This window comes from Hypanus sabinus, chromosome 17, assembly GCF_030144855.1.
Source record: "Hypanus sabinus isolate sHypSab1 chromosome 17, sHypSab1.hap1, whole genome shotgun sequence".
NCBI classification, from domain to species: domain Eukaryota; kingdom Metazoa; phylum Chordata; class Chondrichthyes; order Myliobatiformes; family Dasyatidae; genus Hypanus; species Hypanus sabinus.
Genome location: NC_082722.1, coordinates 20,444,622 through 20,588,800, shown reverse-complemented (window position 1 = coordinate 20,588,800; position 144,179 = coordinate 20,444,622). Strand labels below are relative to the sequence as shown.

At 42.1% G+C, this 144,179-nt stretch overlaps 2 protein-coding genes across 2 annotated transcripts; one reads left to right on the top strand and one right to left on the bottom strand.

The window, feature by feature from the left end:
• Positions 1-12,863: 12,863 nt before the first annotated feature.
• mt2 (metallothionein 2) lies at positions 12,864-14,113 on the bottom strand. The gene is made up of 3 exons (XM_059992634.1): positions 13,974-14,113; positions 13,815-13,880; positions 12,864-13,040 (listed from the first exon to the last, which is right to left on the bottom strand). Exons 1-3 carry the CDS (start codon positions 14,002-14,004, stop codon positions 12,949-12,951), a joined length of 189 nt encoding a protein of 62 aa, XP_059848617.1. The 5' UTR covers positions 14,005-14,113; the 3' UTR covers positions 12,864-12,948.
• A 16,289-nt stretch (positions 14,114-30,402) lies between these two features.
• On the top strand, positions 30,403-90,536 carry LOC132407122 (programmed cell death 1 ligand 1-like). The gene is made up of 7 exons (XM_059993417.1): positions 30,403-30,520; positions 60,199-60,330; positions 82,976-83,281; positions 85,903-86,196; positions 87,848-87,946; positions 88,545-88,588; positions 90,429-90,536. Exons 2-7 carry the CDS (start codon positions 60,267-60,269, stop codon positions 90,534-90,536), a joined length of 915 nt encoding a protein of 304 aa, XP_059849400.1. The 5' UTR covers positions 30,403-30,520; positions 60,199-60,266.
• The last annotated feature ends 53,643 nt before the right edge of the window (positions 90,537-144,179 follow it).

Sequence of the window (144,179 nt, the reverse complement as noted above, 5' to 3'; positions counted from 1 at the left end):
CTGGACAGCTTGAAAGACTAGCTTTCTACCTTAGCGCTGCCCACTGGCTTTGAAAGCCTCATCACTCTGCTCTTCCATATTGACAAGAACCCCATGGAGTTAGAGAGAGCTCCTTAATCCCTCTACACACGCACGCACACACACGCACACACACACACACACACACACACACACACACACACACACACACACACACACACACACACACACACACACACACACACACACACACACACACACACACACACACACACAGTTGGTGGGGAACCAACCTGTGCACTAACTGATCAGCAGCTGATCGCCCATACATCAGATGCCCTCGGTGCGTGGGAAACAGCACCAGCAGTTAGAGGTGATCGGCCTTCTATCTGGTAATCTTTCCCCAGCACCACAGCCTGACTCAGTCTGTCTGTCCTTGCCCATGCCCCAGCAGCTCTACACACACCGGAGGCTCTGATGGATTCCGGCGCAGAAGACAACTTTCTGGACCGGTCTCCCTACCAAGCCTATCTTTCTCCCTTTATGTGTCATGGCCATTGATGAATGTCCCTTGAGGTCTGGGGTGGTCAGAGAGGACACACGGCCTGTGCACTATAGAGTACTGCAAGTCTATCCAATTCCTCCTTCTCGACTCACCCACCACTCCTCTCATGTTGGGTTACCCCAACTCTCCAATCATAACCCCATTTTGCCTGGTCATCTGGTTCACTACTGAGTTGGGAATCCATGTGCCAGACAACTTCAGCTGACTTCACCCCGTAAGTCCAAGGAGATGGAAGAAACCCTTGATCTCACCGAACTCCCATAGGAATAACACAACCAAGCCATCACTTTCAGTAAAGGGGAAGCCAGTACCCTGTCACCCCAGACCACATGACTGCATGATTGACGTCCTCCTAGGAACTACCCCTCCCCGAGGTCATCTGTTCCCTCTCTCCCCTCTGGGACTCAAGCCATCCCTGAAGTGCTACAGAATGGCTTCACTCAGCCATCCCAGTCTCCAGTGGTGCAGGATTTTTCTCCATCAAAAAAAAAAAAAAATCGGGCGTTCTATCCCAAAATTGAGTACCGTTGTCTCAACGAAATCACCGTTAAGAACAGCTACCCACTCCCCTTGATGTATTTGAAATACAACAGAGGCCCAGATTTTCAACAAACTGGATCTACGAAATACCTACAACTTAATCACCATCCAGTGGGGGAATAAGTGGAGCAGCATGTTCATAACACTATGAATACTTGGTGATGCTGTTCAGGCTTTTGAATGGTCCAGCTGTTTTCCAAGCCTTCATTAATGAAATCTTCCGAGACATGCTACAGAAGGCTGTGTTCACCTACCTTGACAACATTCTCATCCTCTCCAGGGACCCCCAAGACCAAGTCTGTCTCTTCCGTTCAGTCCTTCAGCATCTGCTCAAAAACCTACTCTACTGCAAATCCCAGTTCTGGGATTTCCAGTTCCACACCCAAGTCATTTTCTTCCTAGGTTACGACCTTTCACCCGAAGGCAAAGAGAAAATGTGCGCCATTGTTAAATGGACCCGGCCGCACTCCCTCAAACAGCTACAGTACTTCCTGAGCTTCTTCAACTTCTACTGCCATTTCATCAGAACCTACAGTATTCCTCACACCTCCCTCACCAAATCACCTACCTGACAGACGACCTGTTCTACTGCCATGGACAAGCCTTTGAAGGACCTCAAGAGATTCTGCACATCTGTTCCCAATCTCTGCCATCTCAACCCCTCTGGACCTTTCGTGGTAGAGCTGGACTCACCAGGTGTGAGCGCCGGAATCATCCTCTCCCAGAAAGGACCCAACGGTAAGGGACACATTTGTGCCTTCTTCTTTTGCAAGTTCAAACCTACACAGCACCACTATGGAGTAGGAGACAGGAGGCTACTCACCATAAAATGGGTCTTGGAAGAATGGAGACATTGACTGATGGGAAACACCAACCTCTTCCTGATCTAGACTGGCCACCAGAACCTCAAATCCATACAACAGACCTAGCAACTCAATCAACATCGGGCTTGGTGGGCCCTCTTCTTTGAGAAATTCAATGCCCCAGCTCCTACTGACTGGGCTCTAAGAATGCTAAGGTGGATACCCTGTCATGACAATTTGACCCAGCTGAAACAGATCATCCCTCAGCCCCTCATTCCATACTTGCCAGAATTGTCTGAGATCTTGAGAACTGCCAGGTCCTGCAGCTCTGGCCAATACACCTGACAACCGCCTATACAGGTCGGCAGATGTACTCACCCATCTTTGGCCATCCAGGCACATGACTGTCTCTGAACTTACTGCAATGCCAGTTCTGCTGCCTGACCATGATCGCAAAAGTATCTCAGTTTGCCTCTGCCTGTTGTCAATGTGTTTAGTCCAATTCCTCCAAGCAGTGGCTCTGCAGGCTCTACCAATCCCTCGATACCCATGTCCCACATCACCATGGATTCATCACAAGATTGCCACCGTCGGATGGGACCACAGTGATCATGGAAGTGGTGGACTGGTTCCCTAAGGCAGTCCACTTTATTGCCTTCTCCAAATTTCTGTCAGCTGCTGAGATGGTGGACCTGGTTCTCCAGCATGTCGTTCACCTTCACGGTTTCCCTCAGGACATTGTGCCAGACTAGGACCCACAAATTGTCTCCCACTTCGAGCCGGCCTTCTGCTCCCTCTTTGTCAAGTCAACTTTTATTGTCATTTCGACCACAACTGCTATGTACAGTACATAGTAAAAATGAGACAGTTTTTCTGCACCTCAGTGAGATTGTCCTCTGTCTATCATCTGCAGACCGACGCTCAGTCAGAAGGAGCAGTCAGGGAAGATTCTGCGATGCTTCACCGCTTCTGACTCTTTCACATGGAAGAAATCACTGCTGTGGGCTGAACTATCGAATCAAGCGGGGGCGGGTTATCACAGGGGAGAAGTAAGGTGAAGGGTCTGCTATGGTCACATTGAACAGGTGAAGTTCCCTACTCCTGCCTTTATTTATGATGCTCTTATTCAGTCCTGTCCTCATTTACCCAGTTATGGCCAAGCATCGCCTTTAGTTCCCTTTATTGCATAACTGCTCAGTTACTTCTGGTGTTGCTGCCAATTAACTGGACTCAGAACACATGCACACTTATTCTTCAATCGTACTTTATTTTACCTGTGCACAAGGAGAACAGCATGGGCCCTGCCATCACACTGTTCTGAAAACAGGACAAGAAAATGCTATTCTTATATAAAATTGGCTTATCAGTTACAAATATTGCCCACCTGGTAAACTGAATATATTTGAATTCCTTACTTGCAAAGATCAATTGCTATTCACAACAGAGGTGTTATAAGTCAGTAGAAGCTACAAGATGGCAACCACTGATACTTTGCAAATTGTCTTAGTTATTGGGTGTGTTTGTTATCCTTCTGTTATATTCTTATTTTGTCAATCTCCATCACGCTCTACTGTGTAGAGAAAAGTTATGTTCTTCAAGGATGTTTCTAGAAAAAGGTTTCTCTTTTGTTTGCACACCGCCCCTGGATATTCTTGCCTGGACATTGTCTTTTACCCTTGCCTTACTGTAACATCGACACTGGTTTCCCACCTCCCCACCCCATGTCCCATATTTTACCCCTTGACGTTTATTTTCGCTACATGCCACCCTCATCTGCAGTACTTGTTAAGAATTACTGATACTGATACTGATAAAGAAGTTACATTTAATGATCTGGATGTTGATTATTTATTCTCTAACCCTAAATACCTTTGAGAAGATACAAAGAAGCTATAGATGCCAGTGATCTGAAGCATAAAAAAAAGACAGCAACATTAAAAAAGATCAAGCCACATCTATGGAGTAAGAATGTGTAAACATTTCAGGTTGAAGCACCTGATCTTTCTGACAGAAGGCTCTCTGAACAGCAACAGGACAATTCCAAACGAGGTTGGAGGCGGAATCGGATGCACGTCAGTTCTGGGAAGGTTTGCAGGCCATTACTTCCTACAGAACAAAACACCAGTGCAGTGCAGTGATGTTTCACACCCTGATGAGCTCAATGCCCTTTATGCTCGCTTTGAAAGGGAGGTTAAAACTACAGCTGTGAGGATCTTTGTGTCACCCAGTGACCCTGTGATCTCTGTCTCAGAGGCTGAAGTCAGGCTATCATTCAAAAGGGTGAACCCTTATAAGGTGGCAGAACCTGGTAAGGCCTGTGCCAACAGCCAGCAACCTGTGCCAACAGCCGGCAGGGGTGTTCAAAGATATTATCAATTAATCGTTGCTACAGTTGGAAGTTCCCACCTGCTTCAAAAGGGCAGTAATTAAACCAGTTGCCAAGAAGAGCGGGGAGATCTGCCTTAATGACTATCCTCCTGTAGCAGTCACATCTACAGTGGTGAGGTGCTTTGAGGAGTTGTTTATGGCTAGAAATAACTCCTGTCTCAGCAAGGTCCTGGACCCACTTCCATTTGCCTATCACCACAATAGGTCTATGTTGGATGTGATCTCATTGGCTCTTCATGCGGCCTTGAATCACCTGGACAATACTAATACCCACGTCAGGATGCAGGACCTAATACAACACCTAATACAACCATTCCTGCCCTTCTGATCGAAAAGCTCCAAAATCTGGGCCTCAATACCTCCCTCTGTTACTGGATCATCAACTTCCTAACTTGAAGACCACAAATTGTGATGATCGGAAATGGCATCTCCACCTCGCTGACAATCAGGGATGTTTGCTTAGCCCACATTCTACACCCATGACTGTGTGGCTAGCACAGCTCAAATGCCACCTACATATTTGTTGATGACACAACTATTATTGCCAGAATTTCAAATGGTGACGAGAGGGCATACGGGAGTGAGATGTTTCAGCTATTTAAGTGATGTCACAGCAACAACCTTGCACTAAATGTCAGTAAGACCTATGAAATGATTATAAACTTCAGGGAGGGTAAGATGAGGGAACACACACTGCTCCTCATAGAGGGATCAGAAGTGGAAAGAGTGAGCAATTTCAAGTTTCTAGGTGTCAGTATCTCTGAGGATCTGTCCTAGGCCCAGCCTATCGATGCAGCTACAAGGAATACACGGCAATGGCTATATTTCATTAGGGGTTTGAGGAGATATGGCAAGAAATCAAAGACTCTTGCAAATTTCTGCACATTTATCCTGGAGAGCATTCTAACTGGCTACATCATTGTCTGCAAAGGGGTTGGGTGTGGGGCTACTGCACACGAATGAAATAAATTGCAGAGTTGCAAACTTAGTCAGCTCCACCATGGGCAACTGACTCTGTTGTATCGAGGACTTCTTCAAGGAGTGATGTCTCAGAAAGGCAGAGCCCATCATGAGGGACCCCCATCACCCAGGACAGGCCTTCTTCAAATTGCTATCATCAGGAAGGAGGTACAGAAGCCTAAAGGCACACACTCAGCGATTCAGGAACAGCTTCTTCCCCTCTGCCATCCCATACCCAAATGGACATTGATCCCATTAACACTACTTTTCTACTTATTGATTTTGCACTGATTTAATTTAACTTGTTTATATATACACACACTTACGGTAATACACATTTTTTCTATTACTATATATTGCAATGTTCTGCTGCCTCAAAGACAACAAATTTCACAACAAAATCTGCGAGATAAACCTGATTCTGATTCTGAAAGAAAGTCAGTTTGAAGTTGCAAAGAGGATAATGGCAGAGGGGATAAAATAATCTCTCTGGCCAGTTGAGGCCTAGGTAGGTGTGCTGATAAGCTGATGAGAAAGTCGTCCAGTTGATGGGTTACTGAAGGAATGAGAGATGTAAAACAAAGCAACATGGAGAAGCGAAGTCATGCAGGTCAGAGATTAGGAATTGCCCAGTAGGTCAGGCAGTGTCAGTGGAGGGAGAAGATCTGAGTCAATATGACAGCAATGTAACACACAGCAGAACTGGTCATTTCTGCAGAAAGTGAGCTCCCTAAAACTGAATATTCAATATTAAGCCTGGAGGGCATAACACTCCCCGTCATTGAGGACATCTTCAACAGGCAGTCCCTCAAAAAGTGGCATCCATCATTGGAGATTCTCACTATGTGGATATGCTCCCTTCTCATTATTACCATCAACATGGCGGTCCAGGAGCCTGAAGACCCATGCTCTGGGTCTCTGAACAATCTGGACATCGGAAGCTTGGCAGGAGGGAATTTCACACAGATCCACTGCCTAAGTAGAAAAGGGGAACAATGGGTTGCAACCGCATAATAGATCTTTCACCAGTGACCAATCCACGTTTGAGATTGATTAGCAAGAGCAAGTTAAAGGAAGGCAGGGCCATCGTCTGAGTGGACAGAGTCAGAGTGGTGATCTTGAGGCCTTAGCTCTTCGCGGCTTCAGCAAAGAGAGGCTTCAGTCAGAGAAACAATGAAAAGGAAAGAGCTAGGTTAAGTTTTTTTCCCTTCCCTTCTTTTTATATGTTCAGCTAGGACGGTAGCAACGCCAGGCAGGATAGTGCAAAGCTCCTCTTGTGATGTGGGGAGGCAGGGAGACCTCCAGTGTCCCTTACAACTACAACTGTGAGAAGTTCATCCGGCTGCAGCTTCTGATAATCCATCTTAAGGATATAGAACTGGAATTGAATGAACTCTGTATCTTTTACAGAGACTGAAGAGGTGCTTGGACATAGAGAGAAGTAGTTACACCCAAGGTACGGGAAACAGGAAATTGGGTGACAGTCAGGAAGGGGAAAGGGTTAAGGAGCCAGTGCCGAGTACCTGTGAGGCCATCCCACTCAGCAAGAGGAACATCGCTATCGATACTGTTAGGCGGGTGGGGTTGACCTAACAAAGGAAAGTCACAGTAGTCAAGTCTCTGGCACTGGGTCTAGCTCTGTGACTTAGAAGGGAAAGGGGGAGAAGAGACCCGGTCTGGCGAAAGGGAATTCATTAGTTACGGGAACAGACAGGAGGTTCTGTGGGTGTGAATAAGATTCACGAATGATATATTGCCTCACAGATGCCAGGGCCTGTGAAATCTCGGACTCAGTCCGCAGCAATCTTAAGTGGGAGGGCGAACAGCCAGAGGTCGTGGCCCATGTTCGTACCAATGACATGGGTAGTAGGAGTGACAAGGTTCTGCATAGGGAGTTCTAGGAGTTAGGTGCTAAGTTAAAGGACAGGACCTCCAGGGTTGTCATCTCAGATTGCAACCAGAAATAGGAAGACCATACAATCTAACACGTGGCTAAGGATTTGGTGTAGGAGGGAGGGTGTCAGAATTTTGGATCACTGGGCTCTCTTCCAGGAAAGTAGTACCCGTACTGAAGAAATGGTTTGCACCTGAACTGCAAGGGGAATATGCTTGCGGGAAGGTTTGCTAGTGCTGCTGGGAAAGGTTTAAACTAGAATTCCGGGGGATAGGAACCAGAGTCAGAACAGATGGTGGAGTCCGATGTTGGTAAGACCTCAGACAAAGTCAGGAATCAAAAGGTTGAACCCAGTGTGACTAATATCCTAAGTTGCATATATTTCAATGCAAGATGTATTGTAGGAAAGGCAGATGAGCTCAGGCCGTGGATTAACACCATAAATTATGATGCTATAAACATTAGTGGGGCCTGGATGCAGGAGGGGCAGGGCTAGCAGCTTAATATTCTGGAATTCTGTTGTTTTAGATGTGACCGAGATGGAGGGATTAAAGGAGGAGAGGTGTCGTTATTCGGCAGGGAAAATGTCACTGCAGTGCTCAGTCATGACAGACTGGAGAACTTGTCTTATGAGGCATTATAGGTGGAGCTGACGAATATTAAACGTATGACCACATTAATGGGGCTATATTATTAAGCACTCAATAGTCCACGAGATTTAGAGGAACATATTTATAGAGAGATCGCAGACTGTTGCAAAATCCATAAGGTTGTGACAGTAGGTGATTTTAACTTCCCACTTACTGACTGGAAATCCCAAACTGCTAAAGGACTAGATGACATAGTGTTTATCAGATGAAGATCAGGAAAGTTTCCTTCATCAGTATGTTGAAGTCCCGACAAGAGAGCATGCAATACTGGATCTGCTATCAGGGAATGAGACAGGGCAGGTGATGGAGGATTTTTGGTAGGGAGCACTTGGCATCCAGTGACCATAAAGCTGTATCTTTCAAAGTAAATATGGAAAGAGATAGGTCTGGCCAACTGCTTGAGAATCTAAATTGGCGAATCTAAATTTGATGGATCAGAAATGAGCTGGCAAGTATGGAATGGGACCAGCTGTTTTCTGGCAATGGTGTACTTGGTCTTCAAAGGTGAAATTTTGAAAACACAAAGCTTGTATGTGCCTGTCAGAATAAAAGGTAAAGATAACAAGTGAAGAGATTGTTGGTTTTCAAGTGATATTGACGCCCAGGCAAAGAGTGAAAAGCAGATGCTTGGCAGGTGTAGGCAAGATCGTAACAAATTAAACAGAAATTGCACTGCAGATGCTGTGGTCAAATCAACACATACAAAAGTCGGATGAACTCAGTAGTTCGAGCAGCATCGGTTGAAATGAGCAGTCAACGTTTTGGGCTGAGACCCTTCATCAGAACTGATGAAGGAGTGGGCAGGGGCCCTATAAAGGAGGTGGGGGGAGGGTGGAAAACCAATCAGAGGAAAGATCAAGGGGTGGGGGAGTGGAAGCAGGGAGGGGATAGGCCGGAGAGGTGAAGAAGGAATGTAAGGGGAAAGCACTATGGGTAATAGAGGAAGGCAGAATCACGAGAGAGGTGATAGGCAGCTAGAAGAGGAGACAGAGAGAAAGTAGGATGGTGTAAGGGAGAGGGAGGGAATTAACGGAAATTGAAGAATTCAATGTTCATACCAAGGAGCTGCCCGACCTGCTGAGATATCCAGCTTTTGAACGGAACAAATTAAATGCTTATGGACTACAGAAAATATAAGGCAACACTTAAGAAAGAAACCAGGAAGGTTAACAGAAGGCATGAAGTTGCTGCAGCAGACAAGGTGAAGGAGAATCCCAAGGGATTCTACAGATACAGTAAGTGCAAAAGGATTGCGAGGGGCGAAATGGGTCCCCTCGAAGACCAGAATGGAAATCCTTGTGTAATGCTAAAACAGATGGGGGAGATCTTAAATGTGTTCCTTTCAACAGTATTTACTTGGAAGATGGATATATTGTCCTTAGAAGTGAGGCAAAGCAGCATCAAATACATGGAAAAAGAAAAGAAAATCTGCAGATTCTGGAAATCCAAGCAACATACGCAAAATCCTGGAGGAACTCAGCAGGCCAGGCAGCATCGATGGAAAAGGATACAGTCGTTGTTTTGGGCCGAGACCCTTCATCAAAACTGGAGGGGGAAAAAAAAAAGATGACTGAGCGGTAGAAGGTTGGGAGAGGGGAGAAAGAAACACAAGGTGATAGGTGAAACGGAGAGGGGAGAGGAGTGAGGTAGAGTGGTGGGAAGTTGATTGGTGAAAGAGATACAGGGCTGGTGAAGCGGGAATCTGATAGGAGACGACAGAAGACCATGGAAGATAGAAAAGGGGGAGGAACAACAGAGATTGGGGTGATGGGCAGGAAAGGAGATAAAGTGAGAGAGGGAAAGGGGAATAGAGAATGGTGAAGGGGTGGGGGAGAGGTGGTGGTATTACAGGATGCTGGAGAAATCGATGTTCAGGCCATCAGGTTGGAGGGTAACCAAATATAATTTAAGGTATTGCTCCTCCAGCCAGTGTGTGGCCTCATCACAATACTGAAGGAGGCCATGGGCTTACATTTCAGGAGTGGGAATAGGAAGTGGAATTAAAATGGGTGGCCAGCGGGAGATCCTGTTCTTTCTGGCGGATGGAGCATAGGTGCTTGGCAAAGTGGTCTTCCAATCTACCTCGGGTCTCACCGATGTGCAGGAAGCCACACCGGGAGTACCAAACACGGTAAATAACAACAACAAGCTCACAGGTGAATTGTCACCTCACCCATAAGCACTGTTTGAGGCACTGAATGGTAGTGAGGGAGGAGGTGTAGGGGTAGTTGTAGCACTTGTTCTGCTTGCAAGGGTGTCCCAGAAGGGTGATCAGTGGGGAGGGACGAATGGACAAGGGAGTAGCATAGGGAGCGATCCCTGAGAAAGCAGAAAGTTGGAGGAGGGAAACATGTGTTTGGTGGTGGGATCCCGTTGGAGATGGCAGAAGATACAGAGTGTTATGTGCTCGACGCAGAGGCTGTTGGGGTGGTAAGAGAGACCAAGAGGAACCCTATCCCTGGCATGCTGGTGGGAGGATGGGTTGAGGGCAGACGTGCATGAAATGGAAGAGATGCATTTGAGGGCAGCATTGATGGTAGACCTTGTACAGATTACAGAGGAAGCGATATTTGCTACCCTGAGGCAAATCAGGGTGGATAAATCCCCAGGGCCTGACAAGGTGTTCCCTCAGCCCCTACTGGATTTAAATGCAGGAATTCTGGGGCCCTAGCAGGGATATTTGAAACATTTAGTGACAGATAAGGTATCAGAGGATTGGAGGATAGCCAATGTTGTTCAGCTTTTTAAAAAGGACTTTAAACAGGAACCAGGAAACTATAGGCCGGTGAGCATGACATCAGTTGTAGGGAAGTCATTGATAAGTACTCTAGGTGACCGGATATGGACTGATTAATGATAGTTAGCATGTCTTCGTGCGTGGTAGGTCATGTCTAACCCAAGCTTAGAGTTTTTCAAGGAAGTTACCTGGAGAGTGGTGAAAGGCAAGGCACGTTGTCTACATGGGCTTTAGTAAGACATTGGACAAGGTCCCGCATGGGAGGCTGGCCAAGAAGGTTCAGTCGCTTGGCATTCAGAATGAGGTAGGAAATTAGATTAGGCATTGACTTTGTGGGAGAAGCCAGAGACTGGTAGTAAAGGGTGGTCTCTCTGACTGGAAATCTGTGACTAGTGGTGTGCTGCAGGGATCGGTGCTGGGTTCTTTGTTATTTGTCATCTATATCATTGATCTTGATGATAATGAGGTAAACTGGATCAGTGAATTGTGGATGACACCAAGTTTGGGGGTGCAGTGGACAGCAATGAGGACTATCATGGCTTGCAGAGGTATCTGCATCAGCTGAAAAATGGGCTAAAATGGCAGATGGAATTTAATACAGACAATGGTAGGTTTTGCAGTTCAGTAGGACCAACCAGGTTAGCTCATACACAGTGAACAGACGGGAACTGAGGAGTGTGGTAGAACAAAGGGATCTGGGAATACAGACCCATAATTCACTGACAGCGTCATCACAGGTAGATCGGGTCATAAAGAAAGCTTTTGGCACATTGGTCTTTATAAATCAATGTATTGAGTACAGGAGATGGGATGTAATGTTGAAGTTGTATAAGACGTTGGTGAAGCCTAATTTGGAGAATTGTGTGCAGTTTTGGTCTCCTACCTACAGGAAAGGTGTAAACAAGTTTGAAAGAGTACAGAGAAAATTTACAAGGATGTTAGCCAGGTCTGGAGGACCTGAGTTATAGGGAAAGATTGAACAGGGTAGTACTATATTCTTTAGAACGTAGACAATTGAGAAGAGATCTAATAGAGGTATACAATATTATGAGGGCTATAAATAGGGTAGATGTAAGCAGACTTTTTCTACTGAGGTTCGGTGGGACTCCAACCAGAGGATATGGATTAAGGGTAAATGATGAGAAGTTTAAGGGGAACATGAGGGGAAACTTCTTCACTCAGAAGGATGTAGGAGTGTGAAATGAGCTGCAATTTTAATTGTTCGGAGAAGTTTAGATAGCTACGTGGATAGTAGAGGTATGAAAGGCTATGGTCCGGGTGAAGGACAATGGGAATGGCCATTTACAGCATGGACTAGATGGGCCAAATGGCCGTTTCTGTGCTGTATACTTTTCTATGGTTCTGTGACTTTCCTTTGAATTTTAAAGTTATGTAAAATACTTTGTAATTTAACTCAGCTAGGACGAAGAACCAGTAACACATTTCCAAGTTAGCAAGATGTGCTACTTGAAGGAGAGACTGCGAAAGGAGTTTCTCCCTTCCTGGCGGTGGAGGTCACAGATTGTTCGGGAGCTGTCAAGGTACAGGAGGTGAGAAACGACAGAGCGTTTTGCAGGCGGCATGTTCTGCGGACGCTGCTGAGATTAAAGCGTCGGGTGCGGCTCTTGGAAACACCATGATCTGCCACCTCAATCATTGCTTGCCTGGCAGCACCGGAGAAGCGTTGTTTCTCGAGTGAAGGTGTGCAGGACGAAGTCACCAGCTTTAGGGTGAACAGCACTCGGCGGATTGATTTCAAAATAACAAAATGCTTGTAAAACTACTTCTGAGCCAGAACAAAATCAAAACTTGCTTTTAACTCTTTGGACAACACACACAAAATGCTGGTGGAACACAGCAGGCCAGGCAGCATCTATAGGGAGAAGCACAGTCGACGTTTCGGGCCAAGACCCTTCGTCAGGACTCTTTAACTCTTTGGAAAGCATTGATCGAACTTTTGAAAAATGAGTTTGCAGTGTGAAACTTCACAGACTATAGGGCCCAGTGGAGCAATACCTTTACTGCCATACTGACACAGCTCCGTAAATTCATTCCAGTATTCTCCCCTTTGATTGTTCCGCCGCTGTACATTACAATCTTTCACACAAGTTGTGATTTTAATTATCTCTGTCACGTTACAGGGTTTCTGGCTGGTAAAATGTTATCCCGGCCCGTCTGCCCGAGAGTTCTGTGAGTTTCCTGTTTAAACGTGTCGTGACCCTGCTGCTCTCATTCCCCGAGAAACAAAAACAAAATCCCGATGTATTTTTCTATAGTATTTTAATCAGATACAGTTCAATGCATCCAGAACAAAGTACAAAAGAGAAATTATTAACATTCTTGATTATAACCCCCCCCCCCCCCCAGTGAATAATCATACAAAAGTCCACGTTACAAAGCAAGGCGTGTTGGCTGGTCCCGGGTGACGAGCTTCACTGACAGCAGCTGCACTTGTCCCCTTCTCCTTTGCACACGCAGCCCTGGGCGCACTTGCTGCAGCCGACTGGGCAACAGGCGCAGCAGCCTAGACGAAAGAAAGCCGGGGACGAGTTTAGCTTGCAACATCCTACCGACACGGACTCCTGGTCCAGTACAGGTTGCAGGCTCTAACGTTACATTACTAACAAGCAGTTGCCATGGTGGGCGGGGGGAGGGTTCGGAGTCAGCTCGCAAGAAAACAGGGTTAATTCGCCACACATGGCAGTGTTACTGTGGGGAAAAGTATTAGCTGGACAAGGGGAATGTGAAAAAGAAATAAATGGCACTGCAGGAAGCCCTCCAGCAACCGGGTTCCAACATGACCTCAGGTGCTGCCCGTGTGGGGTTTGCAGGTTCTCCCTGCGAGAACTCCGCTGGGGTTCCTCGGGTTGCTCTGGGCTCCTCTCACAGCCCAAAAGAAGCGGGTTAGGAGGTTAGCGGTAAACACAAGATATTCTGCAGATGCTGGAAGTCCAGAGCAACACATATAAAAGGCTGACGGCACCCAGCAGGTCAGGCGGCATCTATTTAGAGGGGCTTTTCGGGCCAAGACCCGTCACCAAGTGGTTAAGTGGCCGCAGCATTTTGTCCAGAAGTAAAACAAAGCAGGGAAGCGGCGAAAGAATCGGGTGGCAGTTAACAGCACACGAGCTTGACAATGTTTTGGAGGTACGGGGGAATAAGGGCTTGGAATAATACTCTGATAGCAGACGGTTTGGACCCGGTGAGCCAAACGGTCGTTATACGTAATAAAAAAAAACTTGTCCTTCCTCCCCCCCATAAAGTTGTTAAAGCCGGTCTCTAAATTCCGTAAACTCACTCTTCTTACACGAGGTGCACTTGCAGTTCTGACACTTGCAGTTGTCTCCGCAGCTACAAGAACCGCCTGTTCAATTATAAGGAAAACAGAATTACTGAAAAGTTCCGTTGGACATTACAAGTAGGGTCCGAGCCCCGTTCGTCAGTTCCCACAACTTACTCTGGAAGCACGTGCACGGGGTGTCAGACATCCTTAATGCTTTCCTCCTTCTTCTCCGCTTCTCAGGTAGTTCGCTTCTATTCGCACCGAGTTGCTGAATGTGCTGACGGTCGGGGGCACCATACTTATAGAGCAGCGAACGGGATCGAGTGCAGACGGGAGCGGAGTGGGGCGGTGCGCAAGTCTTCGGCGCTGAGTGCAAATCAGGGCAGGGTGCCAAGGACAGACTGTATCGTGTTTTCCCGGGGCGGATTGATTACAGTACTGGGTAACGGGAACACACGCTAATTCTCACACAGTGACCCCCTCCCCGTCCCGCAGCCACTATAGCTGTCGATAGCGGGGTTTCAGTAAAGATAAACACACCACACGGACAGTATCGTCTTGCCAGCTCAGCAACTGATCCGTGATTAGACAAGAGGTGACGGGAGACGGAAATTTTCCACTTGCTCTAAATATCCCGACAAAAAGTGTTGGAAACTCTCGACAGCGTCCGTGGACTGCTGCGGACTCTAATATTACTTTAATAACTTGTACGTTAATGTATATATTATGTATAGTAAAGTGTTGGGCGGGTAATCGTGGCTCATTAAAAACCAGGTAGCTGCCCCGAGGGCATCTCTATACCGCAGGGAAACTCCTCAAATGCCCCATATTAGTGTTAATGGTATACACCTGTATAGCGTTAAAAATGCGCGAAATTAGTCAAATGACATCAACGCCTCGCGTATATATCGTATCAGATATATATTGTGAATAAAGCAGAGCTATGAAAAACAGCTAGACGAGCAGCGGGGCCAAGGTTCAGGAGGCGGTCCAATCTGCACACGGTGTTGTATACACTGCGAGCAGAAGTCGACATATCAGGCTATGCGCAAACAGAAACTCCCTTTCAACACGGCCGCGGATTTTCACACCGCCCGGTTACATAGCTTGTGACTCATCTGCCTTCGCCGCCGGGGAGCAGTGCTTTTGAACACGGCGTGTCGGACTCGAACAGCAGGCAGCGTCAGCATTTCGCAACTGAAGGGGAACGCTACGTGCAGAATTGTGAATGAAATGAGTGCAAATGGTTTGCAAATGGCTTCAGGTCACGAGACAAGCACGGGGGGAGGGGGGTGCGGAGACAGGGATTTGTGAAAATTTATTTTGCCGATCTGCAATTCTTAACACTGTCCCTCGCGGGAAACAGTCAAAAGATTGAAAAACCTACTGAATGTCTGAATCGCAAATAGATACTATTGAATCAGTTAGGTCAGGATGTAAGAATGAATGGAGGGAGAAAGCGGGATAGGGACAGAGAGAGAGGATTGATAAATATATGGTACGTATGTATGTAACAGAGAGATTAATAAAAGATGATCAGTCCTCCCTAACATGTTGACACTCTTCCGTACGTTGTTCAACAGGTCGCCCCACTTTTACCCAGTGAATTATTTCATTCAGTCCAGAAAAGAAAGAAATGTGAACGGGAGTTGCCCACCCCACCCCACCCCACCCCACCCCCAGTGCCCGCTCTGCCATTTGTCAAAACCATGGCTGTGTTCTACCTCGAGGGAGTGGACCACTGCGTGGAGTTCTTCCGCTACTGGAGGGAGGTGGACGAGGAAGCCCCTTAACTATTGTAGTCGGGTATCACCCCAAGAGACCATATGTGTAACAATCGTGCAACTAGTTTTAAGCAGTGTAACAGAACACTACGTGATGCATTGACTATGAAGGGAAGAGTGAAAGGCATCACACGGTTTCTTCTTATATTATTTTTATTATGAATAAAATTTAATTTTAATATAATATAAAACATTATTTTCCTGTTCGATCCCCACATCCCTTGATTTTACAACAATCAATAGATCCAGCAATCAGAACATTTCGATGTCCTGAGGCAATAACAGTAACATCGCGTTTTAATCATTTTAAAACCACACCATTATTTCACAGAGACACAAGACTGCTGATGCTGTAAAACTGGAGTCATGCGAAATTACTGGAGGAACTTCGTGGGTCAGGCAACGTCCATGGACTGCCGACGTTTTGAGTCGAGACCTTCATCAGAAGTGGAAAGAGGGGAGATAGCTGTGATACGATAATAAGCTGGGAGGTAGTAGGAGTAAGTGACAAAGGACTGAAGATGGTGTCTGTTAGGAAAAGACAGTTTGCAATAAAGGGAAGGAGGTGAGGTGGGGAAGCGGAGGAAGGAATGTGTGAGTGATGGACGGATCGGGAAGGCAGGGGAGGAGAAAGAGAAGGAGTGATGAAATCGGTGTTGTGATTATACTTTGGGGTACGACAAAACGAAAACATGACACAATTTTCCAGCTGAGTGAATGTTTGTGATTTTCCGACTGTGAGTGAGTGGCTCTGGTCTGGCTTTCAGGCAGCGATTATAGTGTCACCTGCTGGTCGAAGCCCCATATTACATGATCAAAAATAAATTATCAACTGAAAATATAGAATCGTACAGGCCGGAAACAGGCCCTTTCACCACAGTGTATACCTATACTAATCCCAATCGCCCACATTAGGGCTCGACCCCTCTATGCCGTTTCGAGTCCAAAATCCTTTTAAATATAGCAAACGTCATCTGCCTCCAGCACGTTGCCGACACCATCTTTTGTGTAAGGAAAACTTACTGCTCAAAACTCCTTTAACACCCCCCCCCCACCATTAAAACTTGTTCCCTCCTGTTCCGCGGGCCAAAACGCCTTGTTAAAGAGAGAGGTCAAACATGAACCGCCAGACTGGATCAAGCTGACAGTAACTCAAATAACCACACGTTACAACAGTATTGTGCTAAAGAGCACCTCTGAACGAACAACACCGAGAACTTTGAAGTGGATGGGCTACAGCAACAGAAGATCAGCAGAACACTAAGTGCACTTTGTTAGATAGAGGAGGCACCTAATAAAGGGAGTGACCTTTATGTATTTTGTTCTCTACGTAAGCTTCATGCGAGCAAGGAATTTCCTTGCACCCGGGTGTATTTGACAATATACTATCGATTTTTTCTCAGTTCCTGTGCTGTATCTTTTTGGATTCTTCTGAGCAGGTTTCCAAAGCAGAGTATGGCTGAGTATGCATTTAAGCATGGAACTTCAGGTAAACATAACCTTTATTTGTGGCAAAATTACAAACGTGATGCAAACAATGCAACAGGATTTAATAACGATATAACGCCTTCAGATAACAGATCTCATGCCATACTTTTGATGAATGTTCTGCTGCTTACTGAACATTTTTAAGCTCACTGAGCAATAATCGCGTTCTGGACTCGAGTGTCCCAGGACAAAGGTTACTATCTATCCTGTCCATGCGCCTCAATATAAACCTTGTCCATAAGAAAAATGCCAAAAATAAACGGTTCAATGCAGTCGAATACTTTACATTCATAGTCAATGTTTTCTGTCCTGTTCTATTACCGTACATCAACAGCATTTCTGCACCTCGTGTGGGTGGTAAACTTCAATAATTCATCACCCAACCAATCAATAGGTTCAATAGGTACATTTAATGTCAGAGATGTACGGTCAATGCTTTTCATACTGTTCGAACACTGCTGCAGCTCAAGGTTTTTATATAAATACTGCAGCAATTGAAGGGCGAAGAACCCTACACTGTGGTCCTTCCTCATCGAACCCTTGCGGTGGCTGCACCAAGCTCCTGTGCACCCCTCACTACGCAACCCTGGCAGCCTGGGATGTGCCAGGAGGCAGCATTCTTCCACGGCCATCTCGATGAGCTGGTAGACCAAGTTCCGGGCGCGGCCGAAGAGCGTCTTTCACCAAGTTGATCTGCCAGCCGCACCCGATGTTTGTCTTCGTGTGCGTCCCCGGGCACAGCCCGCGGATCGGGGTCCTCTGCCACGCAGCTGCTCGGGACAAAACGCGACACAAGTCCGTTCATCCTCCTCCACAAACCCACTGCGTGCGAAGAGGAGAGTTACTGCGTCTTCCCACTATCTGTTCTCGCACCATTCGTACACGTAAAAGCTCAGGTCACAGCCGCAGTTCTTGCCAGGAGTTTAAACCATTGCACTAGCCAGTATCTCATCTCCTCCCCTCCCCTTCCTCCTCCTCCAGAGGAGGCCCGTCTCCAAAGAGGAGGCGGGTGCGCGCAGTGGCTGCTGGGAGTTCCAGCCGGCCAATCGGAGTGGGCGAAGGCGCCTCGCCGTCCACTGAGAGGGCGGCGCGCAGTGGCTGCTGGAATTTCCAGCCGGCCAATCGGAGTTGGCGAAGGCGCCTCGCCGTCCACTGAGAGGGCGGCGCGCAGTGGCTGCTGGGTCTGCGCGGGGTTGTGCTGCTGGATCGAGGAGTCGCCTGGTGCCGAGGTAACCATAGCTGCCGTGTTACTTGTGGGACCGGCCGGGCCGGTGGCGGGGGAGAGTCGGGTCCGGTCCGGCCGGTGGCGGGGGAGACTCGGGTCCGGTCGGGCCGGTGGCGGGGGAGAGTCGGGTCCTGCCGGGCCGGTGGCGGGGGAGCGTCGGGTCCGGTCCGGCCGGGCCGGTGCCGGGGGAGAGTCGGGTCCGGTCCGGCCGGTGGCGGGGGAGAGTCGGGTCCGGTCCGGCCGGTGGCGGGGGAGAGTCCGGTCCGGCCGTGTCGGTGGCGGGGGAGTGTCGGGTCCGACCGTGCAGGTGGAGGGAGTGTCGCTGGTACACTCGCTAGAAAATGGGAAAACAGATGTAAAGATTATAACGAAACGGGGGAATATTTAAAGCCATATTCGAGTACAGAAGGATCTCTTAACAGTATTAAAACCGAGTTAGTAAAAGTAAAAGATTAATTCCGTTGAATAGTTCATATATGGAATATCTGATGGATATGGCTTAACATTTTCTACGATATATTATTACGTGATGCATCTCAAGTGTGCCTAAAATTCACTAATTCCTGTTGGTTTTTGCTGTCTGGTGCCGTGTTTAAGAACAAGGAAAATAGTGGTAATGATGATTGACAAATGCATGAGCAGATGACTGCTGAAATCGGTGTATTGTCATATGCAATGAGAGAAAGTGGAAAGCTTGTCTTATAAGTAACACACACACAATGCTTGAGGAACTCAGCAGACCAGGCAGTCGCTTGAAACAGCGACTGTAAGTCCTGCCGAAGGGTTTTGGCCTGAAATGTCGACTGTACTCTTTTCCTGGATGCTGCCTGGCTCCAGGATTTTGTGTGTGTTGCTCAGATTTCCAGTATCTGCAGGTTTTCTCTTGTTCAATCTTGTCTTGCATCTTTATCATTCTGATAAAGTCCTTACATCGTGCATTGAGGTCGAGCAAGATAAAGTAATAATGCAGAATATAGTGAACAGTTACAGAGGAAGTGTGGTTCAGGTAAATAAAGTGCAAGGTCATAAGATCGATTGTGAGTTCGAGTCCATCATATTTTACTGGGGAAAATTTCATAGTCTTGTACCTGGGGTAGAAGGTCCTTGAGATTGTTGGTACGAGCTTTTAGACTTTTGCATCTTGGGCCCAAAGAAGAGAGAATGTTCATGGTGGAAGTGGTCTCCCTGCTTCAGTCTGTTACGTACCCCGTAACTGTGTCACTTACCAGCAAAGATAGAGAGGTCCGTTGAAGTCTGATGGTACTATTTTTAACAGTATTTATTGATAAAAATACAAAAAAATAATATCAATGCAAACATACAGATAATATTTCATCAATACTCAATTTAAAAGCGCGGGTATAACAATAATCAATAAGAAATAGCTCTATCGTTGTCTAGGGGGTAATGTATTGTCCGATGGAAATATAAAAGTCACTTTAGTTCATTCCAGCTACAGCTTTTTGGTTGGAGAGAGAGACAGGAGGTTTAGAACTTGCCCGGTTTTCCGTTTTATGAGGTTGATCCTTCCAAATGGTGTCAGTGGTGATCTCTTCCTTAGCTAAGCTGCCTTCTGTGGTAGGACCCCAATCCCGGGGCAACGGGAAAGGACACATGTGGGCCCTCCACCGGCTATTGCTATTAAACGCTGTCACAGAACTCCTAACGTTTCTCCTGGTGCGTGTGCCTGAAGGGCTGTTCCCACAGGCCCTCTTTTATCCCCACTCACGGGGTCTCAGGTGTCAATCAGGGTGGAATGATGCCATCCCCCAACCAGCCCACTTTGCCTTAGGGCTTCCACGAAGCACAGTATTTTAATACACAATTCTGTCTCCAAGAGACAATGGCCGTTTCCCATAGCTTTATATCGCCGGGTGGGGCCAAGACATTCCAAACGCCTCTCTCTCATTTCCTGGGTCTCCTGACCCAAATCAATAGCGATCCTGCGATTTTCAAAAAGGAGGGGGCCACGGGCGTATGAAGTCTAAGATCCACTCATCTTTTAAGAAGGCAATGATAATCTCGGTGCCGAAGAAAAGAAAAGTGGCATGCTTGAATGACTATCGACATGTGGCTCTGACATCAATTGCTATGAAGTGCTTCGAGCGAATGGTCAACCTCGAGGCTTTGCAATTCGCCTACCGGAGCAACAGGTTAGCGGCAGATGTCATCTCTCTGGCACTACATTCCTCCTTAGAACACCTGGAGAATAAAGACACATATGTAAGGCTCCTTTTCATTGACTACATTTCTGCCTTTAATACCATCATTTCAAATAAACTGATTCCTAAGCTCCAGAACCTGGGTCTTAGCACACAGATCTGCAGCTAGATCTTCAGCTTCCTCACAGATAGGACCCAGGCTGTATAAATAGCTCTCCTCTACGATCAGTTTGAGCACTTGTGCCCCACAAGGCTGTGTACTCATCCCCCTACTGTACTCACTGTACACCCATGATTGTGTAGCCAAGTTTCCATCAAACTCAATATATAAGTTTGCTGATGACACCACAATTGTAGGCCGTATCTCGGGTCATGATGAGTTTGAGTACAGAGAGGAAATTAAGAACCTGGTAGCAAGGTACGAAGACAATAACCTATCCCTCAACGTCAGCAAGACGAAGGAATTGGTTGTTGACTTCAGAAGGAGGAGCGGACTGCATGACCCCATCTACATCGGTGGTGTGCAGGTGGAACAGGTCAAAAGCTTTAAGTTCCTCGGAGTCAATATCACAAATGACCTGACTTGGTCTAACCAAGCAGAGTCCACTGCCAAGAAGACCCACCAGCGCCTTTACTTCCTGAGAAAGCTGAAGAAATTTGGCCTGTCCCTTAAAACCCTCACTATTTTTTATAGATGCACCGTAGAAAGCATTCTTCTAGGGTGCATCACAACCTGGTATGGAAGTTGTCCTGTCCAAGACCGGAAGAAGCTGCAGAAGATCGTGAACACAGCCCAGCACATCAGACAAACCAATCTTCTGTTCTTGGACTCACTTTGCACCGCACGTTGTCAGAGCAGTGCTGCCAGGATAATCAAGGACACAATCTACCCAGCCAACACACAAATTTTGTCCTTCTTCCCTCTGGGAGCTGGTTCAGGAGGTTGAAGACTCGTACAGTCAGATTTGGGAACAGTTTCTTTCCAACTGTTATAAGACTGCTGAATGGATCCGGATCTGGGCCGTACTTTCCAAGTATCTGGACCTGTCTCTTGGTTTTATTTTTGTACTACCTTACTTTCTGTTTTCTACTTTTTATTTATGATTTATTATAATTTAAATTTTTATTATATTTACTATCGATTTGTACTCCAGTGAGCACAAAGCACTGAATTAAATATCGCTTTGATGATTGTATGCTCTAGTATCAATTGTTTGGCAACAATAAAGTCATAAAGTACTGAGATGCTTTACTGAGGCAGCAAGACGTACAGAGTTCCTACGTACAGAGGCTGGTCTCCATGACACGCTGAGCTATTTGCACACTCACTCACTTGAGAAAACAGAAAACCTACAGCACAATACAGGCCCTTTGGCTGTGCCCACAAATTACCTAGGGTTACCCATAGCCCTCTATTTTTCTAAACTTAATATACCTGTCCATCAGTCTCACAAAAGTCCTTATAATATCTGTCTCCAGCACCATCTCCAGCAGCCCATTCCACGTACTCACCACTCTCTGAGTTTTACCCCGACATCTTCTCTGTACCTTCTTCCAAGCACCTTAAAACTGTGCTGTCTTGTGTTAGCTATTGCAGCCCTGGGGAAAAAGCCTCTGACTATCCACACAATCATCGCCTCTCATCATCTTATACACCTCTATCAGGTCACCTTTCTAAGCTCCATGTATCCAACCAGAAGTCTCTTAAAAGACCCTATCGTTTCTCCCTCCACCTCTGCCACTGGCAGCCCATTCCACACACACACACCATTCTGCGTTTTAAAAAAAAAAGATAAATCTTACTCCTGGCATCTCTTCTGTACCTACTTCCAAGCACCTTAAAAATATGCCCTTTCGTGTTAGCTATTTCAGCCCTGGGAAAAAGGAATAGTGCTACTGATATCTACTGTAAGCTCACTGACTCTCACAGCTATCTGGACTATTCCTCTTCCCACCCTATCTCTTGCAAAAATGCCATCCCCTTCTCGCAATTCCTCCATCTCCACCACATCTGCTCTCAGGATGACGCTTTTCATTCCAGGACGAAGGAGGTGTCTTCCTTTTTTAAACAAAGGGGCTTCCCTTCTTCCACCATCAACTCTGTGCTCAAACGCATCTCTCCCATTTCCCGTGATGGGGTAAGCGAAGTTCAGTAAAGTTATCCTCTCTGGTTCCAAAGCCTGATGGTTAAGGGGCAATAGCTGTTTCTGAAACCTGGTGTTGTGGGTTCTGAGGCTCCTGTAGCTTCCTCCTGATGGCAGTAGTTATAAGAGAACATGGCCTGGATGATAAATGATGCTTTCCTATATCAGTGCTCCATGTAGGTGTACTCAATGGTGTGGAGGGCTTTACCCATGATGAACTTGTGGAAGTTGAATTTGGATAAAATCACTCAGAGACCGTATAAGTACAAGCACTTTCTTTATTTAAGGGGCTTACTCAGTCACTCAAACATGAACAATCTGTAACTGTTTCTGCCTAATCCACCAACTAACTCACAGTTCCCCTTACAAATGGATATATTCATTCAGATACTCCCCACACCTACCAAGCTGGAGTCAGACTTCTCTATTGCTTGACCGTACTGAGAGACAAATTACAGAATAGGCATAATAGCCTAATACACAAAAAAGACTGGAGCTGTCCTATCTCTATGCATGACTGCACAAGAAGATAAGCAACCTGAAACCCGAGCTAGCTACCTTCGAAAAGAAATATTGCTCAGCATTGAATAACAAAATTAGCACATCTGTTGAACACCAGCGGTTTCTTGCAGAAAAACAGGCTGCTATTTAGTGAAGTGTTAACCCTTTTACATACTTTATCAAACTGGCCTGTATCTTCTCATTTTGTAGGCTTTCTGTTCATTCCAGATTGTAACGCAACCACACTTGAAGCTTATTGATTAGTTTTGAGGTGATGATAGTATTGAATACCAAGCTGTAGTCAATGAAGAGCATCCTGATATAAGCATCTTCGCTCTGGATGTTCCAGGGTTGAGTGAAGAGCCAATGAAATGGTATCTGCTGTTAATGTGTTGAAATGGTAAACAAATTGGAATGGATCCAAGTCACTTCTCAGGCAGGAGTTAATATGTATCTCCACCAGCCTTTCAAAGCATTTCATCATAGTGGATGCAGGTGCTACTGAGACGACAGTCACTGAAGTAGTTTGCCACGCTGTTTTTAGACAACACGGGTATAAGTGATGCCTGCATGAAGTAGATGGGTATTTCAGACTGCTGAAGCAAGGGATTTAAGATATTGGTAAATTCTCCAGCCAGTTAGTCAGCACAGGTCTTTAGTATTTGGCCAGGTATGCCATCTGGACTGGATGCTTTCCACTGGTTCACCCTCATGAAGGATATTTTCACATTGGCCTCCTGTTCCTGGACATTTAATACGGTGCAAACTGGACAGTAGCCTTGGACATGGCATCATTCAGAAACCCACTCACACATATATGTACCTAAACAATAACAATCACCATCCACCTCCCAATGTGGAGTGGTTCTTTCTGCTTTGATTAACTATTTCGGACCCAGAGAGTTTCTCTAAGGAAATAAGATCATTATGCATGACCTTCCTACAGAATGGCTACAAGGTCAAGGAAATCAATCAGGCCCTTAAAAGGGCTGATGGAAAAACCAGGAAACCTAACAAAAAGGAAGAAACTATCGCTACTTATATTTCCACGGTTTCTGAAAGGATTGACAAGTTCCTGAAGATATACTGGATTAATATCATCCACAAACCCGTAAGGGAGCTTAAGTCCCAGCTTGCTTATGCGGGTCAAAATGACTTGGCACTCACATTGGCTGATATTTACAGGATTCCCTGTGAATGCGGAGCAGCATATATTGGCCAGACGGACACATGGTGGAAACCCGCATCAAGGAGCACAGGAAGTGTATCCATTTGGGTTACCTAGAGAAAGTGTTAGTAACAGAACACTGCATTCACAATGGCCATAGGATTGACTTTGGCACAAAACTACTGTGCTGTGCCGATGGCTTTTGGGGCCACCTGGTGATGGACGCTAGTGAAATAAAACTAGAGAAAAAGAATTTTAACAAAAATGAAGGTCTCACTGTAAGTAAGAACTGGAGTTCAATTATAAACAAGATGGAAGAGTGGAAACATGGTTGGATGAAAACTAGCCAATCAGGAGGCATGGACTATGGGGCTATAAATACCACCGAACTAGACATACCCATGCATCATCTCTGAAGAAGGTGGCAGAGTTTGTAATTAAAATGTCTGTTACAATTGATAACTGTGCCCGGCTGGAAGCCGAGAAGAGTTTATTCATCATATATGCGGGGAAAGCATGAGATCCTTTTAAAAATGTTTTCAGTTCAGCTGCACAAAATGTATCCGGGATCACAAATTTAGCTGACGTTTTGTCCAAATTCTGCAAATCAGAAGATTATTTGAATGTCTTCCATTTCAGTTGATTTTATATTCAAGCAGATAATTGAGAGAACTTCATTTCTATTGTTTTTGTTTGTGTATGCAACTTGGCATTACATTAGGTCCTTCAAGGATTATAATTGTTATAGAAGAGGCTACAATAAGAGAAGAAATAAAATAATTTTTGTGAAACATTAATTGGATGACATAAGAATATCTTGTGTCTGTACTCTAAAAAACCACTGATCTCCATCTGTTTTAAAGACTACACACTTGTTCCCAATAGATTGGAATATGCATATGTATATCAACTTGTTTCTTAATGATTGAACTTACCTATTCTTACAAAGAAACTGTGCCATCCAAGTTGAGATGAATTTCGCTTGAGTTGATGTGGAGTTGGTAAAATAGGTTGGTGAAGAACAGGAAATTTGAGGGGAGAGAGAAGCATAAGTTGGAAGCTGAAGAAAGGAATCGAGAGTGGACTTGAAGAGTTAAGGAGTAGCATAAGATTTACAGACAGGTTTAGAATTCAAGAGGTTTTTTTAATTTTTCTAATTTAGAAAAAAAATGAATAGAATCTTAAGTACCAAAGTGAAACAATAAGATGATAAGAGGGAGATAAACTGAAATGGGGAAAATTGGCAATTTCTTGTGAAGTTCACAGTTAATCTGTGTAGGGCAGAACACTGAAATTTGGTCATGATCAAGTCCTATTCATGTTTCACTTTCAACCACCAAGCTGTCCTTAAGGTATCTTTTCATTAAAGGCCATACATGGTATTTGGGGTCAGGAAGTCCACGTGGTTTTACTTTTCTTTTCAGAGCATCGTGTTATTGTGATCATTGTTTCATCTGATGTTAAATATAGAACTAAATTTTAACCTAGAATGACATTGGCTTGACTGGTGTAGTTGCATATTGGGGAGAGTTATATAATTTAATGATTGTCATTTTGCCTTTGTGTTTTGCAATAAACTCCGGACCAGTGGTTCCCAACCTGGGCTCCATGAACCCTTTCTTAATGGTATTGGCCTTTGGCATAAAACAGGTTGGTAACCCCTGATCTAGATCAAAATATCCTACAAATAAATGTAATAATGCTTTGTTATTGCATCATATGAAATATTTTTAAGTATTTTGACTCCTGTGGTGAGGCATAGATGAATATTTAATTCCTTTTAGTTATATACAGTGAACTGGTCTGAAATACAACTTATTTAAACAAATGTGACAGTAAAACTAGTTTTTAACACTGTTTTTCCAAGACTGACCCAGGGTATAGCATTTGTTGAGTTTGTACAACTGAGGATGTTGTCTCATCAAGTAGTAATATCAAGTCACTTTCATTAGTTTGATTAACTGAATCTCCTGAGTGATTTAGTTCTGCCTTTCTGTAAGGTGACATTTATCTCAGTCATTAATGTACATTAAAAAGAGCTGTTGGAGTAAATGCAACTTTCGATAGACTGTAGGAGCCTCTCCTGATAAAAGCAGGATTATTTGTGGAATTTGGTGGATGGTTATATCAAATTGATATTCACTTCCGAAAATGTGGTAGGTAAGTGTGATTGTTGAATGGGAATAAACCCTGGTAATTCTGTCTATGAACGATATTAGTATATTGTAGAATATATAAGCTGCAGTGATCCTTCTTGCATTCAGTGCATTACACAAAGAACAGCAGCTGCATACTTGGATGTTGGAACTTGACAAATGAAGGTTGATGTTGGTTTTCAACCTTTTAGGATATAGGCCTATTGTTGGCAGTTTATTTAGGCATTTACCCAGTTAAGTAATTTTAAGTGATTTCCATGTGTGTCTAGTCACACACAAATCCTGGATTTGTGAATCAGCCTTGGTAAGCCCAAACATACTCGGATTGTCTAGAATTTGTTCCTAGTTTAGGATGTAAGATTTAATTGTTTCAGTGGTATTCTGGGGCAATGGAGTAACAAGATAACTTGAAATATTTTAGATTTTAATGAAAGTCATTTATTTACAAATGTTTTGCTTCATTTAAATTATTTTAATTTTTTTTGAAGGTTAGCATCAATAAAAAAGCAAAATATTTCTCAGCTTTTGCATCTGGCAAACCAGTAACTGGGGTTTGTTGACTGTCAAAGCATTCAAAGACAGTTTCTCCACTGTGCTGCCAATTTCCCTTCAAATGTTCACTCTACATTACTGGATCCTTTGGTAAAGCTATAAATTCTCCACATTTGGATATGGTAAATGAGAGGGCAAGGAGGTTATAGATGTGGATTCAAGAAGGGAAGGGGGATAGGAAGACAGGGCAACAGATTAAGTAATTATTCTGCTTAATATTCTTATTTATTTCTACCCCTTTCAACTGTCTGAAATCTTCAGATCAGTCCTCGGTCCTGGGCAGGGCATTTTTGACTTACCCTTTCAGACCAGCCAAGGTCTTTAGTAGTTCCAACTACTGAATAGACCTAGTACTAAGATAATATGTGCCCACCATAGCCATCTACTGTACCCATTAGATTTGTTCTGTTTTCTTCACTCTAACTTGTTATAAGTTCTGAGTCTCTTTTTTCTTTAAGTTGGTGTATAAATGCAGACTTTTCTGTATAGTTTTCCTATAAAGGAATTGTACGGAATGTTTGACTTTGATCTCTTTCTGCAGACCCTGTGGAATATTTACCATGGACATGGAGAGGTTTGGAGAGCTACTGCAGCAGGCTGAGCAGCTTGCTGCAGAAACTGAAGGGATGTCGGAGCTTCCACACGTAGAAAGAAACCTGCAGGAGATTCAGCAGGCAGGGGAGGTCTTGCGTTCTAGGACTCTGACTCGCACATCGCAGGAAACAGCAGATGTTCAGGCGTGAGTTTAAGTGCTATATTATATTTTGAATATCACGCTTAATTGTACTATTTAACATGTTTTTGTATAACATATTATACCATAATGCAAAACCATATATTACTCTTACTTATTTGTGATACAAATTGAACTGACACATTCAATCTCCACTCTTGCACTTAATTAGCATGGCTATTTCTATAAAGTGTAACATCCATCTTTTGTGGTGCTGTTGTAAGCCAGCTGTATCCATCTTTGAGGACAGCACGTTTGAACATTTTCATAAATATTTCATTAATTTTGGGCTAAAGTGTCATCTGCCTTGATTATAAAGTGTAAATATTAAGTGAACACCATTGTTGATTAATGTTTAATTTGAGGAGAAATTTGAAGATTGATATTAAGTGCTGGAAGTAGACTCCAGTATTGTCTTCTTTCTCTTTCAGATCAATCTATATCAGTAACAAAGTATGATGATTTGAAGAAATTACATTGTTATGGAATTGTGCTTTAAATTGGGAGAAAGTCTTCAAATATGGCTAGGGGAAGAAGCACTTTCCCATCCTAACACTTGTCCTAATGCTGTGATACCTCCTGCCTGATGGTAGAAGGCCAAAGAGATTGTGGGATGGATGGGAGGGATCATTGACAATGCCAAGGACCCTGCCTACACTGTGGTCCTGACTAATATCACTAACGGATGGAAGAGAGATGATCCTCAGCAGTTCTCGTAATGTTTTGTAGGGACTTGTGTTCAGATGTCTTGCAATTCCCATACCAGATGGCGATGCAGCTGGTCAGGGCAGTTGATAGTGCTCCTGTAAAAATGTGATGAAAATCAGGAGGGGAGGGTGCATGAGGGAGTGGGGGGTGAAGACTCAATTGCTCAAGAAGTGGAGACACTGCTGTGCTTTCTTGACCAAAGAGATGTTGAGGGTGAGGGAACAGGTGTGATCGTCCATTATGGGCATTCACAGAAGCTTCGTGCTCCTCATTCACTTTGTGGTGGTACTTGCAGCATGCATCTTTCTAATGTCCACAGCCATCTCTTTGGTCTTGTCGATTTTGAGACTCTCGTTATTGTCCTCACACCATTCTACCGGCTACTCAACCTCCTTTTTGTACGCTGCCTTGTCATAGTTGATGAGGTCAATCACTATTGTATCATCAGCAAACTTAATTCAGTTTGAACTGGATCTAAATATGCACTTGTGCATCAGCAGTGTGAAGAACAGTCGGTTGAGCATGCAGCCCTGAAGGGCTCAGTGTGATGGAGCTAGAGATGTTTCTGCCAACACTGACTGATTAGTACCGTTCTGTCAAGAAGTCCAGGATTCATTTACAGCGAGAGGTGTTGAGACCCAATGAGGACAATTTACCTGCTAGCTTCTGAGAGTGATCATAGTAAAAGCTGAGCTGAAGTCAATAATCAGCATCCTGACATGCGAGGCACTATTTAACAGGTGGGACAGGGTGGACTGAAGTGTAGGAGTTATGGCATTATCACTGATTTGGGCAATACGTGAACAGGAAAGGATCCAAAGTAGCAGATGGGATTTAATGCAGTCCATAACCAGCCACTCAAAGGACTTCATTATTTTTAAAGTCATTGCTACTGGATGGTAGTCATTGAGGAAGGTTTTTGTCACCCTCTTGGGCACCGGGATGATGGTGGCTGCTTGAAGCCTGAAGGGACAGTGTACTCTTCCTAAGAGAAGTTGGAGATGGCTGTTAGGACCTCAGTTAGCTGGGCGGCACAGTCCACCAGCACCCTACCAGGAATATTATCAGGCCTCGTTGCTCTACATGGGTTGATCCTGGCTAGGGTTTTCTTCGCTGGCATATCATTCCATGCATCAAACATTCAGCATATCAGGGAGAGAAGTATCAGTGTTGTCACACAGGGTGGACTTGTAGTCTGTTGTGGACTGAATGCCCTGCTGCATGCACCATAGAATGGGTGTATCTTCTCTATTATTAAACCTGTTTTGCCTTCCAAATGGCGTAGAATAAAACAGCTGAGCTATGCCATCCCCCAATCGAAAGGCAGGATCCCGATCACCTAGCTATCTGCGAGCCTCTTTGGTTTCTGATTTTCCCTCTGATACTGTAGATGTGTTTAATAATGGTGACACCCTCAATGCTCTTCTCTATGTAGCCAGTCACAGATCTCTCATATTCACCAATGTTAATGTGATGGTCGTAGGTAGCGGCCTCCCTGTATAATATAATAGCCCAATTGTGAAACAAATAGCTGAATGCCTGCTTTCAATTTTAAATGTATTAAATGATGGGTTTAATTGTGTCTGCATCTTATAACTTCTAGGTACTCTGATTTTCATAGATTGATTATACTGGGGTGTTCTTATTTTGAAATGGCAAACATTGCCTAGGATCTCGTCAGTGTTGCTTCAGATGTTGTCCAGAAGCATATAGGAGACATCTTCATTTAGCTGCTTTTGCACATACAGTTAATGAAAATCTTATATTCTTCATATTTGTCATGCCAAAACTATCATCCTGTATTATTTGATTTTCAGTGGTGTATTGTCCGCTGTTCATTCTCCTTGTGTGTTTAGTAATTAAAGGTGTTTCTCACTAAAGGATATTTTTATTTTGGTCAGGCCCCATAGCTGTTGTTGATTGTTGATATAGAGCTTGCAAATGATCAATTTGTTTTTAATTTCTTCCCTCTTTTGAAAAAGGTCGATTCTGCTAGGGACTAAAGGGTTGGACATATCTCATATTTCTCAGCGACTGGAAAGCCTGAGTGCAGCTACTACCTTTGAACCTCTAGAGCCAGTCAAAGATACGGATATACAGGTAAATGGATGTCTACTGATGTGCCTGTATGTGCTAAATCTACTGATTTAAATGCATGGAGAATTAAATCAAGAGTCTCTTCAAGATGTCAATAATTTGTTTTTTTCCAGTTAACCCCATTAACCCATCAAATATAATATTTTTCGAAAAATATTTGAAGTGAAAAGAGGGACAAGAATGGGGAGAAGAAGTGGAAATAAAAAAAGCGACACTGCGGAGCCTACGTCCAAGAGCAGTGCAGCGAGCAGCTCTCCTACCCGACCGCGTGCTAGTGAGGTGGCTGCTGGGCCTTGTTCAGACAAAGCGGTGAATATCTTCGAAATCCTGAAAGAAATAATGGAGGTCCAGAAAGATATAAAACAGCAGCTCCGTGATATTAAGGCAGAGCTCACCAGCGTTAATCAAAAAATAGCAGTGGCAGAGACTCGCATTGAGCAGGTCGAAGTTGCGTTCAAAACATGGAACGGATACTGAGCAAGACAATAAAAATAATACATCACCAAGAAGGTAAACTGCTTGACCTGGAGGGAAGATCACAGCGGAAAAATATCAGAATCTACAAAGTTCCCGAAGGAGCGGAGGGCTCGTCTATGACGGAGTGTGTCAGAAAGTTACTGTGGGAAGCGCAGGATCTTCGCCCAGCTATGGAGCTGGAAGTTGAAAGAGCACACCGCGCGTTAGTCGCAAAACACAGGATAGAAAGCCACGCTCAATTATAATTAAGTTCCTTTGGTACAGCACCAAGGCGGAGGTTCTACGAAGGGCCTGGGGTAAGAAGGGAGTGTTTTCAGAGGATAAATTAATATATATCGACCAAGATTACCCGCCCCCCCCACGGTCCTCCAGAAACGCAAAGAATACTCTGAAGTAAAGCGAGTATTAAAGCAAAATAAGATTAGATTTCAAACTCCGTACCCTGCTAAACTTCGTGTTTTATGACAACGGGACGCAGTTGTACCAGACAGTGGAAGAGGAGACTACAGACATGAAGGCCAAAGGGCTGCCCGTCAGCATGACCAAAATGAAAGAAAGAAAGTCTGGCTGAGGAATTGTCCCTCTCAGCTTGGGAAATAGTGTGAGAAACAAGAAGGCGGAAGACGGGAGGAGGCCGAGAGAAACATATCAGGAAGAGACCTGGAGTTTCCCAAAGACAGTCCTCACCCCCTTCAGAATAGCCATAAGGTTTGGCTAACTTTAAAAATGTTGAGAAGCTAAACAGAAGCAAAAGTAGATGGTGATATACCTATCTCGAGAAATACTTATTATAATGTGGATTTTATATTGCTTAGTTGTTATTCTTTATTTGCTCACTTACTCCTTTTTCCGCACCAAAATGAGAATATATATAAACTGGAAAATCTTTTCTGTATAATGGATTTGTTCATTGACTTTTATGAATACTGCAATGAGGGTCCTCAACTCACAAGTTGGAGGGGTTATCCCCCACAGCTAGACATTTCCTCTAGCTCAACGCAGAATCATTTACTAGAGACCTCAGCCTTGGAATCACACGTTTGTTGCCATTTTTGTTATTATTTGAGTTTCTTGGTTCTTATTTGTTCAGGGAGTTGATCGATTAAGTTTTATTCTAATTTCAATGATACATTGACAGATAAATACAGATGGCTAAGGACAAGGTAAAATTCATTTCTTTTAATGTAAATGGGCTATTAAATCCAATCAAACGTAAGAGAATTTTATCCAAAATGAAAAAAGAACAAACCCATGTGGTATATTTACAGGAAACTCATTTAAGTGATAATGAGCATAAAAAAACTTGTTTTTCTCCTCATGTAAATCAGGACATAGGAGAGGAGTTGCTATTCTTATCTCAAGTAAGCTAAATTTTGAAAAAAATATTCGAAATGGGAGATAAAGAAGGGAGATATATTCTGGTAAGAGGGAAATATGGACGGCAATTCAGTTACTCTATTGAATATATACACACCCCTGGGAAGTGATATTGGTTTCTTTCAGAAAATTACTGGTATTATGATAACAGAAACAGAAGGTCTCCTGATGTGTGAGGGAGACTTAAATTTACAATTTCAACCAAACTTAGGTTTTTCTATTGGAAGAGTCTATGAAACAAAATCTTTACATAAGAAAGTTAATACACTTTTTGAGGATATTGGTTTAATTGATATATGGAGGGACTTTTTCCCTGACAGAAGGGATTACACTCATTATTCTGCTCCACATTCTATATATACAAGAATAGACTATTTCATATCATTTGGAAAAGACAAAGACAAAATAAACACCTGTGGAATTGGGACAATAGATGTAAGTGACGATGCACCTACATATTTATCTGTTGATTTTTGACCTACAACCAAAGAATACTATTTGGTAACTAAACTCAAGTCTACTCAATGATCCCTACTTTAAGGAACAAACTAAAAAAAGTAATTGGTCTCTACTTAGAATTTAATGATAACAGAGAGGTTTCACCTCCAATTTTATGGGATACTCTGAAGGCGGTCTTTAGAGTGAAAATTATAGCAATATCTTCATATAAGAAATAAAAAGGAATAAAACATTAGAGGAATTGCAAAATAGGCTGCAGGAACTAGAGAAAAAAACAAATTGAATTTGGCACAGGATACATTAGGGGAAATTAAAAGAATTAGGAATAAAATAAATAGTTTGGCTACGCAAGAAATCAGGAAAAACTTAATGTTTCTGAAACAGAGACATTATGAAAGTGGATCGAAATATATGAAAATACTGGTGTGGGAACTGAAAGACAGATAGCAGAAAATACAATTCATAGAATTAGGGACCCAAGAACGAAAATGATAAAAGTAAGGTAAGTGAAATTCAAGAAGCTTTTGAAGTGTTTTACAAAACGCTATATTCCAAAGTTCCAGTGGGAAGCATAACCGAAATTGACACCTTCTTGAATTCTCTAGAGTGACCCACTTGAAGCGAAGAACAAAATAGAAGGATGACTGCTGACCTAACTGAAGTTGAATTAAAAGCTGCGATTAGTAGGCTTTAATTAAACAAGTCACCGGGATCAGATGGGTAGGCAGCAGAGTGCTACAAAGAATTTAAAAATGAGTTAATTCCTGTTTTATTCCCTACACTGAATTGGGCTCTAAAAGAGGCACAAATGCCACCCAGTTGGAAGGAAGCGATAATCTCAGCTATACCGAAAGAAGGCATGGATAAAAAGGAATGCAGGTCATTTAGACCAATATCGGTTCTTATTGTAGATTATGGGTTATTTACCTCCATCATGGCCAAATGATTAGAGACGTTTCTACCCATACTGATATGTAATGATCTGACAGGTTTTATACGACAATGCCAGACTCAAGGCAATATACGAAGGACACTTCACATTATGGATCATAGACATAAAAATAAAATCGAAGCGATAGTGATGTGTGGACGCTGATAAAGCTTTTGATTCGGTTAATTGGAATTTTCTTTACAGAGCTTTACATAGATTTGGTTTCCAAGACACAATTATTAAAACTATACAGACACTATATGACAATCCTACTGCTAGGATTAAAATCAATGGGTATTTATCAAATAGTCTTACCATAGAAAGGGGCATGAGACAGGGTTGTGCATGGTCACCACTACTCTTTGCGTTATATCTGGAACCATTAGCTCAATAGAAACATAGAAAATAGATGCAAGAGTAGGCCATTCGGCCCTTCGAACCTGCACAGACATTCAGTATGATCATGGCTGATCATCCAACTCAGAACCCTATTCCTGCTTTCTGCCCATACCCCCTGATCACTTCAGCTACAAGGGGCTTATCGAACTTCCTCTTAAATATAGCCAATGAACCGACCTCAACTGTTTCCTGTGGTAGAGAATTCCACAGATTCACCACACTCTGTGTGGAGAAGTTTTTCCTTATCTCGGTCCTAAAAGTCTTCACTTTTATCCTTAAACTCTGCCCCCTCGTTCTGGACTTCCCCAACATCAGAAACAATCTTCCTGCATCTAGCCTGTCCAATCCCTGTAGAATTTTATAGGTTTCAATAAGATCCCCCCTCAATCTTCTAAAGTCCAGTGAGCATAAGCCTGGACCAGGGGTTGGCAACCTTTACCATTGAAAGAGCCATTTGGACCTGTTTCGCACAGAAAAGAAAACACTGGGAGCCACAAAACCCGTTTGACGTTTTAAATGAAATAACACTGCATACAACGCTTTTTTTTGCCTTTATGCTATGTATAAACAAACTATAATGTGTCGCATTTATGAAATCGATGGACTCCTGCAGAGGAAACGAAATTACATTTCTGCATGCAACAAAAACATTTTGAACTCCGAAAAAAAAAACGTGGGTTGAAGGTTACTTTTAAGTAAAATACTCAATGTCTGTTTGAGTCCTCCTTGTTTTTATGAAAAACGCCAAACTTAAATTGTCCGCCAGCTGTCAACCTGAAAGGTAAAAGGGCTATGCCACTGAACAATGAAAAAATATGAATATGCGTAAAATAATAGGCAATTAAAATATTTATCATAATTGGTTAATGGGATTTCTGCTCCTTGACCTCAGTGCACAGTGTCTGCACATCAGGGCTGTATGACGTCACCTTCATCTTTACACAGGATCGCAAGCTGTCATCTGTGAGGCGTGCGTGATGTTTGTTTTTAATAAAGTTCATGTTGGAGAACACCTGCTCACATACATATGTGGATCCAAAGATCGACAGGACTCCAAGCTCATACTTTTTAATGTTTACATAAGTGTCGGGGATAGCATTCCATGTTTCGAACTCAAGTTTGACCAATTTGGGGAGGTTTTCAATATCACTCTATTTATGATTCTGAGCAAGAACGGCCTTCTGACGGGCAACATCTTCAAGGTCTGCTGTCAAGCGTCTAAACTTGGACACCCATATGTCTTTGTCGGCTATGTCGGCCAGTTCCATCTCAAGATCAGGTTGACTCACACCTGCCAATGCCGTCGTATTCAGTAGGGATGGATCGATGCGTAGGGGAGTGACCGGGAAGGATAATGTGTTTTTTTCTTCTCTGAACTCACAGAAGCTTTTCCCAAACGATGCTTGCATTGCGATGATTGCAGAATGTAATACTCCGAATTTATCATGTCGTGAGCTTGTTTGAACTCTCTCAAATTGGGTAAGTGAGTCAATGTGCCTTTCTGTAAATCTCTGGCAAGCACTGTGAACTTGCGCTCGAATGCCAAAACATCCTCCAACATGTGCAGAACTGTGCGTCCTTTCCCCTGAAGAGCTGTGTTCAGCGTGTTCAGGTGCGCTGTCATGTCTACCATGAAGTGTAGCTTTTCCAGCCACTCTGGCTGTTCCAGCTCAGGAAAGGTGAGCACTTTGCTGCCCAGGAAAGTTTTAATTTCTTGTGTAGCAGGAGATCAGAATATGCGCTTTCCAGCTCGTCCAGTAACAAACGGAATTGACGGTGATTTGAACTTTTTGCCATTATTTTATTGACAATCTGAATGACAACATCCATTACTTCTTGACAACATCCATTACTTCTGTGCATTCCGGAGGAAAAGTGTGAGCGCACTGTGCCTCTTGGTGCAAGATGCAGTGAAAAGTCAGCAGTTTTCTGTCCAGCGACTTCTGCGGTAAAGCCACAAATCCCTTATGCGCTCCTGTCATACTTGGTGCCCCATCAGTAGCTACTGACACCAGGTGGGTGGTCTTTATTCCTTTGGCTCTTAAACAATTCAAGACAGCCTCACAGATGTCCTCCCCCTGTGTTTGGCCTTTTAGAGGTATCAACTCAAACATTTCTTCCTGCAGAGTTTACATACCGGCAGAACAGCGCTATTTGTTCAATATCACCTTTGTCTTTAGACTCGTCACAGGCAATCGAGTAGGTCACAGCTGAATTGATGTCTTTAATTTGCTGTCTTGGGATGTCTTCTGCCATTTTTATGGTTTGTCTTTGACAGTCTTTGCAGAGAGGGGCATATCCCAGATTTTCTGCACAATTTCAGTCTTGTTTTTAGAGTCCGTGAATAGATGTTCTGAAATCTTAATGAAAGATTTTTTAATATATTTACCATCTGTAAACTGCTTCCCGTGCCTGACTATTTCCTGAGCGGCAACAGAACTAGCATATGTAGTTGATTTTCCAGACTTCATCCATTTCTTGAAATGATTTTTGCTCAGATCAATCTTCCACATCAGTTCCAAAACAGCTTTTTTCTCTCATCTCCATCCGGATATTTTTGAGCAAAGGCTGCGTGTTTATTCTAGAAATGTCTTGTGACATTTGACTTTTTGTTGTTTGCTAGTTTCTCATTGCATATTAGGCATACCGGTAAACCAGTCTCGTCAGCAGTGAAAGCTAATGTATCTGCCCACGTATCATTAAACGTTCTGTTTTCTTCAGTCACTTTTCTTTTTTTAGAATTCTCCACAGTTAGCCTACCTTGGATCGAAAAATTAAAAAAATTCGCGCACTGGCGGGTGTCAGAGATTGGCAGCGGTGACGTATGTTAATAGCGACAAAAAACACGTTTCATTTAGATTGTACAAGATCACCATAATCTTCAAATTTAGAATTACATTTCAAAAACTAACAAACTAACATAAAATACATTTTAATTAAATATTCATCATTTGTCTTCCAAAGCCACAGGGAGCCGCAGCACAAAGATGAAAGAGAGCGCATGCGGCTCCGGAGCCGCGGGTTGCCGACCCCTGGCCTAGGCGATCCAGTCTTTCTTCATATGAAAGTCCTGCCACCCCAGGAATGAATCTGCTGAACCTTCTCTGTACTCCCTCTATGGCAAGAATGTCTTTCCTCAGATTAGGGAACCAAAACTGCACACAATAGTCTAGGTCAGGGGTCAGCAACCTTTACCACTGAAAGAGCCACTTGGACCCGTTTCCCACAGAAAAGAAAACACTGGGAGCCGCAAAACCCGTTTGACATTTAAAATGAAATAACACTGCATACAACGTTTTGTTTTGCCTTTATGCTATGTATAAATAAACTATAATGTGTTGCATTTATGAAATTGATGAACTCCTGCAGAGAAAACGAAATTACATTTCTGCATGCAACAAAAACATTTTGAACTCCGAAAAAAAGACGTTGGGTTGAAGGTTACTTTTAAGTAAAATACTCAACGTCTATTTGAGTCCTTCTTGTATTTATGAAAAACGCCAAACTTAAATTTGCCGCCAGCAGCAAACCAAAAATAACGTCAGCCAGCTGTCAACCTGAAAAATAAAAGGACTATTTCACTGAACAATGAAAACATATGAATATACGTAAAATAATACGCAATTAAAATATTTATCATACTTCTTCAGGTTGACTCACACCTGACAATGCAGTCGTATTCAGTAGGGATGGATCGATGCTTAGGGGAGTGACCGGGAAGGATAATGTGTTTTTCTCCTCTCTGAACTCACAGAAGCGTTTCCCAAACGATGTTTGCATTGCGATGATTGCAGAATGTAAATACTCCGAATTTATCATGTCGTGACATTGTTTGAACTCTCTCAAATTGGGGAAGTGAGACAATGTGCCTTTCTGTAAATCTCTGGCAAGCAACGTCAACTTGCGCTCGAATGCAAAACATCCTCCAACATGTGCAGGGCTGTACGTCCTTACCCCGTTGAAGAGCTGTGTTCAGGTGCGCTGTCATGTCTACCATGAAGTGTAGCTTTTCCAGCCACTCTGGCTGTTCCAGCTCAGGAAAGTTGAGCCCTTTGCTGCCCAGGAAAGTTTTCACTTCTTCCAGACGCGCGACAAAGCGTTTCAGCACCTCCCCTCTGGACAGCCAGCGATAAAAACACGTTGTAGCGGTTGCTACACGCAGTCAGTAAACTGCAGTCAAAGATAGCTTTATTCGAACTAAACAGCCTTGCTTTTAAGCCTCCCTCAACCCGCCCCCCATGGGCGCGGATGCTGCAAAAGACACGTACTCACAAACCCCCGTAGGCTATCTCCCTTAGCCTGAACGCTGGCTAATTGTGAGCCGGTTCGGATGTGTCAGGAAATGGGTCGCCACAACGTCTTATTTAGATTGTACAAGATCACCATAATCTTCAAATTTAGATTTACATTTCAAAAACTAACAAACTAACATAAAATACATATTAATTAAACACTGACCATGTAACGGTGTGCTACACGCAGCGCTAAAATTACGACACGGAGTCGGTAACTGCAGTCGAAGGAAAAAAACTTTATTCGAAATCTTCAGCCTCACTTTTAAGCCTCCCTCAACCTGCCCCCCCCCCCCCCATGGCGCAGAGGCTCCAAAGCTCTGTGCTCGCAAACCCCCGTAGGCTATCTTATTGTGAGTCGGTTCGGATGTGCCAGGAAAAGGGTCGCCACAACCAATTATTTCCCAAAGCAACAGGGAGCCGCAGCACAGACGTAAAAGAGCCACATGTGGCTCCGGAGCTGCGGGTTGCCGACCCCCGGTCTAGGTGCAGTCTCACCAAGGCCTTGTACAACTGCAGTAGAACCTCCCTGCTGCTGTTCTCAAATCCTTTTGCTATGAATGCCAACATACCATTTGCCTTTTTCACTGCCTGCTGTTCCTGCATGCCCACCTTCAATGATCGATGTACAATGACACTCAGGTCTTGTTGCACCTCCCCTTTTCCTAATCAGCCACCGTTCAGTTAAAAATCTGTTTTCCTGTATTTTCAACCAAAGTGGATAATCTCACATTTATCCACATTAAATTGCATCTGCCATGTATTTGTCCACTCACCTAACCTATCCAAGTCACCCTGCATCCTCTTAACATCCTCCTCACAGCTAACACCGCCGCCCAGCTTCGTGTCATCCGCAAACTTGGAGATGCTGCATTTAATTCCCTCGTCGAAATCATTAATATATATTGTAAACAGCTGGGGTCCCAGCACTGAGCCTTGCGTTACCCCACTAGTCACTGCCTGCCATTCTGAAAAGGTCCCGTTTACTCCCACTCTTTGCTTCCTGTCTACCAACCAATTCTCTATCCTCATCATTGCCATACCCCCAATACTGCGTGCTTTAAGTTTGCACACTAATCTCCTGTGTGGGTCCTTGTCAAAAGCCTTTAAAAATTCTACATATACCACATCCACTGGCTCTCGTCTATCCACTCTACTAGTTACATCCTCAAAAAACTCTATAAGATTCGTCAGACATGATTTTCCTTTCACAAATCCATGCTGACTTTGTCCTATGATTTCACCTCTTTCCAAATGTGCTGTTATCCCATCTTTGATAACCGTCTCTACCATTTTCCCCACCACCGATGTCAGACTAACCGGTCTATAATTCCCTTCGGTTTTCCTCTCTCTCCTTTTTTAAAATGTGGGGTTACATTAGCCACCCTCCAATCCTCAGGAACTAATCCAGAATCTAAGGAGTTTTGAAAAATTATCACTAATGAATCTACTATTTCTTGGGCTTCTTCCTTAAGCATTCTGGGGTGCAGACCATCTGACCCTGGGGATTTATCTGCCTTTAATCCCTTCAATTTACCTAACACCACTTCCTTACTAACATGTATTTCCCTCAGTTCTTCCATCTCACTAGACCCTTGGTCCCCTACTTTTTCCCGAAGATTGTTTATGTCCTCCTTAGTGAAGACATCAGACAATATGAAGATATCCGGGAAATTACTATTAAAGGGACAGCATAAATTGGCTTGTGTGGATGACATTTTGATCTATCTAGGGCAACCAATATACTCTTTACCTAAATTGATGCAATCCTTTGAACAATATGGTCAATTATCAGGATACAAGATCAACATAGATAAAACTCAATTACTTTCATATTACAATAGCCCCCCAAGAGAAATTGAAAGTGGATATCCCTGGGCATGGCACACAGAGTCTTTCAAATATTTGGGCATCATTATGCCAAAAGATTTGGCAAAATTTTCAGCCTCTATGTAAAAAAAATAAGGAAGATGTGGCAAGATGGAGCCTGATTCCTATATTTCAGTCTCAGTTCAAGGATTCAGTCTATTAAAATGAATATGCTGCCCAGACTCTTATATCTCTTTCAGACCCAACCGAAAGAGATTCATCAAAATCAATTCAATGAATGGAATGAGATGCTATCAAGGTATATTTGCCAGGGTAAAAGGCCTAGAGTTCGTCTCAAAACTTTGCAATTAGCAAAGGAAAGGGGGGGATGGGGCTTGCCTTCTCTTAGAGTTTATTATTTTGCAGCACATTTGAGAGCTGTGATATGTTGGTGCAACCCAACATATGACGCTGAATGGAAAAACATTGTGGAGTTCTTACTTCCCATTCCCATACAAACAATTTTAGCTGATAACAACCTGCAAAGGTACGTAAATATTATTGCTAACCCATGGGTGAAATTGACTCTTAAAATTTGAAAAACTACTACAAAAGACTATAATTTAGAGGGAGATATTGCAATTCTTAAATGGTGTGCATATGACTCTGATTTTACACCAAATAAATTGGATGCTAGTTTTAAGTACTGGATAGCTAAAGGAATAACAGTTCTTTGCAACATAAAGATAGAAGGATCTCTTTTCAGTTTTGAAATGCTTAAAGAGAAACACTTATTAGAAAAAACTAGATTTTTATCAGTATTTACAGATGCAACAATATGTTAATAAGAAGCTTAAAAATGTAACCAAGGCAAATACAAGCTTGATAGAGCTCTTTAAAAAATCATATAATTCAGATAATGGTAGTAGAATCATTTCAAGCATGTATAAGGGGTTGTCAAATCTTAAAACATATTCGACTTCATACATTAAAACAAAATGGGAGAAGGAAGGAGGGATAATTATATATGAGGAAGAATGGACAACAATATGGAGATATCAATGGAAGTGTACCAATTCACAGAAATGGAGGGAGTTTGGATGGAAAAACTTGATAAGATATTATATTACACCCCTCAGAAATCCCATTATGATAGTAACCTCCCTGTTTGCTGGATAAATTGTAGAAATCAAAATGCAAATCAATATCATATTTTTTGGGACTGCCCTGTTATCAAAAACTATTCAAGGGGGATACACAATGCCCTACAAGTCATCTTTAAATGTGAAATACCCTTGGAGAGTAAGACCATATATTTTGGATATATACCTCAAGAATGGTTCAAAAGAGAAAAATATTTAATGAATATACTGCTGGTAGCTAGTAAAAAGACTCTTACTAGGAAATGGTTCTCACAGGAGAGCCCAACTTTAAATACATGGATGGAAATTACAATGGACATTTACGAAATGGAGAAGATAACAGCATCTGTTAATCATAAGCTGGAATAATTAAATTCATACTGGGAAAAATTATTTAAGTACATAATGTCACATAGGCCTGATTTTATTCTCACAAAACAATGAATCTGTTGTAAAAAAAAAAGATCACTCCCTACTTGTATATAGTTCTTTCCTTTTGCTTTTTTTTCCTTTTCACTTTTTTCTATAAGTGTATACCCCAGATAAATACTTTGTGGAGATTTTGTGATATATATGATTATATGATGTATATGTACAATGTCTGAAATACATCTTTTGGAAATGTTTGACGAACTTCAATTAAAAAATTACAAAAAAAAGTCAATAATTTGTTCCTACTCAAGTATTAACATTTTATTTTATTCAGTGGATTCTGGTTAGTTAAGACACATAAGTACCAGTACATTTTGGCCCATTTAAGTGGCTGTTCCAATTAGCTGAAGCATCATGGAAATAGCTAAAAAGGTGCAAAAATTTGAACAATTTAACTAACTAACTAACAATTTATAATGTCTATAAAAAGTATTCACCCCACCCCCACCTAAGTTTTCATGTTTTATTGTTTTGCAGCATTGAATCACAATAGATTTAATTTGGGTTTTGTTTTGACACTGATCAACAGAAAAAAACTTCTTTGTATCAAAGTGAAAACAGATCTTTCTAAAGTGATCTGAATTAATTACAAATATAAAGCACAATAATTATTAAATAAGTATTCATCCCCTTTAATATACACTCCAAATCATCACTGGTGCAGATAATTGGTTTTAGAAGTCACATAAGTTGTTAAATAAAGTTGACCCATGTGCAGTCAAAGTGTTTCAATTGATTGTAGTAATAATACACCTGTATCTGGAAGGTCCAACTGCTGGTGAGTCAGTATCCTGGCAATAACTACAACACAAAGACAAGCAACTCTGCGGAAAGGTTACTGAAAATCTCAGGTCAGGTGATGGATAGAAGAAAATTTGTAAGTCAATAAATGCCCCTTGGAGTACAGTTAAGTCAAAAATGAAGAAATGGAAAGAATATGGCACAGCTGTAAATCTGACTAGAGCAGGCAGTCCTCAAAAACTGAGTGGCCGTGCAAGAAGGGGACAAGTGAGGGAGGCCTCCAAGAAACCTATGAAAACTCTGGAGGAGTTATAAGTTCAGTGGCTGAGATGGGAGAGACTGTGAATGCAATAACTGTTGGCCGGGTGCTTCACCAGTCGAAGTTTTATTGGGCAGTGGCAAATAGAAAGTGACTGTTGGGGGGTGGGGGGGGGAATGGAAAGCGCACATGAACTCTTGGCCAGAATTTGCCAGAAGGCATGTGGAAGGCTGAAGTCAGCTGGACGAGGATTCTGTGGTCTGATGAAACCAAAATTGAGCTTTTTGGCCATCATTCTAAACGCTATGATTGGCTTACACTGCACGTCATCAAAAACACACCAAGTCTAGTGTGATTCATGGTAGTGGCTGCATCATGCTGTGGGGATGCTTCACTGCAGCAGGCCCTGGAAGGTTTGATAAGGTAGAGAGTAAAATAAATGCAACAAAATACAAGGAAATCCCGGAGGATAACCTGATGCAGTCTGCAAGAGAACTGCGACTTGGAGGAAGATAAGTTTTCCAGCAGGACAATGACCCCAAATATAAAGCTAAAGCTAAACAGGAATGGCTTAAAAACAACAAAGGTAATGGAATTACCAAGTCAGCGTCCAGACCTCAATCCATTTGAGAATTTGTAGCTGGACTTAATAAGGGCTGTTCACTCATGATCCCGATGCAACCTGACAGAGATTGAGCAGTATTTTTTTTTAAAGAAGGATGGGGAAAAATTAGTGTCCAGATGTGCAAAGCTGATAGAGTCCTATCCACATAGACTCAAGGCTGTAATTGCTGCTAAAGATGCATCTACGAAATACTGATTTGAAGTGGTAACATGCAGTCAATTATTTTGTGTTCAATAATCACAGTAAATTTAGACCAATTTGTAGAAAGGTTTTCACTTTGACAGGAAAGAGTCTTTTCTGTTAATCAGTGTCAAAAAAGCCAAATTAAATCCACTGTGATTCGATGGTGTAAAACAATAAAACATGAAACTTAGAAGGGGATGAATACTTTTTATAGTCACTGTGTATTTTAATAAAATACAAAACAAATTAGGATACTACCAAATCTACTGTACTGGTTCCTAATAGTTATCAGATCCGTCAGACCTTCATTTTCATTGTAACATTTAAGTTAATTGTCGATACAGTGTAGCAGTAGGCAGGTAGTGCAGGAGTCCCCTGGGGCCATCTCCCTCCTAAACAGATTTACTGTTTATGCATACGTGGCTTGAAAAATGGTGCAAGGGGGAGTGATTCAAATTTCTGGCGCATTGGAACCAGTTCTGGGGGAGATGGGACCGGTATAAACAGGACGGTCTGCACCTGGGCTGGACTGGAACCAATGCCCTAGGGGAAGCGTTTGCTACTGCTGATCAGTAGGCATTAAACTAATGTGGCAGGGGGATGAGAACAAGTGCAGAGAGACAGAGGCGTGTAAAATGAGGCTTGAAGCAAAAAGTAGTAAGGTGAAAAGTAAAAGTGGCAGGCAGGCAAATCCAGGGCAAAAAGCAAAAAGAGCCACTTTTCAACATAATTGTATAAGGGCTAAGAGTGTTGTAAAAACAAGCCTGAAGACTGTGTGTGTCAATACGAGGAGCATTCGTAACAAGGTGGATGAATTGAAGGTGCAGATAGTTATTAATGAATATGATATAGTTGGGATCACAGAGACATTGCTCCAGGGTGACCAAGGATGGGAGCTCAACGTCCAGGGATATTCAATATTCAAGAGGGATAGACGGGAAAGAAAAGGAGGTGGGGTAGCATTGCTGATTAGAGAGGAGATTCACGCAATAGAAAGGAAGGACATTAGCCTGGAGGATGCGGAATCGATATGGGTAGAGCTGCATAACACTAAGGGGCAGAAAACACTGGTAGGAGTTGTGCACAGGCCTGCTAATAGTAGTAGTGAGTTTGGGAATGGCATTAAACAGGAAATTAGAAATGCGTGCAATAAAGGAACAGTAGTTATAATGGGTGACTTCAATCTACATGTAGACTGGGTGAACCAAATTGGTAAGGGTGCTGAGGAAGAGGATTTCTTGGAATGTATGCAGAATGCTTTTCTGAACCAACATCTCGAGGAACCAACTAGAGAGCAGGCCATTCTAGATTAGGTATTTAGCAATGAGGAAAGGTTAGTTAGCAATCTTGTCGTGCGAGGCCCCTTGGGTAAGAGTGATCATAATATGGTGGAATTCTTCATTAAGATAAAGAATGACATAGTTAATTCAGAAACAAAGGTTCCGAACTTAAAGGAGAGTAACTTTGAAGGCATGAAACATGAATTAGCTAAAATAGACTGGCAAATGATACTTAAAGGGTTGACTGTGGATATGGAGTGGCAAGGATTAAAAGATCGCATGGTTGAACTAAAACAATTGTTCATCCCAATTTGGCAAAATAATAAATCAGGGAAGGTAGTGCACCCGTGGCTGACAAGGGAAATTAGGGAAATTATCAAGTCCAAAGAAGAAACATATAAATTAGCAAAAAAAAAAAAAACAGCACACCTGAGGAGTGGGAGTAATTCAGAGACCAGCAGAGGAGGACAAAGGGCTTAATTAGGAAAGGGAAAAAGATTATGAGAGAAAGCTGGCAGGGAACATAAAAACTGACTGTAAAAGCTTTTATAGATACGTGACAAGAAAAAGATTGGTCAAGACAAATGTAGGTCTTTTACAGTCAGATACAGGTGAATTGATCATAGGGAACAAAGACATGCCAGACCAATTGAATAGCTACTTTGGTTCTGTCTTCACTAAGGAGGACATAAATAATCTCCCGGAAATAGTAAGGGACCGAGGGTCTAGTGAGATGGAGGAACTGAGTGAAATACATGTTAGTAGGGAAGTGGTGTTAGGTAAATTGAAAGGTTTAAAAGCAGATAAATACCCAGGGCCAGATGCATCCCAGAGTGCTTAAGGAAGTAGCCCAAGAAATAGTGGATACATTAGTGATAATTTTCCAAAACTCCTTTGATTCTGGATTAGTTCCTGAGGATTAGAGGGTGGCTAATGTAACCCTACTTTTTTAAAAAAGGAGAGCGAGAGAAACCGGGGAGTTATAGACCAGTTAGTCTGACACCGGTGGTGGGGAAAATGCTAGAGTCGGTTATCAAAGATGTGGTAACGGCACATTTGGAAAGAGGTGAAATCATCGGACAAAGCCAGCATGGATTTGTGAAAGGAAAATCATGTCTGATGAACCTTATAGAATTTTTTGAAGATGTAACTAGTAGAGTGGATAAGGGACAGTTAGTGGATGTGGTATATTTAGATTTTCAAAAGGCTTTTGACAAGGTCCCAGACAGGAGATTAGTGTGCAAACTTAAAGCACACGGTATTGGGGGTATGGTATTGATGTGGATAGAGAATTGGTTGGCAGACAGGAAGCAAAGAGTGCGAGTAAAGGGGACCTCTTTAGAATGGCAGGCAGTGAATAGAGTGGTATAGCAAGGCTCAGTGCTGGGACCTCCGTTTGTTTACAATACATATTAATAATTTAGACAAGGGAATTAAATGCACATCTCCAAGTTTGCCGATGACACGAAGCTGGGCGGCGGTGTTAGCTGTGAGGAGATGCTAAGAGGATGCATGGTGACTTGGATAGGTTAGTTGAGTGGGCAAATTCAAGGCAGATGCAATTTAATGTGGATAAATGTGAGGTTATCTGCTTTGGTTGCAAGAACAGGAAAACAGGTTATTATCTGAACGGTGGTGGATTAGGAAAAGGGGAGATGCAACGAGACCTGGGTGTCATTGTTCACCAGTCATTGAAGGTGGGCATGCAGGTACAACAGGCGGTGAAAAAGGCAAATGCTATGTTGGCATTCATAGCAAAATGATCTGAGTACAGGAGCAGGGAGGTTCTACTGCAGTTGTACAAGGCCTTGGTGAGACTACACCTAGAATATTGTGTGCAGATTTGGTCCCCTAATCTAAGGAAAGACATTCTTGCCTTAGAGGGAGTGCAGAGTAGGTTCACCAGATTGATTCTGGGATGGCAGGACTTTCCTATGAAGAATGACTGGATCGTCTAGGCTTATACTCACTGGAATTAAGATGATTGAGGGGGGGATCTTATTGAAACGTATAAAATTCTAAAGGGATTGGACAGGCTAGATGCAGGAAGATTGTTCCAGATTTTGGGGAAGTCCAGAACGAGGTGTCACAATTTAAGGATAAAGGGGGAGCCTTTTATGACCGAGATGAGGAAAATCTTCTTCACACAGAGAGTGGTGAACCTGTGGAATTCTCTGCCACAGGAAACTGTTGAGGCCAGTTCATTGGCTATTTTTAAGAGGAAGTTAGATATGGCTTTTGTGGCTAATGGGATGAGGGGTAATGGAGAGAAAACAGGTACAGTTTTCTGAGTTGGATGATCAGCCATGATCATACTGAATGGCGGTGCAGGTTTGAAGGGGCGAACGGCCTGCTTCTGCACCTATTTTCTATGTTTCTATGTTTCTATGATACCTTCAAATTCTCCGTAGTTCCTAACACTTTGAAGTTATGAAATTGTTTCATTATCACTCTTGGCTGTTTTTACATGTCCAAGGGTGAATGCTTGAACTTGTGGTGAAAAAACAGTTCTGAATTGTCTTCTGCTTATATCAGTGACAAAAATCAATGCTTTTTGAACATAAGCACATGCAACAAATGCTGCTTCTAAAAACTGTTTGCTGTACAACTGCACATGACTGATACTTCTTGGAATCGGCTTAGCAAGTCTTCTGTCCAAATTAAGTGGCATATGTCCTAAATAAAGGAACGGAATTCAGCCAGTTTTCTTGATTAGTTTTTGTTCTTTAAGAGTCATCCCAAATAAGCAGCTGGCCTAATTAACTGGAATCCATTGTACTTCCTTTTGAACTTTAATGATTGGCTTTGATTTGAAACTTTTGGAAGGATATCAGCTTTATTGATTTCAGTTGGCTGCATGTTAACTTGTAACTAATCTCTGCTCTTGGGTAGCCTGAGAACTATTGAATTCCGGATTTGATTTTGGAGAAACATGTTTAGTGATTTGAGTTTTGCATGCTTTTTTATAATGGCAATTTATGATTAATCAGTTCTGTGACAGAACTAAATTTGATTTTTTTAAACAGCAAAGGAAATTTCCATTTTTTTATTTCAATTAAATTTTTTGTTTGTTTATATGATATAAATATTCCTGATTGCTCTTAATTGACCATTCCTAATTCATTTTGAAGCAGAGACGAGCTATCTTCTGCTGCACTGTCTCCCAGAGATGGTACTTGTCAGTCCTGTTAGGTACAGTAGATAAGACCATAATATTGGAACTAGTAATGATGAAGTGAAGTTGTGTGACTTGCAGGGGGAACTGTGCCTAGTGATGTTGCTATGCATCTGCTGACTTATTGTTCTGTGTGATAGAGTTGAGGGTTTGGGAAGTGGTTTTGAGGAAATTCTGAAGATCCGCTGTATTAAACCTTGGAATAGAATAGACTGCAGCTTTTGGTGGTGAAAAGAAGTGGCAGGGTTGAGCATCAAGTGTCAATCATACCAATTATAGGATGTTAACTTGACTGGATAATCAACCACCTGTATTCATCAAGGGACGTAGAGTATTTTCCTACATTCCTTTCACTTCCTTCATGCCTGCCTGCAGTATTGATGTAGTTACTTCAATTAAGGTTTTAGTTAAGTTTATGAATAAGTTTACCCCCCGCAATGCCATTGAATATCAAGGGATATTATTTTAATTCTCTCATATTAGTGACTGATATTGCTAGTCACTGCAAGCCTTAATGTTCTCTCTGTATGTAGCCAGAAATTGCTTTAATAATCAGTTAATTACAAATGGAGTTGATTTTATTTTTGGTTGTCATTTAAAAATCTCTGTAAATTTTATAATGTTAGGAAAGCCCTTGAGGAAACAGCTGAATAGAGTTGGGGTTAGGGCTTTGAGGGACTACTGCCTAGATCTGAGGTTAATTGTATATAATGACATATTGACTTAGTGTATCTTTTGTGTTAATCTTCAATAATAATAAAAAGATTTAAAAATGAAGGTTAATTGACAACAGTCACATTTGACCCTCTTAACCAGTGGAGTACATTCAATTTATTTGAATTAAGAACTCCTAATGTCACAGTTAGAGAGGTGCTCCATATAGGAGTGATGTGCTATGGCACAGTGAGTAACGCTGCTGTGTTACAGCTCTAGTGGGCCAGGTTCAGTCTTGACCTCCAGTGTTGCTGCGTGGTATTTACATATCCTTCCTATGAATCAGTAATTTACCTTTGGTTGCTGTGGTTCCCTCAAGTCCAATGGACATGCAGGTTCGTGGGTTATTTGGCCAATAAATTGATCTTGTGATGAGTGGAAGCATCTAGGATGAATTGATGGGTATGAGGCAAGAGTAAAATGAGATTAGTAGAAGTGAGGTGTTAATGGACTTGGTGGGCCAAAAGGTCTGTTTCTGAGTCTGATAGTTTTGTCAGCTGAGGTTTACTTGTGTGTGTTTGACTTGATGCCTTGAAACTTTACAATGACTCTAAATTGCTGCCTGGATCAGAGGGCGTTTCCTTTGTGGAGAGGTTGGATGGCCTTGGGTTGTCTTCTCTAGAGCGGTAGAGGGGAGACCTGATAGAAGTTTGTAAACTTGAGTTGTACAGCTGGATGGTCAATATCTTTTTCCAAGAGAGATGGGTGCCAGGCACGCGCTGCTTGCAGTGATAGTGGATGCAAATACAATAGAGATGTTTTAAAGGCTTTTTATTCGGCATATGAATCTATAGAGTGTAGAGAAATGTGGGCAATATGTAGGCAGAAGGGATTTGCATTATTATTATTATTATTATTATTATTATTATTATTATTATTATTATTATTATTAGTAGTAGTAGTAGTAGTATTATTATTTACTTTATTGCCGCCAAACAATTGATACTAGAGCATAAATTCATCACAGTGATATTTGATTCTGTGCTTCGCGCTCCCTGGAGTACAAATCAATAGTAAATATAATAAAATTTAAATTATAAATCATAATAAAAAATAGAAAAGGGAAAGTAAGGTAGTGCAAAAAGAAACTGAGAGACAGGTCTGGATATTTGGAAGGTAAGACCCAGATCAGGGTCGGGATCCGTTCAGCAGTCTAATCACATTTGGAAAGAAGCGGTTCCCAAATCTGATGGTACGAGTCTGCATGCTCCTGAACATTCTTCCGGAGGGAAGAGGGACTAAAAGTGTGTTGGCTGGGTGGGTCGTGTCCTTGATTATCCTGGCAGCACTGCTCCGACAGCATGCTGTGTAAAGTGAGTCCAAGGACGGGAGATTGGTTTAATTATGTGTGTCATTGATTCAACATAGTGTTAAGTTGAAGGATCTGTTCCTATGCTGTACTGTTCTATAAGATGGGTATTCAGCCAGTGACATCTGTGGTAATTCTTGGATTTGTTTCTCTAGCCCATTTTTAACCATTTTTAACCTATTTTTCCCAAATAGTTATCTATCCCCCCCCCCCCCTTGAAAGTTATTATAGATTATTCTCATTTCCATTCATTTGAATGTTTTTACCTGGCATACCTTTTGTCATAATCTGAGAAGAGAGATGATCACTTTTTTTAATCTCAATAACAGATTCTGCAAATAATATACACAGGTATAAATAATATTCAGACATATTGCAGGTGGATAAATGGCACGTGTAATTTTGCCATGCAAGTGCAAGGAAATGCTCAGATCAGAGGAAAATCAAAAATTTCCTTTTGATGTTCATTATTGCCTGGAAATATAGCTGAGCCAGTCACATAAATATTGTGACCAAAAGAGTAGTATCAGTTGCTAGATATTATGTCATGAACAAATTGCTGCTAGAATTCACATTTTCTATCAAACGCACATTTGGAGTATGTTGGATACTCTTCACTTGGCTCCATCAATACACAAAACTTAGCTCCACTGAGTACAAACTGGCCTTGAATCGTTTCTTCCATATCTTGTCCACAGTATGTGCGCTGTCAAAAAAAAAAAAAAATGCACTGGAGCCCCTCACTAAGACTCCTTTGTCAGGACCTTCCAAACTGTGTATCACTTAAAAGTTAGCATGTTCCCCTACAAGTCTTAGACCATATTGATCTGGAAATGAAATGGCATTATGTGATTGTTACTCATTCAATCCCATTTAATTCTGTTCTTGTTAGCACCCTACTCGAGGTGTTGGTTTGGATTACCATTTAGTTTATATCAACTTTGCTGGCATACTTTATTTTCAAAAAATGCATTCCCACTCCACAAACCTGCAGCTTTTAAATATACCTACAGAACAACATTTGCATTCACACACCCTTCTTTCCTGTATGAATTCAGAATAACTTGATTAGTTACATACTGCAAAATGCGATATTCCTCATCCTTCCTAACTCAGATGTTCCCAAGTTGGATGAGCAGGACTGAGACAGAATTGCCATGTACATGCACCACAACGTGTTAATTATGCAGCATATTCCACCTCCTCTGTCTTTCAAAGACTGAGTTATCATGTCTTCACGGTGAATCGGGAGAAAATCCAGCTACATCTCCGCATCCAAAATAGCGGGAGAGAGCCGTGTTTCCCTGATGCAAAGCTCACAGCAGTCCCTGATGTCCCTCTGCCACAACAATCTTGCTCTGAGGTCTTCAATTTTATTTTCCACTGACTGTAGTTGGTTGTGGGAATCTAAGGCCTCTGCATTTCAACCTTACTTGCAGCCCAGCGTGTTTTACTTGCTTCTCCTTAAAGAGAAACAGCAGTCACTGCCCGCATCTGCAGTCAATTTTGAGTATCAATAGATTTTTTATAAAACATCTTAAAATGATATTGTTTCCTGAAGTGCCTACGGCTTTGGTTGTGGAGTTCGGCTGTAGTAGTCCAGAACAGGAATCAGAGCTTCATGCAGCGAAGTTTCCCTTAGCGGTGCCATCTTAAAAAAAAAGTTGTGGATAGTGGAGGTTGTATGTTACAATGGGATATAGATAGGATGCAGAGTTGAGCAGGGAAGTGCAACTACATACATTTGAGTCCGACTAAACGTCGAACATTATCTTTTGCTTCTCTTCTGGCTAGACGTTTAATTCTTCTTAGGTGGAGAGATGTTGCCCCACCCACACATGTTCAATAGTTTAATGATATTATTTCCTGTTTCGAATTTGAAAAAAATCACTACTCACGTCTTAATTCGGACATAAAGTTTCATAACGTGCGGGGACCTTTTCTTGAATATTTTCATAACTTTTCCTTAGACTAAGTTTTTTTTCAGTTCCTTACTTTCAGCTTTTTTTTTTTCTTGGTAGTAGGCATTATTATCATTATTATTTTTCGTTCTTATTTTCATGTACAGTTTTGGGGGTTTGAATATAAATATAAATTTATATTTTATATAAACATATAAATATAAAATTATATTGAATATAAATAAAATTATAGTTCCTACATTTTGCTGTGGTTGGTATGGAGATTTTTTTCTCCTTGCAAGGGGATGGGTACTAACTTTACACGACTTTAGTTTGGGTGCTTTATTGTCATTATTTTGAATCATATTATTGTGTGGTTATCTTGCACTGTATTTATCTCTTATTTTGTTGTTGGTTTTTTTGTTGTAATGTTGTAGAAATGCATAAAAAATCAATAAAAAAAGCTTTTCCTGTATATATTTAAACAACACATTTAGATCGTGTTATTATAAAATAATAATTGTGCATTATGCATAAAAAACGAGAATCTCTGTTAATTACACACAATTTTTCATTAATGTACAATACCGCGTTTACATCGTCACGCAATACCTCCTGTTGCCTTCTATTTTTCAGTTGTGCATTCTAACCACGATATCCATCGAGTTTTCATTTCAGGCTTTCCTGAGCATGGTTAACGGCCTTGCAATTCACGTCTTGAGCCACTAGCACAAACTTGTTACTCTGTATATTTGCGTAGTGCTGAAGGTGGGTCTGTCATTGTGTTGTTCTCATTGAAAGCATGAATCATGTTATATTATTGTACGGGCAGAATGTTTATTTCAATTTATTTTTGGATGACAGTCAGGACGGGGAAGGACCTAAACAGCCAGCGCAGAGTACCATGTGGCTATGCCCCTCAACAGCAGGTAAACCACTTTGGATACTGTTGGAGTGAATGGCCAATCAGGGGAAATTCACAGCAGTCAGGTCTCTGGCAATGAGACTGACTCTGCGACTCAGAAGGGAAGTGGGGGACGGAGGGCTGAGGGAGGGGAAATGAGATGATCTGTGGATATAAGGGATTCGTTAGGAGAACAGAAAGGAGGTTCTGTGGTCGAGAATGTAATGTTCAAATCACCGGACAGTCTTACTAACTTCACAGGCTAGCAAGGTAATTCCAAAGATCATGCAAGCAAGACTCCACCAGTATATGGATCGAAAACTGCCAGATATACAAGCTGGTTTTAGAAGAGGCAGGGGCGCCAGACACCGAATTACTAACCTACGCCGTAGAATGGAGAATCGAGGGAATACCAGAACATTATTTATCGATGTTTTATTGACTACTCTAAAGCCTTCGACGGTGTGGACTATAATAAACTATAGCAAGTCTTTAAAGAAATGGGGATACCTGGACATCTGATCTGCCTTTTGAGAAATCTGTATGAAGTTCAAGAAGCAATAGTTTAGACTGAATATAGAATTTAAAAAAAAAACTAGATCAGGATTCGGAAGAGTACGACAAGGCTGCATACTGTCACCTGACTTATTTAATCTATATGCTGAAAATATCATCAGGAATGCTGATCTAGAGGAATCAAAATTGCTGGACAAAATAGTAACAACCTCATATGTGCAGATGATACTACTCCAATGACCGAAAATAAGGAGGATCTGAGGAAGCTTCTAATCAAAGTGAAAGAAGAAAGTGCAAAATCTGGCTTTCACTCAATATGAAAACCAAAATTATGTCGACCAGTCTAATAAATTCCGTGGTAATAAATGGAAAGCAATTGGAAACAGTGACGGATTTCGTCTTCCTCCTTTCTGCAGCCATGAAATTAAACAGCGCTTACTTCTTAGTGCAGCAATGGCAAATTTAGATAAAATACAGAAGAGCAGAGGTATAACATTGTCTACGAAGCTCCGTATAGTCAAGTCTAGGTATTTACAGCTGTAATGAATGGCTGTGAGAGCTGGATAAGGCTGAATAGAAAAGAATCGACGCCTTTGACTTGACTGCTGGAGGAAAATGTTAAGACTTCATTGGACAGCAAGAAGATCTAACAAGATAATACTTGAAGGAGTTCAGCCTGTCTGCTTATTAGGAGTCTTGATTATGAGACAAAAGTTCAAATATTTTCGCCAGCTCACGAGACGACAGGATTCCGTGGAGAAGTCTCTCATATTAGTTCAAACAGAAAGTAAGAGAAGGAGCGGGTGACAGAGGTTACAATGGATAGATAATAATACTCAGGCAATGCGTATGACGTCGGGGTATCTCAGAGAGATAGTTTCCAACAAGAAGACTTTGTGTGAAGGAGTCCATGAGGTCACCAAGAGTCTGACTCGATTTAACAACTGAACAACAATGAGCTTGACAGCAGTAGTGAGAAAGTTATTGAAAGCTATTCTAAGGGACTGGATATGGAAATATTTGGATAGAGATGGACTTCGTCAGAATGACTTCGTGCATGAGAGAACATATCAAACCAACCTTGTAGAGTTTTCGAAACAGGGAAAGTGGTTGAAGAGAAGTCTGTGCGTGTTGTCAACATCGACATTTGACAAGGCCCACATGGGAGATTTGCTCAAGAAGGTTCAGTCGCTTATTGTCCAAGGAGAGGTAGTAAATTGTATTGGCCACAGACTGCATGGGAGAAGCCAAAAACAGCATTGAATTGATGCGTCTCTGATCGGCGGACTAGTGGCATGCCGCAGGGATCTCTGCAGGGTCCTTTACTGTCTGTATTTTATATTGCCAATCTGGAAGATGATGTGAATAACTAAATCAGCAAATTTGCTGATTACATCAGGATTGTGGGTGTAGTGTACTGCGAGGAAGCCTTTCCTGGCTGCGGAGGGATCTGGATCAGCAGGAAAAATTGGTTGAAAATGGCAGTTGGAATTCAATATAGACAAGTAAGAGATGTTGCATTTCGGCGGGACCCACCAGGACTGCTCTTTAAATGCTTGTAGTATGCCTTGGGAGTTTTCGCTATTACTCCTGATTGGACCCATTCTCTCACGGCTAAACCTCCTGCTCCTCACTTGCTTATAGAATGCCTTGTGATTTTCCTTAATGCTGCGCGCAAGGCCTTCTGATGGTTCCTTCTAGCTCACCTAATTCCATACTTAAGTTCCTTCCTTGTAATTTTCTAGATGGTGCAAACATATCAGAATTCATAGATTACATGAAATAATACCCGCTTTGGCTCATTGAGAACTAAACTGTCAAGTGATAAATTAAATGTGTTCCAGACTAAAATGAGTTAGAAAATACAGTTGAGAATTTGTTGAACGTCCTGCCCTTTCACTTAAGCTGTTTAAATTTTCATCATACAGACTCGCATAAACATGATACAATTTTTTTTTAAATCAATTCCATAAAATGCAGGAGTGCCAGGATCTAGACGTGCCTCTCTGGCAGAAACTGAACAAAAATCCTTATACATTAAAGTAGATGAAATCAGAAGACGATACTTTTAAAAGGGCGCAGATATATGCAGTGGATTAAGAGATATAGAGCCTACTCAGCTCGCAAAGATTCAGTTTAATTTGCATCGTGTTCGCGACAGGCAGCTTTGCCGAAGATCCTTTTTCTGTGCTGTACTCATCCATCTTATACTAAAAGCAGTGTTAACGGGGTAAGGAACAGGTCTAAAACTACATAAAGAGACAACGTTGAGAGTTGTCTTTTAACGAAAATATTTTCACGATGCATTTAAAGACAAATGAAAGGGGAAGGAGGTTCATGCCTTCATGTATTTATCGCAAATCAAGTTAGGTTTTTAATGGAGAGCAGCATTGCGGAAATTTGTAAGACGAAGTTAAGCAGAAAACATGAGGAAGCCACTGCCAGTCAGGAACCTTCCCCAAAGAGGTGAAAATGCAAAACATTGCTGTTCATGGCGGAGTGAAGAACTACCAGCCTGACGTGTTAACATGGTTTCTCTCCACATCCAGAGAAATTCCTGTCACTTCTGCCAATGGTATGAAACGTAGCATTAATTTCGCAATCGGAGCAGGTCCAACACAGTTCCCCGTTATCTCACCAAAAGAATAACGAAAATGCAGTCGAAAGGTTTATATTATCACGAGAGGCTGGATAGACTTGGGTAGTTTCCTTCTGGGTGTCAGAGGCTGAGGGGATATCTGATTTACCAGTTATATCAGAGGCATATATAATGTATAGAGAGAATCTGTTGCCCAAGTTTGAAACATGAAATGAAATTGAAGTTGAGAGGAGGTAGGTTCAAAGGGGATGTGTGAGCTAAGCTTTTTTACTCAGAGAGTCGTAGATGGCTGGAATACCCTGCCTGGTTTGGTGGTAGAAGCAAGTACAATAGGGACATTTATTAAACGTTTGGATGTGCACCTGGATATAAGGAAGTTGGGAGAATATCGAAATGACTTAGGTGGGAGCGCCCTGAGCGGTCTCAGTTGACATGAGACTGCTACTTTGAGCAAAGCTTGCAGTAGTCGCAGCCTGTGTTGTCGATGGGCTACTTTAAGTACCGGCAGTATGTTTCTCGGGGTTCTCGGTACCTGTCCACCTACTCAGCATTGAGCCACAAGGGCTCGCCTACAATCATAACTTAGCAATCGCCAGTCAACGGCCGTAGCATCATTCTGTTTCAAAAATGAGAGGAATTAGTGTTGTAAACTATGTATACCTGTCTGGACACGCCCCTCTGCTGACTGCTCCTGTGGCTTCTCCCACAGACCCCTGTATAACGGGGATTGGAGGCACTGCTCCTCCCTGAGTCTCCGAGATGACATGCTCCCTTTTGCTGCTAATAAAAGTCTATCGTTCACCTCCGTCTCCGAGAGTTATTGATGGTGCATCAATTTTATTCGCAGCAATTTTAAAACATGGAGAGCATTTTACGACCCGACAGGTTGGATCTGGACCCTCAATCCCAGGAAGCCGGCGACACTTCCGAACTCTGGCTAGCACGCTTCGAATCGTACCTGGAGGAGATTCATGTGACTGACCCTGCCACGATGCACAAGGTTCTCCTTTCCAGAGTCAGTGCAAGGGTCTACTCCATGATCAGAGACCAAACGGACTACCGGTGCGATGGATGCCCTCAAAAGACAATACCGGCTGCCGGTGAACACCCTCTATGTAAGACATCGCTTAGTGACACGACGGCAGCGGGCCGGGAAGTCGAGCGCTGAGTTTGTCCGGGCCCTGCAGACACTCGTGCTGACCTGCGACTGCAGGGGACTGACGGCGGAACAGCATGCGGAGTTGCTAGTAAGAGACGCCTTCGTTGCTGGGATCAGGTCAGTGTACGTGCGCCTGCGGCTGCTGGAAAACGCCGATCTTACCTTACAGTCGGCGATCGAGCTGGCCGATACGCATGGAGGCCGCTCTGCACAACGCTGACACTGTCCAGGTGCGCGAACTCCCGCCGGCCCCATGGGCGCTGCAGACCCTGCAACCCGCCGGCGAATCTACCTTGGCTGCTGCCAGTTGCAAGTCCACGCAGTGTTATTTCTGCAGACTCAAAAAGCACCCCCGAAAATCTACCTGCTGCAGCTGCGGAAAGAAGGGCCACTTCGCCAAGGCCTGTAAATCCAAACCACGAGCGGGGGCGGCCATTTTTGTCGGAGCCACCTCGCCCCGCCTCCCCCACGGGTACTTACCGGGCACCAAGACGGCGATTCAAATCTCGTTTCCGTGACCCTCGACCAAACCGCTCCACACCAGCTCGCAAGGTCAATGATGGACGTCCTGATGGAGGGGCACAGGACTAGCTGACTGTTTGACACGGGCAGCACTGAGAGTTTTATTCACCCGGACACGGTGCAACACTGCGGACTCGTGACACGGCCGGTAAGCCAGAGACGGCGGTCACCATGGCTTCTGGATCGCATTCCACAGACATCCGAGGGGGGTGGGTTGTGTAGCAACATTGGTGGTGCAGGGCACAGAATATCGGGACTCTGCGTTACTCGTCATGCCTCAACTGTGTGCCCCTGTGCTTTTGGGGCTCGACTTCCAGAGCCACCTAAAAAGTGTGACAATGGAGTACGACGGGCCCCACCCACCAATCACTGTCAGAAATCCCCAGTTCTGTTGCACTTCGTCATATACCCCGCTACTGACCACACACAAACACACCGACCCGCATATCCCACCCAACACCATGCCAACAGCCACGCTACTGACACCACTTGCAGCCTCTCCACCCTCAAGATCCCTCCCCCACCGCTGTTCACCAACCTGATCCCCGACTGTAAACCTGTGGCAACTAAAAGCAGGAGGTACAGCGCGGGGTACAAGGCCTTCATTAAGTCGGAGGTGCAGCGGCTACTCAGGGAGCGGATCATTGAGCCAAGCACAAGTTCTTGGAGGGCCCAGGAGGTCGTTGTTCGGACCGGGCAGAAAAATAGGATGGTCGTGGACTAGAGCCAGACTATCAATTGTTTCACGCAGCTTGACGCGTACCCACTACCCTGCATCGCAGATATGGTCAATCAGATAGCTCAGTTCAAGGTGTACTCGACCATAGACCTGAAATCCGCTTACCATCAACTTACCATCCGCACGGAGGACCGCCCCTACACCGCCTTCGGGGCGGGCGGCAGGCTCTATGACTTCGTGCGCGTCCCCTTCGGTGTCACGAATGGTGTCTCTGTCTTCCAGAGGGAAATGGACCGGATGGTGGACCAATGCCAACTGAAGGCCACGTTCCCGTATCTGGATAACTTCACCATCTGCGGTCACGACTGGCAGGATCAGGACACCAACCTCTAACCATTTTCCCAAGTGGCCAAAGCTCTTAACTTTACCAATAACAGGGACAAGTGTGTGTTCAGAACCACCCGACTTGCTATCCTTGGGTACGTCGTGGAGAACGGGGTCATTGTCCCTGACCCCGACCGAATGCGCTCCCAGTTGGAACTCCCGCTTTCCACCACCCTCAGAGCCATCAAAAAGTGCCTGGGCTTCTTTTCCTAGTACGCCCAATGGGTCCCTCACTACGCAGACAAGGCCCGCCTCCTGATCAAGTCCACCGCATTTCCCCTCTCAGCCAAGGCCCATGCGGACTTCAGCCGCACTAAAGGGGTCATTGCCAAAGCAACGATGCATGCGTTGGACAAGACCATTCCCTTCTAAGTAGAGAGTGACGCTTCCGACATCGTGCTGGCTGGCTGCTACTCAATCAGGCAGGAAGACCAGTAGCATTCTTCTCTCGTACCCTTCAAGGCCCTGAAATTTGGCACTCCTCGGTGGAGAAAGAAGCCCAGGCCATAGTGGAGGCTATTAGGCACTGGAGGCACTCTATCGCCGGCAAACGGTTCACCTTGCTGACCGACCAGCGCTCAGTTGCGTTTATGTTTAGCAACAAACAGCGGGGCAAAATCAAAAATGATAAAATTTTGATGTAGAGGATAGAACTCCCTACCTACAGCTATGATATCCTGTACCGGCCTGGAAGGCTCAATGAGCCCTCTGATGCCCTATCCTGGGGAGCATCTGCCAGCGCGCAACTCGACCAGCTATACGCCCTCCATGCAGATCTTTGCCACCTGGAGGTCACCCGATTTTACCAATTCGTGAAAGCCCGGAACCTGCCTTACTCCCTTGAGAAAATCAGGACAATAACCAGAGAATGTTAAGTCTGCGGTGAGTGCAAACCGCACTTCTACCGTCCTGAAAAGGCACAACTTATCAAGGCCACCCGCCTATTTGAGTAACTGAGTGTCGACTTTAAGGGTCCCCTTCCCTAAACCGACCGCAATGTGTACTTTCTCAACATAATCAACGAGTACTCTTAGTTCCCCTTTGCCATCCCCTGCCCCAATACCACTGCCCCATCCGTCATAAAAGCCCTGCGCCAGCTCTTCACTCTGTTCGGATATCCCTGCTATATCCACAGTGATAGAGGGTCCTCGTTTATGAGTGATGAGCTGCGCTAGTACCTGCTGGCTAGGGATATTGCTACTAGTAGGACCACGAGTTATAATCCCAGGGAAATGGACAGGTGGAGAGGGAGAATGCCACTGTGTGGAAGGCCACACTCCTAACCCTTACGTCAAAGGGATTGCTGGTCTCTCGCTGGCAGGAGGTCCTCCCGGAGGCGCTCCACTCCATCTGCTCCCTGTTATGGACGTCCACCAATGCAACCGCTCATGAGTGCCTCTTTTCTTTTTCCAGGAAGTCTGCCTCTGGGACCACCCTACCGGCTTGGCTGACGTCCCCAGCGCCAGTGCTGCTACGGAAACATGCGAGGAGCAATAAATACTCCCCGATGGTCGAGAGGATTCACCTACTTCATGCGAACCCCAGGTATGCCTACGTGGTCTTACCTTATGGGCGGGAGGTCACGGTCTCCGTCCGTGACCTGGCGCCCGCAGTAGCACGAGACCCCTACCCCGAACACTCCACGGTGACTATGAACCCCGTACCCGCCGATGTATATACACACGAGACTGTGCACACCAAGCCCTACACAGACTCCTCACGACACTCCGATACCGGGTGCCACGCACACGCATAAGGGATTACTGACGTCTAACGTGCTGGCACCTCAAGTCATGCCGTAGCCAGCAAAACCACCATCACCAGTGCTACGTAGATCGCAGTGATAGACTTGCCTGATAGACTTAACCTGTAAATATACTTGTAAGAAACTTCGCCCCGTGGGGGCTCTCTTTTAAATCAAAGGGGGGGGGGGCTGAACGTGGTAAACTATGTATACCTGTCTGAACACGCCCCTCTGCTGACTGCTCCTGTGGCTCCTCCCACAGACCACTGTATAAATGCGATTGGAGGCATTGCTCCTCCCTCAGTCTTCAAGATGCCGTGCTCCCTTTTGCTGCTAATGAAAGCCTATCGTTCACCTCCCGTCTCCGAGAGTTATTGGTGGTGCATTAATTAGCTGTTTTTTTTCATCTATAGCCAGAATTTAATTTGAGCCGTATCTAACTTGGAGAATAGACGCTGACCGAGCATCGTCCAATCTGAGTACAGATGCGTCTGGATTTTTTTTTTTTTTCAGAACCAGGAGTGGAGTGGGGTGGGGGTGGGTGGGAACGCGCAGCTAATGTTAAACGGATGGATGTCTTCTCCCAAAAACCGACGCCCAGCTCCTCACTTGTTCTCCTAGCCAATGCGGCTCAAAGACTCACCGTTCAAGGGGCTTTCCAAACTCAGCCTCCTGTTGCCGGAGCAGGCGCTTGACAAATAATAATAATAATGATGATTGTAAACAGATAGATTTCTTGTGGCAATGAACTAGGTGTTTAATACAAAAAAAAACAAAAATACCAGTACATTGATGACGATAAAAGTTGAAAATGCAAGAGAAAACAGAAATGTCCTACATATTACATAATCTTGCAGCATTTTAAATCAGTGCGATTAATTTCACAAGCACAGTCATTCCCCGAAATTTTGATTTAAATACAAACTCATAAAGGATACAATACCTTACTATAAATACAGGCATGATCCAGTTTTAGAGTCAAAAATCCACAAATTACATTACGACCAATCTATTACAATGGACGGGACTATAAACGCCTGGTATAAACAAGCATGAACATCTTACTGAATAGATATAGCCATTCGAGACACGCACACAACATACAGAATTCAACACAGAGAGAGACCTGAAGACTCACGGTCAAATGTGCTGTACTTCTTTTCGGAAGACGAGACTGCCGGCTAAAGAAAGCGAGCGATTTACACACCCCTCCGACCAACTGTTCGTGAAAAACGCTCACAGCGGAGTGAAGCGTCAGCAGTCATGGTGCACTGCGGAGGGAGTGCATCATATGCGGCGCATGGATGGGCGTGTTTGGTGTTCTCAAATGCTCAGCCATGCCCGCTGACCAGTGAAGCACATGATTAGGGGTGTTACCTTTACAGAGAAGGCTTGAGTTCAGCAGCTCGCTGAATGAAGCGATGATAAAAATTTACTACAGCGGAAACCTGTGTTTTCTGGTAGTATAGGCGGGTAGGATATCCACAATAGAGGCTACTTTCTATGGGAGGGGTTTTGTAACTTCTGCGGAGATTGGATAGCCGAGAAACACCATGACTGACAACCCAAACTGGGATTTTTTACGGTTAATAATCAAGCCCATGTTGGCAATAACATTTGAAGCCTGTGCAGATATTACATGTATGTTTGGATTTGGATGCACTGGCATATCATCCAGCCAAACAAAAGGAAAGTCTATGATTTTTATTACAATGCCCAGCAACCGCTGTAAGTCTGTGCTGTATTTTTCTGCCCCAACGGCATGTGCAGAAACTCTGAGGCCAAAAGTGGTTAACACAGCCTATATCCTCAGAGCACATAATCACCTGGGGGTAGCCCCGAAATAAGGCAACTTTGGCAAAAAATAATACTTTCGGCTAAACGTGCCTGAAAGGCTTACGTGCCTGGGACCGGATAACGATGTGCGCTGGTCACCTCAAAAGTCGTTGGAAATCGCCACATGGGCGGCAACCACGATCGGACGTGGGTCCATATGGAGAGGCAACGCCCAGCAGGCTATTCGACTGGCGTACAATGCCAACTCTTTCCACGTTGGCAAACTCTGCTTTCACGGTTGCCAGGCAGCTTTTCTGGGTCCTATCTACACGCGCACTCGTGGGCGGGAGGGCGAGTTGTGGAAAAGTGCAGCTTGTCCTCATGTCTCATGATATAATAGAAACATAGAACATAGAAAATGTACAATGTTGTGCCGAGCGTCTGCTTCCTTTTGAAATCACCTAGGGTTACCCATAGCCCTCTATTTGTCTGAACTCCATGTACTTCTCCAAGAGTCTCTTAAAAGACCCTATTGTATCCGCCTCTATCACCGTCGCCGGCAGGACATTCCACGCACTCAGCACTCTCTGTGTAAAAGAAACTTACCCCTGACATCCCCGCTGTACCTACTTCCAAGTTCCTTAAAATTCTGCCCTCTCGTGTTAGCCATTTCTCCACTGGAATAATTGTCTGACAATACACAAGATGAATGGCTGTCATTATTTTATGGACCTCTGTCAGGTCCTCTCTCATCTCTCGTCGCTCCAGGGGGAAATCGCCGAGTTCACTCAACGTTTTCTCATAAGGCATGCTCCCCAATCCAGGAAACATCCTTGTAAATCTCCTCTGCTCCATTTCTATAGTTTCCACATCCTCCCTGTAGTGAGGTGACCAGAAACGAGCACAGTGCACCAAGTGGGTTTTGACCAGGTGTCCTATACAGGTGTAACATTACCTCTCTGCTCTTGAGCTCAATCACATGGTTGATGACGGCCAACGCATCGTACATCTTCTTAAGCACACAGTCAATCTGTGCGGTATTTATGGACACGACCCAGGATCACTTTGATTCTCCACACTGCCAAGAATCTTGTCATTAGCGGTGTATTCTGCCATCAGATTTGATCTACGAATGTGAACCACCTGACACTTAACTGGATTGAACTTCCTTTGTCACTTCTCAGCCCAATTTTGCATCCCATCAATGTCCCGCTGTAACCTCTGAGAGCCCTTCACGCTTTCCACAACACCCCCAGCCTTTTGTATCAAAATTTTGTATCAACCTTTTGTAGCAAATTTACTAACACATCCCTCCACTTCCTTAAACAAGGTCATTTATAAAGATCACGAAGAGAAGTGGTCCCAGAACAGATCCCTGAGGCACACCACTGGTCACCGACCTTCATGCAGAATATGACCCGTCACTATGCCTTCTGTAAGCAAGCCACATCTGAATCCACAAATTTAAGGTCCCATTGGATTCCATCTCTCCTTATTTTCTGAGCAAGCCTTGCATGTTTTACCTTGTGAAATGTCTTGCTGAAATCAATATAGTGTACTTCTACTGCTCTACCCTCATCAATATGTTCCGTTACCTCCTGAAAAACTTCAGTCAGGCTCGTCAGGCTCGATTTGCAGACAAAGCCCTGCTGACTATACATAGTCATATTATGACTCTCAAAATGTTCATAAATCCTGCCTCTCTGGATCTTTTTGGTCAACATTCCAACATTTGAAGTATGACTGGCTGGTTTATAATTTCCAGGGCTATCTCGACTCCCTTTCTTGTATAAGGAAACAACATCTGCAACCCTTCGATCCTCGAGAACCTCTCCCATCCCCATTGATGATGCAAAGATCATTGCTTGAAGCTCAGCAATTTCCACCCTCGCCTCGTATGGTAGCCTGGGATATAGCTCGGCTGGTCCCGGTGACATATTCAGCGATGCTTTCATAAAGCTCCAGCAATTTCTTTCTTAATATGTCCATGCTTAACCTTTTCAATCTGCTTTACGTCATCCCTATAATCGCCAAGGTCCTTTGAGTAATGAATGCTGAAGCAAAGTGTTCATTAAGTACCTTCGCTGTCCCCTCCGGTTCACTACACACTTTTACACTGTCGCAACTCATTGGTCCTATTTTATCATGTCTTATCCTCTTATTCTTCATATACATCTAGAATCCCTGGGGGTTTTCCTGAATCCCGCTTGCCAAGGCCTTCTCATGGCCCCTCCTGCTGCTCCTAATTTCATTCTTCAGCTGCTTCCTGCTCGCTTTATAATTTTCTGGATTTTTAACATTACCTTTTTTTTTGTACGTTGCCTAAACATTTTTTTACTTCCTGATTAGATTTTAAACAACTTTGTACACATTGGTTCCTGTAACACACAATCATTTCCCTGTCTCATTAGAACGCATCGACGCAGAACCCCATGCAAATGACCTCTGAACATCTACCATATTTCTGTTATACATTTCCTGAGAAAATCTGTTCCCAATTTATGCTTCCTAGTTCCTGCCTGATAGATTCAAATTTCCCCTTACTCTAATTAAACACTTTCCTAACTTGGTTGTTCCTAACCCTCTCCAATGCTATGGCAAAGGGGATAGAATTGTGATCACTATCTCCAAAATACTCTCCTACTGAGAGACCTGTCAGCTAACCAAGTTAATTTCCGAATACCAGATCAAGTGCAGCCTCTCCTTTTGTAGGCTTTTCTACATATTGTGTCAGCAAACCTTCCTGAACTCGCCTAATAAACTCTACCCCATCTAAGCCCCTCACAATCAATATTGGGGAAATTAAAATGTCCCTGCTCCCTGTTATTATTATACATTTCCAGAATCTGTCTGGCTATCTGTTCCTCGATGTCCCTGTCACTATTGGGTGGTCTATAAAAAAACACCCCTGTATTGAATCATTTGTGCTCCTAATGACTCAGTAGACAATCCTTCCGTGACTTCCTCCTTTTGTCTGCAGCTGTTACACTGTCTCTAATCAGCAGTGCCACGCATCATTTCTTTTGCCTCACTTCCTGGCCCTTTTGAAACATCTAAAGCCTGGCACTCGAAATAATCATTCCTGCCCCTGAGCTGTCCAAGTGTCTGTAATGGCAACAACATCATAGCTGCAGTTACTGTCCAACGCTCTAACCTCATCCGGGTTGTTCATGAGACTACGTACATTAAAATAGACTCATCTAAAACCACCAGTATGCGCGTATCCCTTCTCTGTCACCTGCCTATACTTACTCTCATACCATCTACAACTTGTTATCGATTTGTGCGCTAATCTCTCCTTCCTCTGTTTCTTCAGTTCGGTTCACTTCTTCCAGCAATTCTGGTTTAAACCCTCACGAATATCCCAAGCAAACCAGCCTGCCAGGGCATCGGTCCTCCGCGGAATCAAGGGCAACCTGTCCTTTTTCACAGGTCACTCGTGTCCAAAATGAAGTCCCAGTAACCCAGAAATTTAAATCACTGCCCCCTGCTTCAATCCCACATCCACGCATTACCTTCCAACTCATTCTCTTCCTATAATCCACGGCACGTGGCTCAGGCAGTACTTCCGAGATTACTACCTTTGAGGTCCTGGTTCTCAACTTCCTTCCTAACTCCATGTAGTCCGTTTTCAGAGCCTCCTCCCTTTCCCTTCCTAGCTCGTTGGTACAAATATGTGACCTCTGGCAGTTCCGCTTCCCACTTCCAGATAGAAGAACAAAAACATGATCCACATGAGCACGTTACATAAGGCTGCTGAATTAATCCATCAAGGGGACAGTAAAACTGCCATCATCCTGGACTACTATGGCAATAAAAGGTGGGGGGGGGTGGTTGACAACCTTGACAAAGTCACAGGCACATAGAGCTGCAAGAGAAGAGAAGTGCGCTAGCCACCAGCTATATTCCATAACATCATTGACATTTCCACATACAATGCCTTTGTCATCTGGAGTGACCTGAGTCCTATCTGGACTGACAAGCAAAAGGAACTGGAGGAAGCTCTTTTTATAGGAACTTGGAAACGACCCTGTGACTCCTTCTTTGCAAAGGCGAGAACACCTTCACTGCGCAGCATTCTCAGCAGCAGTGGTAAGGGCAGTGCAACAATGTTAATCTGGCCCTGCTCAACAAGTTCAACAAGAGACCAAAACAGAGGGAGAAAACTGCAAAAGAGCACTGCAAAACATTCACTACGTGCAGCAAATGTGATAGACTCCTATGCATGTGCCACAGACGCACGGTTTCCAACTACTGCTTTGAATGCAAAGACTAGTCTGCAAATTGCGACTACTTTTTTGTTTAGTTTGTTGGTTAAACGTAATTTAAAGATGAATTAATAGTTAATAGCTATAGTTAGTAGTTAGTAGGACTTTCTTATGATATAGCAGTGAGGACAGTGTTTGCTGGTTGTAATGGATACAAATGGTTATGTAATAATGATTCCATAATAAACCCCACAGTTCCAGAAAATTTTTGCTATTTTTTTCCGTAACATATATTTAATTATGTATGGCTGTTATGTTTACATGTCTTAGGTAAAATAGGACATTATATTGTGTGACAGTATATGTTTCTTCTTCAAAGATGAGTGGTGTAAAACCTAAAAAATACACTGACCCTCATCACCGGTATCTTAATTAAAGTAATCACACTTTTTAATCACACTGATAGGCTCTTTTGAAGTTCTAAATAGATCAGTGGCTCAAAATTTGGTATAGACACTTGTGGATTCTTCGGACAGGATCAACAGTGACCCTGCCCCTACTGGAAAAGTATAAAATCTGAACAGAATGTAAGGGTTAAAGTCTTCTTGCCGGTCTAACTCGCTAATTTCCACGCTCATTCGCAGTCGCCCTTCGATCAAAACTGAATCGAATTTGTGGAGATAATAGAGCTTGTGGGTTTGGTGAGGTTTGGAAAATGGTAGTCGATTCAGTAATTGATAAACTCACTTGCGTTGGTGCATGTGCTTGACAGAATCGTTATAGGGAACTTACTAGGAAAGCAGGGTAATAACCCAAATCCCTGCCATCCACAAGCCGGCAGTTCTTAAGATCGACTAACAGTCCCTGGAATTACCGGAAATCTGTAGCGGAAATCTTTGCCTTTTCGTCAATAGGCAATGCTGCCAGCAGACACATTCGAGCAGCCGTGTCGCACAGGCAGCGTCGCCATGAAAGGGTGTCCGTAACGAACAGTGGACTTTCCCGGGAGCTGGAGCCCACGCTGTTCACAGACTTCTGATATCCCGATGCGCTGGCACAGTCGAAGTTGTAAAATTGTACGCCATTTCTATCGTGCGTTCCAAAGCGAGCGAGGTAAAAGCACAGACCTGTCTTTATCTGTTTCGCACCGCGGCCATTCATTTGTTGGAAGCCTTGCAGACCGAGATTATTGAAGCAGGGAAAAGGGGGAGGACTGATGCAATTCTCGTTGACTGAGTGTAGACCACCAGCCATTTTGGCAACCTCCCTATGATCATTCACGGGTGTATCAGCCACTGGTATTCGAACTTGTTCATGAATTTGCTGCATGAAGATTTTTTTTTCAAAATGAAGCAATATTGCTGATTTCCTAGGAGAGACAGCAAGTGGTCCATGAGCTCAAACGGCTTAGCATCCCAAAGGACGGGCATGGAGAACAATATTTTGGCGCGACATCATTCAGTTGATACAAAAGTCTGTAAAAACTGAGTTTTGAGCGATCGTTGTTGATCACATTTAGACGTGTATTGGTAGACCCCCCTCTCTCGCAGCCGTGGTGTTGCTGAGTAACGCAAGCTCATAGTAGAACTTGTTGTCGTCGGTGAATATTTCTCGCAGTGCCTCGACTTGTTGCAATCAAGCAATGGCATTTTGCCAGAACTCCGGCAGTTTCAAAGCAAATGCGTTAGCTGACATGTTCAATCAACCTGGAATCGTCTCAGATCATCAGAGTCACCTATGTAGATTTTCTCAAACAAAAGTGTCGGTGGCGTTTTATATGTAAGAAAAATCGTAACATCTCATTTATTGAACTCAGACGTTGAATACAAAGCACGGTAATAACAACTTCGTTTAATAACGTTGTCACATACTTGCCTCTTAAAATGAATCCCAACTCAATACCGGTGGTTGCTATTCATGTGCGTTTCCGCATTACCCAACAGACACACCTTTCTTTACAGAACCACGTTGCTTCATTTCCTTCCTTCACATGCATAGATTCTAATGGGTTGACTCTTCATCTCACAGTGCTTTGTGGCTGTTTTTAAAGAACATACAAATCCGAAATGATTATTCCATATTGATGAAGAAACGCGGTTCTATAAGTCCAGGTGAACAGATGCAATTCAGATTCTCTCCGAGAATCGTCTAATTGTGTTACATTCGTGTGTTTGTTGACTGGAAAAAATATTTCATTAATTTCTACTGTGAATTTGCGACCTAGATTTTGGAGTGGGATCGTGATATTCTTTTTCCGTTGGTAAACGAACAAAGCATAGTTATATACTGCCTGGGAAGCAATACGTGTTCAGCTGCTCCGGACAGATCCTTCTTTTACCTTTTCAGCCCAACATATTTACCACCATCGATGCTGTTCCTCTCCAGCTTCTCTCTGTTAATGTTCTGGCAGTCCACCCTGTTAACCACCAGCCGACGCAACCACTGAATGACCCTTCGACCTCTCTTGGTAGTGTTTTATTCTCACCCCTCTCCCCTCGCCACTGAAAATGGGGCACCCATCAAAATCACCTGCTTCGGCCACAGTGTTCCACTATTTATAGAAATTGCTGTATATTCTACCTTGTTCAAAACCATCGGTCTCGTTTGAATGGGTATGCACATCTTGGAGCTATTATATAGATTACGGCTAACAATGCACTTTGCTTCCTAGCTCTCATTGCAGATTGATTGCCCAGTGAAATTGATTCTTGCCAAGAGTAATCATATATTTTGTAAATATAAGCTAATTAAATGGTACAGGAAGTTGTATTTATCCATGCAAGTATAGGCAGCTGTATCAGTACTGACCACCTCTCTGATCTAACGAAGTGGTGATACTGCCTGTCACAGAGGAATTCCTCGGTCTTTGGTGCTACTTCTCAATTTACTTCATCTACTCACGATTCTCAGGCAGAGTATATTCTGAAGCAACAGTTGAGTAGGATGCACCTTATGACTTTCTTTAAATTTTCTTTTGCGGGAACACATTAGTTTACCGATTACCAGAATGCTTTAAAGTTCCAGTTGTAAGAGGAGGGCTCGAATCCCGACGCCGTCTGTAAGGAGTTTGTATGTTCTCCCCGCCGACTCCTATGTTTCATCCGGGAGATGCGGTGTCCACCCATATTTTAGAGACCTACAGTTAAGGTTGATGATTTATTGACATGCTATCGTAGAGCCAGATACGTAGCAAGACTGGCAGTCTGCCCAGCATATCCTCGGTGATTTGATTTTGACACTATTTTTCTGGATATTTCGATGCATAGGAGACACGTAAAGCTAATCTTAAAACTTCTATCTTTTTCAACTGCGCCGGTCGACTCTGTGATTAGGAAAACATACGGTGCATTGGCCTACATCAATCGTGCTCTTGAGTTCAAGAGCGGAGAGGTAATATTACAGCTATACAGGAACCTGGTCAGACCCCACTTGGAGCAGTGTGCTCAGTTCTGGTCACCTCACTACGGGAAGGATGTGGAATCTATAGAATGCGTGCAAAGGAGATTTAGACAGCCGCAGAGCTTTGCATTCAACAGGTAACATAACGTATCGTATACTTAGTAACTCCCAGGGTTGATATAAAACCCTGTCAAACACTGGAATAGATCGAACAGCTCATAGCTGTCATCCATAAATTAATTTCAGAGAACTATGTTTCCCTCTAGCTTCCGTTTAGTCTACCCGAGGAGTCCATCTGTTTCAATAAAAACAGTTTTACACTAATGACCTGGCAGGTTGGCCGGTGCCAATGCACCACTCTGACAAAATAACATAAAAATCAAACAGGAGGAACGCAAAGATAGAAACATAAGAAATCTGCAGCACAATACAGATGATTCAGCCCACAGTGCTGTGCCGAACATGTATTTACTATAGAAATTATATAAGGTTATCCAGAGTCCTATATTTTTCTAAGCTACTTGTACCCAACTATGTTAGGAGACTGTTGAAGGAGCCTATTCTATCGGAGTCCACTACTATCACCAGCAACCCATTCCACTGTCTGTCTAAAAAAAACATAACCCTGACATCCGCTCTGTACCTACAGTTAAAACTGTGCTCTCTCGTGTTAGCCATTTCAACCCTGGGAAAAAAGCTTCTGACTGTCCACATGATCCAATGATGCCTCTCATCAACTTATACGCCTCTATCAGGTTATCTCTCATCCTAAGCCGCTCCAAGGAGAAAAGGCCCAGTTCACTCAACATATTCTCATAAGGCATGCTCTGCAATACAGACAGCAGCCTTGTAACTCTCCTCTGCTACTTTTCTATTGTTTCCACATCCTTCCTGTAGTGATATGACCAGAAATGAAACACAGTACTCCAAGTGGGGTCAGATCTGGGTCCTATATAGCTGTAATATTACCACTCAGTTCTTACAATCAATCCCATGGCTGATGAAGGCCAATGCACCATATGCCTTCTTCACAATAGAGCTAACCTGTGCAACAAATGGACTTGGACCCCAAGATCCCTCTGATCCTCTATACTTCCAATAATCTTACCATTAATAGTGTACTCTGCTATCCTATGTGAGCTGCCAAAATGGCCCACTTCTCACTTATCTGTGTTGAACTGCATCTGCCACATCTCAGCCCAGTTTTGCATCCTATTTTAAGTCCCTGCAACCTCTGATTGTCTGCACACTATCCACAAAACATCAAAATTCTTGCAATCAGCAAATGTATTAACCCATCCCTCCACTTACTCATCGAGGTCATTTATAAAAATAACGAAGAGAAGGGATACCAGAACAGATCCCTGAAGTACCCTACTGGTCACCGACCTCCATGTAGTATATGACCCGTCTACAGGCACACTTTGCCTTCTGTGGGCAAGCCAATTCTAGATTCTCAAAGCAAGGTCCCCTTGGAACCCGTGCATCCTTACTTTGTCAATAAGCCTTGCATGGGATACCTTGGCAAGTGCCTTGCTGAGATCTATATACATACATCTAATGTTCTACCTTTATCAAACTGTTTAGTCACATTCTCAAAAAATTCAATCAGGCTCTAAGAGCATGACCTGCTTTGACAAAGCCATGCTGGTTATTGCTAATTATATGATGCCTCTCCAAATTTTCATAAATCCTGCCTCTCAGGATCTTTTCCAACAACTTACCAACCACTGACGTAAGACTCACTGGTCTGTAATTTCCTGGGCTATCTCTACTCAATTTTTTTGAATAAAGTGTTATGCGGTCGGTACCAATGAATATAGAATTGAGTCAGGTTATATAAACAAACATAAACATTTATTACATTCTTGTCAAGAAACGTGAAATGTAAACAAATGACTCACTTAACCAGAAGTTAACTGCTACACGGCAATTTAACAAGTAGCGAACCTCTGGAATAGTTCTTAAAGTGGTAATTTCGACGACAGTCTTTAAATGGTAAATTTGAAAGGCCAAGTAATTTATAAAGTCGGTAAAGAGACACTTCCCTGAAAACTGATATCTTCGAAGACGTGACAATAATGCTGCTTCTAGCCGAGAGATGCCTTGTCCAAATGATTCACGACGAAGGAAATAAAATGGCTTAATGAACTGACCTGTTTGCTGGAGGGTGAACAATCCAGAATCCTTCCTGATCTTCCACTGGTTATTTCAAATGCAGGCCACTACTCCTGAACGAAGATTCAATAAGGTCGATCCTTTACAAAACCGGCGTATGACACCATCTTTACTCAATCCTTCTGGTTCCCGTACTTTGGAAATGACTCCACTATCCAATACTAGACTGTAGAGGTAAAACAATGTTTAAACAAACATGCTGGCAGCGATTGGCGAAACTGCCGGCACAATGGTTTTGCTCCTTACAATAGAAAGTAAAAGCTCCACTTTAAAACGAAACTGCATCATGAGACGAATACGCAGCAAAACTTACTAACAAGCTAAACAACGAACTAACCGTGTGACGACAGGAGGTTCCCCTTATATACCTGTTGGAACATCCCATCTCCTGACATCACATCGGCGGGAAATTACATCATGTGACCTCACCCTGGCGGGTAAATTACATCACCCCACTGTCAAAGACGGATCGACACAATGCAATAAGAGAAGGTAGCAAAAGGTCAATAAAGCATAAAACAAGTGATACTTCATCAAACTTCACTTTCATTCATAGCATACAATGGGGAAATCACATACTAATCAAGGAGATAGTCCAGGCATTCCGCCCCGATTTTCAATTCTGCCCAATTTATAATATTAATCACAGTAAACTTACAATTACGCGAGTTAAGGCAATTTTATAATAGTTTCGATCACACGTTAATATGCAATTCGATGTTAAATCATTATTGGTTAGTTATAATTAGTTCTCCCAAGTCTAGCCTGAATACAACCTAAGTTCCTCATATTGGTACCTCTCGCTGACACTTCCTCCTTCTCACGAACGTACTGTCCCATATTTAGTTATACCCTGAGATACGCCTTTAATAATTCTATACCCATATTTAGTTATGCTTAGCACTTTTGGAGAACAATGCCTAGTGCGACACCAGTGGCTGGCAAGAGTTTCTTTCTGACTGCTCAGTAACATAGTCACCTATCAAAAAATTGATCATAAGCTAATCATTGCCCTTAATCCATTTCCCCATTTACCTATCCCTCTACCTAAGTTTACATTTTTCTTCAACATCACCGTCACAGGGCAATCACGTCATGCCCACATGATTCTCAATTGCATCATGGTCATAAGACAGTCACAGGATATCCACGGGGCATTTAACAAAGGGAACAACATCTGCAACTCTTTAATCCTCTGGAACCTGTCTCGCCCGGTTCCGAAGACTTATCCAACTTTATGCTGTCGAAAAGCTCCAGCATATCCTCTTCCTTAATGTTTATATGGTCAAGCTTTTAAATTGGTTGTACGTCATCCCTACAATCCCCAAGATCCTTTTCGGTAGTGAATACTGAAGCAAAGTATTCATTACGTACCTCTCCCATTTCCTCTGGTTTCATACACCCTTTTCCACTGTCACAATTGTTTGGTCCTATTCTCTCACACCTTATCCTCTTGCTCTTCACATACCTGTAGAATGCCTTGGGATTTTCTTTAAAACTGCTCTCTAAGGCCTTCTCATGGCCTCTTCTGGCTCCCCGAATTTCATTCCTAAGCTTCTTCCTGCTAGCCTCAATTTTTCTATATCTCCAACATTACCTAGCTTTTTGAACCTTTCTTAATTAAAAATGTGATGTAATTATTATTAACACGAGACCAATGACAGGGGAAGCGGAGACAACAACCTGTCTCTGAATGTGAACAAAACAAAAGAGATGGTTGTTACCAGTCTCCACTAATCATCGACGGCTCCTCGGTAGAGATACTTAAGAGCACCAAGTTTTTTTGGTTTTCACCTGGCGGAGAATCTCCCCTTGTACCTCCACACCAGCTCCATAGCAAAAAAAGCCCAGCAGCGTCTCCACATTCTGTGAAGGCTCAGGAAAGTTCATTCTCCAACCCCCAACCTCATCACATTCTACAGGGTTTGTATTGAGAGAATGCTGAGCAGTTGCATCACTGCCTGGTTTGGAAATTGCTCCATCTCGGATCACAAGACCCTGCAGCGGATAGTGAGGTCAGCTGAGAAGATCGTCGGGGTCTCTCCGTCGGCTATTACAGACATTTTCACTACACGCTGCATCCACAAAGCAAACAGCATAATGAAGGACGCCACGTATCCCTCATACAAACACTTCATCCTGCCATCTAGGAAAAGGTACCGAAGCAGTCAGGCTGTCACAGCCAGACTATGTAACTGTTTCTTCCCCCAAGCCACCAGACTCTTCAATACCCAGAGTCTGGACTGACACCAATTATATGTCCTCCACTGTGCCTATTGACTTGTTTATTATTTTTTGTTATGCCTGCACTGTTTTGTGCACTTTATGCAGTCCAGGTAGATCTGTGTTCTAGTGCAGTTTTTTTATGTGTTGTTTTTATGTAGTTCAGTGTAGTTTTTGTATCGTTTCATGTAGCACTATGGTCCTTAGAAACGTTTTGTTTTTCTGCGAAATTACAATAAAAATTTACTTAACTTGACTTGACTCATAACAATCAATCGCTGGAGATTTTTTAGAACGCAACTGAATAGTGGCAATATAAAACTGCCGAATATGGATATGAACAAGAGAAAATGTGCAGATGCTGGGCATCCAAGCAACATACCCAAAATAATGCAGGAATTCAGCATACTGATATCAGCTGCAGTCGAAAAAGGAAGCGTGGACTGAAAATATGATTAGATCCTCCATGATCGAGGGGGAGGATCTTAGAGCCATTAAGCTCTCATGTTATTCGTGAGCATGCAAAATGACGAATAAAGCACTGAAAATTGTAATCATAGCGATTTAGGAGAAAGCTGAAAAAAACGAAGCATTATGGTAGTGTCTAAACTGTTTTGAGTAGTCAAAAATGTGCACTCTACCGTTCGAAACTCGTGATCTTGGAATATACATGCAATTAACATACTGAATATTTATACGTGGGCTATTGACGTGGGAAGCATCATATGAAATGCTGGGTGCACCTGTAATAAGTCGCATGATTGAAAGTTGTTTGTTCACACGTGTAAACGAATTCAATTCCCCACTGGTTAAATAGTCTGACTTCTTCAGTCTTTCTTGCTTCCACCTATCACGAACAGCCTGATGGATCACACTGAATCTCGCCCCTTTAACTGCCAATCACTTTCTCACCTGGCTCCACCTATTACTCTTCAAATCTTTCTCCAACTGTTTCACAACATTTTAATTCTGGATAATTCTCCTCTTTATTTCCAGTCCTGGTCAACTCTAGTCCAGAAAAGGCGACCTTCCACTTTTCTCCATAGATGCTGCAATTTAGAGAGACTTCGATGTACTCCTTCCAGGAAAATGTTCAAAATAATTTACAAGTGTGGCTAAAGCAAGTCAGTGTACCTTCCTGCAGCATGGCGTGTCTTTACAGCCATACTCCAAGCCCTTTTTAAACAGGATTAGCATTTTGTAGCTTATATCTGGCCTCATATTCCATTTGTACATTCTGCAAACCACGAAATTACACACTGAGTTTGCTGTTGTAGGTTAAACCCTATTTACACTTACCTGAGCTCCTACGCACACGTGCTCGTTAGCTCCCCCTCTTAGTTCCATACATTCACCCCACATGCATTTGACACAAATAATTCTCCTGTCCCCAATTAGCCCCTGGTTTCATCTGCCTTTCACTTCTCATGTAATGGCTCTCTTTGTCCCTCACCTTTATTTGTTGGATTCCAGCACTGATAGCCGTAGTGTTTTTGATTATCGCCCTCCAGAATCTGTATCTGGCAGCACCACCTAGCCATCGTTTCATGCTATTTGACTCAGCAGTTGAATGTTTTTCGAAATGGCATAATCATCTCGCGGATCATTTAAACCTGCGGAGATCAGGAGCTTTATGGATTATAGTGTGGTATGTAAAAGAGATTAATGTTCCATATTCATTAGATATTAAGTGAACAAACAAAACAGATAAATAGACTAATGGTTTAACTTGCTGACAATTGACTATTGAATGCTCAGAATACTTGCAAGGAATTGGATATCTGCAGACCCAAGTTCAGTGAATCATGAATCCAAGTATTTAAGTTAACGTATTAATATACTTAAATACGTTGGTCGTGCGTGCCTGGGTGTGTTCCTTATCTATTTCCACTGCCCACGTGCAATACCATCAGATTATATTCTTATGTGCCATTCTGATGTGACATTCAAATGCTCTCAATGTGGACTTATGCTTACTTACTGTTTGTAATTTATAAATGCGAATGTTTGCATGCGAGCATGTGCAAGTTTTCTACATAAAGATGTCCGTAATAGAGGTTTTAATTAACGTGGCGGTTCAACAAGAAAGTAATAATACTTCGCGTTTATAGAAAATAAGACGCACTCTGAGAATAGAAATGGACTCGCGCGTCTGTAGGTGACATCACGGAAAGTCTGTGGTCAAAGTCTAAGCCTCTCTGAAAAATGTATTTTGCAGACAGCTCGATTGCGTTTAAAAGAAGGGCAATAAGTATAAAATAAGATTTATTTTTGAAAGCCTGCCTCTGTCATTTCAATATCTCTGAAACTGTGCTGCGGCGACTATACGGCCTGATTCTCCAACATGTTCATTCTGGAGATAACTGCACATAACAATATTTGTAAGAACAAATAAATAGCTGATAATTTATTTCGGAATCATTTTATGAGACCACTGAATAGTGAACAACTTACTTTGCACAATAAAAGGCAATGGAAACATGATCTTGGGGGTGGGGGTGGCACATTTTGCTTTCTGCTTACTTAAATGAAAAGCTGTTTAAAAATGGACGATGATTTCCGCTGATCCGGATAATGTAGCGCTGGGGAATTTGGTATAACTTTTAAGTGTATTAGACTAAATCTTCCAGAGTGATGATGGTGTAAATCATATCAGAATTCGGAGATTACACAATATATTATGTGTTCCGAGTCACTGAGTATTAGATTGTTATTTGATGTCTTTAACGTGTTCCAGACTAAGACGAGTTGGAAAATACATCTGAGATTTAGTTGAAAGGCCTGTCCCTTCACTTAACCGGATTGATTTGTCATTCATACGGTCTCGCAAAAATCAAGTGACAAATTGTTACAAAGACTTCCATTCGCAATAAATGCAGGAGCGCCGGGTATTAGATGTACGTTACTAGCAGGAATTGATCCTTAGAGAAGGTAAAATCAGAAGAAGATGCTGTAGGAAAGAGGCTTTTGAATCGGCACACGAATGTGCTGTGACGTGTGAGATTTATTGAGATTTATTTTGATTTTTTAAACATTTATTTTGAATTGACACCATGTCGCGACAGACAACTTTGCCGCATTTCTTAAACTTGTGCTACACTCGACCATCTTATATTAAAAACTGTTTTAATGGGATAAGGAGCAGGTAGAAAACTGGCATGATGAGACAACGTTGAGAGTTGTCTTTAAACCAAAATATTTCCGCGATTCATTTACAGGCAAATGAAAGGGGAAAAAAAGTCATGTATCCACGTGTTCAGCTCATATCTAGTTCGATCGTTCATGGAAAGAAGGGCAATTAATGGAATCGAGTGCTATCAAAGTTTGCAAGCCGATGTTAAGCAGAAAAGATTTGGAGTCCTAGACCAAACCTTCTCTGAAGAGAGGAAAATGCAAGACATTGCTGATAATGTCCGAGTTGAAAAACTATCAACTTGAAGTGTAAACGCGATTTCGCTCTCCACCGATGGAGCCTAGTGTGTTTGGATATTCCAGTCAATTCTTCCCAATAGCTTTATTTTTGCAGTCGGATTAACTACAACACAGGTCTCAATTATTTTACCAATAATAATGAAAATTCAGTTGAAATATTTATGCTATCACGAGAGGCTGGATAAACTTGGGTTGTTTTCTTTGGTGCATCGGAGGCTAGGGGAGATCTGACAGAGATTTACAAGATTATGAGAGGCATAGATAGGGTCTACTGAGAGCATCTGTTACCCAGAATGTAAATGTCTAATCCCAGAGGAAATATATTGACGGTGACACGGAGTAGATTCAAGGGGGCTGTGAGGGGCAAGTCTTTTAGTTAGAGTGTTGTGGATACCTGCCATGACCTGCCTGGTATGGTGGTAGCGGCAAGTACAATGGAGGCTTTTAATAGACATTTGGAGAGTTATATAGATTCAAGGAGTAAAATGGGTTATGTGTGTGTGATTAGTGTTTGTGTGTTTTGATTTGCTTTTCAGCTGGTTTGGCACGGCACTGTGGGTCGCATGGCCTGTTCCTGTGCTGTTCTGCAAGAGAAAGACATTGTTCAAAACATTTGAAAATATGTTTCCAATAAAGTTAGTTGTGTTTACAAATGCGACGTTTTTATGGATTATCTCGTGGAGCGGACAAAAGAGTCTCACAAATTACAAAACTAGATTTTTGGTCAACCGCAGACCTAACGAGAGCTGTGTTTAACAAATGGAAACATCTTTATTTTTCTAACATTATCAGAAATATTCAAGGATGTGAATTCATAAAACGAAAAATTAATTACTAACAAAAACACAGATTTTCTTATACTGTCCTGTGTTTTTTTTTCACGCCAGTTAACACTGAACAAATCTATGTTAGTGAAAATATAGAGATACAGGAATTATGTCCAAAGCATTTAAAATTAATGATACATGTGCAGTCTTAATTGATTGTCGCCTAAGAGCAGTCACGACTATCTCAGAAGTGCTCAAGTGAGGTAATACTTTCAGCCAGCTTACTTTTAAGTGTTTAGTGATCAGTCCCAGTCACTGTTCCATTCCTAGATGCCACGAAGAATTGACTAATGGAGAACAGATAGTGGTTCATGGGGAATTAATCACAGTACTGTCACTTTGGTTTTTATGTGCCGACAAAAGGACTCTCTGAAGATCAAGACCAGGCGCGCACTCCCCACCCGTCTGCAGAAAACTTATTTGCTGGAAGAGATATTTTCTGCCGCGGTCGCATATGTGTATTGGACATCTCGAATCATTTGAAAGGTGAAACTAAACTGTCTCTCATTAGTTTAAAAAAAAATCACTTAAAATTCATCCAGGTCCGTAGCAGGATAAGATTAACAATGTCAGTGTCCTCTTCCAGCCAACATCCTCAACCCCCCCACCTCAATTACATCCAGCTGGACTAATAGACGTAACACGTGTTTCTGCGATAGATTTGAATTGTAAGAGGACATGAGATGGAATTCAATAATGGCGACAATATGTCTATAAAGGCACATAATATCCCAAATGATTTGTGGAAATTCCCGATGCACAACTGGGTAAAATGGCGTGGCGATCGGCACGGTTATCGGAATGCTGACTCTGTTCGTAGGAAGCAATTGGAAGCTCGGCATTGATTCATCCTCCCCTGGAAAAACTCCTCAACAACCCGACTTTAATTACATCCAGGGGCATCCAATGCACAAACTATGTGCCAACTGTGAACAACTTCACGCTGGACGCACCTATACGATTTCACTTCTGAGAGGGCAGGAGATGCAATTCAATGATGGAGATTACGTGTCAATGAAAACAGCAGAACGGCCCTACCGATTCATGGCGATTCCGGTTGCATAACTGCTCAAAGTGGCGTGGCGATCGGATCGGTAATCAGAGTCTTTACTCCTTTATAAGAAGCTCAGCATTGTTCCACCACCAACCTCGACGCTTTCACGAATATTATACATTCTCATTTTAGAAACGGGTAAGAGTGTATACGCCGCCGGGTCAGACAAATGGTTGTATGCTAATTATTCGAATGACTATTTTGTCTATACCGGGATAAACAATAGTTCCGATTGATTCTCCTTCTGTCTCACTGTTACGTTTTGCAAATTTGTGATGCTTAAAATAGTAGCATTACTCCAAGTTCAGCTCGTAATAATTGGATTTGAAATGGAGCCTCGGAACTGTATTCAATCAGTTGAGGTGTCCTCGATGCCCCTTTTATAGATTTTGTCGCAATACTTCCTGAATCTCTGGGTTACCATCATCATTAAACTGAATATCGTACAGGTTAAACAGTCTCTTCATTGTGATCAGCACGTTATATCGGGTATCTTTTTTTTTCTATCAGAGACGCCACTTGTTACTTCTCGCCTTATAGGTGCGAAATGGGAAAAGTAGTGACCGAGGAAGCTGAGTACCATGTGGCCGAATTTGTACATAAAACGTCAAAAAATCGCTAGAATAAGTTTATGAAGTTTACATATTATTATGCTTTTGTTTCATAAAATGTATACTGCCTCCAAATGATGAAGGATTTAAATTAGATAAAATTTACTGAAGTAATAGACCAACTGCTCGACAATTTGTCGGTTTCCTTGCGCAGTTCAATGAACATTTTGAATCCAAAATCACACATTGTACTGGAGATATGTGAATGACGGTGTCCGAGGGAATGTACTTCCTGTTCAAACCAGTCTATTTATCATTTTTATTTCGATTTTGTTTTCCGGTATTAAACAGTAGTTCAGCAGTCGGTGTTTTATGGCAAACCCTGAAGGAAATTATCAGGAGAAAAAAAATGTCAATTTATGCAACACCCCCCTGACCCGTCATGGATTAAAGCCTTTTTTAACGTAAGAGCGCACTTACTCTCCCCGTTTTCTGCAAACGTTACTGCAATGGTGATTATAGGAACGATAGAAATTATGGCTATCCATATTCAGTTTGGAGCTCCAGAATCTCCTTGCACGAACGGAAGAGGGTGATGAATTATAATATAATCAGAGGATATGAAGGTGGCGGGAGTGTTGTTAGGTTTGCGGTGCGACACCAACGGGATGATAATTGACCGATGGAATATGATTGAAACGGAACACAGCGATGCTAAATTGGAGTGAAAGAAGTTTGTTATTATTTTTGTCAAATTCAAGTTCAATGTACGTTTGTTATCAGAGTATGTAAGCAGTATCCAATCCTAAGATTTGTTTACCCACAAGTAGCTACGGAACAAAGAATCACCATGGAAATAGATAATCAAATATCCAACGAAAATAAAGGAACAGATTGTGCAGACGGCAGAAAAGAACGAATAGCACACACAGTAGTAAACGCCAAACCAGTGTCCTTAAACACTCTCGGAATGTTCGAAGTAGATCGGTTTGCTGTAAAATTTCTCTGCCGACCGTAGAACCAATTCGCGTAGAAGTGCTCCATCAAAATCGCGCAAAATAACAACAAAAATGGTGTAAACTTAAACACACAAAACATGACCCTCTATAGTCCTCTAAAATGAATCCAATCCACAACTCGTGCCGATCACACCTTGCGCACCATCCAAGATTCTATGATCTTCTTTCGGTAATCGAGGAGGAGAGGGAGACGAGTTCAAAGCAGGCAGATGCTTTGAACACCTGTTCGCTTTGCGCTATCGTCCTCGTTTAATTTTAATCTTGCTCGACGCTTTTATTGTGAGATGGGCGAATAACGGAGCCGATTGGATCCACCAGCAAGCCACATATTCCGTTCTCAACATCTCTCTCAACTACGCCGAATCCCTTCGGAGAGACCAAAAGCGCCAGATCCCTCAGTCGGCCGAAGACACATTATCGATTTGTTTATTATAGGCTCCAACCGCGGACGCATTAGTAAAATTTTAAGTGATCTTTTAAAAGAAGGAGAAGAAAAAGAAAAAGAAATTAGTGAATGCCTTCAAGATGTCGCTGTTAGTCATATTGGTCACTGGTACTATCTTAGCCATCCAGTTCAAAACCGCTAACTTTATCAGATATATATGACTCCAAGGTGGATTTCCCTATTTGGATTCACTTGGCAGAGCACAGATTTGAATTTAGTTCTCAATAAAGAACTGGATAATTTCTGATCTCAGCATAGAGCACAAAATCCAAACATAATTTCGAAATACTCGATAGCCATATAACAATTGAAAAAGAAAGAACATTCACTGCCCTGTCTGCCCAGTATAATTATATTTGAAACACATTCTGCAGGGGTTGTATTGAGAGCATCCTGAGCAACTGCATCACTGCTTGGTTCGGAAATAACACCATTTCGGATCACAAGACCCTGCAGTGGATAGTAAGGTCAGTTGAGAAGATAATCGGGGTTTCTCTTCCTGCCTTCACGGACATTTACACTACACGCTGCATCCGCAAAGGAAACAGCATTTTGAAGAACCCCATGAACCCCTCATACAATTTTCTTCCCTCCTGCGTCTGGGAAAAGGCTCCGAAATATTCGGACTCTCACGTCAGACTATGTAACAGGCTCTTCCTCCAAGCTATCAGACTCCTCAATACCAAAAGCCTTGTCTGACACCTATTGTCCTGTTTATTATTTACTGTAATGCCTGCAACGTTTTTGTGCACTTTATGCAGTCCTGCGTAGGTCTCTAGTCTAGTGTAGCTTTCTCTGTGTTGTTTTTTTTTACGTAGTTTGGTCTAGTTTTTGTACTGTGTCATGTAACACAATGGTCCTGAAAAACGTTGTCTCAATTTTACTATGTACTGTACCAGCAGTTATGGTCGAAATGACAATAAAAAGTGACTTGATTTGACTTGACTATTCTGCCTAGGTGGGGCGTCATCCCTACGTCATGATCACAGGGTTCATACATTTACTCTTGAATTTCTATGTCTTCCACAAACTATTCAGAACACCACTGGCATTGCAAAATTACTCAGTTCGGTTGCTGCAATATGTCGGAGAAATTTACGGTTTCGTACATGGCGCTTCTGGCTATTACTTTTCTGTGTATGCTAAGTTATATGTTCCGTTGCAGAACTGAGTATTCTATTTTAGAAAATTTACCCGCTGCATACTTAGTTTCAGTGGTTGAGCAATTCGGTATTCCTTGGCTCTTACAGTAACTTACAGTGCGTCTTTCCGATCCTGTTTATTCCCTCTGTGTAGCTGTTATTAATGCTCTCGTTTTCTTTTTTTTCCGACAGCAGTCGAAGTACCTGGGTTCAGAGTCTATCAATTCCCTAAGAACGTGGAGGTTCCGGGCGGATCGAATGTTACCATGTACTGCAATCCTCCAATATCAAAAGATACTGTTAACGTTCTTTGGTGGAAGGAGGGCGAGAATGCATTTTTAGAAACGGACAGCAGAAAGCAATTCATTCACGAAAAGCCAAGCGAAAAACTTATTCTTCTGGATGTGAAATTCGACGACTCCGGAATGTACTACTGTGGAGTAAAGTATCAGGAACGATCTTTCTGGAATGGAAGTGGCTCCAAGCTCTCTGTGTACGGTGAGTGCGGCTGCGAGGAGATTTTTTGTCTCTTTTCCATTTACATTAAACCTGCTAATGAGAGTAATATGAAATGTTGCTACTTGATAAAACAAACTGCGAGGGTGGATTTGTTTCTCGCGGTAAGAAAAAGCATTCTACAAACTCCAATTCTAGGGTTAAAAAGAACTGAAGAAAATAATCACAATTCAGGCAATCGGGCGAGAAATAACGTTTATTCTGTTAGTTGTGCCATACTGCTTATTACTGCTGTTAGGTTAGACCTATCGATTGGCTATCTCCCATTTAAAGCTAATGTGCAAAGTTAGTGATACCCATCGATTTTAGCATTATTATTGGGAAGGTGTTTCAAAAACAAGGAATTAACTTTCAAGTGAGGTGATGTTTGCTCTCTTAACAAGATATTGAAATAATATTGTTACTAATGTGAGTGGTTGTAGTTGGATTGCTCGATTTCGCAATACACAGGATGCAAATTATGAACAATTTTATCAGCTCTCTTATAGCGTATGTCAAGATTACAAAGTCGGGAATAATACTCGGATAAAAAGTAATTATTCTAATGTATCTATTTGTCGCACATGCCGCAAATAATCAATTCAAACGTGTTTTGCAAAATTTCTCAAAATCTATACCTCTTTCCCCATTCAATAGAGAGAGGAAAATAGAAATCGCAATACCCAGGTGAATTTTATAGGGTTATAATGTAAAGGGTAGAGAGTTGAACACAAATGGAATTCGAAATTTAATAAATTCCACCTGTCATTTTACAGACCACTTATACAGCTGTGCCATATCTCACTGCAAACGTTCCCCACTGTCCAGATCTACCAAATACTTGAACTAGTTTAATTCATTATCATACAAATCATTAATAAAGATGAACAACTAAAAACATAACCAGAACCAGCACCACTCCCCACGGTACACCTCCAGATATAGGTCAATGATCAGAGAATAGCCGTCTACTACCACTTCCTAGCTTTCCTGTCAAGCCAATGTTAAATTCATTTTACTACTTCATCCTGAATGCTAACCGAACCTCCTTGATGAGACTCTCATTCCGGACTTTGCCAAGGGGTTTGCCATGTACACAACTTCCACTGCATTTCCTTCACCATAATCTCAGGTAAGTTCCTCGAAAAGCCATTCAAGTTAGCTAGACACTACTTACCATGCACATAATCTTGATAAATAGTCCTATTCCTATCTAAATAGTTATGTGTTCTGTTACTTGGAATATTTCCAACTAGTTACCTTTTACAAGGGTCGTGCTCACCATCCTAAGAGATCCCGGTGTATTCTTGGAGTCTTTCTTGAACAACTATAAAATATTAGTCATATCTAGTCCTCCAGCAGGTCACCGGTGGGTCAGGGCATTTTGAATACCTCTATCAAGGCACCTTAACATTCTACACAACCCTCCCAAAAAGGTCGGATGGGACTCCATCTCGGACCCTGACGACTTATACAAACTAATCTGCCTTACAGCAACAAGCACGTAAACATCTGTATTCCATATTTGGTCTGTGGCAGTGCTGTGCGGGCAACCGTGAGCTCAGGATGGCCATTGTAGGCAGAGCGAAATGCTAAATGCTGTGACACATTGATAAAGCAATTTGACAATAGACTTTCCTAAGTTAGATACGGACCATTATTGTAGAGGAGCAGTCCACGTTTACAAAATCGTGAATTTTGGGCTCACATTTGAGTGAAATCTCTGCAGGGAGAAGCGGAATTTGCTCAGCTCCTGGGTTGCCTCTCTGCGGGGCATCATCTTTCGTATAGCAGTGCCAGGTCACTGTCGACCATTTTGTTGCAGGCCGACAGGTTTATGAAAGAATAGAAATGTAGAATCAACTTCGCATTTGCTTTCCAAGATGTTTCATGGAGGATACGATTTGTCATATTCAACGCATTAAATACGGGAGAAATTTTCCAGCAGTGAATTACTTTCCGAACAAAACTCTATCAGTGAATGCTGATGACTAGAAATATCCAACGCAAGCTCTGATAAACTAGCTAAACAAATGAGTTGCCAAAATAGTTAAAACATAACACATATGTGTATGCATATGCATATTGCGTTCGAACTGTGGAAATCTGTCATATTTTGGGTTTGTAGTTCAGTTTTGATTAGAAATGAAATAAAGGCAGAAAGGAACATTCTGCAAAGCCAATGGGCTGCAGCAAACACAATCGTGTGATAAAGCTGAAAGACCATTCAAAACTGAGCGTCTTCTTCACTTTGCACAACTTAGATTCTTCTTCTCGGTATCTTCTTCGAATTCTTCCTTTCATCTGTCTCTGCACGATGTCTCGAGCTTATTTTGTTTATTTTGCACTGTTTGTGCGGGATGGTGCCTGTACGTGCTGTGTGGAAATACATGGACTGTATTTTGCAGTTGACCCAAGAAGACGGATGCTTCATTTAGCCATTTACATCTGTCTGTTTTAACAACTCTGAACTTGAACTAGAACTTAAAATAATTTATAAAATGATGGTAACCTATGACGGGTAATTAATTTGATAGTGAGATATTGTAATTGGCAGGAAGATAAAGGAATTTATTTTAACTAAATGGATGGTAAACACCCATGTAACTATCTTTTTATTCAAGCTCCACCAACTCCATTGGTAATCGTTCCTATTGGAGAATTTTCGTCTCCTCGGCAGCTCCTCTGTAAAACAGCTGCCTTCTACCCAAAGGAATTAGAAATCGTCTGGCAAAAAAATAACAGGCAAATTCGCAGTGGAAGAGAAACAGTGATAAACCGGACCGCGGAGGGTTTATACGAGGCTTACAGTTCATTGGAAGTTAATCAGTCTGGTTGGGGAAAAGATGTTTACATCTGTCTGGTGTCGCATGTCTCCCTCACGATGCCTGCCTGTTTCAGCTACATTCTGGAGCAAGGTAAGCTGGTGTCTTGATGAAGTCATGATGCTTGGTCTCGGCCTTAAATGTCCAGACATTAGATGTGCCTGGTCGTCGGAGTTCTTCCAGGATTTTCTGTATAACTCTGTATTTCAGCATGTTCAGAATCTTTTGCCATCAATATAAGATAGAAGCGCATATGGGTCATAGTGGTGGAGTCAGTGAGATCATGTAAGAAGAGTAAGTGAACAGCTACCCAAACCCAGAAGAATGGCTAATTTACAAGATCAGTAACTGATAGCGAATAGTAAACGAGAAAGATGTTCAAAAGCTATTGTGTTGTTCTCCTCTGTGTAAATCGTGTAGCATAAATGAAGAAATTGAATTCGTGCAATAGTTTAAAGTAACAAATTTCTGGACATTTGCTAAAAAATGAAAGATATGAAAATGTAAAACAAACTCTAAAGCACATAGTGATATAAAAACTGTGGGAATATGTATTTCGTTGTGACTAGTGGGGTACCGCAAGTCTCAGTGCTGGGTCCCCAGTTGTTTACAATATAAATGATTAAGACGAGGAAATTAAGTGCAGCATCTCCAAGTTTGCGGATGACACGAAGCTGGGCGGCAGTGTTAGCTGTGAGGAGGATGCTAACCGGATGCTGGGTGTCTTGGATAGGCTAGTTGAGTGGGCAAATTAATGGCAGATGCAATATAATGTGGATAAATGTGAGGTTATCCACTTTGGTTGCGAGAACAGGGAAACAGATTATTATCTGAACGGTGGCCGATTAGGAAAAGCGGAGATGCAACGAGACCTGGGTGTCATTGTTCACCAGTCATTGAAGGTGGGCATGCAGGTGCAGCAGGCGGTGAAAAAAGCAAATGGTATGTTGGCATTCATAGCAAAAGGATTTGTGTACAGGAGCTTGGAGATTCTACAGCAGTTGTACAAGGCCTTGGTGAGACCACACCCAGAATATTGTGTGCAGTTTTGGTCCCCTAATCTGAGGAAAGACATTCTTGCCATAGAGGGAGTACAAAGAAGGTTCACCAAACTGATTCCTGGGATGACAGGACTTTCATATGAAGAAATACTGGATCGGCTAGGCTTATAATCACTGGAATTTAGAAGATTGAGGGGAGATCTTATTGAAACGTATAAATTTCTAAAGGGAATTGGACAGGCTAGATGCAGGAAGATTGTTTCCGAAGTTGGGGAAGTCCAGAACGAGAGGTCACAGTTCAAGGATAAAGGGGAATCCTTTTATGACCGAGATGAGGAAAAACTTCTTCACACAGAGAGTGGTGAATCTGAGGAATTCTCTGCCACAGGAAACAGTTGAGGCCGATTCATTGGCTATACTTAAGAGGAAGTTAGATATGGCCCTTGTGGCTAAAGGGATCAGGGGGTATGGAGAGAAAGCAGGTATAGGGTTCTGAGTTGGTTGATCAGCCATGATCATACTGAATGGCTGTGCAGGCTCGAAGTGCCGAATGGCCTACTCCTGCACCTATTTTCTATGTTTCTATGCTTCTATGTATCTTACGGTATGTTTTCCGATCGTGTGTAGTGAGATTCGAAACGAGCCTATGAAATATTTTGCATTGTTGAAACTCATGTGTGCATTTGTATTTAGATTAATAAGTGCTTCACCGTTTCTTGTTTTCCCCCATATTCATCCACAAGGCGCTGACGCTAAATTGATTATCGCATATACAGTGGACGGATTGTCAATTTTAACATTGATAATAGTTTTGGTGACGGTCAACTTAAAGAGATCGAACGGTAAGAACGCTGATCGCTCTGAATCATCACGTCTATTCGTCCAAACAGATGCGTTAATGATATTTAACTTCAAAACAGTATATGTCCTTTACAAAATGATTGGATAAGGATCGCGATTTTCGAAGTCAGAGTTCAGTGATAATATTCAGTTATAATAGTAGCTAGATCTTAATATTCATCTATTTCACCAGTCCACTCGAAGTGTTACACATCTAATTCACAAATGCTTTTCTTTGAAGTTGGAGTTCTTCAGCTGTTTTTAATACAATGGCAGATCGATTTTTTGAAGCTTAAAGAGCAATGACGAACTCGTGCATGTCTCAGTTATTTTAATTGCAATTTCAGCGACAGTACTGAAATGTAGCACGGCCACTGATATGCTGTTATCACGTTACGGCTTCGTTAAAAGTTAAAGCTTATTGAACATAGTGCCATGAGGTTTGACGCGGAGCACACTTTATTAGGATAACTGATATGACCAAATGTTTTCTGAAAGATCCGTTCTTCAGCAGTTTCTCTTACACAATGAAACTGATTGGGATCAAACGAATAATGCCCAATTTTTACAATACAAATAAATTATTTTGTTTTTCTTAAGGGATAAACACAAGTTCTTTGGACGGATGTCAGAATGAATACACGGTGGGTGAAGAGGCTCGTCTTCTTTCAGAGCAACGTATATGCATAGTCGAGAAATTATAAATTTATTTTGTTCCATAACATTTTGGAACGCAGTAGGGAAGTGTGTAGCCATTCTCTGTTGTTACTCTTTATTTTGAAGTATATGTCCAATGTGTTTCCTGTACATCTGTAGATTCCTGTAGAATCTGCTTTCCGTAGTCTTTGAGGATTCCACATCAGTTCATAGCCGGTCGTATTAAGGGGCACTTTAATATTTATTAATGGAGTGTTAAGCTGTTAATCGTACTTCGTGTGACGAATAATTAAATGCAAATGTAAGATGGAGATATTTAGATGTCAAGTTTCGGTTTACGAAAATCTCTGTGTAGTGCCTATAAAAAAATACATTACACGCACGAATCATTTCGCAATATATGTTACATTTGCTTTTAACGCACAGTAAGCAAGTTTAAAAATGAATCGAAATCTTTTTTTGGAAAGTCATATGCAGTTTTAAACCCCGATTCCCAACAAAGATTCACACTGCAGTGCATATCCTGAAATGGAATCGAATATGTTTCCAATTAAACCTTTTAGTATCTGGTGCACATTGATACCCAAACGAAAGCCCGTACTCCATGAGGCTACGCTGAAATATGATCATCCTAAATTTCGAAATAAATGACGGAAACATGCAATTGCGTTGTCATCTGCCATTTTGGATTAAAAACCAGATAACAAAAACCTCTGGATGGAGAAATATTTGTAAAGAAATATTTGTCCCTTAAGATTCAACACCCGTCCCCAGACAGCAACCTTAAGATTAACTGTTTATCTTTGCTTTCGTGTTTCCTGATCTGCCTTGTGTTTTATTTGTCTGTTTTACTTCAGATTTCCAGCAATTCAATGTCATTAAATATCTCACAGCTGGCATATATTAAATCTTTATCGGTCGACAACTGGAAAAGTATTCCTGTGTTCCATTAAGCACCTTTCCAATTTTAGCGGATATTTTTACTTTTACGTAACGACAGTTGCTGCAGCAACTTTCAACATCAGCAAAGCAAGGTTGTCATATATAATACTGGCTTCCTTGTAGTAGAAATCGGTACCACTCCCATCAGCGCTCGGAGCACTTCCTGAAATGAAGGACTGCAAATGACAGGAATATCTAAGTTGAAGCTGGAACGTTCAAGATCATTTTTTTTTTACTGTGGCTATATTGCTCTGAAATTCTATGTCATTATTTCAAGCAGGCAAATGGTATTTTAACGATATATTTTAACGAGCATGTCCAACTGCTCTACTTATTTCTATCGTAATTTAATTGATTCACCAGCAAAACCAATCAGTTCAACAGCGGTCAAAATGCCTCTCCCATATTTGCTGCTTTAGTTGCGTAAGCACATCAGGTCTTGTCATTTGTTCCAAGCTTCTTAACTTAAATAATGCGACTTTTAACGGTCACAGTTTCTAATTGCACCGTGGGGACGAAAGGTGATCATTAAAATTATTTGACGGGGTGCGTAAGACAAACGGATCGGATAAAGCCCATGCACAAACCTCAGAGGTACGTAAGGGATATAAGAAAGGAGATGAAACAAAAGAGATGGCGACAACTGAGAAACCCGCGGATTGATAGGAAGTTTTTAATTGGTTGTTTGGAAATCTATAGTAAATGTAGCGATTTCCAGCCTAAAATGAATTTGGTATGCTCCCTCCGGTATAATATACGGGCAATATCTTTGTGCGCAGAGAAAATTTCATTCCAACAATTTTTAATCCTTACTTCTAATTAGATTTATGTTCATAGTCACTATGACCTATGTGTCAGTTATCGGTGTTAACTGTGTTCTTCTAGCAGGCTGAACAAGTTGCGGTTGAGCACGCCACTGCCTATGATTCACGAAGTATGAGGGAAAACAAAGGATTTCGCAAATATCGACAACAAGAACAGCGCATTATCTAATCTCAGGTAAAGCAGACAGGTTTGTGCGAATAACATTCGAATTTGATTTTGATATATAAAACTGTAAGTGCTGTCCGGCCCTGCTAATTTGTATCGCCCAGTTATGCCCATGTGATAAATTAATGTACTCACCCGTTCGTCTTTGGAATGTGGAGGAGGTCATGGAAATACCGAACTGTGACAAAATAGTAACTCAAGGGTACGAATGAACAAATTGCCAACCTTCATTCTATAGGTTGTGGAGTATCCACTGATGACAGTGTCTGTGTGCATTTGGAGTTCTGTTGGCAGGAGTGACTGGGGAAACAGCGTAAGATCTATAGACTAAACAGTTTGCGGCATTCTGACATATATAATACAATAATGCACTTGTATTTTGAGTGAGGGAAATATTTTGTATATACCTGCAGCTCCAAAGACCTACTCTCCAAACTCGACTTTGTTGAAGTTCATTTCAATTAAAGAAAGAATCACTCGTTGTTCAGAGGGATAACGCAGGCTCTTGGATTTGTAATACCATATCAATCAAAAAAGGGATTTTTTTTAAATGTCATAAACTTCGTGTAAAACGGCAGAAATCTAAAATTGATAACTTATGAGTGCATCACTAATTTGTTTTGCACTTCTTGATCCAATGTGTTCAACTCAAAGGATTCTCGATTAACCACAAATTTTGAAATCTTTTCACAGACTAAAAGAAATGGAGCTGACAAACTTACTTACGCTGTTGTGCAGCTTCCCGATTTCAGGAACACTTCAGTATCTAAATATTAAAACGAACATACATTGTACCTAGATGTAAATACATCAAATAAATTGTAAAGCCGAAAATCCAACGGCAGTTTTGAGCTATAGACTATCAATGAGTATATGCCCGAGGGATTGCTTCACTTTATTTCTTGCATCCAGACAAAGAAAGTCAATCAATATCACATGTATAACTCGAAAAGATCAGCGATTATTTTCGTCTTCGACGTTCTTATGATTTATTTGAAGAGATTATCACTGGAAAAAAAAACTCAGAAATTTAATTATAAGATTGTGAAGAAGCAATTCCGCATCCCTCTCCTGTCCGATCAATCAAGAAGATAATGACTGATATGTTCAACCATATTCTCGTCTGCTATATCATTGAACAGTCCCCTGCCATTCCATGAAATAAACCTACCCCCCTCAAGATATTCCCTCCGCAGTCCTCAAAAGATGAAAAAAATCAGAGATTCGTCACCACAAGCGAGAAAAACTTTCTTAGCAAGCTAAAAACCGCCAACTGAACAGCTATTCTTGCTCACTTCAACCAAGGGATATATAGATTTGAAGACGTGAAAACAAGTCGCAAGCTATTCTTGCAATAACACCTCTGTGCCTGAATATTGGTCAGTAAATGTCGTACAATTTTTAAAAAAATCTGTATTCTTCTACTTCAATGACGTTCACGGCTTGCTGCTCAAGACTAGCTGCAAAATGGAACTGCACTATCACATGGTAGTTACAGAAATTCCAGGGCACCGAAAATAAAAGAGAAATGCATTGTAGCCTGTGTAGCTGTCCCAGCACACATTGAAGTAGTGGAGATATGCACATGGTCACGTTAAACGAAATCAATTTTGGGCTAATCATAACATTTGATTGAAAATCGTGGACGATGCAAAGTAGAATTATCTAGGGATCACGTGTATAGATGTGTAGTCTCGAAGAATATGGTGCTTTGTACAAAGCTCCTAGGCGACTAATAACTGCCCAATTTCCCAATGGAGCAAAATAAGTCTGAAATATGCCCAACATTTATTTCGCCAGTAGTCAGTAAATTGACGTATTAATTCCGGTTCAGTTAGATGCATGTGTGACATGACAGATTGAGCATCCTGTTATAATAATATATTATTGTTGCTCATCAGGCGAGCGTGGTTCGTGGATAAGGTGTGGGACTAAGGATCGTGTGGAGAGAGTGCAGACAACATCGGCAGTGAAATAAATCCTCTGCCTGACAAAAAGCCAACAACAATCTGTTCCTGAAAGCGTTTCTAAAATCCAGAAAAAAATCGCGAAAATAATAAAACATACACACTTGGAAACAAGAGGTGGCCGCTCAGACCTCTTCAGATGGATGTGCTGTCTGGTATAGATTTCCCTTTGAAAATCATTCATTCAGTTCCTTCACTAGGTCACTTCGCATCTCAAATCTCGTCGATTTTGCCACCTTTAGATATTGTTTTTAAGTAAAGATGCACAGTTATATGTTGTTCATAGTTGGCATATCTTTGCACTTTTATCTTTCTTATTCATTTCTTCGTCTAATCATTAAAAACACAAATAGCCATTTGTCATTGCTCTGAAGGGCAAGAGTAGACCAAGAGTAGACCAAGCAACACACACAAAATGCTGGTGTGACAGAACAGGCCAGGCAACATCTACAGAAAGAAGTAATGTTGACGTTTCGGGCCGAAACCCTTCGTTAGGACCAACTGAAAGAAGAGATAGTAAGAGATTTGAAAGTGGGAGGCAGACGGGGAGATTCGAATTGATAGGAGAAGACAGGAGGGGGAAGGAGAGCTAAAAGCTAGTAAGTAGATTGGCAAAATGGAGACACAACTGGAGCAGGGGATGGATCAGAAGACGGGAGGCCTAGGGAGAAGATTTGAGGAAGGGAGCACCAGAGGGAAATGGAGAGCATGCAAGGAGTGAGCAGTGATTGTGGGAGGGACAGAGGAGAAGAGAGAAAATGAAAAGAGGAAAAATGGAAAAAAATAAATAAATAAACACACACACACACACACACACACACACACACACACACACACACACACACACACACACACACACACACACACACACACACAATAAATAAATAGATAGGGAATGGGGTTAGAAGGGGAGTGAGGCATTAGCGGAATTTTTGAGAAATCAATGATCTATGCATGATTCTGTCATGGCTCAAACTCCTGCTCTTCACTTGCTTGTAGAATGTCTTGGGATTTTCCTTAACGCTGCTCGCCAAGGCCTTCTGATGGCTCCTTCTAGCTTTCCTAATTCTATTCTTAAGCTCCTTCCTTGCAGCCTTGTAATTTTCTAAATGGTGCAAGTCATATCAGAATTCATAGATTACATGAAATAATATCCGCTTCGGTTCAATAAGAACTAAATTGTCATGTGGTGGATTAAGCGTGTTCCAGGCTAAAGTTAGTTAGAAAATACATTTGAGGATTAGTTGAACGTCCTGCCCTTTCACTTAAACGGTATAAATTTTCCATTTTACTGACTAGCAGAAACAAGTTACACAGTTGTTTAAAAATAATTCCATAAAACGCAGGTGTGCCGGGAACTAGACGTGCATCACTAGCAGGAACTGAATAAAAATCCTTATCCATTAAAGAAGGTTAAATCGGAAGAAGATGCTTTTGAATGGACACATGAACATGCAGTGAATTATGAGATATCGAACATACTCAGCTCGCAAAGATTTAGTTTAATTTGACAATGTGTTCGCGACAGGCAGCTTCGCCGAAGGTGTTACAACTTTGCTTTACTCATCCATCTTGTATTAAAAGCAGTGTTAACGGGGTAAGGAACAGGGCGAATACTACATGATGAGATAACGTCTAGAGTTGTCTTTTAGCCAAGATAGTTTCATGGTGCATTTAAGGACGAACAAAAGGGGTAGGAGGCTCATGCCTCCATGTGTTTATCGCATATCAAGTTAGGCTGTTACTGGAAAGCAGAGCAATTAATGGAGAAGAGTATTGCGGAAGTTTGTAAGCCGCAATTAACGAGAAAACATAAAGAAGCCTCTGCTGGTCAGGTACCTTCCCAAAAGAGGGGAAAATGCGAAACATTGCGATGGCGGAGTGAAAATCTATCGACTTGGAGTGTTAACAAGATTTCTCTCAGTCAATGGAGCCAAGCGTCCTGAGAGTTGCCTGTCTCTTCTGCGAATGGTATCAAACGTAGCATTAACTTTGCAACCGGACTAAATCCAACACTGCTCCCTGTTTTCTCGCCAAGAATAACAAAAATACAATTGAAACGTCTATACTATCACGAGAGGCAGGATAAACTTGGATAGTTTCCTTTGGGGTGTCGGAGGCTGAGAGGATATCAGATAGAGATTTATAAGAATATCAGAGGCATGTGTAGAGTATACAGAGTATTTGCTGCCCAAGTTTGAAACGTGAAATGAAACTGAAGGCGTGAGGATGTAGGTTAAGTGGGAAGTGAGACGGAAGCATTTTTACTTAGAGAGTCGTGGATGCCTGGAATGCCCTGCCTGGCATGGTGGTAGCGGCAAGTACAATGGGGACATTTAAAAAGCGTTTGGATAGGCACCTGATATAAAGAAGGTGGGGGAATATGGAAAAATATTTAGGTGGGAGCATCATGAATGGTCTCACTTAAAAGTGGACCGCTCACTTGAGCAAAGCTTGCAGAAGTCGCAGCCTGTAGTGTCGTTGGGCTATTTAAGTACTGGCAGTATCTTTCTCGGGTTTGCCGGTACCTGTCCGCCTATTCTGCATTGCGCCACTGGGGGCTAGCTTACTGACATACCCTGCCGATTGCCAGCCATTGGCCGTATCACTCTGTTCCGTACACATCGTTCTGTTCCTAAAGTGAAAGGGGATAGATTTTTTTTTAATCTACAGCCAGATTTTACCTTCAGTCTCAACTAACATGGGGAACAGACGCTGACCAGAGCATTGCCCAATCTGGGTACAGATGCGTCTACAATTTTTTTATGACCTGGAGTGGGATTAGGTGGGGTGGGGGGCAGTTAATGTTACACCGGTGGATGTCTTCTCCCTGAAACCGAGGCTCAGCTCCTCACCTGTTTTCCAAGACTATGTGGCTGAACGAATCACTGTTCAAGGGGTTATGCAAACTCAGCCTCCTGCTGCCGGAGGCGTTTGATTATTAGTATTATTGTAAAAAAAAATAAAATAATAATAATAATAATAATAATAATAATAATAATAATAATAATAATAATAATAATAATAATAATAATAATAATAATAATAATAATAATAATATCATAATCATCATCATTATTAACATCGTCATTATAATTGGAAACAGAGTCCTTGTGGCAACGAACTGGATGTTTAATACAGAAAAAATGTCAAAAATACCAACACATTGTTGGCGATAAAAGTAGAAAATGCAAGAGAAGCCAGAAAAAATCCAACACATTACACCCCATCCTCGTTATATGTGGGGAATATGTGAATAATTATTTAAATGGAGAAAATAGGGATACATTCCAGAGGGCTTCCTAAATGGGTTTTATCTGTAATTTATTCATATTTTCATAACAATACGACACAAAATCAGTACCACATGGCAACATTCGTAGTATATTTCATCAGGTTAAGGTAATATTCAGCGTAAGTTGTAAGTTAACACATTAGGGTGTACAGTACCCACCAACTGTGGCAAGTGTGTTCTCTCCGAGAGATGAGTGGTTGTTGTGGTGTCGGGATCATATCAAGCACAGCAAGAGGCGAAGGAAGACTCACAGAACAGGAAATAACACCAGTTTGAATAAAGTGGTGAGTGTTGTTTGCTTAGCAGCATTTTGATTTTCTGCATACATTTGTTTGTCGAGAAGAAGTGTTGACGGCAGGAAACGGCTGAAATGCTGACTCCGTACTAAACTTGGGTCCATGTCCATCGCCATTTGTGGCAAATGTTCTGACTTCCACCTTTCCCTCGCCGCTGGTAAACTCCCAAGATTTTCAAAATCGTCCGTTGATTGCAGCATGTCAGAGATAGTTCGCTGTAAAAAAAAATATATGCCTTGAATATGGATCACACCTTGGTCGAGTGGCTGAATCAGCCATGTTGTTTTAGGCGGCAGGAAACGCAATGTTATTTTAGGACGAATACTGTCCAAATGTTTAGTATTGACTGGCGCAATGTCAAGCAACAAAAGAACATTAAAGGCAAGATTCTGTTCCCGGTAATAGCGTCCCAGAGTGTGCTACCTTTAGCTGTTGCCGCGCTGTTTATACTTTCCAACCTTTTTCAAGCTTTAAAATGGTTCTCTGCCGCTCGGCTGATCCCCAGGACATGTCATCGGACGCTGAGGAGGCATAGTTAAATACTTCAAGCACGAAATCATTGCACCGTAGGTAAAACCAACAAAAGATTGAGAGCGCAAGATCGCATACCCACGCCTTGCAAAAAACAATGCGAGACCGGTGGGAGTGAGATTGTGAGGCGCGCGCACCTGACTAATTGGCGGGAAACCGGTGCTCCTCGCAAAACTGTGAGTTTTGGACGCATATAAGGAGACTTTGTTATTAGGTTCATCGGATAACTGTGTGGATCCGCATAGTATGATGACGCAAATAACGAGGATAGGGTGTACATAATCTTGCAGCAGTTGAAGTCAGTCTGATTACTTTCTCAAGCAGAATCAAGTTGCAAACATCATTCCCAAAAATCTTGTTTTAAAATTCAAACTCATAAAGGACATCATACCTTACTATAAATACAAGCCTTCTCCAGTATTAGAGTCAGAATTCCACAAATTATATTATGACCAATCTATTACTATAGACAGGGCAATCCATAATAACTACCTGGAATAAACAAGCAAGAACAACTTACTGAATAGATACAGCCATTCGGGACACACACACAACATACAGAATTCAACACAGGTGGAGACCGAAAGACTCACGGTCCGATGTGTTGTACAGCATTTCGGGGCGACGGCGTAGCCGGTGAAAGAAAGCGAGCGATTGCCACACTCCTCCGACCAGCTGTTGGTGCATAGCGGCCACAGCATGTCTGAAGCCTCAGGAGTAGTGGCTGTAGGTGCGTTGTGGAGCAGGTGCGCCATGTGGGGCGCATAGAAGAGAGTATTTGGTGCTGCAAAATGCCCTGGCCATGTAGGCTGACCAGCTAAGCACATGATTAGCGTGTTGCCTTTACGGGGCAGGCAGCAGTTCAGCAGTTCGCAGACAGAAGCGGTGATAGAAATTCACCACTGCAATATCCTCCTGTGGTCTATGGTAGGATAGGGCCGTCGAAAATACATAAAAGAGGCTACTTTCGATGGGAGGGGTTTCGCACCTTTTGGAGAGGTGCAATAGCCTAGAAGCGCCATGGTTGACAACCCAAACCGTCATTTATTACGGTTCATAATCAACCCCTTGTTGGTAATAACATTCTAAGCCTATGCGGAGATGAGATGTATTTTCGGATTTGGATGCTCTGGCATGTCATACAGATAACAAACACCAAGTCTGCGACTTTTAGTACAATGTCCAGCAACCGCTGGAAGTCTGTACCGCATTTTTCAGCCTTAATTGCATATTCAGAAACTCTGAGTGTAAACGTCGTTAACACGGCCGTTTTGGAAATGTCCTCACATCATGCAAGCACGTGATATTAGACCCGAACTAAGGCAACTTTGGCAAAAAAAAACTTTCGGCTAAACGTGCCGGAATGTCTTGCGTTTCTGGGATCGGATAACGATGTGCCGCGGTCACCTCACTCACTAAGGTGTTGGAAATCGCCAGATGGGTGGCAAACAGCATTAGACGTGCGGACCACATGGGGGGGAAACGTCCAAGGGATATTCGACTGGTGTACAATGCCAACTCTTTCCATGTCGGTACACTCGGCTTTCGCGGTTGCAAAGCAGCTTTTCTGGGTCAAGCCGACGCGCGCAGGAGTGGGTTGGGGGTGGGGGGTGAGTTGTGGAAATGCGCTGCTTGACCCCATGTATTATGACTGTAATAGAAGCATAGAAACATCGAAAACGTACAGAACAATACAGGCCCTTCGGATCACAATGTTGTGTCGAAAGTGTACATACTTTAAAAATTACTTAGTATTACCCATAGCCCTCCATTTGTCAAAGTTCTATGTACTTATCTAGGAGCCTCTTAGAAGACCCTATAGTATTCGCCTCCAACATCGTCGCCAGCAGTCCATTCCACGCACTCACCACTCTCTTTGTAAAAGAAACTTACCCCTGACATCACTCACGCAACTACCACCAAGCACCTTAAAATTTTGCCGTCCCTTGTTAGCCATTTCATCCCTGGTACAAATCATCTTTGGATTTGGTACAAATCCTCTGACGACAACACACAAGATCATCGCCTCTCATCATTTTATGGACTATCAGGTCCCCTCTCATCCTCCATCCCCCCAAGGAGAAAAAGCTGAGTTCACTCAACCTTTTCTCATAAGCCATACTCCCCAATCCAGGCACTTTCCTTGTAAATCTCCTCTGCAACTTTCCTATAGTTTCCACATCCTTCCTGCAATGAAGTGACCAGATCTGAACACAGTACTCCAAGTGGGGTCTGACGCGGGTCCTATTTAAGTGTAACGTTTGCTCTCTGCTCTTGATATCAATCCCATGATTAATGACGGCCAATGCACCGTATGTGTTCTTAACTACACAGTCAACCTGCGCTGCAGTTTTGAGTGTCTGATGGACACGGGCCCGAAGTTCCCTCTGATCCTTCACTCTGCCAGGAGTCCTACTATTAATGCTATATACTTCTATCATATTTGACTTACGAAATTGAACCACCTGACACTTACCTGGCTTGAAATTGTTCGGCCACTTCTCAGCCCAGTTTTGCATCGTATCAATGTCTCGCTGTGACATCTTACTGCCCTGCAAGCTATCCACAACACCCCCAACCATTTGTGTCATCAGCAAATTTACTAACACATCCCTCAACTTCTTCATCCAGGTCATTTAGAAAAATCACGAAGAGAAGGGGTCCCAGAGGCACACCACTGATCACCAAACTCCGTACAGAATATGACCCGTATACAACTACTACTCTTGGTTTCGTTAAGCAAGCAAATTCTGGATCCACAAAGCAAAGTGTCTTTGGATTCCATTCCTCCTTACATTCTAAGTAAGCCTTGCATGTGGTAGCTTGTCAAATGCATTGCTGAAATCCATGTACACTACATTTACGGCTCTACCATCATCTATGAGTTCAGTCACATCCTGAAATAAATCAATCAGGCTCGTAAGGCGCGACTTGCCTTTGACAAAGCCAGGCTGACTATTCCTCATTATATTATACCCCACGAAATGTTCATAAATCCTGCCTCTCAGGATCTTCTCCGTCAACATACCAACCACTTTTAAGTAAGAGTCAGTGGTCTATATCTTCCTGGGCTAGCTCTTCCCCCTTTCTTGAATAAGAGAACAACACCTGCAGCCCTTCAATCCCCGGAACCTCTCCCGCCCCTATTGATGATGCAAAGATTATTGCTAGAGGCTCAGCAATGTCCTCCCTCGCCTCCCACAGAAGCTTGGTGAATATGTCGTCTGGTCCTGGTGACATATGCAACGATGCTTTCCAAAACCTCCAGGACATCCTCTTTCCTGACATTTCAATCCGTAAGCTTTTCAATCCACTGTACGTCATCTCTGTCATCGCCAAATTCCTTTTCCATAATGAATATTGAAGTAAAATTTTCATTAAGTACCATTACTACCTCCTCCAGTTTCGTACACACTTTTCTGTTGTCAAACTTGATTGGTCCTATTCTCTCACATCTTGTCCTCTTGCTGTTCACATACTTGTAGAATGCCTTGGGGTTTTCATTAATCCGGCTAGCCAAGGCCTTATCATGGCCCCTGCTGCCTCTTCTAATTTCATTTTCAGCTTCTTCCTGCTCGCCTTATAATTTTCTGGATTTCTGTCATTAACTAGTTTTTTTTCACTTTTCTTAAGTTTCTTTTTATTTCTTGACAAGATTTTCAACACACTTTGTACACTGTAGTTCCTGTACCCTACCATTCTTTCCACGACTCATTGAAACGTATCGACTGAGAACCCTACGGAAATATCCCTGAAGATTTACCATAATTCTGCTGTATATTTCACTGAGAAAATCTGTTCCCAGTTTATGCTTCCAAGTTTCTGCCTGAGAGCTTCAAATTTCCCCTTACTCTGATTAAGCAGTTTCCTAACTTCTCTGATCTTATTCCTCTCCAATACTATGGTAAAGGAGATGGAATTATGATCACTATCTCCAAAATGTTCTCCCACTAAGAGACCTGACAGCTAACCCAGTTCATTTCCCAATACCAGATCAAGTGCAACCTCACTTCCTGTGGGCTTAGCTACATATTGTGTCAGCAAACCTTCCTGAACTCACCTGACAAACTCCACCCCATCTAAACCTTTTGGTCGAGGGAGATGCTAATCAATATTGGGGAAATTAATATGTCCCAGCACGGGAACTCTGTTATTATTACACCTTTCCAGAATCTCTGTCCCTATTTGCTCCTCGATCTCCCTGTTAATATTGGGTGGTCTTTAAAAAAAAAACACACGTTTTATTGACGCCTTTGTGTTTCTAACTTACACCAACAGAGACTCAGTAGACAATCCCTCCATGACCTCCTCCTTTTTTTGCAGCCATGAAAATATCTCCAATCAGCAGTGCCACGCCTCCACTTCTTTTGCCTCCATCCTTGTCCTTTCTGAAAATTCTAAAGCCTGGCACTCAAAGTAGCCATTCCTGCCCCTGAACTACCCAACTCCCTGGAATGGACAAAACATCCATAGCTCCAGTTACTGTTCCACGCTCGAAGCTCATTCACGTTATTCATGATACTCCTTGCATTAAAATCGACGCATCTCGAACTTTCAGTATGAGGGTATCCTTGCTGTATAACCTGCCTGTACTTCCTCTCATATATTCTACATCTTTTTTTTTATCGATTTGTGAGTCAACGCCCCGTTCTTCTGTCTCTTCAGCTCGGTTCCCATCCCCCAGCAATCCTAGTTTAAACTCTCTCCAATAACCCTATCAAACCACCTTGCCAGGATATTGCACGCCTCGGAATCAAGGGCAAATTATCCCTTTTGTACAGGTCACTGCTGCCAAAAATGAAGTCCCAATGATACAGAAATTTGAATTCCTGCCCCCTGCTACAAAACCTCAGCCACGCTTTTATCCTGCACCTCATTCTATTTTTATAATCACTGTCACATGGCACAGACAACACTCCCGAGGTTACTGCATTTGAGTTGCTGCTTCTCAACTTCCTTCCTAACTCTCAGTAGTCCGAATCGCCTCCATTTTCCTACCTATGTCGTTAGTACCAATATGTACCATGACCTCTGGCTGTTCACCTTCCAACTTCAGGATATTATGGACGCGGTCAGAAACATCCCGGGTCCTGGGAGGCAAACTGCCATCCATGTTTCATTCCTGGATCTACAGAATCGCCAGTTGACCTTCCACCCATAACTATTTCATCCTCTTCCTTTCCCTACCCTTCTGGGCAACAGGGCCTGATTGTGTGCCAGAGGTGCGGCCGCTGTAACTTCCCCCAGTTACGTCGTTCCCTCCAACAGCACTGAAACGGGAGTACTTATTGCTTGGGAGCATAGCCTCAGGATGTGACTCAGCCTCTAGCCTCTGACACCTGCCCTTCCCGCTCCTGACTGTCACCCACTTATATGTCCTCCGGTGTATGTACTTGGCTATAGCTCCTCACTATCACCTCCTCAACTGCCCGGACCAGACGAATTTCATCGAACCGCATCAGAACACCCGTTGAACTAAAGCCCTCCCACTTTCACAGCCGCTGTATAAAGCTGTCTTCTTTTAAAAATTCTTCCCGCCTGTTTAACTCATGGGTCACCAACTTTTATTTTGCTCCGCTGGCCGGGAGCGACGGGAGCGGGAGGGTTGTTAATCACGACCGGAATATAGGTGGTAAGTGAACTATAAGTCACTTATAAGTGGCTAATCCTCTCAATTTCGTTTCTGAAAGGGTTTATTTAACGAATTTAATAGTAAACACACATGAATATAGCGTTAAGCCAAACATAACTCACTTATAAGACACTAGCATCATAACATTTTAAGTAACGCTTCGATATTAAACACACAGCGGATATTTTCCTCGTATGAACATATAGAACCATTGCAACACACCAGTGAGAGGACAAGGGAAGGGCCGGGGTACCGGGGCCGCGGCGGTCGCAGTCCGGAGAGGGTGACTGACCGAGCGAGGAGTGCACCCCCCTTGTCGGTAGGTAGGATCTATCGGCCGACAAAAAGTTGCCTGGAGGGATGACATTCAGTGGATCGCAGCGAGGTAGCTGCTCTGCTACTTATGAAACCCTAAGCCCGAATTAGGTCCTCTGCAAATATTTTAGCACCGGGTTCCCCACGAACAGTCGGTGTGCTAAATAGGTTTAGAGGCGGCGCGCGCCTGTCCGCGCTCCAGGGCAGCAGCAATGGCACTTCTCGCCGGCCGGTTACCCGAGGCAAACCAGTGATCGCTGGCGCGAAGGTATTACTGCGTTTAGGCGACTGATGTCCTCGCGCGGGTAATGCCTTCACGTGCGTTCACGTTTAACGGTGGGCGTGACAGGGAATGAGGAAAGGTGCAGCTGGCTCATAACGTTTCATATCGCCAAATCATCTCGTTTCCTCGCATCCCGGTAGCATATGATTTGCGGTCGGCAACCAATTTAACTCGCTGACATCCATGCGCATGCGCAGCGGTCACTGGCTAAGTCATGGATCGAGGTTGTGGAGATAATGGAGCTTGTGAGTTTGGTCAGGTTTGGAAATTCGCAGTTGAATCAGTAGCCCAATTAGCTCACTTGCGGTTGTCCATGTACAGGACAGAATATTTATGGGGAACTTACTGAGAGAGCAAGTTCACGATCCCAAGTCCCAAGCCGGCAGTTTTATGATCGATGATCAGTCCCTGGAAATACAGGAAATCTGCACGGAGCAGAGGTATATCCACTTTAGCAGTGACGAAGTCCCATGTGTAACCTCGTCCACTTGGCGGCCTTCAGCGTCGCTTTTTGCCTTCTCATCTATAGGCGATGTTGCCAGCACACTTATTTGAGCAGCCGTGTCACACAGGTAGCGTCGCCCGAAAGGATGTCCGTAACGAACAGTGGACTTTCCAGGGTGATGGAGCCCGCGGTGTTTACAGACCGCTGATGTCCAGATGCGTTGCCACAGTTGAAGTTGAAAGCTGTAGGCCCTTTCTATTGCCCTTCCCTAAGCGAACGAGGTAAGAACACAGAACTGGCATTATCTGTTTCACAGCTTCGGCCCTTCATTTGTTGGAGGCCTTGCAGGCCGGGTTATTAAGGTAGGGAAAGGAGGAAGATTGAGCGTAGACTCCCAGCCATTTACCAAGCTCCCTATGGTCCTTACCGGGTGTATCAGCCACTGATATTCGAACATGATCAGGAACCTGCTGCCTGAAGAATTCTTTAAACATGAAACAATGTTACTGATTTCCTAGGAGAGACAGCAAGTGTTCCTGGAATTCAAACGGCTTAGCATCCCAGCGGACGGCCATGGAGAGCAATTGTTTGGCGCGCCCAGATTCAGTTGGTACAGAAGTCTGTAAAGGCTGAGTTTTCCGCGATCGGTGCTTATCGTGTTCAGAAAGGTGTTTGGTTAGATCCCCTCTCGCAGCCGTGATGCTGCTGAGTAACGCAAACGCATAGTAGAACTTGTTGCCGTCGGTGAATATTTCTCGCAGTGCGAATTGTGCCTCGATTTGTACAAACCAAGCAATGACATTTTGCCAGAGATTCAGCAGTTTCAAAGCGACTGCATTAGCTGACATGGTCAATAAGCCAGGAATCGTCCCAGAGCATCCGAGTCGCCTATGTAGATTTTCTCAAATAAAAATGGCGGAGGCAATTTAAATTTGAGAAAACCTGTAATAACTGATTTATTGACGTCAGACGTTGAATACAATGAGCGGTACAAACAATTTCATTTAATTTCGTTGTCACCGACTTGACTCTTAAAGTGAATCGCAACTCAATATTGGTGGCTGTGAATTATGTGCGTTTCTATCATTTACATTGCACGACAGACACTGTTTTCTTTACAGAACCACATCGTTTCTTTTTCCCTCCTTCACACGTAGGTTCCAATCGGTTGACTGTTCATCTCACAGTGCTTGGCGGCCGTTTGTAAAGAACATACAAATCCGAAATGATTATTCCATATTGATGAAGAAGTGCGGTTCTATGAGACCAGGTGAAAAAATGCAATTCAGATTCTCTTTGCGAATCGTCTAATTATGTTACATTGGCGTGCTTGGGGACTGGATAAATATTATATTAATTGCTATTGTGAATTTGCGACCTAGAGTTTGTTCTTGGATCGTGATATTCTTTTCTATTGGTGAAGGAACAACGCATAGTTATATGCTACCTGGGAGGCAATATATGTTCGGCTGCTGCTCCGGGCAGATTGTTCTTTTACCTTTTCAGCCTTATATATTTGCCACCATCGATGCTGTTCCTCTCCAGCTTCTCTCTGTTAATCTTCTGGCAGTCCTCCCTGTTAACTACCAGCCGCCCCAACCACTGAATGACCCTTCGGCACCACTTGTAAGTTCTTTGTTCTCATTCCTTTCCATTTGCAATTAAAAATGGGGCACCCATCACAATCACCTACTTCGTCGCATTGTGGTCTTCTGTTTATGGAATATGCTGTACTTTCTACGCTGTTCGAAACCTTCGGTCTCGTTTGCAATGGTGTATGCACATCTTGGAGCTATTAAAAAGACTAAGGCTAACATTGCACCTTGCTTCCTAGCTCCGATTGCAAATTAATCGTTGAGTGAAATTGATTCTTGCCACGACTCACTGTATATTTTGTAAATAAACCTAATTAATTAGTACAGGAAATTGTATAGAGCCATATAAGTATATGCAGCTGGATCAGTACTGACCATCTCTCTCATCTAACACGGTGCTGATTCTGCCTGCCTCAGAGGAAGTCCTCAATCATTGGTGCTACCTCTCAACTTACTTCATCTGCTCACGATTCCCAGGTTCAATATATTCTGAAGCGATAGTTGAGCTGGATTCCCCTTATTTCTTCCTTCAAAGTTTCTTTTGGGGCAACAAATTAGCTTAGCGATTACCAGAATACTTTAAAGCTCCAGCAGTAAGAAGTGGTTTCGTTTCCCGACCATGTCTCTAAGGTGTTTGTATGTTCTCCCCGTCGACTCCTAGGTTTCATCAGGGTTCTCCAGTGTCCACCCACACTCCAGAGACCTACAGTTAAGGTTGATGACTTGAGTGCATGCTATCATGCCAGCAGATGTGCATCAACACTTGCTGTTTGCCAGCATATTCTCGGTGATTTGATTTTGACACTTCTTTTTCCCAGATATTTCGATGCATACGAGACACGTAAAGAAGATCTTAAAACTTTTATCTTTTCAACTGCGCTTGCTGACTGTATGGTTATGAAGTCAGAAGGTGCATTTGCCGTCATTAAACATGCTTTTGAGTTTAAGAGTCCAGAGATAATAATGCAGATATATTGGAGCCTGGTCAGACCCCACTTGGAGCAGTGTGCTCAGTTTTGGTTACCTCACTACAGGAAGGATGTGGAAACTATAGAATTAGTGCAGAGGAGATTTACAAGGATGTTGCCTGGATTGCGGAGCATGCCTTTTGAGAATAGGTTGAGTGAACTCGGCCTTTTCTCCTCGGTGCGGAAGAGAATGAAGGAGTAACCTCACAGAGCTGTATAAGATGATAATAGGCAATCATCGTGTGGATATTCAGAGGTCCAGATAATGAGTGCACAGTTTTATGCTGCTTGTAAGATGCTACAGAGGAGATGTCAGGAATCAGCTTTGTACACAGAGTGGTGAGTGCGTGGAATAGGCTGCGAAGACAGATGTGGGGGCGGATGAAACACGGACTTTTAAGAGACTCCTGGATAGATACATGGTGCTTAGAAAAATGGAGGGCTGTGGGTAATCCCAGTTGATTTCTAAAGGAAGTACTTGTTCGGGCCGTCATTGTGGGCCGAAGGGCATTTATTGTGTTCTAGGTTTTCTATGTTTCTATGTAAATCTAATTCAGGCAGCGGCTGAGTTTTTCATTCAACCAATAAAATAATGTAACGTATAAGTGGCTCCCTCGGTTGATGTAAAACACTATCAAGCACCACTACAATTGATTTAACAGCTCCTAGCTGTCATCCATAAATAAATTTAAGAAAACCTTGTTTCCCTCCAGATTTCGTTTAGTGTAACCTAGGAGTCCATCTGTTTCAGTAATAACAGTTTTCTACTAATGACCTGGCAAGTTGGCTGGTACCGATACACCATTCTGATAAAATATTGTAAAAATCGAACAGGAGGAATGCAACGTTAAAAACATAGAAAATCTACAGCACAATACAGGCCCTTCAACCCACAATGCTGTGCCAAGCATGAACGTACTATAGAAATTACCTAAGGTTACCGAGAGTCGTCTATTTTTCTGAGCTCCTTGTATTCAGCTGTCAACCGCGACTGTTAAAGGGCCCTATTGTATCGGACTCCAACACCATCGCCAGCAGCCTATTCCACGCACTCACCACTCTGTGTAAAAAAAAACTGAACCCTGACATCTCCTCTGTATCTACTGCCAAGCACCGTAAAACTGTGCCCGCTCGTGTTAGCCATTAGAACACTGGGAAAATCCTCTGACTTTCCACATGAAGAATACCTCTCATCATCTTATACACCTCTATCAGTTTAACTGTCATCCTCCGCCGCTCCAAGGACAATATGCCGAGTTCTCTCAAACTATTCTCATAAGGCATGCTCTCCAATTCAGGCAACATCCTTGTAAATCTCCTCTGTATCTTTTCTATCGTTTCTACATTCTGTAGTTAGGTGACCAGAACTGAACACTGTACTACAAGGGGGTCTGACCAGGATCCTATTCAGTTGTAACAGTAGCTCTCTGCTCTTCAGCTCAATCCCATGGTTGATGATGCAGATCATCAACAGCTATCAGTGTCCAATAGACTTGGATCCCAAGATCCCTTTGATCCTCCACACTTCCAAGAGTCTTAAGATTTATAGTATATTCTGCTACCATGTTCGAGCTACAAAACGAACCAACTCACACTTATCTGTGCTGAACTCCATCTGCAACTTCTCAGACCTGTAGTGCATCCTACCGATGGCCCGCTGTAACCTCTGATTGCTCTGCCTACTATCCACAGCACCCCAAAACTTTTTGTTATCAGCAAATGTATTAACCCATCCCTCCACTTCCACATCCAGGTCAATTATAAGAATCCCGAAGAGAAATGGTCCCAGAACAGATCCCTGAGGCACACCACTAGTAACCGAACTCCATGCAGAATATGATCCGTCTACAACCACAGTTTGCCTTCTGTGCGCAAGCTAATTCTGGATACACAAAGCAATGGCCCCTTGGTTCCTGTGCCTATTTACTTTCTCAATAAGCCTTGCATGGGATACCCTAAAAAAATGCCTTGCTGATATCCATATACAGTACATCTACTGCTCTACCTTCATCAATGTGTTTAGTCACGTCCTGAAAAATATCAAGTGGGCTCATAAAGCACGACCTGCTTTGACAAAGCTATGCTGACTAATCCAAAACATACGATGCCTCTCCAAATTGTCAAAAATTCGCCTTCTCAGGGTCATTTACATCAACTTACCAACCTACAAGTAAGACTCAATGGTCTATAATTTTCTGGGCTATCTGGACGGTATTTATTGAATAAGGGGGAAACATCTTCAATCGCTTAATCCTCTGGAACCTGTGTCGTCCGGTCATGGAACCTTATCCAACTTGATGCTTTAGAAAAGCTGCGGCATTTCCTCTTCTTCAACCGTATCACCATATAACAATTACAGCACGAAACTGGCCATCTCGGCACTTCTAATCCGTGCCTAACACTTATTCTCACCTAGTCCCACCGACCTGCACTCAGCCCATAACCCTCCTTTCCTTTCCTGTCCATCTACCTATCCATTTTGTTAAAATGACAACATCGAACCAGCCTCTACCACTTCTACTGGAAGCTCGTTCCACACAGCTACCACACTCTGAGTAAAGAAGTATTCCCTACTGTTACCCCTCAACTTTTGCCCCTTAACTCTCAACTCCTCTTGTTTGTATCTCCCCTACTCGTAATGGAAAAACGTCAACTATATCTATCCCACTCATAATTTTAAATACCTCTTTCAAGTTCCCCGTCAGCTTTCTACGCTCCAAAGATTAAAGACCTAACTTTTTTAACCTTTGTCAGTAACTTAGGTGTTGAAACCCAGGGAACATTCTAGTGATTCTCCTTTGCACTCACTCTATTTTGTAGACATCTTTCCTATAATTCGGTGACCAGAACTGTGCACAATACTCCAAATTCAGTGACCAGAACTTTAAACAATACTCCAAATTCGGCCTTTCCAATGCCTTGTACAATTTTAACATTACATCCCAACTCCTATACACAAGGCTGTGATTTATAAAGGCCAGCATACCAAAAGCTTTCTTCAACAACCTATCCTCCTTCAGCAATCTATGCACCATTATTCCTAGATCACTCTGTCTCACTGCATTCTGCAATGCCCTACCATTTACTATGTATGTCACATTTTGATTATTCCTACCAAAATGTATCACCTCACACTTATCAGCATTAAACTCCATCTTCCATCTTTCAGCCCACTTTTCTAACTGGCCTAACTCTCTCTACAAGTTTTGAAAACCCACTTTATTATCCACAACGCCACCTATATTGGTAGAATGTGCATACTTACTAATCCAATTTACCACCCCAACATCCAGATCATTAACGCACATTGCAAACAATACTGGACCCGGTACAGATCCCTGAGGCAGCCTCCAACCTGACAAACAGTTATCCACCACTACTCTCTGGCATCTCCCATTCAGCCACTGTTGAATACACTGTTTAACATCTATATGGTCAAGCTTTTTAATCCGCTGTAAGTCATCCCTACAATTCTGCTCGGCTTAGAATTATCTTGAGGGATGTCTCTCGGAAATGGTTTCGTTCGACACAGGATGCCCATTGATTTTTAGACGCAAAAGTCTAACTGTTTAATGTCTTTCTACATGAATAATTGCTGATTTGACTTTTGTTATGCTTTTGTAGCTAACTCTCTGCTTGAACTCTTTAATGTTTTACATAGAAAACAAGATTTTAATGAGTTAATACCTTGTGTGTTAATATACTTTGAATTTTGATAGTTTTTAAAATATTTTATATTATACTTTTTTGAGTTTTTTTCCCAATAAAGCCCGGACTTTTATTTCGTCTAGTTGAAACGCAGCTAACCTTGAAAAATTATTTGGAGCTAAACCAATAGGCTTTTTTTTAGTAGGGTAATGTCTGTAAGTTTAGCTGCCTTCTGTCTATTGGTCGACTTCAAGACATTTGGGAGGTAGGGAGAGGGTTGAGTGTTTTCTTTTCTGGGAGCTAGTTTGGTCTCTTAGCCACGTCTGTTGCCACGTTACTTTATCTCAAAGTTCATTGTTTGGATTTACTATACATTTTTGTGGTTACTATTCTAAACTTTCTTTTTAAGTAGTATTAAATTGGATCATACTACTAATTCACTTAGTTCTAACGTTAAAAATTTAAACCACCCCGCGATGCAGAATAAGATACGTAACTATATTAAAAAACTTAAGGTCCCATTTTTTTACAAGAACCTCACGTTCATAAATGTGACAATTTACGCCTCTTTAGTTTTTGAAAAGGATAAAATTTAATTCCTCCTTTTAGGCTAAGTCTAGGTGTGTTTCGATTTTTATGGATAATACAGTTTCTTTCGTTTAACAAAGTAGTATCTGATACCAATGGGCGTTTTGTTATAGCATCAGGAAAATTAGATAACAAATTAATGGTATTTTCTAATATGTATGCACCGAATAAAGATGATCTAGGGTTCTTTGACCGATTTTTTTTTTGTGTCTACCTGATTTAAGCCTTTACACACTGGTCTCGGGTGGAGATTTTAATTGTTGGCTAGACCCTGTTTTAGATCGATCATCTTCTAAGCCAGCAATACTTAGTAAATCAGCCTAGTTAATTAAATCTTTTCTAATGAAATGTAATATTGTTGCTATCGAGCGTTTTTATATCCAATAGATGAGGAGTATTCGTTTTTGTCCTATATCCACCATACGTATTCCAAGACTGATTTTTTTTTACTGACAGCCAATTCATTCCATTAGTTCGACCCTGTGAATATAAAGAGATTGCTGTTTCAGATCATGTGCCAACTTTAAATCTCCCTGGTTTCCGTCAAATAAACAGATTTTGGTGTTCAACCCAACTTTGATATCAAGCAAGGATCTTTCAAAATTTTGAAGAGACAAATTATTCTTTTTTTTTAAGAGAATGCGCGGGAAGAGAATTCTAGTCTTATTATAAGGGAGCCTTTTAAGGCTGATATTAGAGGTCAAATTATTTCTTATACTGCAAATGTTAAGATAAAGGGTAACAAAGTAAGAATTAAACTAGCTAATCAGTTGAAACACTTAGATCAAAAATATGCCTTGACTCCAGAACCTGCTTTTTATGAAAGTCGTGTTGAAATTAAAACTAAATATGAAATACTTTTAACATATCCAATTGAAACTCAACTCCTAAAAGATAAAGGTTAATATTATTTTCATGGAGACAAAACAGTTAAATTATTGGTTAGCCAGTTAAAAAATTCTATAGTTAAACAGCAAGTTAAACAAATTTGTAAAGGTAATGATGATACGACAACTACCGATTTTGAAATAAATGATGCCTTTAGATAGTTTTACTCTAAAATGTATAGTTCTGATTCTCTTAAAGATAATACTGTAATGAATAATTTATTAGATCAATTACACATTCTACGCTTTCTGATGATAACCAAAAACAATTGGATCAACCAATTTCGTATGAGGAAATTCCCGAGGTTATATGTTCATTGCACTCGGGGAAGCTTCCGAGTCCTGACGATTTTTCGGAAGAATTTTATAATGCTTTTTCCTCATTGCTTATACCGGATTTATATTTAGTCCTTTCAGACTCCTTTAAGTTACATAGGTTACTAGAATCTTTTTATGAAGATTCTATTTCGCTTATTCTTAAAAAAGAATATGAAACCAACTGAATGTTCGTCAGATAGACCTATCCCCTCATTTAATGCTGACGCTAATATCCTATCCAAAGCTCTTGCTCGCAGGATTGAAAATATTTTACCAGCTAGTATTTCCGACGATCAGACTGGAAGTATTAAAATCGATATTCCCATTTTAATATTGCATTATTTAAATTTACTTAATATTTATTAAATGTTATGTATTCTCCTTCTAAAGAGATATCGGAATGTGTGATGTCCTTAGACGCTGAGAAAGCCTTCGATCGGTTTTAATGCAATTACTTATTTAAAACTTTGGAGAAAAGTAATTTGGGGCCCGATTATATTCAATAGGTTATTTTACTTTATTTTTCTCCCTCTTCTCGGGTTCTTACTTATTCGCAGAATTCGAAACCATTTAAACTTCAACGTGGAACTAGATATGGTTGTCCCTTTGGTTTTTGATCTGGCTTTAGAAACCTTAGCTATAGCTTTCCTGGAATCTAATGTTATCTGTGGTATTTCAAGGAGAGGTATTACTCACAAAGTTTCACTTTATGCTGACAACGTTTTTTTTTATATTTCTGATATTGAGACTTCATTACATCCGTACTTTCTTGACTCTCCTGTTTTAGTCTGTTTTCAGGATGTAAACTAAATTTTCATAAGAGCGAACTTTTTCCTTTGAGAATTTGGTGTCAATTAATACTAAACTTCGTTTTAAAATGTAAGAAATCAATTTATTTTTGGTGTAACTATTAGTAAGAATTATAAATACTTATTTAAAGAATATTTATTTACCTTGCTGAATTATGTAAAATTGCACCATCAAAATAGACGCCATTTCATTATCGTTGATAGGTCGAATTAATTCTATTAAAATGAATTTTTGCCTAAAGGGCACTTTATCTAAATGCCCGTACTGTCCGTATGAAGGTCAATGAAGTTGTTGCAGAAATCAGTATCAGGGACTATGATTTAGTGGCCTATACAGAAACGTGTTTGCAGAATGGAGAGAATAGGGAATTAAATTACCAAGTATATCAGATAATACGGGAGAATAGGCAGGAAGATAAAGGAGGTGGGAAAGATATCTAAATTAAAGATGAGATCAGGGCATAGTGAGAGACGATATAAGATCTCAGGAGCAGAATGTTTAGTCCATCGGGGTAGAGATTAGGAATAGTAAAGGGAAAATCATTGGTGGAAATTTTCCATAGGCCACCGAATAATAACAGTACAGTGGCAGAGGCTATAAATCGAGAAATATCTGCGTCATGTACGAATGGAACAGCAGGTATTGTGGACTAGGATTGTACATGGATTATGTGAGTCAAGTTGGATGAGGCAGTTTTAAAGAAGCTTCCTAGAATCCATACACGCTAGCTTTTTTCAACAGAATGTTGATGAACCTATAAGGGAACACGTTATCTTGGATCTAGCGCTGCACAATGATACGTAAAATTACCAATGTTGTTGTTAGGGATCCTCTGGGAAACAGTGATCTTAGCATGACCGACTTTCTTATATAAGTGGCGGGGCAATTATTTGATCTAAAACCAGTGTATTATACCTAATCAAGGGAGACTTCAAAATGATGAGGGAAGATCTGAATAGGGTAGACTAGGAACACACGCTACATCGTGGGACGTTTGGGCTATCATAGTGGAATACTTTCAAATATATTTTTCACGATGTTCGATAACAGTATACTCCAGTTGAATGCAAGGTTAATAAGGGCGGGGACAGCCAGCCTTGGATGACGAAGGATATAAAAGAAGGAAACAAGCTAAAAACTCGTGCGTATAAAGTCACCCCGAGAAGCAGGAACCTGGAAGACTGGGAAAAAGTTAAAAAGCAACGAAAGTCCACTAAGCAAGCAATAAAGAAAGAGAAGATGGATTATGAAAATAAACCAGTATAACATATTAAAAAGGATAGTATAAGTTTTTATAATTATATAAAGCGGTGACCAAGTTCAACGTAGGTCCCTTGGAGGACGAGAAGGGAAATTGATATTGGATAATGAGCATTTGGCCGAGGCTTTGAATCGCTATTTTGTGTCGGGTTTCACGCTGGAGAGCACCTCTAACGTGGCGAATTGAGATAACATGAATGCAATTGGAGGTGAGCACCTCGATACAATAGCTATAATTTAAGAGGTAGTGCTGAGTAATCTTGTGGGTCAAAAGATAGATAGATCTCAGCTTACTGGAATAAATGGCAGAGGTTATAGTTGGGCTTTGTGATAATTTGCCAAAATTCTCCGGACTCAGGGCAGGTCCCGGCGGAATGGAAGAGGGCTAATGACATTCACCACTGTTCAATAAAAGAGGTAGACAAAAGGCAAGTAAATGGTCATTTAGTTAACACCTGTAGTTGGGAAAATTCTTGAAGCTGTCATTAAATAACAAGTAACGAAAAACTGCTGAAAAGAAATTGATCCGTCAGGCACACAGACAAGTGTGAAGCAAAGGCAGGTCCTGTTTGACAAACATACTCGTGTTCTTTGATGATATAACAAGCGCAGTGCATAGAGGGGGACAGATGGACTTTATATAATTGTAATTACAGAATTCGTTCGATAAGGTGCCACATAAAAGCCCTGTCCATAAGATAAGAATGCATAGAGTTGGGGGTCATGTATTAGCATGGATAGAGAAATTGCTAGCACATAAAAAGCAGAGAGTTGGGATACATTGGTGTTCCTCTGGTTGGCAAACAGTGGCGTATCTAACTTTGCTGATGAAACTAAACTGAGTGGACAAACAAATTATGCAGACGTTATATACTCTGCAGAGATAAGTGATATGTTAAGTGAGTGGGCAAGAGTCTGGAAGACGGAGTACAATGTTGGTAAATACGAGGTCATCTGTTTTGGAAGGAAACATGAAGATCAGACTATTATTTAATTGGTTGCAGCATACTTCTGTTCTGGGAGTACTTGTGCATGAATCGTAAAATGTGGGTTCGGTGTTGCAGCAGGCTATCAAGAAAGCAAGTGGATTGTTGGTCTTCATTGCTGGAGGGTTTGAACTTAAGAGCAAGGAAGTTACGCTGCAAAAGTATAGGGTAGTAGTGAGGCCGAATCTAAAGTACTGCGTGTAGTTCTGGTGTTCTTACTTGAGGAATGGTATACTGGTGACAGGACAGACGACGTTCACCAGGTTGATTCCAGAGATGAGAGGGTTAAAGAATGAGGAGAGATTCAGTGGCTCGGGACTGTACTCGCTGGAATTCTGAAAGATGAGAGGAAATCTTATTACAAAAGGGTTAGATAAGGTGGAGTCATTGAAGTTGTTTCCACTGATAGGTGAGACTAGAAGTAGGGAAATTGCCTCAAGATTCGGAGGAGTAACCTTAGGATAGAGATTAAGAGAAACTGCTTTTCGCAAAGAGTACTAAAATCTCTGCCCCATTAAACGGTAGAGTCTACCTAAGTAAATATACTTAAAACAAAGTTGGATTTTTTTTTTGTCATAGCTGGGGAATTCAGCAGTATGGGGAAAGGAAGGTAGATGGAGATGTGTCCCTCCTCAGATCAGCCATGATCTTATAGGCTCGATGGGCCAGATGGCTTACTGCTGTTCCTATTCCTTATGTTCTTACGAAATTCGTAAATTTATGCTTAGACTATTACATAGCAAACATTCCGATATATTTCAAAAAATCTGAGATGTCAAAAGAGGTATTTCGACAGACGGTCAATGAAGTAGGGTTGATCTTTACTTATTTTCTAGGAGGAAATGTGAAGAATGGTTGGGTCTTGCGTAGAGTTCTACATATCACCGGGAGTATGATTTTCTGGTTGTATAGTGGTGTTCCACAGGGACTGGTATTGGAACTACTTATTTTCCCATTATATATCAATGATTTTGATGACGGAATTCATCGATTTGTAGCAATGGTTTCAAACGAAGTTCGGGTAATAAATTATATACTCCAGCAGCATTACTGAAATACGACCTTTGGTAATGGCATGGATACGTATTCTAGAGTACAATGCAATTCTATTTCTTTCCCTATTAATGCAACCCAGCTCTACTGTCCAGCAAATTGAGAATTATTTTGAAAATGCCTGAAATGTCACCAATAAATAGTATGTCCCGAAGATCTCTTTATTATGACCATCACTTTTAATTTTACTTTATATTAGTGCTAAATAAGCACATGACATGGATGTGACAAGATGTCAAATGCAACTCTGTTCCATGACTCTCTCTATCCAGTTGAGCATTGCATGCTTTTGTGGAAAGTCAATAATTTTCCTTTGTGCGCTTTGCCATTAAACTTTAGCCATTTGTTAAAAAAAAGAAAAAAACAAGATGTACAAACGGAAGGTCGTAGAGGAATGCGGATTTAATAACTGTGGGTGCAATAATTTTAAAATGTATTTTACTTTGGTAAATTCAGTATAAAGTACATACAGTATATTTGCACCAACCGAACTCTCAAGCATGAAATAGAATATGTATGTAGAAGATCAGGAATGATGTGAATATTACCATTTGCATGTTTATATCAGCGTGACAAAAAGATAATTTTATGTAAGTTTGTTGAAAAAGCTCTCTGAGTTGAGAGTACGATCCAAGTACAATGCGTACATAGGATTCCGGCTGAGAATATCAAGTGGCAGTTTCCTTCAGCCAGAGATAGATTCCTTGCCGTGATGAGAATCGGTACTAAAAGGTTTCTTCACTGATAAGTTGATAATTCTTTGTAATTTCTACCTCCTAATATTGTGCACGTGTATTCTTTGGAAATGTCCGAGAATGCAATCGTTATACTTCATCCCAGTTGAGAATCGAAACATCCGAAACATGCAGGAGAAGATCAAACACAATTTTGGAAGTTAGTCACGTTAAGAAAGAGTCAAATCATCTTTATGATTTAAATGTTAATATATAGTATTTCAGTACATCCATCGTTCCATATACTGTTCTTTTTTAACTGTTTGCGCAATTCTATGCCTTTGGCTACCTCTGCACTTAAAGCTGGAATGTTCTCTACAAGTGTCTTTTTTTCCATTACTTAATCTAAACCTGCTCATTAGTCTCCCCGGTTTTCACCAACTATGTTGCCACTTATCATATATGTTTCGGATGACGCTTTTTAATATTTTACCAATGCATCTTGTGATGTCTTGAGAAAGTAAAAAAAAAGTAATTTTCTGTTTTTTGCCAATCGGATCTAGTGAGAAAGTTTTCGAGTGACATTTCAGAAACAAACGATGTCCTTTCGCAATTGCGATTCCACTATCTGCAAAGGCATCAAAAAACAGAAAAAAAATCCTTTAATTCAAATGAAAAAATAATACTCACTGTAAAGAACCAAAACACATGCAAGAGAATATCTGTAGATGTTGGAATTCCAAGGAACACACACAAAATGCTGGACGATCTCAGCAGGCCAGGCAACAACAGTCCTGCCAAGAGTCTAATCCGAAACAACCACTGCTTTTCTCCATAGTTGCTGCCTACAGTTTTTCTCACGGTCTCTATATATGTATATATGTTTTTTTTACATGATCTAGAAGACAGCAATAAATCCTTGATTCCTGGACGTGCATTGGGCGGACTGGCAATTGCAATTCTGATTATAATTTTGATAAGAATCGGAGTTAAGCCAAAACGTGGTAATAACATAAATGATTTGAAAAGAATCTCCACTTATTACCTCTGCAGATTGAAAACAGAAATGATAATGAGAGATTCAATATTTCCAAGGCATTATCCAATTCACATTCGTCAATACATATCATAAATAACACGAAAATTGGCATTCCCGTTCAATTTATACAATCATCCCTTGTACCAAGGCTGTGACTTCCTGCGCGAATTTACACAAGTAATGTTAAACTTACTGTTAGAGCTTGGTTCTTTTGAGATATAACATGACTGATGTTAAGTTACCGCCACTCTGCTCTTTCAATCAAAATCTAGATCCACCACATTCATGAAAGTCCAGGCACAACATGGTCATGGTCACAATGTGCACCTCTACTACTTTGAATAGTAGTTTCAACTTTCGACCAGAAATTTGATTACATACCAAAGCGCAATTTCGCATTTTCTAACACTACCACTATTATTTAAAGTGTTTACTATTATTTCTATTTTTATGTTTACTATTATTTCTAAATCCATTAGGTATTAAAACAATCTCTGAGGAAGCAAGTCAGATTGGAGAACCGGTGAGAGAAACAACTTCTCTTTTTCTTCTGAGAGGGGTATATTAGAAATATAGAAAAACTACAGCACATTACAGGTCCTTTGGCCAACCCAGCTGTGCCGAACATATTCTTACCTTAGAAATTACCTATGATTATCCACAACACTCTACTTTTATGAGATCCATATATATATATATATGTCCAGGAGTCTCTTAAAGCACCCTATGGTATCAGCCTCCACCACAGTCTCTGGCAGCCCATTCCACGCACTCACTACCCTGCATAAAAAAAACAACAACAACACCCGACATCTCCCCTGTACCTACTTCCAAGCACCCTAAAACTATGACTTCTCGTGCTAGCCATTTCAGACCTGGGAAAAATCCTCTGACTATCCACATGATCAATACCTCTTATCATCTTTTGCATCTCTATCAGGTGAGTTCTTATCCTCCGTCGCTCCAAAGAAAAACTGCCGAGTTCACTCAACCTGTTCTCATAAGGCATGCTCCGCAATGCAAGAAAAATAATTGTAAATCTCTTCTGCACCCTTTCTATGGTTTCCACATCCTTCCCATAGTGAGGTGACGAGAACTGAGCACAGTACTCCAAGTGGGGTCTAGTAAGGGTCCTATATAGCTGCAACATTTCCTCCTGGCTCCTAAACTCAATCGCACGATTGATGAAGGCCAATGCCTCATATGCTTTCTAAAGCCCAGCGTCAACCTTCGCAGAGGCTTCGAGTGTCCGATGGACATGGACCCCAAGATCCCTCTGATTCTCCATACTGACAAGAGTCTTACTATTAATATTCTATTCTGTCCTCACATTTGACCTACTAAAATGATGCACCTTACACTTAACTGAGTAGAACTCTATCTGCCACTTCTCAGCACAGTTTTGCATCCTATCATTGTCCCGCTATAACATGTGAAAGCCTTCCACACCACCCACAACACCTTCAACTTTGGGTCATCAGCAAATTTACTAACCCATCGCTCCACTTCTTTATCCAGGTCATTTATAAAAATCAGGAAGAGTGGTGGTCCCATAACAGATCCCTGAGCCGAACCATTGGTCACCGACGTCTATGCACAATATGAATCGTCCTCAACTACAGTCTGCCTTCTGTGAGCTTGCCAGTTCTGGATCCACAAAGCAATATCTGCTTGGATCCAATGCATCATTAATAGCTCAATAAGCCTTGCATGGGGTACGTTGTCAAATGCTTTCCTGATATCCATATACACTACATCTACTGCTCTACCTTCGAGAATGTGTTTAATCAAATCCTCGAAAGAATTCAATCAGACTCGTAAAGCATTTTCTGTCTTTGACAAAGCAATGCTGACTATTCCTAATCATATTATGCCTCTCCAAATGTTCACAAATTCTGCCTCTCAGGAAATTCTCCATCAAATTACCAACTACTGACGTAAGACTCACTGGGCTATTATTTCCAGCGCAACCTCTACTGCCATTCTTGAATAAGGGAACAAGATCCGCATCCCTCCAATCCTTCAGAACCTCTTCCTTTCCCATTGCTGATGCAAAGATTATCGCCAGAGGCTTAGCAATATCCTCTTGTCGCCCACTGTACCCTAGGGTGCATCTCGTCCGGCCTAAGTGACTTATCCAACTTGATACTTTCTCAAAGCTCCAACAGATCCTCTTTATTAACATCTACATGCTCAAGCTTTTCAGTCCCCTATAAGTCATTCCGAAAATCTCCAAGATCCTTTTCCGTAGTGAATACTGAAGCAAAGTACTCATGAAGTACCTCTGCTAACTCATGCGGTTCCATACACACTTCCCCTTGTCACACTTGTTTGGTACTATTCCCTAATATATTATCCTCTTGCTCTGCACAAACTTATTTGTAGAGGAATATTATAATCAGTTACGACGTTAGCATGGATATGTCTGCGTGTGCATGAGAGCCGGTGACAACTGGTCGGCAAAACGCTCCTTCAATATTCTGTACGGTCGGAGGACTACAAAGGAGACAATCGTCCCTTCGTAAACTGTTGGGGAAAGGAGGAAAAAAGGAAATAACCGCGGAAGGAAAAATATGATGAGAGATGAGAAACTCATTCTACTTTCCTGCGCAGGTGGGCCTAAAGTGGTAATAATAATTTTGTAAAATTGTAATCCTACGCAGGTGGGCTTCGGTACTACATGGACAGGGGTCAGACCACCTCCCGGACCTCCGTAAGCAGACCGAGTCCGGAAGCAGTTTAGTTTCCGAGTAAAATAATACCTTATAAAATAATTAAAAACGTGGCAACGAAACTTCAGTGATTAAAAAAGAAACAGCAGTTTCTCTTTTGCCTCTTTCAGTACAATCGGTTTTAAAAGGCTGTTATCTGAAAATGAAAATTATTATATACGTTACAATTGTATTTTAAAATCTATTGCTTCGCTTTTTTTGCTGGACAATTGACAAAGACTCGATATTGAATTACTTCCACAGACTCGACGTGGTGGAGATGAAATGCCGCTCTACAGCTTCCAAACAATAAAATACTGGCATTTAAGCACGGCAACAAGGATTCACTGTCCGCAGTTGTGAAGCATTCACAAGAAGAGAGAAGCTGAAAATCGAAAAAGTCTTCGGTTCTGTGGAGAGTGAACGAATGCATTGTCCCCCGGGTTGTTTCTCCTTATCTACTGCAGGGAAACTAAAGAGCGACGGCTGAAATAATACTGAAAGATAAGAATAAGAATAGCGAACATTGCGACTGACGAGCGAAATTTAATTCTGCCCTTATCAACAGACATTTTTTTTTTCAATTTCAAAAGAACGTCAGAGATATCAGTTTAAAGGGATTCAAAAATCTGCTCTCGTTCATATACGTTAGCATGCAGAACAACAATATCGCTGGCGATATATCGTCACGATATCGTAAGGTCCTCTCGCGAGAAGCTCAATTTCAAGTTAAACTTCAATTGCAGTGAAACAACCTCTTGTGTGCTCAGTAGTTGTAAAAGGTTGCGAAAATCAAAAGAAATAACTGATAAATGCGCTTGTATTGTGAGTTAGCCAAACATTTAGTAACATGAATATTACTTCAATTAATTTTCTGCTCCACTAATTAGATTTTGATAAAATTCATTTTAAATAAGGAAAGAAACGGTCTTTCTTCAATGGGATAAGACAGCCTCTTGCCGTTCAAACTCTATGTGATTTAAAAAGTGGAGTCTTGAAGTACGCTGACAGAAACTTCGTGTAAAGCGGTAGGAATCTGAAACTCAAATTTGATTAGTACATCACCATTATATTTTGCGATTGTTTGATTCCATTAATCACTGGATGCTCGATTTTGATGTTACTTCCACAATCGAAAAATAGAGCTGGCAAACTGCCTTGCGCAGCTCTGCAACCTCACAATTCCATCAGCATCCAAACTTTAAAGCAAACCTACATTGAAGCAGGTATACAGTAAACGCATCAAGGAAGCAGTCAAGCTGAGAATCCAGTTGTACTTCCGAGCTGTAGACCACCAATGGGTGCAGACCCGATGCATTGCTTCGTTTCATTCCCTACATCCAGACAAAAAAATGACAATCGATATCATATATATGAGTTGGGAAGAGAAGAGGTCATTTTCGTCTTCGACAATTTTCCGAATAATTCATTGTACCTCAAAAAAGTAAGAAAGTTATGAATCGGGATCTGCCATTCTGCCTCTCTCTACTGCCAGGCCATTCAATGTGATAATGTCTGATATGCTCAGTCATAACCTCCTCTTCTGGTCCATCGCACATTTCTCAATGATTTCAAGTAAAAGAAAAACTACTTTCCATTAAATATGCCCCAATGATTTACCTCAATATTCATCAGACGATGAAAAAAAAAAATCCAGAGATTCGCCGCCATTGGCGAGAGAAACGTTTGTTAAAATGCAGGTAGAAGCCGCCAATTATAAAGAAGCGAATTTCGCTCAGCTTACAACCACTCCACCTCTCCAGCCCACAGTTTGGTTCCACTTATCACCTGACAGCTTTGGTCACACACCACTTTCTCACATTTATTTATTGAGTATCTTGCTCCTACACTCTAATCCCGATTTTCAATCGCAAAACTTTGACCATTCTCTTGCCTTCGCACATATTGTACAGCCCATTGAATTTGTCGAGCAGCTTCTTTTCATTTCACACCAAATAATTCGGTGGGTGGATGACGATATAAGAAGAAAACAACAAATAATGGTTTTGGCATCTCGTAAACATTCACTGAATTGTGCTCCAATCTACAGGGAAACCGATATATGGCAGTATTGAATTCAGAGGTAAGCTTTCAATGTAATGCAATGTGTAAATTATGTAAAATAACAGCAAGTAAGGTTAGTACCTGGTGAGGCAAAATTTAATTCTTCTGTTGCGTTTGGCTGAGTAGAAAGCATTTGCCTCTCCTGTAGGCTGAGACTTCAGGTAACTCTACGTCAATACAGGAACAGTGATATATTTACAAATTTGAATGCATAGTGTCACGCAGGAGCTCGGACATTGAGTCACTATTTGCTTTCATTGAAATGTTGTTAAAAATTTCAGGTTTTATGGACATCGACAAAGAAGTGATTTGTCGCTGCATTAAACTTTGTGAATGGAAATCAAAGAGGGTTACTTTCTTTATTCGTTGGCTACTTTTTTTCTGAATGACCCCTTAATCGACCGAAAATGTTACATCTTTCACTGGACGAGTACTTTATCTACGTGTCGATATGAAAATAGGGTTTTTTTCAGTGAATGGGAATTCGCGTCTGTAATGATCACAATGGGAATTGTTTGTACATCAATATTTACCCTTGACGTGATTCAAAGCTCTTTGTAGGTTTCAAGTCAATGGTAATACTGAAAAATTTGACAGCGGTAGACGGGGCAGGATAACAAGAACAAAATTACAGATGTTTGTGGACGCAGTTCCGTTCATTAGAAAACCAGCCTCCTCTGTCTGTGGTCTGTATACACCGTTCCCATTAATCTGTGCGATGCAGATCAGACTTCATTTTAGATAACGTTAATCTAATTATGAAATTATACTAATATGATTATGAATTCTGTGTTAATGCATTTGTGAAATAACAAATAATTGTGTGCTAATGAATATAAACCATTATGTTTCTGCATAATGAGCATACGACAAATTTAATGTAAAACACTTTAGAGCTTCAACGTTCTTACATTGTTATTGTTACAAGTTACAATACTGGTACAAATCTCACAACAAGCTCAGACTGGAAATCAATATCTCGTGAATAAGCTACCAGCCCGTGCATAATCTTCGGAGAGGCCGTGTAAAAGTTTCCTGCTCAGAGCGATGGTTAGTCTACGCTGCTGCAAAATTCAAGGGGATATTATTTCGTATCTGGAAGAAAGGGAGCCACGTTAATCAAGGTTTTCGTCTCGAAAAGGCAACAGATCATTCCTTTTCATTAATGCTGTGAGTCTTGCTAAGTTTCTGCAGGATTTTGTATTTATTACTCTGGATTTCAGCATCTGCAGAAACTCCTGTATTTATAATTTACTCGGCCACTGGCACAGACATGAAATATACAGTTTACAGAAGCGTTGAGGTACAGAAGAACCTTAGGGGACACATGGATAGTCTCCTGAAAAGACGATATATCAGGTTATTTGATGAGAGCTTTTGACCAACATTAACGAGTTAAAGAGTGTTGGGACATCATGTTGCAGCTGTAGCCATTGGCTAGGCTGCACTTGGAGCATTGCGTGTTCTTCTGATCACCACATGATAGAGTGCATTTGGTAGAGTTAGAAATATTGCAGGAGAAATACTCCGGGATATGGCCATAAAGAGGAAACTGTAGTGGCTTGGAGGAATTGTATAGAAAAGAGTTTTTATTTTACTCTGGAGTATAGCAGACTGGAGGATAACATGAAATTTGGATAAACATTGCTACAGTCATTAATATTGTGGATTCTCAGAGTCAATTCCCAAGTCTGAGGAACTAAAGCTAGGAGGACATCGTCCTGAATTCAGAGAAGAAATATTTAAAAGAGAACTCTGCATTGCAGGTTTTTCACACAAAGGAGGTTAGATGTTTAAAACATGTTGCCAGAGGAAGTGATAAATGAACGGAAAATAACTGTTGCATAAATATATAGTTCCGAATGTTCGAGACAGGCCTCTTATGTGCACACAATTCAATGTCTTTTTTTAGCTTAAGATCTGCAACACAGTTTTCACGCAGATCAACAGAAAAGTACAGATAGAAGAAAATAGAAATGCACTAATGAACCTAATTATATTATCGAAAGCATTTGTGGGTACAGTTTGCTTCTAGCACAAAAATCGATTTGCAGACTTGTTTATTTTTAATTTCAAAGCTTAGGTTACTGTTACGTACCCCGTAACTGGGTGTCTTACCAGCAAAGATAGAAGAATCCGTTGGAGTCCAGTGATACTATTTTCAAACAGTGATTATTAGAAAAATATACAAATCAATATCAACAATGCAAATTTATAGATGATACACGTTATCAATACTAAACCTAAATGTGTGTGTATAATAACAATCTATAATAAACAGGGTCTATTGATGTCTAAGGGATAATGAATTGTCGTTTATAAGTATAAATTTCAGTTCAGTTCATACGGGCTGAAGTAGTTGATGATTCTTGTGTTTTAATCGTTGGAGAGTGAGAGAGAGAGAGAGAGAGAGAGAGAGAGAGAGAGAGAGAGAGAGAGAGAGAGAGCGCAAACAGTAACAGCTAAAGCCAGGCAAACCTTCCTTTACGTTCTACATCCGTCGATGTTGTGGACATTCAGATATGACCCCTCTATCCTTCAGCTGGACCGTTCTTCTGTGGTGAACTCGTCACCGAGGCAAGGGCGGACACATGCACACAAGCCCACACCGGCCTTGCTATAATATTCTGAGTTAAACTGACCGATCCATTGTTCGGTCCCCGATGCCCCAAACCTTCTCGTGGGTTCCGACACTTAAGCAGTGCTCACTAGTGTGTCTCCTGGTGTGTCTGAGGGGTGAAGCCCCAGACCACACTTTTATCCCTACTCACAGGGTTTGAGATGCCAATCAGTTTTGTTTGCCTTAGTCCATCAAACCAGCGCACTCTCGCTGTCCGCTGAGGAATTTTAATGAACAGAATGGTACCAAGTAAACAGCCCTCTCCGGAGCCATAAGTCTTTCAGGATTCATAATATGGTGGGTCAAGAACTCTCTCTCCCCCGGTGTTCTCTCTCCCTTTTCTGAAGCAGATGTTCCAGTCCCAGTATGTCAGTATGTTTTCCCTTTGTCTCTCTTTCTCTCTCATTAGCAGCGTGGTAACAGTAACAGTTTTTGATTCTCGCGGGGGGGGGGGGGGTATGGACAAATCTGTACCCTTCTGCCCATCAGAGTTGTTCATCCTTCATAACACCCCCATCCTTCTAGAAATTTTCACCAAAGGGGAAAATTAACTAATACAGCGCCTTACAGAATTACAGAATCTGACAAAATACAGAAGTGTTCTTAACTACAAAACAATACAGATATGCATTCAACTCAGCATCTAGATAAACAGTCAGTGATTACATTGTCACTTTATTTAATATGTTGTATCTGAATATCAACCTGTTGTAGCATCAGATTCCAAATTAGTAATCTTCTGTTTTTATATTTCATGTTAACCAGGAATAACAAAGGGTTCTGATCTGTATAAAGAATTAAAGGTCTTTGTGCTGAACAAATGTACACTTCAAAATGTATTTCCAAAACAAGTGCCAACAATTCTTTTTCTACGGTAGAGTAATTCCTCTGGTGCACGTTGAACCTCCGAGAAAAATACGCTACCGGGTGTTTCACTCCATCCCCTGCTTTCTGCAATAGGACTGTTCCTGCAGCCTCATCACTTGCATCAGTCACCAGGGAGAAAGTTTCTAACAAATCAGGTGCCTTTAACACAGGGTGATGGCAGAGTACGGTTTTTAGCTTGTCAAAAGCATCCTCAAAATAATTGTTCCACTCAATCTTTTCTTCCTTCCGTAGCAGTTTTGTAAGCGGGAGGGCGATAACAGCAAAGTTCTAACAATATTTTCGATATTACCCCTTCATGCCCAAAAATCTTCTCTAAGCACTTTTATTTGTTGGTCCAGGAACCTCAGAAATAGCCTGTACATTTGCCTGCACAGGAGCCAACTGCCCCTGCCCTACCACATACCCCAAGTAGGTGATTGTGGCAAGACCAGATTCACTCTTTGTAAGGTTCACTGTAAGTTGGGCTGCAGACATTCTTTTAAACAGGTTTTGTACAGCCTCAATGTGCTCTTCCCAGGTTTCATTCCAAACTACCATATCGTCAATATAAGCCTTGGTGTTTGTTAACCCTATTATCACCATGTCAATCATCCTCCGAAATGTCCCTAGTGCATTTTTCATTCCCAACGGCAAGACGTTGTACTCGTAAAACCCGGATGGGTGACAAAGGCTGAAATTTATCGAGCCTTGTCCATTAAAAGAAGGCACCAGTATCACTTTAACAAGTTAATCTTAGTGATGTACTTCGCTTTCCCCATTGTATCAATGCTATCGTCCACCCTAGGGTTAGGGTAAGCATCTGTCTGCGTGACAGCATTCACCTTTCTGTAATCGGTACAGAATCTTATGGTACCGTCCGGTTTCGGTACTACCACGCAGGGAGAGGCCCACGCAGAAGAGGATTCACGAATTACACCACCAGCTAGCATATGCTCAATTTCTTTGTCTACTGGCCTGCTTTTTTCCAAATTCATCCGATAAGCGGATTGTTTAATAGGCTGGGTCGAGGTAACAATGACATCTTGCTCTGTTCCTTTACAACTCCCTGGAACATCTGGACATAAATGTATGCCGTTTAATGAGCTCTGTTAACTGCACTCTTTGTTCAGGCTCTAAGTGATTGACTTTATCAGCATGGTTGGCTAGAATAACCGAGTTGTCTAGTCTGGTGGGTATTATCCTTATCTTTCAAAACGCTCTGGTTCCTCCTCAACACTCTTCTCTACTTCATCAGTGTTCGTGACTGCACCAACCACCGCGGAGGTCGTTTCATGATAACCATTCAGCATGTTTACATGAAGCAACTGGTTTGGCTTGCATCTATCAGGGTTTTCAATCACATAATTCAGCGACTATGTTTTCTTAACTATTTTGTATGGTCCTTGAAACCTTGCCTGTAGGGGATTGGTAACTACAGGGAATAGGACCAATACCTTATCGCCCACGTGACATTCTTGCTCTCGGGTACGTTTGTCATACCATTGTTTGATTCCCGTCTGGGAGTCTTTTAAACTTTCCTTTGCCAAGGCGCATTCCATATGTAGTCTTTCCCGGAATTTTAAAACATTGTCAATCACACTGATTTGAACGTTCGGACTAGACCACATGTCTTTCAGTAGGGTTAAGGTCCTCTTGGCCTGTGACCAAAAACGAGCTCAAACGGACTGAACGCCAGAGATTCCTGAACAGTATCCCTCACTGCAAATAACCGAAGTGGTAATGCATCCTCCTATCTCGAACGTTTTCCTGACAGTAAGTTTTAACAATGGTCTTTAGTTTAGCGTGAAATCTTTCCAACGCTCCTTGGGATTTCGGATGGTATGCAGAAGCTAAAATTTGATTAACTCTCATCTGTGTCATCATTTGCTGAAATGCTCTGGATGTAAATATACTCCCCTGATCCGATTTTATTTCCTTAGGTAGCCCCACTGTGGTAAAGAATTTAATGAGTGCCTTCACTACCGCAGGGGCCCTAATATTCCCCAGAGGCACAGCCTCTGGAAATCGTGTAGCGGCACACATCATGCTCATGACGTACTGCCGCCCACTCGCTGTTCTAGGCAAAGGACCCACAAAATCCACAATGATTCGGGAGAAAGGATCCTCAAAAGCGGGTATCGGTCTGAGAGGTGCCTTAGGGATAACCTGGTTCGGCTTTCCTACCACCTGACACGGATGGCACCTTTTACAATAATCAGCTATATCCTTCCTCATTTTTGGCCAATAAAAATCTTTCATAAACACATCCACTGTCTTCCTTAATCCCAAAGATCCACCTAGAGGTCCCGTGTGAGCTACGTTCAACATTTCATCCCGATACACCTTCTGTACTACCACCTGATGTACCACCGCCCCGTCCTCATCGACTGGCAACGTGGTAGGCCTCAACTTCCTCATCAACACACCGTCTTTCAGGTAGTAGCCCTCTGGTTCTTTATCCAGTTCTGTCTCAGAAAGAACTGACTCTCTCAATGCCACAAGCTCCTCGTCACGTCCTTACTCCTTTATAAATTATTTCCTTGCTAAAGTTAGGTCTACCTCCTCTCCTTTAATCTCTTTCACCTACGTATTCTCAGTTTTACCATCTCCTAACCCCTCTTGGTACAGGGTCGGTAAAAACGTCTCAGCCAAATCAACACTGGACTCATTTAAACTGACCTCTTTCTCAGCCGCCTTTGTCCACATGCTGCGAGTGATCGCGCATGCGGGATCAATCTTCGAATCTAAGGGTGTGTCCTCAGCACTCACAGGCTTGCTTGTCAGCTTCACTGCTGAACACACGTCACCACCTGCTAAACCGTTACCAAGAACGACGTCCACACCGTCTCTCGGTAATTCTGACCGCACCCCTACTACGACTGGTCCAGATAACAGGTCAAATTTTAAAATGATCCTGTGCAAGGGTACAGCTTCTGTCCCTTTTCCTATGCCTCTTAATACCACCTCTCCAGTTTCAGGACCGAAATCTAGCACCTTACTTAGGATCAATGACTGGTCAGCCCCAGTATCTCTCTAAATTCTCACTGGAACTGGGGTTTCACGTTCTTTTACAGACACTGTCCCCTCCGAAATACATTCCTCACGGCCCTCTCGTACTCTATCTTCCTTTGCCTCCCTCATCGATCTGCTAATGCAACCTGTAGGGATTGCTGTTTTCCCTTTTCCTGCCTCCTCCTTCGGAACAAAGCACTTAGCTGTAATATGTCCAGCCTTTCCACAATTATAACAGGTCAAGCGAGGAAACTTCCTACCAGCCTGCTTGTCCTCCTCCTTACCTTTACCACCAGCTCCCGGCTTATTCTCGACCTTAGCCGTCGGGCTTTCTATACCGTCCCAATGGTCTTTCTGATAACTCTTATTCGAGGAAACCTTTGACTTGCGGGTTAGGGCATATTCATCTGCTAATCTGGCAAATACCGCTATAGACTTATTCGTCTTCTCGTTCAGATACATCCGAATATTATCCGAAATACAAACTTTAAATTCCTTAATCAGAATTAGCTCTCTGAAACGATGGAAATCCTCCTCCACCATTTATGCAGCACACCAACGATCCAAGAGCACACCCTTTTCATAGGCAAAGTCTGCATGCGTCTGTTTCCACAGTTTCTTTAAACCTCTGAACTTTTGTCTATACGCGTCAGGTACCAACTCGTAGGCCCGAAGGATAACCTGTTTTACTTCCTCATAATCCTCAGACTCCCCCTCGGACAACGCCGTATATGCCCCTTGAGCCTTCCCTTTTAATACACTTTGTAACAACGCCACCCACTGAACTCTGGGCCACTTCTAATTCACTGCCACCTTTTCAAAATCCAAGAAGTAACTATCAACATCTGTCTCCTCGAACGGAGGTACTAACCTAAACTCCCTACTAACATTAAACCTCCACTCTTGAGCCTTCCCCTCGGTCTCTTCCCTGTTGCTTCAATCTCTCCATTTCCAGCGCATGCTGCCTCTGTTTCTCCTTTTATCTTTCTTCCAACTCACTTTCTGCTTTCTCCTTCTCCCGTTGTGCCTCTATCGCAGCTTTTTCCTTCTCCCATGCAGCTCTTTCCCGCTCCCTTTTCGCCTCTAACTCCTTTAGCTGGAGCTCATACTCCCTTTTCTTCTGTTCAGCGTCCAACCTTAATCTGTCCATCTCTAACTGAACCACCCCAACAACTGGTTTCTTTTCAGGGAACAGATCCAATACCCCAGCCGAAAACACCTCCATCGACATATAGTGCTGGGCTACGGTTCTCTATATGCCCCACTTTTTCATCGCTGACGTCACCTCTGGGAATATCGTTTCACAATATTCACCAAGTCCGTCTTCGTGGTATCCTCTAGCGCCTTCAAAGTCGGGCTTTCAAAAAAAAAATTGTCTATATCCGTCTTTGCTGGTTTCCCGTCTGGTTACCCACGCAACCAGATCAAATAATGGACCGATTCACTGGCCCCCGAATTCAGTTATCAAATCCGGAGTCGAGGCCCCAATTTGTTATGTACACCGTAACTGGGTGTCTTATCAGCAAAGATAGAAGAACACGTTGGAGTCTGGTGGTACTATTTTCAAACAGTGTTTATTAGTAAAATACACAAATCAATGTCAGCAATGCAAATATATAGATCATACACGTTTGCAATACTAAACCTAAAAGAGTGGGTATAATAATAATAATCAATAATAAATAAGCTCTATCGATATCTAGGGGATAATGAATTGTCGTTTATAAGTATTAAGTTTAGTTCAGTTCATACGGGCTGAGGTAGTTGTTGGTTCTTGTATTTTAAACGTTGGAGAGAGAGAGAGAGAGAGAGAGAGAGAGAGAGAGAGAGAGAGAGAGAGAGAGAGAGAGAGAGAGAGAGAGCGCAAACAGTAACAGCTAAAGCCAGGCAAACCTTCCTTTACGTTCTACCTCCGTCGATGTTGTGGACATTCAGATATGACCCCTCTATCCTTCAGCTGGACCGTTCTTCTGTGGTGAACTCGTCACCGAGGCAAGGGCGGACACATGCACACAAGCCCACACCGGCCTTGCTATAATATTCTGAGTTAAACTGACCGATGCATTGTTAGGTCCCCGATGCCCCAAACCTTCTCGTGGGTTCCAACCCTCAAGCAGCGTTCACTACTGTGTCTCCTGGTGTGTCTGAGGGCTGTCTCGCCAGACTTCACTTTTATCCCTACTCACGGGGTCTCAGGTGTCAATCAGTTTTGAATGGCTTAGTACATCAAACCAGCCCATTCCGGATGTCTGCTGAGGAATTTTAATGAACAGAATGGCACCAAGTAAACAGCCCTCTCCGGAGCCATAAGTCTTTCAGGAGTCATAATATGGTGGGTCTCTCTCCGCCGGTGTTATCTCTCCTTTACCTGATGCAGAGGTTCCAGTCCCAGTATGTCAGTATGTTTTCCCTTTGTCTCACTTTTTCTCTCATTAGCCGCGTGGTAACAGTAATAGTTTGTGATCCTCGCGGGGCGGGGGGAAATATGTGCAAATCTGTACCCTTCTGCCCATCAGAGTTGTTCATCCTTCATGTCATTACAAACAATGGCTCAAACTTGAAATGAGTGATTTCGAACCCTCTTCCTCCCAAATAAAATTTTCTCACGTAGTTCTGAAACGTTCGTGTTTCGATTCTACGGCTTGAACATTCTGCAAAGTGAATAATGTGAAGCGTTATCACAAAATCAAATACAATCCAATACAGTTGCGGAACCAGTTATACATCACAGTAGTAAAGAAAAACTCATAACAATATCAATGTCAAGAGAAACATTTTGTTTATCCAGCGGTCCAAGCGTGAGGTGGCATCAATGTAGGTAAATGAACAATTGACTTTCGAGCCGAGAACCTTGACTAGCCTGTCATTAGAGAATACATGGAGAAGTATTGAGAATTACTTTCATTTCAATCAGAAAATAATGGAATCTAGTCGGAATTTTGTCAATGTTTTTCTATATGGCTTAACATACTGTTAAAATAAAAACAGTAGTGGCCACCCTATGAAGAATGTCTTTTTTTATTTGTGTGATGATTTACAATACCGAGGTAGATTCTAGAATAACATTCCTCCGTAAATGACTAAGAAATGTTGTCAAACTTGTACTGAGTTGAGTACATCCCTGGGGGAAGATAGCATTTGATTTCCAATCTGGAATGTAAATCTAAATGGAAGGACAATGTCCCTGTCAGACCAAGACAACATGGAAATTATTATTAAGAAATATAATTTATCACCGCTATTCAGGGGCCCACCCTGGTGAGACAACACTTTCATCTCCGAATCTATTATGGTTGTTTACTCTGTCCTGTACTTCCGATGCCGCCTGGTCTACGTTGGTGGGACCCGATATAAATTAGAGGATCGCTTTTTCAAGTACCTCCACTGCATCCACAAAATGTGTAAATTCCGGTCGCCAGTCATTACCCTTCCTATCCCCATTCTCGTCGCGACATTTTGGTCCTCGGTTTCTTCTTCTGCCACGATGAGACTACTCTGAGGGTGGAGGATCGACGTTTCATTTTTAGTCTAGGTAGCGTCCAATCTGATGGCATGAACATAAATTAACCCTTTCATTATTTTCTCTCTCTCCCTTCCGTTTTGCGCAGTTCCACACTCTAGCCTCCTACCTCTTCTCCTCACCTACCTATATCCCCTCCTTTGTTCAATTCCTGCTTCCCTTTCTCGCACGGTGTAATCTCCTATCTTATCAGCTTCATCCTTCTGCAGTACTTTTGCTTTTCCATCTATCACCTCCCAATTTTTTCTTCATCGCCTCTCCCCCACTCACCTGCCTTTACTCTTGACCTTCTTGTTAGTCCTACTTTCACTTTCCCGCTTTAGTATTCTGACATCATCCCTTTTCGTTTCCAATGCTGATGAAGGCTCCTGACCCGGAACATCGACTGTTTCTTCACTACTTGTAAGTGTTTTGTTCTTATTGCTCTCCCCTTGCCATTAAAAATGGGACACCGATCATAATCACCTGCTTCGTCACATTGTGTTTACACTGTTTACAGAATACACTGTATATTCTACCCTGTTCGAAACATTTGGTCTCGTTTGCAATGATATATACACATCTTGGAACTATTATGTAGATTAACGTTAACTGCACCTGGCTTCCTAGCTCGGATTGCAGATTAATTGCCTAGTGAACTTGAATCTTCTCAAGAATCATCGTATATTTTGTAAATACAGCCTAATTAAATAGTGCAGGTAGTTGCATTGAGCCATATAAGTAAGGGCAGCTGGATCAGCACTGAGCATCTCTCTCAGATAACACGGGGGTGATACAGCTTGTCGCAGAGGAAGACCTCGATCAGTGGTGCAAACGCTCAATTTACTTCAACTACACACAATTGTCAGCTACAGTATATTCTGAAGGGATGGTTGAGCTTATGTCTTTCTTCATTTTTTTTCATGGCAATACATTAGCTTAGCGGTCACCACAATGCTTTACTGCATCAGCTATAAGATGAGGGTTCGATTCCTGACGCAGTCTGTAAGGAGTTTACATGTTCTTCCCGTGGATCCTGTGTTTCATCCGGATGCTCCAGTGTCCACCCACATTCCAGAGACCTACAGTTAAGGCTGATGGTTTGTGGGCATGTCGTCCTGGCGCCAGATGCGTAGAAACACTTGCAGGCCACATAGCATATCCTCGGTGATTTGATTTAGGCACTGTTTTTTCTGTATATTTCGATGCATATGAGACACGTAAAGCTAATCTTAAAACGTTTATCTTTTTCAAAAGCGCTGGTCGCCTCTGCGGTTAAGAAGGAGTAAGGCGCATTGAACTTCATAAACCGTTCTCTTGAGTTCAAGAGCCGAGAGGTAATGTTACAGCTATATAGGCGCCTGGTCAGACCACAGTTCCAGTACAGTGCTCAGTTCTAGTCACTTCATTACAGGAAGTGTGTGCAAACTATGAAATGTGTGCAGAGGAGATTTTACAAGATATTTTCCTGGACTGGGGAGCATGCCTGATGAGAATAGGTTAGGTGAATTCGGCCTTTTTATCTTTAGAGCGACAAAGGAAGATAAGTAACCTGATTTGTTTTTTTTTAAGATGAAGATAGACATTCACCGTGTGGATAGCTAGATGTTCAGATTGTCAGTGAAATGGATTATGCTGCTTGGAAGTTGGAACCGGTACAGTGGAGATGTCGGGGTAAGCTTTTTACACGGAGAGGTGAGTGCGTGGAATAAGCTGCAGGAGATGGAGGTGCGGGGCAACAATAGGGACACTTAAGAGTCTCATGGGTGGATACATGGAGTTTGGTAAAATAGATGGCAATGAGTATCCCTAGTTAATATCTAAACTAAGTACATGTTCGGTGCAGCATTGTAGTCCGAAGGGCATGTATTGTGCTCTAGATTTTCAATGTTTCTATGTAAACGTAATCCACGCAGCGTCTGAGTTTTGCATTCAGCCAATAAAATAACGTATTGTATAATTAGTGGCTCAGAAGCTTGATATAAAACACTATCAAACAGTAGAATAGATCCAACAGCTCCTAGCTGTCATCCATAAATTAATTTAACAAAACTATTTTTCCCTGCAGCTCTCGGCTATTCTAATAGAGGAGTCCATCTGCTTCAGTAATAACAACTCTCAAATAATGACCTGGCAAGTTGGCCAGTGCCGATACACCACTCTGACAAAATACCGCAAAAGTACAACAGGAGGAACGCAAAGTCAGAAACATAGGAAATCTACAGCACAATAGAATCCCTTCAGCTCACAATGCTGTGCCGTACTTGTACTTACTATAGAAATTACCGAAGATTAACCAGAGTCCTCTATATTTCTAAGCGCCTTGTATTTGTTAAAGGAGACTACTAAACAACTCTACTGTATCGGATTCCACCACCATCGGCAGTAGCCTGTTTCACGCACTCACCGCTCTCTGTGCAAAAAAAAAAAATATCCCTTGCGTCTCCTCTGTCGCCAAGTTGTCCAAGTTGTCCAAGTGTTCCAAGTGTCGCCAAACTTTGCCCACTAATTTTAGCTATTTCAACCCTGAGAAAAGCTTCTGACTATCAACACTATCAATTCCTTTCATCACCTTATACACCTCCATCAGGTTACCACACATTGTCCGCCGCTCCATCGAGAAAATGCCCAGTTCACCCAACTTGCTCTCATATGGAAAGCTCCCCGATCCAGGCAACATCTCCTCTGCACCTTTCTTATAGTTTCAACAGCTTCCTGTCGTGAGTTGACCAGAACTGAACATAATACTCCAAGTGGGGTCTTACATGGGTCCTGCATAGCTGTAACAATACCACTCAGCTCTAAAACACAATCCCACGGTTGATGAAGGTCATTGCACCGTATGCCTTCTTAACAACAGAAACAACCTGCACCGCAGCTTTCAGTGTCCAATAGACTTGGACCCCAAGATCCCTCTGATCGTCTACACCTCCAAGAGACTTACCATTATCATATGCTATCATATTTGACCTACCAAAGTCAAGCACCTCGCGCCTATCTGTTTTGAACTCCATCTGCCACTCTCAGCCCACTTTTGATTCCCATTGATGTCCCGCTGTAGCCTTTGATTGCCCTGCACTCTATCCACAACAACACATAATTTTTGTCATCAGCACAATTATCAATCCACCCCTCCACTTCCTCATCCAGGTCATTTATAACAATCACGAAGAGAAGGGTTCCAATACCAGAGGCATTCTTGAGGCACACACTGGACACCGACCTCCATGCAGAATATGACCCATCTACAACTGCACGTTGGCTTCTGTGGGCAAGCCGATTCTAGATCCACAAAGGAAGTTCCGTACGATCCCGTGCCTCTTCACTTTCTCAATAAGCGTTGTAAGGAATACTTTGTCACATGCCTTGCTGAAATCCATATACACTACATCTACTACACTACATTAATAAATGTGTTTAGTCACATACGCAAAAAATGCTATCAGGCTCGTAATGCACGACCTGCTTTGACAAAGCCATGCTGGCGGTACCTATTAATATGATGCCCTTCCAGATGTTCACAAATGCTGCCTCTCAGAATCTTTTCCACCAAATTACCAACCACTGAAGTAAGACTCACTGGTCTATAATTTCCTGGGTTATCTCTCGTCCATTTCTTGAATAATGGAACAGTATATCCTCTTCCTTAATTACTATATGGACAAGCTTTTTGATCCGCTTTAAGTCATCCCTACAATCGCCACGATCCTTTTCGGTAGTGAAAACGGAAGCAAAGTATTCATTACGTACCTCTGCTATCTCCTCCGGTTCCATACACACTTTCCACAGTTACACTTGTTTGGTCCTATTCTCTCACGTCTAAACTCTTGCTTTTCACATACTTTTACAAAGCCTTGGGATTTTCTTTAATCCTGCTCGCCAAGACCTTCTCATTTGCCCGTCTAGCTCCACGAATTCCATTCTTAAGGTCCTTCCTACTAGCCTCAGATTCTCCTTGATCCCGAGCATTACCTAGTTTTTTTGAAACCTTCTTAATTAATAATTTGAAGTAATGATTTTCTTCTTTGATCCAGCCTTTTAACTTATCAGACCATACTCATAACAATAAATCGCTGGAAATCTTCAGAATGCAACGGAATAGTGACAATGCCATGCTACCTATTACCGATATAGACAAGAGAAAATCTTCAGATGCTGAAAATCCAAGCAACACACTCAAAATGATGGAAAAAATCAGCATATCGATATGAGCTGCAGTGGAAAAAGGAAACGTGAACTGAAAATGTGATTGGATATGCCATTATCGAGGGGATCTCAGACGCGTTAAACTTCCATGTTATTCAGAGAGAGACGAATGAAGAACACACAATGACGATCATAGCGATTTAGCAGAAAGCTGAAAAAGCAAAGTATTATGATAGTTTCTAAGCTGCTTTGAGAAGTCAATATTGTGCACTCTACCATTCGAAACTTGTTATTTTTACAAGAAAATATTCAAAATAGTTCGCAGGTGTGGCTAAACCAATTCATTGCACCTTGCTGGAGCATAGCATGTCTTTCTGGTCATACACCACGTCCTTTTCAATCAAGGTTAGCATTTTGTAGCTTATATCTGGCCTCATATTCGTTATACATTCTTCAAACGACGAAATTACACACCGAGTTTGCTGCTGTAGGTTAAACCCGATCCACACTCACCTCAGCTCCTACGCACACGTGTTCGTTACCTCCTCCTCCTCGTTCCATCCGTTCACCGCACACACATTTCCCACAAAGTATTCTCTGTTCCCAATCCGCAGCTGGTTTCATCGGCCTTTCAGTTCTCCTGTAATGATTCCTATTATCACTCCACTTTATTTGTTAGATTTCAGCACTGATAGCTGCAGTGTTTTTGCTTATCTCCCTCCAGAATCTAGATCTAGCATCACGACCCAACCATTATTCCATGCCATGTGCCTCAGCAGATGAATGTTCTTCGATATGACCTACACATCTCGCGGATCTTTTAACCTGCGGAGATCAGGAGCTTTATGGATTACCGTAAAGTAAGAAACAGAGATTACAATTCCATATTTAGTGAATATTCAGTGGCCTAATAAAATTGTTAAGTAAATAGACTAATGGTTCAGATTGCTGACTATAGAATACTGAATGCTCGGAATACGTGCAAGGAATTGTGTTTCTCGAGACCCAAGTTCAGACCCCACATCCGTGAATCATGAGTCCAAGTATTTAAATTAATATATTAAAATATTTAAATGCCTCTAGTCGTGCGTGACTGGAGGTTTCCCTTCTCTAATTCACTGCACATGTGAAATGCCATCAGATTATATTATTATGTGCCATTCAAATATAGTTTCAAATTCTCTCAAACTGGATATATGTTCACTTACTGTTTGTAATACGGAAATGCCAATGTTTACATGCGAGCTTGTGCAAGTTTTCTATAGAAAGTTGTTCGGAATAGAGGTTTTAATTATCGTGTCAGTTACCAAGAATGTAATTATGGTTTGCGTTTATGGAAACTAAGACAGTCTCTGAGAATTGAAACACACTCGCGAGTCTTTTGGGGACATCATTGAAAATCTATGGTCAAGGATTGCACCTCTCAGAAACATGTATGTTGCAGACAGCTCGTTTGCGTTTTAAGTGAAAGGCAATAAGTTTAAAATGAGATTATTTTCGAAAGCCTGCTTCTGTCAGTTAAATGTTTCTGAAGCTCTGCTTCGGCGTCCATAAGTCTTGATTCTACGGCATGCTCATTCTACAGGTAACTGCGTAAACAATGTTTGGAAGAACAATTAAACAGCTGATATTTACTTGTGAGACTTTTTCTGAGAATATTGAATATTGAACAACTTATTTTGCATTTTAAAAGGCAATGAATACATGATCTCGGGTTGGGGGACTGGGGAACACTTTTTGCTTTCTGATTACTTAAGTGAGCAACTACTTTTCAAAATGGATACAACAATGCTGGTGGAACTCAGCCGGCCAGGCAGCATGTACTGTCGACGTTTCGGGCCAAGACTCTTCGTCAGGACTAACCGAAAGGAAAGATAGTAAGAGATTTGAAAGTAGTGGGGGGAGGGAATGTGAAATGATAGGAGAAGACCGGAGGGGGTGGTATGAAGCTGAGAGCTGGACAGATGATTGGCGAAAGTGATACAGAGCTGGAGAAGGGAAAGGATAATGGGACGGGAGGCTTCAGGAGAAAGAAAGTGGGTGGAGCACCAGAGCGAGAAGGAGAACAGGCAAACAACTAAATATGCCAGGCATGGGGTAAGAAGGGGAGCAGGGGCATTAACGGAAGTTTGAGATGTCAATGTTCATGTCGTCAGGTTGGAGGCTACCCAGCCGGTATTAGAGAAGTCAAAATGGATGATGATTACCGCTCATCCGGATAATTTAGCCCTGTGATTTTGGTATAACTTTTAACTGTATTGGACTAAATCTTCCAAAGTGATAGTTGTGTAAATTATATCATAATTTGTCGATTACATGAAATAATATGTTTCGTATCATTGAGTATTAAATTGTTATTTGATTACTTTAACGTGCTCCAGACTAAGACGAGTTGCAAAAATAGATTTGAGAAATAGTTGGAAGTCATGCCCCTTCACTTAACCGGAATGATTTTTCTTTCATACGGACTCTTAAAAAAGACGTGACAAATTGATCCAAATACTTAAATTCGCAGAAAATGCAGGAGCGCCGGAAATTAGATGTACCTTACCCGCGGGAGCTGATGCTTAAAGAAGATGAAATCAGTAGAAGATACTGGACTAAAGAGGATTTTGAATTGGCACACAAATGTGCAATTACTTGTGAGATACAGATTATACGCAGCTAGTACACATTTATTTTGATTTGACATCGTGCTGCGACAGGCAGCTTTGCCGCAGGTCCTGATCCTGAACTGTTCTTGTCCATCTTATGTTAAAAACCGTGTTAATGGGATAAGGAGCAGGCTGAAAAGTTGCATGATGAGGCAATCTCGAGAATTGTTTTAAACCAAAATATATCCGTGATGCATTTAATGACGAATGAAGGAGAATGAAGATCATGCCTCCATGTGTTCAGCTCATATCTAGTCAGGTCGTTCATGGAAAGAAGGCATGTTATTAACGGATACTAGCGCTGCCCAAGTTTGCAAGCTGAAATTACGATGAAAAGATTGAGACTCCTAGGCCTATCAGAAATCTTCTTGGAAGAGAGAAAAATACAAAACATTGCTGTTCAGGGTCAGTGAAAAACTATCAACTTGAACTATTAAAGCGATTTCTCTCGCAGCCGATGGAACCTTGCGTGCTGAGATATTCCCGTCAATCCTGCCCCATTGTATCAGACAATAGCTTTTATTTGCATTCGGAGTAACTCCAGCACATCTTCATATTATTTTAACAACAATAATGAAAATTCAGTTGAAATATTTATCCTATCAGGAGAGGTTGGGTAAACTTGTGTTGTTTTCTCTGGCGCGTCGGAGGCTGAGGGGAGATCTGACAGAGATCTACACGATTATGAGAGGAATAGTTAGGGTGGACGGACAGCATCCGTTACCCAGAGATGAAATATCTAATACCAGAGGAAACATATTGACGGTGACAGGGATTAGATTCAAGGGGGCTGTGAGGTGGAAGTCGTTTACTAGGGAGTTGTGGATACCTGGTTGCACCTGCCTGATATGGCGGTAGCGGCAAGTAAAGTAGAGGCTTGAAATAGACATTTGTATAGGCACATGGATGAAAGGATTAACATGGGTTAGGTAAGAGTGATTATGGTTTGGCTGTGTTCAAATGCTTTTTAGCTGGTTTACCGTAGCATTGTGTGTCGGATGGCCTTTTCCTGTACTGTTCTCCTATTAAAAAATCATTGTTGAAAATATTTGGGAGTATGTTTTCAATATAGGTAGAAACACTTAAAGGCGCGACAAAGGCGCGATGTTGCGAGAGTCCAGTGCCAGAGGGCATGGATTGAGAATAAGAGGTCAGTTATTTAAAACAGAGTTGAGGAAGAGCTTCTTCTCCCAGAGAGTTGTGCAGGTGTGGAATGCACTACCTCGGAAGACGGTGGAGGCCAATTCTCTGGATGCTTTCAAGAAGGAGCTAGATAGATATCTGATGGATAGGGGAATCAAGGGATATGGGGAGAAGGCAGGGACTGGGTATTGATAGTGAATGATCAGCCATGATCTCAGAATGGCGGTGCAGACTCGAGGGGCCGAATGGTCTACTTCTGCACCTATTGTCTATTGTCTACTGTCTATAACTCAATAGATTATCTCGTGGAGCAGGCCAAAGTGTCTCACGAATTACATATCTAGATTTACTGTTAATCTGTAGACCTAACGAGAGCTTTGCTTAACAGTTGGAAACATCTTGAATTTTTCTGACATTATCATATTTATTCAAGGATATGAAATCATAAACGGATACTTTAATTACTTAAAAAGCACAAATTTTCTTATATTGTCTCGTGCTTTTCCACGCCAGTTAACACTGAACAAATCAATGCTGATGAAACTATAGAGATAGAGGAAGTATGACCAAAGCATTTACTATTAATGATGCATGTGCATTCTTACTTAATTTCCGCCTAAGTGCAACCATGACAATCTCACAAGTGCTCAAACGAGGTATGTTTTCAGCCAGCTTACTTTTAACTGCTTAGTGATCGGTCCAAGTTTCTGTTTCTTTCCGACACTCCATGTGGAATCGACTAATGGGGCACAGACAGCGGTTCATGGAGAATTAATCACACTACTGACACCTGTGTTATTTATTTGTCGAGAAAAGTGATCTCTAAAGATCAAGGCCAGCCCCGCACCTTCACCCCTACCCGTCTCGCCAAATAAATCATATCTGCTGGAAGCGAAGTTTTCTGCTAGAGTGGCATATCTGCATTACACATCTCGAATCACTTGGAAGGTAAAAGTAAACTGTCTCTCATTAGTTTATTTTTTGTCTTACAATCCATCCAGATCCAGAGTAGGGTAAGATTAACAATGTCAGTGTCCTCTTCTAGCCAACCACCTCAACATCCCAACCTCAATTACATCCAGCTGGACCAATGGACAAAATACTTGTTTCTGCGATCGATTTCGATTCTGAGAGGTCAATGAGATGGAAATCAATAATGGCGAAAATGTGTCTGTGAAAGTAGCATAGCATCCCGAAAGATTCGTGGAAATTCCCGATGCATAACTGGCTAAAGTGGCGTGGCGATTGGCACATTAATCAGAATGATGACTCTGTTCGGAGGAAACACATGGAAGCTCTGCATTGATTCATCCTCTCCTGGACAATCTCCATAACAACCCGACTTTAATTACATCCAGGGGTATCCAATGGACAAAATATGAGTTAACTGTCAACAACTTCACGCTCGACGCAACTACACGATTCCATTTCTGAGAAGGCAGGAGGTGCAATTCAGTGATGGTGATCACGTGTCAATGAAAATAGCCGAACGTCCCCGCCGATTCGTGGCGATTCTGGATGCATAAAAGTTCAAAATGGCGTGGCGATCGGATTTGTAATCAGAGTCTTTACTGCTTTCGCGAGAAGCCCAGTATAGTTTCACCAGCAACCACGACGCTTTCAAGAATATTCTGTATTCTCATTTTAGAAACGGGTAAGAGTGTATGTGCTGCCCAGTCAATAAAATAGGTGCATGATCATCATTCGAATTCCTATTTCGTCTGTACCGGGATGAACATTAGCTCCGATTGATTCTCCTTCAATCCTCCTGCTGATTGGATTTAAAGTTGAGGCTCGGAATTGTAGTCAATCATTTGAGCTGTCATTGGTGCTCCCTTTTTAGGGCTTGTCGCAATACTTCCTGAATATCTGTGTTACCATCGTCATTAAACTTTATAACGTACAGTTTTAACTTTAAGCTCTCTCTTCATTGTGATCAGCATCCTATATCGGTATCTTCTTTTTTTTTACCAGAAACAACACTTGTTGTTACTTCTTGCAGAGTTCTACTTGCGAACTGGCCAGAGCAGCGAGCGAGTAAGTTCAGTACGATGGGACCGTCTTTGTACAAAAGTAAATGACAAATCCATCGCTAGAATAATTTTATGAAGTTTTCATATTGTTATGCTTTCTTTCGTAAAACGTATAGCGCCTATAAATGATCAAGGATTTAAATTAGGTAAAATTTGCTGAAGTAATAGACCTACTGCTCGACCATATGTCGTTTTCCTTGTGCAGTTCGATGACTGCTCAGAATCCAAAATCGCACTTTGTACCGGAGATATATGAATGATGGCGTCCGAGGGAATGTACTTAATATTCAAGCCAGTCTCGTTCATCAATCTGTTTTCGGTTTTGTTTTCCGGGTATTAAGCAGTAGTTCATCAGTCGGACGTTTATAAACAAACCCTAAAGGAAATTATCAGTAAACAGAAAACGTTAATTTATGCAACACCCACCCGACCCGTCACGGCTTAAAGCCTTTCTTGCCGTAAGAGCGCACCTGCTCTCCCCGTTTCATGGAAACGGTCCGGCAATGGTGATTATAAGAACAATGGAATCATTGCTATCAAAATTCAGTTTGTAGGTCCAGAATGTCCATGCAGTCGAAGCTAGCGTTCGAATGAAAGAGGGAGATGGACTAAAATATAATCGAGAGAATGCAGAGGTCGAGAAGTGGGTCTGTGGTTTGGGTTTGCGTTGAGAACCCAGCGGGTTGATAATTGACGGATGGTATATGATTGAAGGGGAACAACACAGCGAAGCTAAATTGGACTGAAGGAAGGTTGTTAGTATTTTTGTCCCATTCAATGTGAACTTAAATTTGCTATCAAAGAATGCAAGCAGTATACAAGCCTGAGATTTATGTTCCGGCAGGCAACCAGGAAAAAAAAGAACTCTAGCTGAACAGCTTAAGAAATATCAAACATCCGACGAGAATAAAAGAACAGAGCGTGCAGCTAGCAAAAACGAACGAATAGCACACACAATAGTAAACATCAAACCAGAGCCCTTAAACAAACTCTGAATTTTCAGTGGCGGTCAGTTTGGTGTTAAATTTCGCTGCAGACCGCAGAAACAATTCGCGGAGAAGTGTTCCATCAAAATCGTGCGAAATAGCAACAAAAATTGTGTAAACTTAAACACACAAAAGATGAAATAACAGTCCTCTAAAAATGAATACAATCCCCAAATCATGCCTATCAAAACTTGCCCGCGAGCCAAGACTCTATGACCTTCTTCGGGTAACCGAGGAGAAGAGAGAGACGAGTTCAAAGCAGGCAGATGCTTGAACGCCCGATCGCTTTGCGCTATCGACCTTGTTTATTTTTAATCTTGCTTGACGCCTCTTGTTGCGAGATGGGCGAATAACGGAGCAGATTGGATTCACGCTCCACCAGTAAACCGCATATTCCTTTCTCAACCTCTTTCTTATCCACGCCGAATCCCTTCGGAGAGACCAAAAGCGCCAGATCCCTCAATAGTCTCAAAGACACATTATCAATTTGTTTATTACAGACTCCAATCGTGCATACAATAGTAACATTTAATGCGTTTTTTCAAAGAGGAAGAAGAGAAAAATCATGAATTTCTGCGAGATGTTGATGTTAGTCACAGTTGTCGCTACATCTTATATGGCTGCATCTTACACATCCATTTTAAAACTGCTGATTGTATTATATATTTATGACTCCAATGCAGATTTTCATATTTGAGATCACTTGACAGAGTACAGATTTGAATCTAGTTCTAAATAAAGAACTGGATAATTCTTGACACCTGCATAGTGCTCAAATTCCGAAAATAGTTTTGAAATCACTAGATAGCCATATAAAAATCGAAAAAGGAAGAGGACTCATTGTCCAGTCTGCCCAGCAGAACTCTATTTGAAACATATTATTCTGCCTCAGTGAATCGTCATCCTACGTCATGATCACATGGTTCATACATTTACTCTTGAACTTCTATTTCTCCCACAAACTCTTCAGAACCACAAGCATTGCAAAATTGCTCGGTTCGCTTTCTGAAATATGTCGGACAAATTTACGGTTTCGTACATAGCGCTTCTGGCTATTACTTGTCGGTTTATGCAAAGTTATATGTTCCGTTTCTGAACTGAGTATTCTGCTTTAGAAAATTTAACCATGCATGCCCGCTGCATACATCGGCCGTTTTAGGCTTTTAGTTGGCCAATAACTTACATCGCGTCTTTCGGTTCTTTTTTTATTCCCTGTGTGCAGCTGTTTTTAATGCTCCTGTTTCATTTGCGGCAGCAGTCAAAGTAGCTGCGTTCAGACTATATCAACTCTCTGAGACCTTGGATGCTCTGGGCGGTGCGA

Bases quoted from the DNA above. Each gene is read 5' to 3' on its own strand.
- LOC132407122 (XM_059993417.1), top strand. From the start codon at position 60,267: ATGCGAGGAGCAATAAATACTCCCCGATGGTCGAGAGGATTCACCTAC. The intron at 60,331-82,975 runs GTATGCCTACGT...TTTTTCCGACAG, and splicing joins CTACTTCATGCGAACCCCAG to CAGTCGAAGTACCTGGGTTC. The intron at 86,197-87,847 runs GTAAGCTGGTGT...TTCATCCACAAG, and splicing joins CAGCTACATTCTGGAGCAAG to GCGCTGACGCTAAATTGATT.
- mt2 (XM_059992634.1), bottom strand. From the start codon at position 14,004: ATGTCTGACACCCCGTGCACGTGCTTCCAGA. The intron at 13,881-13,973 runs GTAAGTTGTGGG...ATAATTGAACAG, and splicing joins CCCGTGCACGTGCTTCCAGA to GCGGTTCTTGTAGCTGCGGA. The intron at 13,041-13,814 runs GTGAGTTTACGG...TCTTTCGTCTAG, and splicing joins GTGCACCTCGTGTAAGAAGA to GCTGCTGCGCCTGTTGCCCA.